This window comes from Agelaius phoeniceus, chromosome 10 (genome assembly GCF_051311805.1).
Source record: "Agelaius phoeniceus isolate bAgePho1 chromosome 10, bAgePho1.hap1, whole genome shotgun sequence".
In the NCBI taxonomy this organism is placed as follows: domain Eukaryota; kingdom Metazoa; phylum Chordata; class Aves; order Passeriformes; family Icteridae; genus Agelaius; species Agelaius phoeniceus.
This window is the reverse complement of record NC_135274.1, coordinates 11,996,170-12,127,844: the sequence shown is the minus strand read 5'-3', so window position 1 is coordinate 12,127,844 and position 131,675 is coordinate 11,996,170. Positions and strand designations below refer to the sequence as shown.

At 42.5% G+C, this 131,675-nt stretch overlaps 1 protein-coding gene across 1 annotated transcript; it reads left to right on the top strand.

The window, feature by feature from the left end:
* Positions 1–10,423: 10,423 nt before the first annotated feature.
* PID1 (phosphotyrosine interaction domain containing 1) lies at positions 10,424–95,454 on the top strand. Its single transcript, XM_054639305.2, has 3 exons — positions 10,424–10,522; positions 43,713–43,859; positions 93,484–95,454. Exons 1-3 carry the CDS (start codon positions 10,493–10,495, stop codon positions 93,958–93,960), a joined length of 654 nt encoding a protein of 217 aa, XP_054495280.1. The 5' UTR covers positions 10,424–10,492; the 3' UTR covers positions 93,961–95,454.
* Positions 95,455–131,675: the final 36,221 nt, after the last annotated feature.

The following is a 131,675-nucleotide window of genomic DNA, read 5'->3' as shown; positions in this document are numbered from 1 at the left end:
AGATGAGAGCAGCCAGAGAGTGGCATCTGAGCAATCAGATGCTGCTGCTACCTGAGAATGCTGGAGATTGCTGCCAAGACCGGCAGAGTGAGATGTGCTCAGCTCCTGCTCAGTCTGATGCGCTGGTCGCTGGAGAGGTGACCCTCAGAAATCATCTTTGCACTTCTTGACTCTCTGCTGTTTGCACTAGAGCTGATCCCTCTGGTGCAACTTCTGTGCTGCAGAATCCCCCTTGTAGGACCCAGCATATGAACCCTTTCTATCATTTCCCCCCCTCATGTTTTGGAATGGCTCCAAGTAGGTGAAGGTGATTCCTTCCAACAGGACGTGGGTCAACCAGTGAAAACAAACAAAACTTCAAAGCAGCTATGCCACATCCAGCTTCATCTGGGCTCAGCTGGCTTCTTTTCTTCTGCAGTGCAAAATGGATAACAAATATGACCTCTCTGGAAAAGTCAGATTTCTCTGTTATTATGAATTCCACTTTCAAATCCTCCTTTTAAGACGTTTATCATAAGATGATTATTGTAAATAAGCTTCCCCTTTAGCAAAGAGTAAATCATCAAATAGGCTTTGTTTGGTGAGATCTTTGGCAAAGGAATGTAAATAAATAAGCTAACTGAATAAACTTCTTTATCTGATGTGCTGAGCAGAAAAGGCAGCAAAGTTAATAATTTAGGAAAATAAGCTGGACTGCTGTGCTTTCTTCAATAATAGACCAGTGTAAGGAAAACAATCTGCTCTATCTCGCTGAGCCTGGACTTTTTGCTAGCATCCCACAGACCATGAGAGATCCTGTTTATCACTCTGGCAGCAGTGCTGTCTTGTCAAGGAGATGTCCTTCAGCATAAATTTTTGATTTGTTTCTTTTCCTGTGGACTGGTCTACTTCCTGTCAGAGGCAGCTCCTCACAACAGGACAGAGATCTCTTCTGAGGTCAGCTGTGGCTTCTCTTCCATCTCCTGGGAGTAGAACATACACGGACAACAGTCTGGATCTACAGGGTCTTACACTTTGGACTCCATTCATGTGTCCTTATGAGAAAGTTTGCATGTGACTCTGCATGGATCTCAGTCCAACACCACTCAAGGAAATGAGTGTGACTGTTCCAATTTTCACCATGGTATTTTATTGACTTATGGATTTGAAGTAATCTGACGTAAATCTGCCTGGAATCTGAGCCTATAAGCCAAATACAAGATGCACAAGGTAACAAAAATGCATGTAGCTTCTGTGGAAAAGCAAACAGCCTAATGCAATGGAGGTTATTTTGGCATGTAGGAGCTGCATTACCAATTAGTTTGTCAGCAGAGTATTTTGTTCTCGCCCCCATTTGTAATTGTTGGATATGTGATCACTGTGGGTGCAATTTGGCCTCCTAGAAGCTTATTTTCTATATGGTATTGGGACAGAGAGAGCGCAAACTCATGTTACAGTTATGGTTCTTTCTCAGTGAGAACAGAGGGATATTTGGATGGGTTACAGAGAGCGGAAAGCAGCATCAGCTTGCTGAAAAGGCTGTTTGTAGATCCCAGTGTATGGCCTTGATATTTATTCTACAGATCAGTCTGAGGTTGTTTGATTTGCTATGTTGCATCTGTCATGTGAATAAGGCAACCAGCCAGTTAACTTGTCATAATGCAGAATAATTTAATTCAAGGATTTTGTACCTAAAATGTGCTGTCCACAGTGTCTTATTTGTGGTCTGTACATGACACCAGTTCCTCCTATTAATTTAATTTGAACATTTATTTCAGTTGTTATGCCTTTGTATGGCATTTGCTAGAAAGGTCTGTCAAAACAAAGCTGACAGAATATCGTGTAACTAAGGACAGATCTGCTTTCCCATGTGCCTTTTATGCCATTTCACTTTCGTCTTGCCATGAATTTGGACTTGAGGTTGTACTACATATGAAAGATAATGACCAGTTATTTTTATCTCCAGTACTCATCACATTGCTCCCCTCTTTCCTGGTGCCCTGTCTTGCCTGTGTGCAATAGGGACAAAGACAGGAGGAGATTTTTAGAGGGCTGAATTAGGCGTGGAGTTTATCAGTTTTCCTCTGTCTTTTGTTCACTTCACTTCCATGGAGAGAATATTTTACAATTCCATGGAGATGCCTTAATCCTTGAAAGATTTGAAGGGTTATTTTTCTTTAATGCATGTGAGATTTAAAATGAGGTGATAAGCTAGCAGTATTGACAGACATGTCAGGTTTAAATCAAAATGTCTCACAGCTGTGATTTACTTAGTGATATATGTTGCTGAATTTTGGAAGATTTCATTTGGAATACACTATTCAATGGTTTAGATTATGGAACGGTAAATATGGTGATACTTTAATAACGTTTTGGAGTTTCATGCAATAAACTACAAAATTTCTGTAGAAACTGGTTAATGCTATCTAATTTACCCTCACCTTAGGGGACTGCCATCTGTAGAGAAAAACCAAAATTCACAACAAAACTATTACCCTACCCTGGCATTTGGCCTGGCAGTATCCATGTTTTTCCATTCATTTTTCAAGAAGCTCTGATTTTGCACGAGGAATAAAGCCATATTCTCTTTCCCCATAAGGCAGTACCTCTCAAAGAGGGCAGAAATTGTGGGCAGAGAATTATCAGACTTTAAATTAGCACTTAAATGTGGTCTTCATTCAAAACCAACTCAGCCTTGAGTTTTCTGAGAATTCATTGTCTCTCTCTTTTTTGTTTATGTCTCTGACTTAGATCTCTCTCCTTCAAACTCTAGTGTCAAGGGTGATTTATGAGTGCAATTTTCTGTGTAATATTATGTAGCAATAGTTGGCAAATCCCTTCCCTCAGCAAGGGGATGTATTCTTCTTTGTCAGACACCAAAGAGACACACAACCCTTGAATCTCTTAAAAAAGATAATTCTTTTTGAAAGGAAAAATGCAAATCCCATCTCATAATAACTCATAATTACTTATAGATATGTTATATGTAAAAAAAATGCTCTGACCACATGGAATTGGCATTTTCATGTGATGGATCCACTGGGAGTCCCTCTGACTGTCTTGGGTCCAGCTCTGTAACCAATCTCTTGCTCTTTGCTTGGAACAAGCTCTGCATGGTGCTGAGCAAAGCCTGGGAGACCAGCTGCATTGCTGTGCTGGGCACTGTTTGTGATGAAATTTAAGCATAAGATTGATGAAGGACTTTGGAGGTTTGTTAACTTTCTGTTATGCATTTTGTCTATTCTAGGGTTGAAGTATTTTTGCATTTATAGAGCTCTTTGAGTTGCAAGACTTAATAAAATCTTATGTGAAATGTTGATGGTATCAGCCTTATACTCTCGTGAGGCGTCTACATTCACTGGTTCTCAAAAACTTAGAAAGGACTCAAGTCCACTAAATTATTGTACATAAGAGGGTGATTCTTGTGCTTTTCTGGATGATTTATAAATCTCTATTTACAATCTTTACGTGTATTTGCCAGAAAATCAGTTCACATCCACGCAGCAGCACATGTTGAAATTCTTCCTGGTAATGAGTGCAGTGCCCAGGTTAGGGACAAAGAGGGCAGCCCTTTCCAGCTTACCTGTCTGCCTTTCCTTACTTGGGACTGGGGTGAATTGAAGTATAGTTTCACCCTCGAACTCTGCTCTGTTTCCTGTCTCACCCATTTTACAGTCTGTGATCACTGCAGAACAGGGGATACATGCCCCTTGTCCTACAGTGGTCTGGGTTTTCTGCCCCTTTCTGTGCTTGGCCATACTCAGCCATTAGGGTGTTACTGGTACCAATTGTTGGCTGTGGGGGACAGTGAGTGCACTAAACAAATGACACCAGGGCTGTTGCACACTCTGCCATGAACAGCTCAGCTGTGTAATTTGAAAATTACCTGGGTTTAGCTCTTAAACAATGCTTGTGGGCACAGTAATTTCCAGGGAATTTGGATTGTTGCAGCAGGGCTCTACGTTGCCATGCTCAAGGCGGGGAAGGAGAAACATCTCCTGGATTGCCACACAGCTGACCAGTCTCCCTAAGCCTATGAATAACTGCTGGGGATGTGTCACTGAAATAGGAAGTGTGGCTTCTGGTAACTTCCTATTTTAATGGATAAAATTGGGTACTGGGATGGTGAAATCTAGATGACAGATTGCCAAATCTTCTTGCTATAATGATGCTCTGCAAACAAAAGTTGCGATTTGAGACTGTCAAAAGTCTCTTTCCTTGTTAAGTTTTCTTATTCTGAGGGAATATCCAGTGCATGTAAAATTGCCCACAGTATTATTTATCATTTATCATTCTTCATGCATTTTTATAATTTCATTCTCTTCAGTCACAAAACCAGCTTATCTATATAGACATGATTCTTGTCTCTCTTATGTTGTTAAAAATTAGAAGTAATTTGAATTTAATTCACTGAATCACATCTGTGCAACTCAGAAAAGTGTCATGATTAGGAGTTATGCAGATACCATGGATTTAACCCACTGTAAAATTGGTGTAAGGGTCATCAGGATCTCTGTACAGATTTGTGGAGGTACATATTTCTTTTTGTCACAGATAAATAAGTAGTAAATAATCATTATGGGTAATTAAAAAATAAAGACAATACAGTCAAAGGTGCACAAGGTGGACGGGGGTCTTAACAGGTCTTGTTTCAAGTTTTTCTGGACTAAGAGAGAACAAATGTGAAAGCATCTGGCATGTGTCAACCCAAAGATTTTCTGGCGTTCATTTTCTGCTGCTTACAAGATTAATTGGTGCATTAAGAGCTGGACTTGAGCTTCTTTAGATTGTTCATGCAAGATTTGCTGTTGGAGGCTGCCTGGGAAATATCAGTGTTCCTGCAAGGAGGTGTCTGGCCAGCAGCTGTGCCAGCGGTGACGCGGTTGAGAGCGTTCCCTGGGGAGGTGACGACTGATCCTCCTGTCCCGTGTTCCCGTCCTCTCCTCTGCCCTGCGTGCCATCACTGCCCCCACACCCTGGGTGGGGTTCTGCAGGAAGCAGGAAATTCTCGGGACTTTCCCCTTGTGCACCCTTGCTGCCTCTCTGCTCGGAGTGCCCCTTCCTCTCTGGGACGCTGCCCTTGGCCCGGCCTGCTGCCCTCAGCGGGCCCCACAGCCGGACTGGGCACGGCCGGGGCTTCTCCCCGTGCGCGCCCCCTCTCCCATGCCCGCTCCCGGATGGCTGCAGTGCCCTCAGCCGGGGGGCAGCCGATCACATCCGCCTCTCCGCTCTCTGCACACGCTTTTCTCGCCGCCTGTGCGGCCCAGATTCCATGGCCTGAATTCCCCCAGGCCGGCTGGCGCTGCCCGCTGGCGCGGGGCCGCCAGGCACGGAGCCCAGAGGCCGCGGCCCCGCAGCGCGGCCGCTGCCAGCGCCCACAGACTCGGCCTTTCGTCCCCGGGGCTGGCCAGGGAAAAACAGCCTCGGTGCTGCTGGCCCGAGGGACTTGGCATCCCCAAAAGATCAACTCTGTGTTTGCTGCGAGGCTGACAACCCTGCTTCCCTCGCTCACCCCGGCTCCTCAGGGGACAGCGGAGGGGCTGCCTGGCAGAGGCAGAATAAAATTTGCTCCCCCTTTCAGTATGGCGTATTTTGTCCTTCACAGAAGTGTTGTGCCCCTTTAAATGTATGCAAGACCTTTGCAGCAACCTTCCTTCTGCACTCACTCATTGACCTGCCATGGCTTTGGTGCTTTATTTTCTCTGCTGCTGTGAGCAGGACCAGTACAGTGCCAACATGAAGGAAAAGTAAGATCAAATGTCTCTCTGCCTTTTTAAAAATAAGACCTCTAGAGGTGATAAGAAAAAGGGGATATCACATAAACATGGCCAAATACATCACTACCTATGCATTTCATGCTTTTATTTAGTCCATCCATCTCCAAAACTGAACTTTTGGAAGAGGAAGGGAAGTAGCTGTCCTGGTACTTGGGGAAGGTGGTGGGGTGGTTAAAGCTGAAGGGGGAATCAGAAACACTGCAGCACACAGGTAATTAAAGACACCTGGTTGCTATGGGAACGCCAGCAAGAGCTTCCCCAGCAAATTGGAAATCAGGACCTCATTTTCCCTGGGAAGCACATGGGGATGGGTGGGAGAATATGGTAGGTATATCCACACCTGAATTATCTCCCTTGACTGGGATACTTACTGCTGCCTCAATTTCACAAATCATTAACACCACACTGCTTCAGGTTATAGTGTCTCCTGATGCCATTTAAAAATACCTGTAAAGGGGATATGAAGCAGATGCATTGGGAGCAGAAGTGCCCTCTGCTGAACCACCTTTGGTGGAGCTGCACTCCCACATCTGCATAATCATCTCTATGCACCTATACAATCAAAATGAAAATGATTACTAAATAACATTAGGGATTATACAGTAAGCAGGGATGTAAATAAATTTCCCTTTCAAAATACCAAAACACAATACTGAAAGGAAATCAAGGGCCTTTGAAGATAATGTGGTCTGTACTTTGCCAGTATTTTAATGAAACATTCTTACTGTGAGTTGCTGCTAGTTTAACAGTGACCATGCCTGAGGAGATCCCTGGCAAGGAATCAGAACCAGACCTTTAGATGCTGCTGCTCCCAGCAGAGGGTGTATCTGTCACCACATGTACATTGAGGTTGTTTCTCAATAGCCTCTGAACTCTGCAAATGATTGAGACCCCTCAAACCCCAGGTTTCTGCTGTCAGTGTTTGTTTGCAAACTGCCAGTGCTCTGATGCTGCCCCTGGCTGCCCTTGCCTGCATCCCATGGCTGGCTGTGGTGCTGGAGCCCCAGCCTGACTGTGTCCTCCCCAGGTAATGCCTCACTGCAGCTCCCCCAGGCCCAGACTCCAAAGTGTGCACCCTGCCATGGGAACTGGAAATCTCCAGCTTGGGTGTTCCCTTTGCCATATTTATATGACATAAAGTTGAAGCTATGCCATCCTATCCAGCTTTGTCATCTACATGAGATGAAGTTCTACATAAAAATAAATTTATTGTTACCTTGAATGTCGAAATGTAATAGTTGTCAGAAAAACCAGTTTGAATTACTTGGATAGTGTATTTTGGGTTGCTTAGGCACTAAAAATTTTTTCAGAGAAATATTGGAAAGCTCAGCTGAGGTGTCTGGTGCCATCTATGCAGGGCAGCCACGTTTGCTTCAGGTGATTTGACAAAGTGTTTAAGAGTAACAAGTATATTTAGATTTTGGAAGTATGCTATTAATTACAGCACTTTACAGAACATTAAATTTGCTAATTAGGCAAACTTACTCTACAAAAGCAAATACAAGGTAAAATGAATTAATAATAAAAAAAGGGATGTGTTTAATGAGTTCTGTATGCTTTGTAAACTTGCATAATCAAAAAGAGGATCTTGGAAACAGGACTTGCGAAGTCTGCAAAATATTTGGGGAAGCAACATTTAAATAACTGAATGACTCTTCTAGTTGTGTTTCAGTGAGAAATAAGTGCTCCTAAAGTTAAATTGAGCTTTTGAAGTCAAATAATTCAATGGGATCAGCAATTGGATGAGTTTAGTTAATTAAAAAGGCAATGCTATAGTTAAAACAAAAAAAATTTATTTTTCTTTTCAAATGCAGAGGAGCTATGTTGCTATAAAAACCTTAAATAAAATAATCCTTATTAGTGGATGAGATGGTGCAAAAGGAAGACAAACCCAATAACTAGAAGCCATTAAAAGACAAAAAATATCCTGGAGTCACAGGAAATGCTTCAGATTTACTATCTGAATAAAAGTGAAATTGGTCCTAATGCATCCAATACTCCCTTTTGAAATGCAAGATCTCCCCTGGCTCCAGTATTTCTGTCCTGTGAGCACTGAAAGGAAGGAGAGTGAGAGAAGTGGGACCAACCTGTCTAATGTATTGCAGTCTTTGAAAAGAATTGTCTTAACTCATTCTGAGAAGAGAAACTCCACAATTTGGCACAGTAAAAGGAAAATTAATAGAAAATGTCCCTGTATCTTCTTACAGGCACATTCTGGAACACCGTACATCCTGGAAATAGGAATTCACACTATTTATTTAAGTCAAAGATCTCTGACTGGCTTGGAGCAGGACCTTACCTAATGCAGAACAGCTTAAATACCAAATAAAGAATGATGCTTGGATTAAAATATTAGAAAGTCTAGGTAGAAATGACCTAATCTTAGCAAGATTGTGACATGAACTCACCCAGGTTTAATGAGTCATTGCCTGAGCTGGGCCCTGGCTGGTGCCTGACCACCCCAGCAGCACCTGGTCCAGCTGAAAACCAAGTTTCCTGCAGAGGTGTCATGGGGCATGACCAAAAAGGCAAACCAGCTGAATTTCCTGAGACAGCCCATGGTGCAGAGCACACCTGGAGACTAAACCAACATGAGCAGAAGGGCTCAGCAGCTCTCTCGTCCCCATAGTGCCACTTTGCTGTCTTGGTGAAGCTTGTGGAGGATGCTGGTGGGGCTCAGGGGTTCACTGATTGCTTTCTAATCAACAGTTGGATTTGAAAAATTTGCAGCTGAGCTTCTCCCCATGTGAGCATATTCCTGCCTTCTCATACAACTAAAGCCTGAAGCTTACAGCGTTCATTTTCTCTTGTTTTCGTATCCTTTTTTGAAATTAAGTAATTCATTTGTTCTCGTAACGTGCCATCCATTTCGTAGCAAATGCAAATTTCCCTCCCCAATTGTTTTAGTTTGTATAAAAGTCATGTAAACCAAGAGAGAAGCAGCCTCCAGCCCCAGGGTTGGTTTCCTGCTAATTTCAGATCCTGAACTTCCTTTGTGTGCCCTGCTGCTGACAGCCTGGGTTGTGCCAGCTCCTAGCTGGTTCAGGAAATGGTGGTGGGTGGATTTATCCATATGGCAAGGGTCGATGAAACTGCTCCAGAGCTCACTTGAGGAAGAGCGAGGCTTTTAGAAAAGGCTGGACTGTAGGCACTCGTGCAGGGTGTAGGCACCAGTTGAAGCAAACAATGGTGTGACAGGGACGTGGTGTTTCGAAAGAGTTCTAGTGGGCATCTCAGCCAGAGGCTGGTGCAGAATTAATGCTTCCCTTCCTGGAGGGGAAGGAAGGGGATGATGCATCAGTAAATGGAGCTGCAACACTTGAATTGCTTTAATCAGGCCATCACTGCCCAGGGATGAACTGGTGGAATCTTTCCAGAAACAATCTAAAAGTTCATGTAAAGTTCATGTTCATTGAGTCTTACTCTGATCACATCCAGCCTCGCCCAGATCCTGCAAGGTGTTGGTCCTTGAGATGGATCCTGTGGCAGAGCTGCCCTGCCAAAGGTCATGGTTTGTCCACAGGTGAGCCTGATGCCTGTTGTTTTGAGAAAATTCCCTTCAGTATTGCTTTTCCTTGCTATTCATAACACTGATACAGAAAGGATACCCTGTGTCCCCGGGGTCACACACCCACATTGTGTTGGAGCCTGGCTTGCAGCCTGTGAGATGTGGTGGTCAATGCTCAGGACAAGTATGACATGGGCTCCTCTGGGTTTTTAACAAATCCTCCTGCATCCAAGCATGAGGCATTACCCAGGCAGCCTCAGGTGAGCAGGGAGGGCCAGGGGCAACTTTTGTGTCTGGAGAAAAATGTTCCTTGGTGCAGCTTTGGAACCTGCAGAGACTTTGCTTTTCTCTGGCATTTCTGGCCTCCTCGGGGAAGAGCAGTGCCTGCAGACCTCTAGAGAGTGTGTGTCTGTCCTTGTGGGTGCTGAGGCACAGCTGGGATGCCCAACACCATGAAACAGCTGAATGTGGCCTTGATGCTGGTTTGGTGCTGGCTCCTCGGGGACCACCCCGGCACTGACCGGGCAGGGGGGATCCTGCCCCCAGTTGGCGGCTCCCTGTGACGCCGCACTGCCAGCAGCTGCGGCCTTACAGAGCCCTTACACGTCCTACGTGCTTGGCAGCAGCTTGAGCCACCTGCAGAACCGGAGGAAAAAGTTTCAGCTGTGGTGAGGCAGTGTCCCATGGGGAAGGCTCCTCTGAGGGGGCGCACCCTCCCAGGCAGCGCACGGCGAACGCCACGGGGAGACCGGCACCGCTGCCCGAGAGGCCGTGAGGGGCCGGGACACGCCGGGCTGTGGCAGCAGCTGGGGCGAGGCGCTGTCCCGGTCACCACAGGCATCCAGGTGGGATGTTTGCCGTGCCCGGAGATGCCGTGTCCGGGGGATACCGTGCCCAGGGAATGGATGCCGTGCCCGGGTGGTGCCGTACCCAGGTAGGACGGATGCCGTGCCCAGGTGGGATGGATGCCATACCCAGGGAATGAATGCCGTGCCCAGGTGGGATGGATGCCGTGCCCGAGGGATGGCTGCCGTGCCCAGGTAGGCTAGATGCCATGCCCGGGGGGTGGTTGCCGAGCCCGGGGGTGCCGTGCCCGAGGGCCGGCGCTGCCGGGCGGGTCCGCGCGTGGCCCCCACGCGTGGGCGGGACGGGGCGGGGCGGGGCGGGGCGCGCGCCCGCAGAGAGCCGCGCGCGGCCCCGCTCGGCAGCGCCTCCCGGCCGCGGCACCATGTGGCAGCCGGCCACGGAGCGGCTGCAGGTAGGGGGGCCGGCCGGGCTCCGAGCCTCGGGGGGCGGCGGGGCCGCGCGGCTCCGGGGTGGCGGCGGGACCGGCGGAGCATCACCCCCGTACCGGGAGTTCGCGGCAACTTCTCCCCCCGCCGGCGCGGAGGGCGGGTGTGCGGGGACACGGGACACGCACGCACACGCAGTGCGGGGCCGCTGCCCCGGCGGCATCCCGGGTGTCGCTGCTCGGCGGCTCCGGCGCTCCCGGCGGAGTTCGGTGCCGACCGCGGGCGGCGGCGGGGGACGCGGCGCTCGGGGGCTTCTCCGGCGCCGCCTCGGGTGAGGGGCACCCCCGGGCCGGCCCCGCCTGACCCGCGGCAGCGGGAGGGTCCCTCGGAGCGGCGCGGGGGATGCGGAGCCCCGTGGGAGTCCTTTGGCACCCCCACGAGCAGAGGTCGGGATGTGTCAGGGTCGCCGGGGTACCCCCTTGACGCACCCTCCGGCGGCGGTCGGGTGTGCGGTGCCGGCTCTGCCGTTGTTCGTGTGGCTTGTATGCGTGTTGCATAGTCCGGGGAAAAGCGAGACAGGCAGAGAGTGAGATGAAATAAAACTCACTTTGTAGTTCCACTGCGTCAGTTTCATGTAGTTTTCCAGGGCAAGTGTCGAGTGAGAGAGAATTGGATATCTCGGATAAGAATCAATGGGCACAGCAGATGACAAGAAAAGGTTATTACTACTTTTGCAATTCAAAATGAGAATTTACTTTGAGATCATCAAGCAGAAAATTCAGCAGTTTGATTTGAGTTGGTAGTAGAGCCAAGCTGAGAGATCCGTGAGCTTTAATCTTCACCAGCCAGTAATGGGAATAATTCCCCGTCTGAAAAAGCTGTACTTTTCTCTACAACGAAAAGCTTGATTTTTAGTGGATAGAAATGGGGTACCACTTACATAGTTGATGACTTCCAGGGTAAAACTATGTGTGCATATTATTAGTTATTTCTTTTCCTGTGTTAGTCAGAAACCTCTGAGCTAGACACAAGTGGCAGGATGCCCTGAGTGAAGGAATTAATGGTCTTGGGTTCTGTGGAGGGAGGGGTGTTCCCTGGGGAGATGCTGATGCAGGGGGCAGACCTCAGGTGAGGCTCCACCCGGTGGCTGGTGACAAAGGAGAAGGTGAGGGAAGAGAAGGAGAAAAGGAAAGCCTAGGTTAGTAGCGTTGTGCTGGTCTGGATTGTACAGAATGGCTTTGTGTCCCCTTGTGGAACTGTTAAAATAACAAGGTGCTATTATGACAAATATCTGATACTGCCTACAAGAGCATGCGAGGCTAAAGAAAACCAAATGTTTGTGTTTTGCAAAATAAGCTTGTAACCTTGTTTAGCCTTGTTTAGCTGTATCCTGTGCACTGTTAGGGGTCTGGCCTTAGGGAGCGGCTCTGTGCTCTGGGGAACCAGGGCTGTAAGGAGGGGAAGTGATTGATCACTGGGCTTCTCACTTACCTGTTGCAGCAGAACCCAAGCCTGTAGCAAGGGGAGCCTGTGCTCCTCCCTGCTCTTGAAAGGGAGCCACAAGCACTGAAGTTCTCAGCTGTGGCCACTAACTTTGTGCAAATCTACTTTGGTTGCCTCTGGCTGGAGTCTCCAGGCATCCTGAGTTGATCAAAATGCTGAGTGCCTGGAAATGCACTTTTTGCCAACAGGAGTTTCTGGGGAAGTACGTGAATAACTGTAGATGCTCTAAAAAATAAAGAAATCAGGGGGACTCAAAATTGCAGAATTAAAGGATGCTTTGGATTTGTGCCAGCTTCTGAAATGGGGAGAAAGCCTTGGAAAAGTCATAGGAGGCCCATAATAATTCTGTGTTCACACAAGGGGCTAAATAACAATGTAGCGATTTGTGGACAAAATGAAAGCAGTGAGGGGAAGGATGCTGGTGTAACTAGGATGAGATCCTGAACTGAAAGCTTAATCCTAATCCATATATATATGAGCTAGAGTTACATGGACAATAAACTATCTAATAACCCCAACCCCTCTGATTTTTTTTTTTCCTCCAGAAAACCCTTGAAGCCTGGTTCTTTCGAGTAGTTTGATCTCCCCTTGACATGTTGTGAATCATCAGCCTGGCCAGAACTGCTGGCAGCGCTGCCTGGCCCCCCGAGGAGAGCTTGTACACACTATAAATGCATCTTTTCCCCTTTCTTCCTCCCGCTCAACATCTTAATTTAGTTTCAGGTGTCCCATGTTGCTCTCTTTGTCCCAGGCTCCCTCCCTCCCAGCACGTAACTGCTGTGAAACAAATGTTGGTGCTGTGGGGGTGTTGAAGGGGGGCCCTCTGCTTGTCCTTGGCATCACTAACTCTCTCTGGCTGACAAGCAAGTGTTGTGAGGCTCTGGGTGTGGGATTTTGGTTGTAGCAGGGTGGTTTGTGGTCACTGGGTAGAGTAGATGACGTCTTATGGTCTCTGTTAATGTATTCTAGGATTACAGTTATGGCAAGTCACTACTGCAGGATATTTAGGAGATGTATAATGGCAGATACAGCCCTGTCTTTTACATCAGGGTGATGTATGGGTGCAGGAAGTGTGGAGCTGGCCCAGCTTTCTTGATGTTCTAATGTGTGCATGGTATGTGACTTAGTTTTGACACAGATGTATCTTGTGTCAATACCCAGCTGTGGGGAAGTGCAGGTCTGTTGTTAGTCCGTGGTGTAGCTCTGTACTAAGTAAAACGGCAAAGAAAATATTTTCATCTCTCAGAATATTTCTTTTGGCCTGGTTCAGTAAGGGAAAGTATGAACTGCCTTTGGAAGTGGATGCCTGTTGGTATGGGTCAGTCCTGCCCTCAGAGCTAAGGCAAGCTGTGTGTGTTTAACTGAAATGGCAGTGGCCATCGCAGTGTGAAGGCTCCTGTCATGTTCTGACCAACTGTGCCATGGTCCTCAATTGCTCTTGGGCCTCCTTTCCCAGTCCCCCTCAAAGGATGACAAGACTGCATATTCCTGGTCTGCCGCCGTTCATGCAAAATCTCCTGTTCCAAATGTGCTCAGTCCTGTCAAGTTTCATAGTTTGTGCTGAAGTTTTTGGCATTGACTGGATGGTACAATTCCAGTAGTGAGGTCAGCAGCAAAGCTCACGTATATGCAATAGGAATGAAGTGTCATCAGCAGCTGGGTTACAGAACACAGTGAGCTGGGGCATGAGCTGGACTTGTCCCCACTGCTGTTGTGGCCATTTGCTGCTGAAAGCTTCATCTGCTGCTGAAATGTGCGCCCCTTCCCAGAGCCTTGGTTTCTGGCTTTGCTGGAATAAGCTTGTTTTTTAATTTGGGTTTGTTTTTTGTTTTATTTTGTTTTTGTCAGCCTGTCTCTATTTCCCTCTGATGGAAGCTTTTCCTGTTATGCTGCCGTTTAATGAAGAAGCCTCTCTGTTTCTGGAAGATATGTAGAATTGAATTAAATTGATTAGAAGAATAACCTAGAAAATGTAGATATTGAGGTTTCTTCTTGAAAATATAATACAGCAAAGCCTGCTTTTGCTTTTTCTTTCTGTTCACTTTTTATGATTCTTTCACCTATAGCAACATTGAAGTTTCGTCTGTTTTCTCCAAAGTTAGTGGGACAGGCAGTTACATGTGAAATCATTCATCTGGGATGTTGCAGGACTATACCACAGGGATCAGCGAGTCTCTGATGTGGTAAGAAGATGATGATTTTTCAGGTAATACAGGATTAGCATTATTCACATTTAAGAGAGATGATCTGGGACTGTATCTGTTTGTGAGACTTTTTTGCTTCTAATTTCTGTGGTGGCATTCCTGGCTTGTGTTTGGCAAAGTGCAGGTGAGCATATGGAACATGTGTGTACCTCCCAGTCTTCTCTGGAGCAGCAGCCAAGGTTGCTTGAGGTATTTAGAGGTCATTCCCTCTGCTGGGAATGCAGAGACTCCAGTCTGGAGCTCACTGTACCTGCCTGATCTGATTGCCTTGCTGTGTTTGCTGCAGACCTTATCAATGGTTATAAGCAGTGGGCACTGATTTGTGGCTTGATGTTTGTGGCATTGGCACTTGTTGAAATGATGCCAAAAATATTGTGAAATCTTTCTTTAAAACTATTTCCAAATGTACCTCTGTGCCTGGTTCAGCAGCCCTTGGCAGCACAGCTGGGGTTTTGGAGCTGATGGTCTCAGTGATGCTCCCGCGAGGACTCTGAAATGGTGTTTGAAAACAAGCAAGGTGTTCTCACAGCCTGAGAGGTGGCTGCTATTTGCTTTGTAACCTAATTTTTCCTGGAAGCTTGATGCCAGACATTGTTTCTAGATAATAAATCCCAGTGGGTGCATAGTTTCCAAGGCTGTGCTGTTTATAAGCCCTGCTTACAAGTTTCCCTGCTTCTCTTGACACGTGTGGGTAACAGGGATCACCATGTTCAAACAGCTTTTCCCCCAGAGCAGCAGTGCTGGTGCTGCCCAGCCTTGGGCTGTGTTGCTGGATGTCCCTGAACTGAGCCAGGCTCATGAGCCATCTTTTTGGGGAAGATGTCACTCTGTTTCTGTGGGTGATACAGGCGGTGGGCTCAGATGAGTGAGGAGGGGAAGAGGGGGACAGACAGGGGTGCTGTGTCATGGAGCTTTGGGCTGGACACTGCTTGGCTTCATACAGGCATGCAGATGGCCAAGTGTTCACAGTAGGACTTCAGTGATTGTCTGCTCGTCTGGAAGTTCAGTATTCTGATTGAAACCCACAGTTTGGGGCCATTTTTTGGCAAGGATTTAATAATGGATGGCTATAGTGTATTGTTAGAATTTATTTCTTTCATAAAGTTCCACATCTCTCCTAATGTGCTGTGCAATGCTGCGCAGGAGAGCTGTGGGTGGGCAAGATGAGATGAAGTGGGTGATGAAGGGCAGGGAGTTTCAAGTCCTTTACTGGGGCAAGTTGGATTTCCTTAACCCCAGGGCTTAATTCTGCCATCATATAACTTGTGCAGGTCCTCTGAAATCCATGAGAAATAAGATTGTGTAAGGTTACTTTACCACAGTCTTTGAGTGGCTGCTGTAGTGTGCTTCCACGTTGTTACAGTACAGCAGTAAAACAACAGTGTAGCTGTTAATGGAAGTGAAAAAAGTGAAAGCAGCAGCATTGGGGTGCTGCTGCTCACCTTCAGGCTGGGCTGTAAGCACTGTTATCCAAGGCCTCATAAACATATTGCTTTTTTTACAGGAATTTGTTAATATACTTGTAGCCTTGCACCTTCAATCTACTTTTAAATTTTGTGATAGTAGACTGTTGCTAATTTCATGTATATTACATGCATCCACTACCACTACTATACACATCAATTGCCTTTCATGTATCAGGAGCATTGAAAAGATTTTTCACTAAAGAGAAGTGAGCTCTGGGTAGACTTACACATGTGTGATGGTTTCTAGGTGATCACAGCGATCACAGCCCTGTGGTTTGGTGACATGTTTGCATGTGTTCAGCTGTAATGTGTTTTTAGGTGCTATTGGTGCTTTCAAAATGAATCTTCTAATCATTTTCAGTGTTCACATGCATATGTGTGTTAAAAATAACAGCATAAAGCCAGTTAAAACAATAGTTTTCCAATTTTTAAAGCATATGGAAAGCCTTTCTAAGCCAAACACGAGCTAGTTGTAAGCACACAAACAGCTGTCTAGGCAGAAACTCCTGCAAGACATATATAGCAGGACTGATACTACTACTGAACTCTAGTTTCATTAAATATTATGTCAGAAGGAAAAAATGGTAAGTATTTGAAATTTAAGCATGAGTCATGTGGCTGCAAACGTCTGAAGTCTTACAGCCCGGTGTTTTGGCACTGAATGGCTTCAGGATATCTTTCAAGGCATCAGAGTTTTGCACTCGTTTGCTGCTATGACTTTACAGCAGTCAGGAATCTTTAAAACAAAACTCTGTGATTCCAGGAGGCTCATCTGGCACCACTTAGCTCAGGCAGTTCCTTTCTTTCTACATTATTTATTCTTTGTAGAAAATGAATGTCTCTGGAAAAATGTTAATTTTGGGAAGCATTCTATGACCAAAAGAAAATCAAAATCAGTGAGAGCCTTGTGGAAAGCCCCCTGGGAAATGATCTTCAGGGTTCATTTATAGTTTAATACTAGTTTCTGTTTATGAAAGTGCCAGCCTGTTTGATGACCAAGACAAAAAAATTAAGCAGTGATTTCCTTGAAGAAAGGCAAGCTAAAGCATTCAGTCTAGTTCAGAATTTTAAGTGCCTGTTTCAGATTTTGTGTGTCCCTGATGTCATCCAGCAGGACAGGGCAGTCAGCAGTGGTGTCCCAGACATTTCCTTCCAGGCATGGCTGTGTTTTCTGCAGACATGCCTTGGGTTGGTGCTGAGGTGTTGGGCCAGGTGTCCTCACCCTTACAGCACTACTGTGTTTTTGATGTGGCTTTGTGCAGGCAAGAGGAGAGTCTGATTACCCAGAGACAGGTAAGTGTGTAGCTGAAAAGGCCCTTTAAGCAATGTTTAGTACTTACAATATTTTTTTTCCTGTAGTGCTTTCATGTCTAGGAATTGAACTTATTTGCATTTCATATAATAGCTGGAAGAGTTACAGGTGACAGTGTTAAGTCTTCTGAGATGTTTCTGAATAAGTGCATCAGAACTCTTTGACCAAAGATGTTAAATGTGGGTGATTGTACAAGTGTCCTGAGAAGACCTAATATAATATTTCATTATTTGTTTTTCCTGCTGACACCCTGAAAATATGGAGTGGCAAATATAAATCTTTGCACAGAATCTGAAGGAAAAAAAAGTTGTGTATTGCCAGTATTTAATATTCTTTTAATGATGTTGCTTCTACAAAATTACACAAAGCCTCAGAATGACTAAGTTGGTCTCGTAGCACTGATGCCTTGGCAGTTGGTGACGACTTCAGGAGTGTTGGTCTTTGAAAAACCTCCATAAGTGTTTTTATTGGGACCATTTAAATAAATGTCCCTTTCACAGATTAAAAATGGCTGGTTTTGCTTCCAGGCAACATGGGCAGGAGCGTTTCTAACCTGGGTTGCTGCTGGTGAGTTTTACTGGCGGAGCTGCGCTGTGAGCACAGTGCTGCTGGGTTTGGGGCAGCACCAGGGCTGTCAGAGTCCTTGCACCATCACCCTTTGTGATTTGCGCCTTGGGCCTGTGTTAAGCCAGACAATTTTCAAATGTCTCCTCACATGAAAACACTTTCTCCAGATATATTTGATGGGAGCTGCCAAGAACACTGAGAGCAGATAGAAATGTAATTAAGTGTCCTGAAGCTCAGATTTGTGGCCACCTCTTTCTTCCCATGCCAAGCTCCCTCTGGTTTGAGAGATGGTTGTTCCATACATCTCACATGAAGCTTGCAGGATGACCCCAGAGTAAGTTTAAAAGTCTTCAGCTGGCTGTATTCAGCTTTGTTCAAGGCCAGGCTTTTCCAGGGAGTGTTTTACCTGGTGGACTGTGCTCTTGTGAAATCTTACCCACTCACTGAGTGTCTGGAGAGGAGAGCTGATGTTCTGTCTGGTCCCACTGGTGAGGTAACTGCTTTGAAGCTCTTGCAGTGGGAGGTGATCCAAACTTCACTGGGGTCAGTACCAACCTTGAGCCTCAAGAGCAGGGCAGAAAACCCGTCCATTGGACTGTTCCATGAGATCCAGAGGGTTTGTATAGTCTCATTTAAAATGAAAAATTCTCTCTGCTATGGAGCTTCCTGAGTAATTCTGTTGGCTGGAAGGCAGGATAAGAGGAGTTTGGGGTCTGTGAGGGGCCAAGACATTGTGATGGTGGCAACATCAAATACATCATCTGAACCTGCAAATTTCTATCTCTCCTTTCCCTCCCTGAGTCTGGGTGTTGAGGGACAGGTGGGAGGCTTGGATGCAACATTCCTTCTCTGAATGGCTACAGGGAGAGGCTCTCCAGAGTGAGTCTCAGCTGCTCTGTGGCTTTCCTCAAAAGCTGGGGACCAGCTCTCCTGCTGTCAGGATTAATCTGTGCTTTCTGAACTGGTCATGATGACACTGACCAGAAAATGGTAGTTTCTTGGGGAGAGAAATCACCCTTCCCTCATTCCCTGTCATTCTGCTTAAGAAAAACAGGCAAAGAAAATTTCTGCTATTATTTATCAAAACTGTCCCATCCAAATTAGTATGATAAACTTGGTTTCTAGTGTTGTGTTAAGGAATTTTGTCCTTGGTGTTCTAGTATTCCCTTCTGCTGGGGAGAGGAGCACTGGGAATTGTGTTATGGTGTGCTGGTTATTCTGGCTTTGGCTCTAACTGGAGAGTGAAAAGGCAAGCAGCAAAATTGTTAGAAAAAAAATACATCAGACTTTGAAAACAGTGTTTTAATCCCTTTTCCTCTCATTTGAGGCTATTTATCTAACCAAACCTTTTGCAAATTTTAGCTTTTCCATGTGGTATTTATTATATTTTTTCTGGTTTTTGACCAGAAAAGTACCTTTTGGAACTTAAGCAAACACCAGTTGGCAGCTCCCTGAGCTGCCTGGTTGTCAGGGGATAGTGTGGACCTCTGTCCCAGCTCGCTGCACAGTGTGTCAGCAGAAGACAGCAGTGAATTTTTTTGATCTTTCAAAAACTTGTCAGCTTAAGCATTTTTCTTTTTTCCCTAGTCCATAGGAATTTTCTGTGCCTGACTATAAATTTGAATCAGAAAATGTAGAAGCTTGAATCCTGTCCCAGTGCTTTTAAGAAGGAGCCCATACAGCGCAGATCTGTACAGGCTTCAGTTTTCACAGCTGTGCTCTGTTGTTTGGATTAGAATTAGGAGGAAGGATATTTTGAAAATTTTATGTTGGCCTCTTGATAGTGTGGCTGAAAGGCCCTATTGAGCTTGGTACTGTGTGTTTAGAAAATCCTGATAGTAAAGACAGCTTTGGTGCCTCCTGCTAGAACAGAGTGCTGGAGGGATGTGCAGTGCTGCTGAGGAGTGCTGGGTGCTTGCCTTTTCTCTAGGTAACAAAGAAAAAACCCATCACTGATTTCTGAGACACCCAAAGCCCGAGATCCTCCAGCCAAGGACAAGGCATAGGCACTGGCCAGGCCTTGAGCTGGGTTCAGGTTCACCCTTACTGAGCTGGGCTGCCCTGGAACTGTGGGTTTGTGGCCCTTGCTCTGCTCAGGCTGTGCTATGCTGCCATCAGCAGTGCTCCTGTTGGGATAATGAGGGAGGTGGAACCCTCTCTGTGTCATTCTTGTTGATGGAGCATCAGTGCTGAAGGCTGCAGAAGGGATGTTACTTTCTGGGATTGAACAGTTCACTTTGATAAACGAGTGTTAAATCACTCAGATTTAGGCATGCAGCCTCATCTCGGTGCATAGGGATAGGCCTTTGAATCCATTAACTTTTATCTTGCCATTTCAGATGGCAATGTAACTTTTCTGTGGTTCATAAGGAATGTTAGGAAGCATTTGTTTGTGACTGACTTGTTTTGATCCGGTGTTTAGAGGCTCTTTTTTCATTAAAGAGCCTGAAGCTTGGTGCTGGGACATGTAACATTTTCAAAGGGCAATGTTTCAGTCTTGTACCTCTAAAATACAGAGTTGCTATGGAAGGAGGAGTTGAACAATTTGAAAGGTTGCAGGAGCACAGGTAGGATCTGCTGTTGCCTTTTTCCCACAGGTGGGTGTTGCAATACTCAGTTTTTTTTTTCTTGTAGCTGTTGAGGTCATGTGTGACTCCTTGTACCTGCCCTTCACAGTCCTGCAGCTTCTGGCTTGGGAACAGGACGCAGAGTTCCCAGGGCTTAACCCCCTCTGAAGTCTTGGGATTTTGTTTTCCTCAATGTCCATCATGCACAGAGCTCAGATCATTTCCTTGGGGGTGTCCAGTTGGAAGTGGGGCGACCTGGTGTGAGAAATAGCCCTGTCAGAAATATCAGTCTTGCTGCAGGGTCTGCCAAGGCACAGGGCAGCCTGTCTGGGCATTATGGCCAGCCTGAAAGCCATCTCTAAATGAATGAGATGACTGCCTTTTGTAATCAAGGGTAGTGAAAAGCCCTGGCACTTCAAGATAGTGAAAAATACTCACTTATTCTAGTGATAAATTCTAGTTAGTGCTTATAATTCCTTTCCTGAAGCCATTCTCCCCCATCCTGCTCACATTTAAAATGCTGACAAGTTTCAGGCTGCAGAAGTGGTGGAGCTCATCTCCCCTAAGGAAAAGTCACATTTGAAGAGATGCTGAGCTGTAAGTGTGAGCTGAAATGAGTCATGGACAGATCTGCAACTGGAAGGAGACAATCAGAGCTGCAGCTTAGGGTTTTCACCCCTGTGACTGGAAAAGCTTGAGAGGTTTTCTGAGCCTGGGACTGTGCTCCAGCAGGGCAGAGCAGGGTCCAGCTGTGTGGGGCAGTGACGTCTCTATAGATTAAGATATCTACGTATGTTTGTCAGAAAGACAGAATCTGAGGAGGCTTTGGATGTAGTTGAGTGCTGTACATTGATGTAGAACTTCTGAGTGTGGGAGGAGCAAGTCACTAGCTGGGGACTTTAGAGGTCCATGAGCAGCCTGGCATGGCCCAGGAGCCACATCTGCAGAAATCTTGCACTGAAATAGCTCACTTCTAGTTAGTTTAAATTACTTTCAGAGTGTATTTGTACTGCTTTTTTTTTAAGCTGAGTTTTTATTTCTCTGTATCAGAAGTTATTCATGCTGCTTACATGATATTTGAAAAATAGCCAGCTGCAGTGTGTGGCACTGACCAGGGAAGTGCCCATACCTTGTTTAAGTTTTCTGCACTGGTTCTGAAAGTTACAGCCTGACCTTTCATTCCTCTGTTATGGTCTGAGGGTGTTCTTACATGGATGTGGAGCTTCCCAAGATAAACAGAGTGAATGTGGTTTGGCATTTAAATCACTGATGTCGTATCAAGCTAGAGAGTTTCAGAAGCCATTAATGTCTACAAGAGATGTTATTTTGTTCACTTGGGGATAAACTTTGCCCCTACCTATATGTGGGTTTTGGTTTTGGTCCAAATTCAGATTATGAGAGTGTTGGCATAAATCTAAGTGCCAATACTAATGCCAATGGAGTTACACCATGTTTCTTTTACTATGACTGAGAAGAAACTTCACGTGTTTTTTAAAAGTCCAAATGTTACTTGATTTTTTTTTTTTTAAGAGTAGCTTTATGAGACAAGACTTAATGTCTAAGAGAGCTGAATTAAATGTTTCTGTACTCTCTTTTTGGAAAGTGTGTGCTGTTGAGGTCATCCTGGAGCAGGCCCTGATGCTGTTTGGATAAGGGGCTGCTCAGTATCTGCCAGAGGAGCGTCTGTCACGCAGTGAGCACGCCGCCCGCTCACTTGGGGCTGGGGAAAACTGCTTTACAGAGCACCTAGGGAAGTGTTAATAACCCTCACAGTCACCCAGTTGCTCCCCTCTAGGGGGGGAAAGGGACAGTGTCACAGAAGGGTGGGAGCAGGGCCATGGCAGCTGCCTGGCAGTGGGCTCAGAGCATCACCAGCCCTGGTGCTCCACGGTGGCTGCAGCTGCTGCCTGGCACAGCCAGGAGCCTGACACACCTCCAGAGCCTCAGGAAATATTTTCTGTTTCCAGCCAAAACCTGTATTGCTTATTTGTGGATCCAGTTTGTTTCTGAGATCTTTTCTTCTGTTCACATTTTCTTGTGAAATTGTCATGTATTTGTTTCTTAAAGGGTGAAAAATGCTCACTTTGCTTTTTTCTTTCCTATGTTTCTCAGGAACAAACAAATGTTTCTTATCCAGCAGCCATCAGTACAAAACTGAAGTTAAAGAGCAGTCTGCCTCATCCTGGGAAAAGAAAGCATTGTCTCCAACATGTTCTTATTCTCAAATCCATACATGTGCAGTCATATTCTTCCTCATTCCCCAAAAATCTGTCAGTTTTTAAATTTTTTTCTTGATTTTTAAACACTTTTCTGGGAGGTTTTTAAATTTGCCCTCCACTGAGCTCTATAACTTGGTTTGCTTTAAAATGAGCTTACACTGCTGTGCCAGCACCATATGTGACTTTCCATGCTGGTTGTAAAGTAATGTAAGTTTGAGGAGTTCTAGATAACAATGTTAGTCACTGCTAACAATTGCAGCTGTGCTGCAGAGCCCTCAGTCCAGAGTGGTGTTGGCTGTGCAACACAGTTTCCAGAAAAGTTACTCTTTGTAGTATCCCAGTTAGTAGGTCTCATAGGCAGCAATAGTTTTATTTAAGGTAGAATTTTATTAAGCCCTTGAGTTGGAACTCTGTGGCTAAAGGAGCAGGTAAAGGCTTCCTTTGCAATGCCAGTGGGATGGACTGGCCAGGGAGGGAACAGAGCTGTTGGGAGCTTTCCAGGAGAATTGGGGACTATTTTATAACAGGAACAAACTGACACAGCACAGTTTGTCCATCTATTGGAGGTGGGGAGGAATGGCTTTCAAGCATATCATCACCTCCTAAATGTAATCAGTTTTACCACTGGGAAGAAGATGGTTTCAGTGCTGGCAGTGCCAAGGTGACTGGGTTCTGTGTGCTGTATGGTGACATTGCCCTGGTGAGCAGAGCTGCCTACACCAGAGTAACTCCCTTTATTTTGCCTGGGTAATTTACAATACTTGGCATTGTTGTTGCACTCTTTGGCCCTTCTAATTCTTCCTGAGTATGGGTATGAACTGGGAACAGAGATGGTAAAGTCCAGATCTCCAGTAGAACAGGAAGCTGAGCTGGCAGTGCTCACCATTGTACAGAACTATGCTGTAATCTTGTCCTCTTTAAGTTCTCATGTGTGCAGAAGTTTGTACAGGTCCAGCCTTGGAAAAAGGCTTTGGAAAAAAGAGTCTGGAGGCAGGTGCCTGCCTGACAGTGCCATGACACTCAGAGCCTGCCTTGAGAGATCTGAGCAGGAGCTGAGGGCTCCATTGTGAGAGTTTGTGCCATAAACACTGTGTGGTGACTTGTTGCTGTGGCTGCTTGAAGCCTTACTGCACACTGCCTAAAGATCCTGGGTTTGCTTTAGGAAACACTTACTGCTGGTCTGCTTTGTACACCTGGAGGTCAAAAGGGAGTGTGGTTTTTCTAGCTAATCATCATCTCTTGCCAGCTAATTGTAAGTAAAATAAAAAGGGAAAGCATGGAGTCTGGCCAGTGCTTAGTAACGTCTGAACCAGCAAGTCTAATGTGGTGTTGCTTTTCTGACTTGATTTTATTGAACTTCTGTGGGAGTTTGAAGTTTTACCCTGAGAAGCTTATCTTCACTTTCACTGTGTAGTTGTTGTTCTTTAGGGTTTCTTTTGATTTTTTTTTTGTTTGTTATTTTTTTTCCTGAAAAGTAGTGGGTCACTATAAAGAATTACTTGGAAACATGGGTGTGAGATGGCTAAAACGAATAATGGTTGTTGCTACCAGCACTTATATTATAGATACTCCATGGAAGTTAACAGTAAAGGGTCTAATGGGTAGGATGCTCACTTACAGGGGTCATAGTTACAGAGATCTGGAATATATATCTCCACAGTGGCTGTGTTTGCTACTGGAGGGATGTGTCCTCATTTGGACCTGATCCAGGATCCACAGGCACTTGGCTGTTGGGGAGGCTGCCCACTCCTGCTGTGTGAGTGAGCAGTTTCTTGATTTTCTCCCTTGACTTTGCCCTCCTCTCCTAGAGCAGCCAGGCCTTGGATGCTGTGTGTCCATTTGCTGAGATGCTGTATGGACAAAGGCTGGGTCTTTGCCTGAGGAGCTGAAGAGTACAAGGAGAAGAGCAAAATTATTTCAGTTTCCAACATATATGATTCAATTTACATCTTCTTAACCCTGTATTAATGCCTAACAGCATGTGGTGACTAGTATAAATATTTATTCTTGGTATGTAGCTAGCAGATATGTGGTAGGATTAATGCTAAATTGTTAGTGTCCAGTTTAAGTAAAATCAGTTTGTCAGACTGCTTCCTTTTGTGTTTTGTTGTTTTGGATTGGTTTTTTTTTTTTTAATTGGCAAGAGAATCCACAAACAGGGTTCAGATGGCCAGAGCCTCTAGAATCTCATTATCTTAATTGAAAACTGTCACCCTTTGACATTCATAAATGATTTAGCTAGTACATCATTTAGTCACTGCGGAGAAATGGAATTGAATGTTATAACCATCCTTCACTTCTAGATGCTAATGATAAACTGCAGCCCACAGCTCTGAAGAATTAATAGCTCTTGGTTTAGAACAATATTTTTGTATAGTGGAACATCTCAATTCCATTATATTTGGTAACATTTCATTCTGAAATACCTTCACTTAGAAAAAAACTGGAAGGTGCTCAAAGAACATCCTCTAATGTTGCTCTCCAGCTTTTTACACCCTGCAGATGTGTTGCCGGTGATCTGCATCTTCTTTACAAAACAATCAGACTGTTTTGTTTATGTTGACCTTTCCTCTCTCACCATAGGAAATAAGTTGTTTAGACAATGTGTGGGGATTAGCTGTGTAATGAACTACCACAGTAAACAAGTAATTATTTCTCATCAAAACATATACTGTGCTCTGTGCCTGGGTTTTATGGTGTCTTCTGGAAAAGAAAATATTTTTCTGTCTTAAAAGCATTTCCTACCCAGTGACTAGTTTGAAAGAAACAGCTTGAAAATGTTTCCTGGCTGGAGGAAAGGATCAGTACATGCAGTTTGCCATTGTGGTTAACATCACTGTGTGTTTTTCTAGCACTTCTTTTCCTCAGTTTTATGTACCTACTGTTAATAAATATAGGTACAGAAATTACAGTCTGTCTGAGCAAACTGACTTGATCTTTTCATTTGCTGACGCTGATGCTGGGGTTTGGCAAAGGATAATCTGAGGATTCAGGCTTGGCTTTGCTCCTGTTTGAAATCACTGTTAAAATATTGAAAATTTTACTGCTGGATCAGGAGCCAGGGGGTCATGCCTCTTTTTTTCCCCTTTTCTTTTCCAAGAACTAGATCAGTGGGCAAAACACAGCCCTAGTTTATTGAGGGAGACAAGTGGTTGGTCAGTGTGCCTGTTGGAGCTCTGTGAGTGGGGTGTGCTTTGTGCAATTGCAAGCTGGAGTTCAGCATGAGATGTTTCGGAGCACAGCCAGTGACAGATGGGTTCTGATGACCAGCTTTTGCCTTTAGAAACAAAAGTGTAGTGTTTATTTCAGCTTCTAAACCAGGTTAGTGAAGAGGTGTTAGCAGTACCAGGTGCTGTACAGCTGTTTGTTTGCAGAGCTTTGTTTTTTATGCTGGTTACTGGTCAGCAAAGGAAAGGTGGGGTTGGAGATACTGATATTTCCAGAATATGGACAATCAAGGCTGGCAAACACTTATGTCCTCAGGATTTCTGCTCAGCCTCCCTGTTAATTCAGGTTTTTCTGCTGTTGGCTGCTGGCTTTGCCTGTTGCAGTTCTCCACGGGCCAGCACTGGGGCTTTGAACGCTCTGCAGGTGGCATTTCACTGGCACCACTCCCTCTTAGCAAGCTGCCCTGCAAACTCTCTGATCTACCTGTAACTCAGGAGGATGAAATCATTTCAGGTCATGAGTATCTTCTGAGTTTTACAGTACTCCTTAGTTGTTTCCAGTCCTGCTGTTTCCCAGCACTGCTCAGCAAGGTTGTGTGGTGTGTGTTTCCTAAGCAGGGGCTTCCTGGGCTGCTCTGCAGCATGGTGGTTTCCTTGGGTGACTTGACACTGAGGTTTCAGTGTCATTTGGCTGTTGTATCATACTGCAAATGAGTGATTAACTTGTCTGGTTTCCTTGCTGATTCCCAGCAGAGCTGTTTGCCTTCTTTCAAATCATGTATCACTTTAGTCTGACCTCCTCCATAGTCTGGCATTTCTGTAGTGCCTCATTTACTATAGATGGGTGATTACATGTGATTTTCTGTCTTAAATTGTTGCTTTTTTAACAGTTAGGTTTTATCTGTTACTGTTCCAGACAACATCTAAAATTGTGATTGAGGTGCTCAGAAAACTTGGAGGCAAATGAGAAGATTCCTAAATTTATTCATCCCTTGAACTTCTTCAGCTGTGATGGTTTCCACACTAACAGATATGTTACAACTTTAGGTGATCAGGGGTGAAAGCAAGAACTTTAGGGTTGGTGAGCTCTGTTTTGATACCAAAAGCCAGATTAGACAACCCCAGTGTTTTTTCAGTAGCTGTGTTCTCTGGCAAAAATAAATCTGAAATGTTTTCAAAGGCTGGATACAGAGTGAGACCCATAAATAGATCCTGTAAACCTGCTCTCCTGAACTGCAGAACAATCCTCAGTAGTTGCACCTAAAAACAGTCAGCCCTTCATGCTGCATATACTCACACATGAGTGTACTGCCATGAAATTATCACAGAACTGGAACTAAAGCAAGCTGAAATGGAAAAGCCATGCCAATGGAAATAATAAAAAGAGGAGTCATGCCCCTAAAAATGCTGCAATGTAATTGCTATGAAAATCTGCACGTATTTACAATGACAAAGGTCTCATTTCTGCAACACTTTGCCATATGCGTATTTTTATGCACTCTGAGCAGCCCCTGGCGCCCACAGGCCTGTGCACTGTGAGTAAGGGACTGAGGCCTTGCTGAGTGCTCAGTGTTTCAATGCACGTGGATCTTTTCTGGAGTTGAAAACATCTTTTATTCCCCGGGCTGAGCTGGCACTGGCACAGGAGGCAGTCTGCTTTATGTTTATCAGGCCAGGGAGAAGCCCACTTCTTGTGAGCGTACATCTCATCTGCCCAGAACACCAATGGTAACTTCACTATCTTCCACCCTCTTTTTTTTTTTTTTTAATTACTTAAATGTGGCCATTCAGGGAAGCATTTAATTCTTTAAATGTGGTGAGGAAGGTATTAATGAATTGAGGGTAGAGGGTTTAACCTTGTGGCATCCAAAGCTTTGCTGACGGTTGGCCAGTGCTGATGGCTGCGTGCTGTGTGATTTGTTCTGGGAGGTGCTGCAGGAGTGGCACCACACGGTGCCAAGGGAGGCCTTGTGTGGACCAGCTCTGAGCAGGGAATCCCACCTTGCCATGCTCTCCATGCCCCTCAGCACAGTGAGATGCCACCAGTGTGATAGAGCCATTTTGGGGTACCTGCTGAAGATTCACTTGTGGACTTTTTTTGGGAAATACTGCCCTGTGCTGTCATCCATGTGGAGTATATTCAGAGAGAACAAGAAGCCTGGTCCTGATGCATTCATGAAACTATTCCATTCATGTTAATTAGTCTAATTTAAGTTGTGGTGGAGGTATGTAAAAATGGCCTTGGTCATTTTGGGCTTGGCTGAAACCCTCTGATCCAAGGCTATAAATATACTCCTGGCAGTGAGGTATAAAAAAAAGCTGAAAGGCTTTTGAAGGGTCTTCTCAGATGATTCTTGTGCCCATGTGTGGAGTAATAGCGATGTATGAAAGGTTTCTTGAGTAGCTGAGGAAAATATAAAAGCCTCAAATGGTGTGTTTTACCTTCAGAGTTTCTTAGTTACTAGAGTTCTAGGAAGAAAATTTCTTGCATGCATTTTGGCAGCCCTTTTCACTAACTGAATACCAGGTTTATTGCAGTATGAACTTGACAATTAGTTTGTAGTCTGTGTATAGGCATTTCATCCTGGTGGTTTTCTTGCAGAGAATAATTTGCCTTTTATTTGTTGAGAATGGTTTTTTTAGTGAAAACAGAACTCCCATTCATGATGGGCACAGCAAATGTAGTAAAACACTATCATAGCTGGGATTTGTTATACACTATGGATTTATGTCAAGAATGTTAATGATTTGTTTATGAATAAGTGAGCCTGTAGTATTGTGAAACATTATCTGGCAGGGCTGCTGAATGGACATTTTGAGAGCAGAGGATTCTTCCACTGAATAAACTGTAGATATTTGTGTGTCTCAAACTACTCATAAGTAAACTTATGTATTTTAAGCAGAAGTGTTTATTTAATGCATTATTATCAATGGTGCTCATCTGACAGATATGTATGGGCCACTTGATAATAAGCAAAGAGGTGGTTAAGTACTTTTAAGAGCAGTTAATCTTCTTTTAGTGGGCTTTAGTTTAAAAATCAGGTTTTCTTGCAGAAAGCAACACAACTCCTTAAGCAGAGCACTGTGATGTTTGCAGAGTCAGAGTGGATCAGCAAGGTACTTTGATTTTGCAGTGTCTCACTTGAGTGTAGCACCTAGTTCAAGAGAGCCACTTGAATTTACTGATAAAGTCACCACTTGGTTTCCAGTATGTTGTACAGTCCCAAATACACACCTTCCTGACAGAGGCTTGGGATGGGTTTACTGCTTTCTTCTAATGCCCATTTTCTTGGAAGAATACCTTCTGATGGGCAGGGGAGGTGGTTCATTACCATCTTACATGAGTCCAAAGATCAATAATTATCTCCTGGGTGTTGGTAGTACTTGAGAGAATAGAACCACAGTCCCTCAAAATAATAATTTGGGGGCTAAATTGAACCTCATCCCAGGTAATGGTTCCTTTGCCTGTTACAATTTGCAAAGTGAAGGTGTTGGATCTTGTCACTGATATGACAAATCTATTGACCAACAACTCACATCCAACAGGACAAAGTGAGAACTCTGTCACTGTTTTGGACTCCTTAGTCAACCTAATGTGGGACTTTCCATGCTAAAGTTAAAAAAATGATCGCAATATTTATCTTCTCTCCAACTATCCTTCCTCTAAAGAGTTTTATAGCTGGTTATATGGGTTGTCACTCAAGTGAGATTCATGCATTTTTAAATGTTGCTAAGCCTCTTGAAAAAGATGATGCTGTAGCAGGAAGCTTTGCTGTGTGACTTCATGCAACATGGGCAGCTGAGCCCAAAGCAGAGGGACTTCAGAGCAGGATTCAGAAAGTGTCAGAGGCACTGGTGTTGTGCATCCAGGCTGCCATGTGCAGGGTGACTTAATTCTGCCTGATAAATTATGACATTTCTTGAAATAGTGCCCTGTACTTTTTAATGAGCTGGGCTATCAGCTCTGCATCAGTGGATAGTTAAAATGAAGCAAGAATTGCTTTAACATTAAAACTCTGCCTGGAGGACTTCTCTGAGAAATTGCTTATGATTATTAAGTGAATATAATACAGTAAGACAGCCTTCCTTCTTTGCTGTTCTTTTTTCATACCAGATACAGTTTTGGAAGTTGAAAAATGTACAGATGGAAAATAATGTTTAAATGGGAATAGCTTTGAAAGCTGTGCAGTGCTCTCTCCCTTTGAATGGGAATAGGGAAAAGAGGTAGGTCACAATATATTCAGATGAAACTTTTATAGATGAATTGGATTTCCTCTAAATATGGTTTGATCATGTGCCAAACAGAAAAGAGGCTGAAGCCAGAGCACTTCATGTGCCGAACTGGAGGAGAATGTCTTCCAAACCAAATGGGCTGGGCCAAAATGAACCTTGCATTTCTGATTCCTTCTGCTGTGCATGCACACTTAGAGATAAAGAAATGGAAAGGTAGCCCTCCTCTGTGGGAATTGATGAGGAAGCAGCTGTGGGGGTCGGTCAGGCTGGCTGCAACCTAACCTGCTACAGGGCAGCAACAGCCCAGGGTGTTTTATGCAGCCTGAGGCAGGTCAGAGGCCTTGCCATAGGTAGCTCTGCCAAGTTATCACTGAGATTTACCCCTGTCCTGCCTGCCTTATTTCTTCAATGGTGAGCATCTTGCTGCCTCTGTTTTCAGAATTACTTTCTGTTTCTTCCCCAGAATCATCTCTGAGATGATGTTTCAGCAAATAAATAGTCCCCCAACTCCAACCCAGCAGCACACATTCAGGGATGAAGGCAAAGAGGGAAACTTGGTGGAAGCTGATGAACTGATTTGTTCTCTACATAGACACTTGTGCCCTTTTTCCACTCAGATACCACACCATTAAACACTATTAAATATTGGCAGCTTCACAGTAAACTGCATTTGTGATTTCTCTACTGTGTAAGCAGAAAAGGCAGTCCCAAATCTCCTTCAGGAATGGCTTTACTCTGCCAGGTTGGGAACATCAGTGAAGCCACCAGAGTCTTTTAATTTCTGACTATAGTGGTGATAAAACATGAAAGTGGAAGTGCTCATGTTGTTGAGCATGAGTTGGAACTAATCAACTTCCTACAGATGCTACAGGGAAAATAGATCATAACACATAGCCCTGTTTCATGTGCTGGTTGAAGCTGTTCCTCTTTTAATCTTTATAGAAGGGAAGGAGCACCTTGTATAATATCATGGTTTTCAAAGGATTTCTAACATGTATTTAAAACAAGTTATTTTTTTAAAAAAATCTGTGTTTTAGCAGATGCCCTTGTCATACATTTTTTCATTGTGTGTCAGTCAAAACCCACGGTCACCCTGTGTGGATAACTACGGCATACACTCCCCTGGCTTGAACAGCAGACAGTGGTGTTAGTTTGGGTTCCTGTTTCTGCAGGGGGTCACTGTGGCTTCAGCCTCTGATTTTTCTCTGCTGTGCTGTGGATGACACTGAGATGCACATGACAGCCAGTGAGTGCTTCAGGACAGGGAAACAGCAATACTTGGAACCCTTGAATCGTGGTGGTTGCTGGATTGTACCCAGGAGGGAACTGGCTTTGTTGAATGATCAAAGGTCCCCCTCGCTCATCAGCTGCTGGGAATGGAGCAGCCAGATGTTTATGTAGCCGATTGTCTTGTAAAACTGTAGAATTGGCTTGTGCAAATAGCTGTGCATGCAAAACTCGACTGATGTTATTTCAGAGACTTTTCTAATGTCATCTGAAAATCTGTTCCAGTCAGACAACCTGTGATCCAAAATTGAAAAAAATCAAACAAGGATACCTTCTGTTCCTCAAGCCATCTGACACTAAAAATAGTGTAGTTGGATTAAAGGTTGGTCTGTAGGAGGGGAACTAGTGGTGATTAATTGATGTGGAGTTAAAGTCCCCTCTGAAAAATCTGCGACTTCAGTTAACAACTTGCCCAAGACTTTCCACTTTTGAGGTTATCTGTTTCAAGCTTTGCTTCTGGACTGAAATGACATACTTTCTTTAAAAATGAAAATATTTTACTTGTGGTGGTCTCCCAAGTAACTCACCAACAGTGCAAACATTTTTACAGACTTTCCTCTAAATAATGGTAATACTTGGAAGGCAGGAAAACAGCCATCTGTCATCGAGCTCAGAATTACCCCTCAGCAAGAGGAATGTTCATTTTGAGTGTTCAGCTCTGACTACCTTTTGACTTCCCAAGTGGAGACCTAGAGGCAAAGCCTTATTTTGTGCCCACGTGGAATGTTTTGTGCTGAATGTTCCTGGTAAGGGCGTAGGCAGAGCAGCTTTGCAGTGGGCAGTGTTTGGGATCTCAGCAGCTGTAATGAAGCTCTGGGGGAAGTGTGTGGTGGCGAGGCACAAGTCCTGTGGAGCTGTCACGTTGTGCCCTGGCTGCTGGGTGGCTCAGCTGATAAATGCTCACCACAGTGGTTCCCTTCTGAGGATGGTGTTCCATCAGACTGGTTGGTCTTGATCGTCCCAGCAATGGACTGGTATTCACTTTAATTGCTTTCTAAGTGATCCTTGCTTTCCAAACATAAGAAACTGCATTAAACGCTTGGAGCTAGAGAGTTACTTTTAGGAAAAGTATTTGTGGAAGGAGACTTCAGAAATGCCCTTGAAAAGTCTTCTGTGAGTTTTTCACTGCAAAATTGGGGCTGACCAATAGAGAAATGTCACTGGAGATTCATATTGAATCCCTGTGTATATTCATCCATCTGCCTTGTATTTACAGTTTACCTTTAAATGGTTATTTTTTTCCTTTTCTTTTCGCAAAATTACTGTCCTTGACATCACTGAGTATGGCTTGGAGATCTTTCAAAGAACTGTATGGCCATTCTATATGCAAATACCTTAGATAAGCAGGGGTGAGAAGCCATCAGCTGGGCTGCAGCATGAAGAATTTAATGAAAAAAATGAATTATGAGATTGATGACCCTTGTGCCTAGTGGTCAGAATGCAAGTAACAAGAGCTGCAAATCTGGGCAGAAAGACATGCTATAAAAAGCATTATCTCAAGATTATGCTATAGAGGACACATTTTTGCATGATAATCTGCTGGATTTATTTTGGCACTTATTTATTTGTGGTGGTGGTGGTTATGAAAGTGGAATTTTTAGCAGTCTCAGTATAATTATAGAGGTCTGAATTTGTAAAGCTGCTCAAACATTTTGCATCAGAGTTGAGTATTTTCTTTCAGCCAAATATATGCCTTTTCTTTATTAAAAGAAATATATATATCTTGATACTTTTTTCCTCAGAGGAATGACTAATAGGTATTCACAGGATTCAATACTTTAATATTTTATCAGAGGCCCCTAAATTCTTTTATTCCCTTCTCTTTCAGGGTAAATAATTTAGATTTCAGCTGCATCAAATTTGATAAAAGCCACCCTGTTAACATCTGCAGAGCTACAGCTCTGTGCTCTTTGAGGGTTGCTGGAATAATTGCATCAACTAATGCTTCAAAGTTAAATTGAATGGGGCAGAGGAGGAAGACAGTTGGGAAATGCTGGGCAGGCACTTAATTTATTTTAATTTTGTTGGTTCTTTCACATCTGTTTAACTAGCTGCCTGACACAGGCAGACAGGGATCTGTAGTGGGTATTCAGAATATTTCCATCTTGTACTATAGGAATATATTTTAGAACTTTATCTAGAGAAGCTCAGGGCTGTAACATCACGGGTCCCTTTCCTTGGAACTTGATGTTCTTTATTACTTCATTTGTTCTAAGCTTAAAATATGTTAAAACACTGCTTGCAATAATTGACAGGGTTTGCATGAACAAACACTTGATAATAATAACTCCTCTCCTCCCCCCCAAACAACCCTCTCATCTACATTCCTGTTTCTTTTGCAGCTTCATTTCTCAAAGTTGAGCCGAAACTTGAAAACACAGTTTTTTTTTCTATGCAGAACTATTTAGGTTGTAAAGTGGCTGAGTGGTGGTGAGCAATGAGTGGAGGGGGGGAAGAAAGTTGAGACTGTACTGAGAGTAAGGATGTTCCTCTTTGTTGCTGAGTGGAATTCTTTATTCTGTAGGTATTTTGTATGTAGAAACTTGTAAGTCATTGCCGTGTTGAACAAAGTTTGGAGCAGACTGGACAAAAGTGAGAGTATAATTACTGGAGACAGAGGAAGTAGCTTTCACAATATAAAGAGGTTGAATGATGATCCTTGTACATGCCTGAAGTCTTCCAATTCTGGTCTTACTGGAAGGGAACACTTGGATAGTTTCAAACTTTTCTGTTTCTTTTAGTTAAACAATTCATGATTTCCATCATTCAGCACACTTAATTTCAATGTTGAAGTGTAAGACCAAGACAGTAACTTCTCTAAGGAGTGGTAGTAATTCTTCATGTAGGTGCAGGTAGGAGCACACGTAAAGCAGCAGTGAAGATGAGGGTAGTTCTGTTCCTGTTGAACTTCAGATTGTTTTGCCAGAGATTTCTGTGGAAGCAGGGTTGTTTTTTTCATGGCATATGAGATTCCTAAGGGCTGGGATTTGGTTATGAATGAGCACGTGTTTCCAGAATGGAATTACTTGGAATGAGTTTGTTTAATGGATTGTGGGTTCCTCCAGAGTGACGCTGCAGCGCCTGTGTGAGGAGTTAGCTCTTTTTAATTGGTCCCATATGTACTGGCAGATAGTATATTAACATGCCTGGAGGGGATAAGGGCATCTGGTTGAATCTCATGGTGCATATTTTATTTCTTTTCTGGAGGGATTTGCTTTTTTTTCCGTGGTTCTTTTCCCCCCTCTTTGTTCTTAGAACTGTAGATATGTATATATATGTATAACCACTAGCATTTTGAAACTTAATACTCAGCTGAGGGATTAGTTAAGCTTCTGCAAAATTATCTGAACTTTGCTGACAAGTAAAGAGGAAGAAACTGAGGTTTTATTGAGAAGCTGGAGTGTCTGAGTATCTCTGAGTTTGAATGACTAAATTGCAAGAAGTCAGAAGCTTAATCTCCATCTTGTCAAGTGCTAATGAATTGTTCTTTGAAAACCAGAGAAATGGAAGCATCAGAAAAGATTAATTACTTTTGGAAAAACCTTGAAAACACGATGCAGATTTAACCTTTATATCTGGAGGATGTGGGTATTGGAAGGCTGTCCTACCCATGGGCCCTGTTGGCCTTAACAAAGGGGAGCACCAGCCTCAGCCCTTTTACTTGACTCTTTCTGAAGTGTACAAAGCAGAGTAATTTTGCATCTGGCTGTTTTGGCTCAATTTAACAAGGAAGGTAGTTGCAGGAGAAACAGGAATGTAAATGAGTTGGTCTGATTTTTCTTTTGTAAAGGTTTCTTGGTGCAAATCCTGTCAATTATCCAACTCTAAAGTTTTGCTGAATTAATGAGACACTTTGTTGAAAGGTATTTTTGATCACTTTCTGTAGAATCCCTTAATTCTGATGTAGGCTCTCTACTGTACTACTTTTATTCATGGCTTAAAGAAGTGGAAAGACCTACTGTGTGAAGTTGCCCTGGGGTAGTGGTTATGCATCTGCACTGCAGTGGGAGCTAATTTTTGTCTATATTCTGCATTGTCTACTCAAAGGTTTGTATAGCTATAATCCTGGCAGAGTTCTCCCATGATGAATAATTTGCTGTTGGAGGTGGGAAAGGAGTAGTGTTGCAGGAAATGAAATGCCTGAGTGTAGTCAGGGCTGGGAAGGTTCCTTCAGATGGGACAGTTGTGCTGGCCATACACAGCTCCCTGGGGATGCTCTGGGGCAGGCACTGATGGTGCTCATGGGCATGTGTGGCAGGAAAAAGGCTAAAGCCACCAGGTTTCTTCTTCATCCCTTGCAAGGGCTCAGGAGGTACACCCTGGGGAAGACTTCCCAAAAAGGCTGACTTGCTAAAGATGCAGGTCCATTCCCTTGGAAGTGGCTTGTGTCCATGGGAAATAGGAGGAGCCCTTCTCAGAGACCCTCAGGAGTGCCAGGTTTAAATCTTGGGGGTGGTTCTGACCTGGAAAAGGCACTGCTGTACCTTAGCATCAAAGGACTCAGTGATAAAATAGCTTTAGAGGAAGAAGTGGATTCTCCTTATTTTGTAGCTGTAAATACAATAATTAATTAGACCAGAAATTAATTTGATTTACATTTAGCAATATGTAACCCTTTTTGTCAAGAATTTGTACACTTTGTTTCTCCACTGTATTAAACAGTGTTACTTGTAGCAAATAATCAGAGCAGATTCCTTGTTTGTAGCACGTGCCTTTGTCACCCAGTCCCTATCCCTGTCTCAGAAAATAAGTTAGCAAGACAAGAGAGGTGTCACTGAACTACATAACTGCTTAGCAAGTTAGTGCTTTATTGCAAAAAATGAAGGAGAAGAGTGGCAGAGTGAAACACTGGTTTTGAAAGGGCTGCATTGCAGAATGCAGTGGCTGTCTGGCAGGTATTGTCTGAGATGGGCTTGTTGTGCCAGGCACAGAGTGAGGATAAAAAACTTTTTAAAGCATCCTCTGACACAGACATTATTGGAAAGCCTCCAAGGGCAAATTGAAAAAGCAACAGCTGCCTTTATGCTGCAGGATTCCATTGTTTTAATATTGGGCCAACTATACCAAATAATACACGTACTGGAAACTCATGTTGGGAGAAAAATATGTTGGAAAGCAGCTTAGGGGTCAGCTCAAAATCAAAGTGAATGAACTTGACATATCTATGCTGCTACATGTTCTATTTTGTTCTTTCTTTTCCTGTCAGCTCCTATTTCTTAATTTATTTCTACTTTTTCTTTTTCTTTTATTTTCTTTTTTTTTAAACCATTTGCCTTGTCTTGGACTTGTATTTTGACTGGCATTTGTCCTGAAAATTGCTGGAGCTGCTAAATTCTTCTGCTTCCACTGAGAAATTCTGGTATCTTTGAAACTGTAATCTAGTTTAAAATTCCAGAACTAGTTCAGTTGTGACAAAGTTATTAGATTTTGAGAGTTAACAGTAATTTCTGGGGCTGAAATTTTGGTAGTAGTTATTTATGAGAGCAGCTCTGTTGATATATTGGTCAAGCTTTTTTTACGCTTTATTTCTATTGATGCTAAAAAAATGTTCTGTTATAAAATATATATGCCATGAACACCAGGCACTGGAAGCTACAGCTTATTTTAAAATATATTTTACAGTCATCAGTAGGTAAAAGACTGTAAAAGCCCAAATCCAAACAGGTATATTTAGATGCTTGTGTTCTATCCAACATGCCTAATTTCCACTGAAATATTAACCTGGGAATTTAAGCAGTATAACATAGAGACTGATGAAAGAACATTTTACTGTGGTACTGTGACTTTTTTTCCCTCCTCCACTCATGTCTTAGGGATGTCTTATTTTATTTTCATGATTTTGTGTGTCCTGAAATATTGACTCCTTCCTTCCTACTCTGATGTGGATCTCTGTGGTGAGGCTTCATGTTCTGAGCAATTGTGACTGAACTGGGAACTTGGTCTCTGAATATCTTGTATGCTTAGATTTGTTTAGGTTGGGCTTTAGTTTGACTGATGATAGAGAGATGTTAGAGGATCAGTCATGAAATTCTCATCTGGCTCTGAAGTTCCCTGCAGTTTGGAGGGTGTTTGTATCTGGGACTGTTTTGTTTGGGCAGCAATCCTGCTGATTGGAATCACATAAGCTTGGCAACAGAATGGGGGCATTCAGCCAGAGCAAACTTGAAGTACACAGGGTCTGAGAACAAAACGTTTCACATGAATTAAATTGTGAGGAAACAGAAATTCTTTAAACTTGTAAGAAAACAAGGCAATGTGAGCACCATCACACAGGCAGCTGTGTGATCACAGCTATTGATAGGGAGTGTTCTAGTGGTTCTAGTTATGAAATCTTGATAATTTTGTGTTTTTAAGAGACGTGTCTTGCCACCACAGGAAAAAGAATATTCCCAAGAAGTTGGTGTCAGAGTGAGATGGAATAATTCTCAGTACTTGCATGCAAAGATCCAGTAGCATCTTCACTGGAAAGCTTTTTGACACTCAGCTGATTTAGGTTTCCTTTGTACTTTGTCATGCTTTTCTGCCTGCAGTCTTGTGTCCCTTTCCTTTCATTATCTGTTGTTTCTGTGTAGTACAGGTTTTTCCATCAGAGCTTTATCCTTGACTCCCTTATGACCCTTAGTAATGGCAGGTGAAGTCCAGGAGGGGCCCTGCCTGGCAGCTTTGCTTGTAGTGCTGCCTCTCCTGGTGCTTTCCTTTCCTGAGTCTCATGCCCTGCTTGCTTTGATGCCATCTTCCTCTTGCTCTCCTGTCATAAGGATTAGAGCTTATCCTGTCAAATGCAGATTACTCCTTCCTGTGCCCAAGCTCCCTCTGCCACCCCATCTCTCTCCTGTGCTGTCTGCTGGGGAGGGTGGAAGGAGCATGGGGTCATGAGAGGGGAAGTGGTGGCAGGCACTGGTTGAGTCTCTTATGTGCAACCATGCATGGTCGCTGGACGTGTGGAGAGGGGGAAAAAGTTTGCTTGGCTGTTTTTTTGTTTTTGTTTTGTGGAACATTTCCCAGATACTTTGTCCCAAGATTCTTGGGGGTGCCCTGCCCTCAGCCCACTTAAGTCATGCCAAGTTGTGCCATGGGCCTGTCCAAGCTCCTCTACTTACAAATTGTATCACAGGGTGCCTGCAGGCAAGCCTGTCTTACCGTTTCCACATGTTGCCACTTCTTTGTGATTGAAAGGTGAAAATTCAGACATAATGATATGATTTTTCACATAAATAACATCTGTTACCTGAAAGAGATTGAATGGATTTGTTTTGATAGGCTGGAAAACTATAGGTCTTGAGATGCTAGATGAGATAAGTTTTAATAACAAGATTTCTGGATTGGTTTCAAGGAGGTTTCTTGGGATGGACACCTTGAGTATAGTTGTAACATGGTCTTGGGTTTGGGCATGCCAGTTTTGTGTTACAGACCAGGCTGCTGATGGGATGATTTCTGACTTTATCATGAAAAATTGCTTCCATCCCTTCTGTAGTGGGTTTTATTGCAATGTTCAGTACAATGTTTATATGAACTGAGACTAAAGGATAAATAAATAAAGCATAATATAGTTTAATATGGGGGAGGGAAAGCGTTTATATTGTATTAGCAGTATTTGTTTAACAAGAAATGGATCAGAGATGACATTTATCTGTACTGGACAGATTGGCTTTATTCAAAACAAAGCCTTGAAATGGATCAGTTTTCATATAGATCAGAATTCTTCTTTCCTTGCTGAAAAGCTGGAGGCTTAGGGTTGGGTGGCCCTCAGCTCACAGCTGTACTTGTGTAACTCATGGGGTAACCCTAGTGCTAAAGGTCTGTTGTATTGTCATTTCCTCTTGTACCTACAGACCGGACATACTGGTAGTCAAATTTCACTGGGAACAGGCAAAAAGGAACCTTTGTACTTTCTAAAATTCTCTTGCAGTTCAATTCACTTAGTTGTGTCTTTCCTAGGCTGCTTTTTCTTTGCTGTAGGATGCTGTTGAAAAGTTCTGGGTTCATTCAAGACTAAATGGGTTTCAGAAGTAGAAAGGTACTTCTGCTGAACTAGTAAATTATAGATATTATTTTTAAATTTCCCTTCATGTTTTGCTGATGCACTAACATGGATTTCATCTGGGAATTCCTTTGTAGGTGCTGTAGAAGGATGAATTACCCAGAGGACTGCTTCTTGTTCTGGCAGATCCTTCTTTCAGTCTGAACTTTTAGAATTACTTTTTCATAAGTTAACATCCTATCATTTTTGGGTTTGGGTTCCGTGTGCATCTTTGGCAAAATTGGCCAAGTACAGGTCATCTGGAAATGTGATGCCAGTTTAGGCAGTCATATGTTGATTGTAATGCTGATGCTGAGACTGGGGATGAGGGTTAAGGTGCTGAAGACTTTTCTTTCAATCCCCATGTTGCAATGAAGTCAACCTGTAAAATGCATTTATTTATTTTGCTTAACTCCTGTTGCTGGATTACAGATTACAGTGAGTTACAGTTCCCTCTTTCTTGACATTTATTTTTATATTCCTATCCAATATATAACCCTTTCTTAGATTTTTGAGTTTGGGCCTTTATTTCCATCAGGAAAATTAAAAGATCCACTAGGCTTGGCTGCTGAATACTCAATGTTGTGAACAGCAGTGACTGTTTTGTCAAGACCTGAAGATGAAGAGTATTATTATTACAAATTTCAGTGCATAATTTTCTCCTCCAAGTCATGTTTCCTTGCATGGAATCATAGTTATTTTCTCCAAGATAGTTGGCCTGAGTTCTGGTAGTGACTGTATTTTTGCTGACAAACTAAACTAAACCCCAAATGCTGTTAATTTTTAGTTTTATCTACAACAGAAATTGTGCCTGAACTAAATATGCAGCACGTAAAATTTGCAAGTTGAATGTTCTGAGCTAGTTATTCTAGAGCTAATGTGTGACTGTTAAGCTGATAGCAGAATATATGTTAAACAACATAGAAGTTCTTGATTCTTATGTTCAGTTAACTGGTAGCTAAGTGTGTTAGTGATGGCAGGGTTTTCATTGAAATAGGGAGCTCTTTGAGGGTCACCAAGGAGGCAAGAGGCAGTACCTCTGTAGTAAGTCTTAGCCAGATATGGGTTTGGGCTGCCAGTTATGCACCATTTGGTTTTCTTCTGCAGGGGGAAAGGATGCCATTAAGATGGATAAACTAAGCACAATAAACTGATGGAACTTGAATCCTTGAACAAGGAAAACTATGGTTTTGAATTAAGATAATTTTCCAGTGTTATTGTCAGCATTACTTAAATTTTGCTCTGAATGATGTTATGTTCAGCAACTAGTAAAATACAATGCTAATTATAGGACTAATGCTTTCTTTGGCATTTAAGGTATTTTCATTTGTTATGTTACTCCTTGTATTTCTTTCAAATATAAAGTCTTATCAGTAGCACAATCTAAATGGATACAGAATGAGCCATGTGTAGTTTTGAGCTGTTGGTACAATCATGCCAGCTAAGAATGTCCTCTAATGATGAATTTCAGTATAAGAGCCACCAAATGAACCTAGTGGTTCTGGCATATGAAACATGAATGGTAAAATGTTCCCTGAAACTTTATTCACTGGATTGCCAAAGCCATGCTTTTCAAGAACTTAGTGAACTTAAAGCACTTTAAAGAAATATTTAGAGTTCACAGCAGTGGAGAGTGAATGCCTTTTCTCAAAAAATACCTTGGCTACTGTTATAGATCAGCTTTTGCCAACAGTTTCTGCAGGAGATGCCAGTTTGGAGTGGAAACCCAAGAAATGGGTTCAGTAAAGCACTTTATCCTGTTCTTGGCTTAAAGCACATGAATAATCCCATTGACTACCCACGTGTGCTTTACTGTGACTGCTCACACAGTGGAAGTCAGGCACGTGTTTAAATAACCTGTTTATCTGGAGGTTCCCTGCATGATGTCTGCTGGCAGAGATTTGATTTTCTCATGGCAGCCATCACATGACCTGTGCAGAAGCACAGCGTGGTCTGCGTTAGCCCTGTGGGCCAAAGCAAAGGCTATTTCTGCATCCACCCCCAGTCCTTTCTGCACTTCTCTGGCAGCTGATCAGCTCTTTGCTGCCAATTGTGCTCTCGTGTTTTTGGCACCCAACTGCTCCAACTTGCTGCTCATGCAAGTTTTGAATTGCCTTTGTAAGGCACAGAGTAGGCTTTTCCTTGTTTAAGATTGTATATATGGTTGTTACGACATGAAAAAAAAAGATCATTGCTGTAGTTTTCTTCATTTTGGTCAAATTGTGCCCTTTCTGTCAGTAGCCCCATTGAAGTTTATAGAGATGTCAGCAGAGCAGAACAACTATTTTGCAGGTCCAAGCTCACTGCTCAGGAGGGCTAAATGGAGTTTTTTACATCTGTTGTCTAATGGAAGCACCGTTCTTTACTGGAGAAGCACTGTAAACTGATCATTTTTGGAAATAGAGCTCTTTCAGCACTCAAGGGAGGGAAAAGTTAAATGCTAGGACAGGTTCTTAACCTGATTGTTTCACAGCCATTATCTCTGTTGATCCAGAATTCTCTCACTTGGAAAATAGTATGACTTAACCTTAATAGTACATTTTTCCATCTCTGCCTACCTGTCCCATTCCCCTGCATGCACAAGACATCAGCAGAAAGCCCTGGAGGCAGCATTTCCCCAGGCTTGAAAAGGGATCCTTTGCAGGGGAAATCCCTGTGACCTGTGCATGGCTGGGCCTGAGCTCCAGCACCCTTTGCCTTCTGCATTTTTTCTCTTCCAGAAATACAACCTCAGCAGCTGGTTAGCAGACCTAGAGCCTATAGGTAGAAGCAAGTCAAGCTGTAGGAGACAGCAGTGAGTCAGTGGGACCAGCCCAGCTGGTAACCAATGATGCTCCTTCAAACACAGCATCTCAGACCTTCCACTTGCTTTGTGCTGTCAATTGCAACCTAAAGGTAAAATGAAGTAGGTTTTCTCAGTCAGTTTAGTAATCCTAGCTGTCAAAGAGGTGTGTTATCTTCAGAAACATGTCAGAGAATATTCTTTAATGTATAATCATCTTAAATGGAGTACTTTTATGCTGCAGCCATGTTTGGGGGAGTGAACAGGGTAACGTGTAATATGAAGAGATGAGCAGATAAAAAATGGTGTGAGTGCTTCACTGGGATGAAAACTTGAATGCTTGCAAAAACAGCACAGAGGCCCTAAAGGATTGCTGTTAACAAGGTCTAACTTCATGTGTGAAATAGGTAAAAAAGTACTATTTTCACAGACTCTTAGTGTATATGCCTTGAACATATTTCTAAGAGTGTTTGAAGTGCTGTACTTCCAGTAGCATAACAATTATTAGACCTAAACACTGACAAACTAAGTACTGAACTGTTACAAAAGTGTATCAACAGGTTTTCAGTTGGCACATGATAAAGTATTTATGATCTGGTAGCAAGTTTATTTTCAAAGGAAATTCATATCCACAAAAATCCACAGAAAACCAGCATAGTATCTAAATAGTTGATTCATCCCCTGTGTATAAATAAAATGTTGAATAGGCACTCTCTTCATCTAAAGTACAGGACTGAACAACAAGGACCTGTGTTGATTTCTAGCTCTGATAGAGATTTCTTGCATGGTTCTGGGAAATAACTTAGCATCTCTTTTTCTGCAAGTCAGACTCTGTAATGCTTGTCTGCCATGCAAAGGTAAAATGGAGGCTGAGAAAAGGGGTGTCTGCAAAGCAAGTTAAGAATCTCCTATCAAAAGTCAGTGCAAATAGTTTAGTTTTGATGAAGGTAATCTGGAAACCATTGCACATATGTCTAATAACTGCTGCTTGATAAGGGTCAGCTTCTGAAGTTTTGATAAAGTCATATTTCACTGGACAGTGCTGTGGCATATTACTATCTTGATTTGGTTCATATCTGCATTTTTTCTCCCTTAGATAAGTAGTAGCATGTGAAAGTGTTCAGTTTTTCAAATAGAGGTCCATTCAAAGAAACATCGAAATGTAAAAAAATTTCTCTTGACTTTCCTGATTCCACAAAATTACTTTGGAAGTCTTTTGAGGATTGACTTTACTCACTCTAAGCAATTGCTGAGAAACTTTTAATTTGGTGATTTTACTGTCGACTTGGATAGTTCTTCACCTAAGCCTGGGGAGTCTGTTTAAGAAAGTGACAAGTTTTGAGTGACATCTATTCATCGGTACCAAGAGTGACATTTACATTGGAAGCTACAGGAACTATTGCTTGCAAAGGAAGAGAATATAAAATTCACATGAAAAAGGCAAACCGATGAGGGATTCAGCTCAGTGGGAATGGTAACATCTACAAAGGTCAATGGGATGAGATTTAAGTACAGAGGAAGGAGAACAAGTTCTTTTAATGGTCTTTGATCCCCTGTTCTTCCTCCCTGTGGACATTAGGAGAGGAACTGGGTCCATAACCAGCTTTATTATATACTTGCAATTGATCAGAAGTTGAATTTAGACCCTTTGTGGAGCATATGTGAATTGTAATGAATTCTTTCACTTTGTGTGTGTATGTCTTTTTTAATTAAAAATAGCCTTCATATTGCTGATTGTAATGAATGCTCTTAAGTCATAGAACTTGTTAACTCTCCCCAGGAAAGCTTGTAGGCATTGAACAGCAAGTGAAACATGCAGACACATCCAATTTTAACTCTCATTTTTCTGCACTAGAACTGGAGGTAATTTCTTTTCTTTTTCTGTTTAGCACTTTCAGACCATGTTAAAGACTAAGTTGAATGTCCTAACTCTTCGTAAAGAGCCTCTCCCGACAGTGATCTTCCATGAACCAGAGGCCATTGAGCTGTGCACCACAACTCCCCTCATGAAGACCCGGACTCACACTGGATGCAAGGTACTCAGAAGTATAAACTGAGGGGTCACACCACTGTGGAGGTGTCCCATGTGATTGTGAGAACTCTAAAGAGCCCAAAGTAACCAACAGCATTCTGGAAATTCCATTAACTGCTACTCTTACTATAAAGTTTCTGAATCAAAAAAAGTCATTGAGCATTTCTGACCAGAAATTTTGGGTTTCAGGAGGAAAAGATTTGGGTTACAAGTCATGATGCAAATTATGGAGGATTTCTAATAGGCTGTGATCAACTGCTGGTTGTAAACACTGACACTATTTCTCTAAGGGCTAGTGGGGTTTTTTCTTTTCTTAGTTGGTTTGGGAAAAAAAATGAAAAAATGGGCCAAGAGACTTACTTCTTGATTTGGTTAAGCAACAAGATCAATCTGCCCCATTACATCAAAGCAGAACTTCTGCAAAGGCTGTTCCTCTTTTATAAAGTTTGATGGCTTAAGAGCCTCATGTTCTTCTGTGGTAAGAAACCATATAAAAATAGGAAACAAATCTGCTCTGTTTGCATCTTTTCTTGGAGTAATTTTCCTTGATCACAGAGCTCGCCTGGCCTTGCAGGGCCATGGGCAGCCTTGCAGACTGAGCTGGGTACCAGTCTGGCCTGTGCTGCCAGCTGGGGCTTGGCAACTGATTCCCTTCACCCAGTCTGGCTGCCAGTTGTAGGGAATGTCCACCTGCCCTCGAGGGTCTTGGTGAAAAAGGAGAGAACTGGGCTTCAGGCTCCCCTGCTCTGTAAAGTGTTAACTCCAGGAGAGCTGTTGCTGGATGCTGTGTGTGCTGGAAAAGATCCAAAGTGCAATTCAATGTTCCCTGCCACAGTGTGTACACAAACATGTGCACACACACACTCTTCCTTGCAGGAGGATCAGATGTGAGTGAAGTGGGGTTGGAAGAAATTGCTTTCCCCTGCTTCTCTTGGCATTCTGTACTTGGGCACCCCCAGGCCTGGCACTTGCTCAGCAAAGTTTCTTCTTGGGAAGTGTCACTTCCGAAGTGTTTGATTCTCCCTGTCACAATAGCCAGGAACAAGACTCTGCTGCTGAGTGTTGAAGCAGAGCTGCCCTGTGCTGATGCAGAGGAATGCAGGAGAAGAAGCCCTAATATGCTTTGTATGGTAGCTCACAGCATCTGCTCTTCCCATGGTGGTGCTTTTGTCCTTTATGTTGACATCTTATGAATTTTTATAGAATATTAGTATGATCAAAATGGTTCACAAAGTATCTGGCTTTCACCCCCAGTGAGAGAGGTCAGGCATAATAATGCTTTCTGAAATCAGTTTATCTTTGTGAATGTGTATAGAATTTAAATGAAGCTTTTTATTCAACTTGCAGTCCTTCAATTGGAAAAGAATTGCTAAGAGATGTTGAACCCTTCCGTGAAGAGAATCTCACTCTATATTTAGATCTCTTATTTTTCCTGCAGTATAGCATAGTAGTGCTGACTAGGGAACATCTACCACAACACTCCTGTTTTCCTTCTTGCATTGTTTCTCCTTCTCCCCTTCCCCTATGGCTAGTTTGCCTCCTGTCAGTGCTGGAGTTTCATGATGATGGTCTTGGTGTAGTGGCCAAGCTGTCTTCAGGTGATTCAGCTGTTGTGATTTTCAGTACCTGCCATGTGTATGTTCTTCCTGTGGCTGAGAAATCCTCTCCTGTTAATAACTGAAAGGCTTCAATTTTACCCAGTCTCTGTCGTCACAACCTCTTTATTTTCCCCCTCTTGTTTCCTGACTAAATGTGTTCTTCAGCTGTTAATAGGTAATTAACTTCCCTGTCCTCTTTCCCCTCCAATTATTAGTTTTTTTCTGACTGATACAACAGTAGCATTGCCATTAAAGAGCTAGAATTTTATAATTTGATTCTTTGCTCTGGCTGGTCTGAGCAATTCCTGTTATTCTGGGTGTAAGGCAAGAGATGCTGTGGTGTTGCTGGTACCACCAGGCTTGTCTGGTTCTGAGACTTGGGCTTTTCAGGCAAGAGCACAGCATCCAGTTTCTACTTGCTTTCATGAGTCACACTTTTTTGATCCTTAATCATTTTATTCCTCTTGACTGAAATCCCTCCAATTTTTCTATGTAATCCCATTAATGAGATAGCATCATTTGTCTGACAGAGGCTCCAGACATCTAATTGTATTGCACAGTTTTAACATAAGCCTCAGCGGGCACCATCTTGTTATGGGAACTTGACACATGCAATTGCTTTGCTGTTTAGAGGTCTGGGCATTGGTTTTCTGATGTGATTGCTCTTTTACTTGTCCTCTCATCACAAGGCAGGCTTTTCTTTTTGCTTTCATTTGCAGTTAGCTGCTGAATCTTGAAGAAAAAACCTTTTTTTTTGCTGAGATGTAATCTCATTTACTAATTCAGTGGGGTGGTTTGAAGAATAGCAGGGAAATGTCTAGTTTGAAGTAATCTAGGGGAACCCCCATCAAAGCTGGAAAGTTAGAGTTGAACAAATTCAGAGAGCTTTTCTTTCTTGTCTGGTTCCACACCTGATGCAGCTTTGTCACCATTGTAGTTTCTGAACTATATTTTTTTTTACTTATGACAGAAGGCTTAAGATTCATTCCTTCTGTAACTGCATGTCTACACCTGCCTGCTTGGGTCTGATATGCTTGTTGTCCTTCCCACCCTTCTAGACTCATGGACGTGGTTTCCCCAAGCAGGGGAAATGGATAGTGTTAGCACTGATTTGCAGCACAGAGCTTTAGGTGCACACATTTGGGAGTTTGTGGTGCTGGTTGCTCAGTCAGGTGGGTTGACTGGAGGCTGTAGCTCCCAAAGGGCACCTTCTTTCCCTCCTTTGCCCACCAGCTCTGTTTGCAAGTGGGGAGTGACAGCCCTGGGATCAGTGGTGCAGCCCCATGCAGCAGACAGCTTAAACCAGAGCAGGATTTCTGGGTACAATAAAGGACTCAGCCTGTGCTTTCTCCTGGGGATCATTTGCTTTATTTGAACTGCAGTGTACAGTCACTGCAGGCAGGTCTCTGGCCTTAGGAGCTGCAGCTTCTCGTCCTCCTTCAGCTGAGGATGCCAGGGCAGTGCACTGGGATGCAGTGTCCAGAGAGCTGCCCTTTCTCTGGGACACACAGCTGGGGACCTGTGTGCACCCTGCCTCTTCCCTGCAATGGGAGGGGCATTTATGAATGCTGGATCACCAAGGGCTAAGGTCAGCAGCTGCTCCAAAGAATGAGAACACCTAACTGGCTTATTGTGTACCTGGAAATGGCAAGTCTCAGCTTAAGGTAAACCACCCTTTCCTGAAGAATGCAAAAAAGAGTGAGAATAAATCTTTTGTTGGTAACTGGACCACGCTTTCAGTCCCAGGTTCTGATTTTATTTTATTTTAGTAGATCATGTTTTCCATTCAGGTATGAGTATGATTTAGATGTGTGTATAGAAAAAAGCATAGATTCTTCTTCAGATCCTAAGGATTTCAATTAGGCTGTGGCAGTCCCGCCTGTAGGTATTTCCTGTCAAATGGGCACTCCTGTGTTTCAGCTGGAAACCTGCTTGTTGCTTATCCCAGCACTAAGTACCACCAGATAGAAATGCAAAATCTGGAGTATCTCCAGAAAATAAGTTATTCTCTACTCAGAAATGCCTGCTTTCTCCATGCCTTTTAAATGATTTTGTTCAAGGTCTGCATGGTTTGTTCTTCCTTAATGTCCTAATCGGCTTATATTGATTCTAATATTTCTTGATTTCTGTCCCTTTGAGCCATGGTGGTGGCACGAAGGGAGCTGCCTAAATGACTTTCTCTCTCTTGCTGTAGCTTTTCCAGGCACTGGTGCAGTAATGCAAAAGGACAGAGGTTAAAAATGCTGTCTGCAGTTTTTAAAGTGGTGTAGTAGGTTTCATTTTTTTTCCCTTTTTATTGAAAGACTCTTCAAAGGGAAGTCAGTGCTGAATAATCATCACTGGGACAGGCAATCTTATTCCTCCAGTTCCCACCAGCGGACAAGCTTTTCTCAGCAGCCTCAGAGGCTGAGAAGAGCATAAACAGTGCAAATAGTTGTATTTTCAAGAGTATGCTTTAATGAAATAGGATAATATATTTTAGTGATATCGTACTTACAGGAATGATACTTGTTACTTGCCTGTCTTATTGGATTGATTTTGTGAGCTTATTAATTCAGGCTTTGTGGAAGGTATGATGTGGAGACCTCTGTGATGGTGTATCTTAAGATGGATGGAGTCTTGTTTAACAATTTGTATAAATGGCATTTGTGAGGTAATAGTGTTTTAAAAACAAGTCTTGCATTTACTGATAGAGATTTAAAAGTAGACAAGAAGTAAGATAAATTAATAGAGTTTGGTTTCTCAGAATAGCTTAATAGCTTCACTCCCAAAGCAAAAAGGAAGTGTTTCTTGTACTGAGCTGGCTGCAGGCTGGTGATGACAGTGGGGCCAGGGCCCAGCTGGCACCAGTGTAGTGTCAGCAGTTAGACACCAAGCTTGACTGGTGGAACTCTGATGCTGTTACATGTTTGTTAGCCTATGAACTGGGTTTGGGGTGTTTTCTGGGACAGCTGGGCAGTGCCTGAGATGCCCTGACCTGTTCCTGCCCTCCAGTAGCAGCTCTGGCCCCTTCAGCAAAACCACAGCTTGTTGCCCTTGTTCCTGCTTTTCTCCTGGCTTTTCTGGCTACTGCCAACAATTTTTGTTTTCCCTTTGTCTCTCTGTCTTTCTCCCATTTTTCTTCTTTTTCTCTCAAAACTAGCTTTAACCATTAGAGACAATTCCATCACCTGTAGCCCTACACATGAAATTGTCTCATGTGCTTTGAGCAGCAGGATGTACAGCAGAGACTGGAAGTTTGGCCTGCAAGGGCTAAACAGATGAATGGGGACACAATTCAGCATCATAAAGTCACCCTAGGACATAGGGGAAAGCTCATAATAATCTCATAGGATGAATAGAGAGTAAGATTGAGCGTGATTTAATTGTGATCTTTAGAATTACAATGTTTCTCATTGGGATACATATTAAAAAACCCCTGAAACATTGTCTTAAAATTGCCCTCCTTGGTCTGATTCTAATTCCTTGCGTAAGGCAGTCATTTAGGAATAATGTCTTCTCAGATATTACTGCCTATTTTTGGTTTTCTGCCTTGTTAATTTTGATTGCAAAGGCCTTGCAGCAGGACTGTCTCTTACCACACACTTGCAAAATACTCCATTTCTACTCTACCCTATGTGCCTCTGTAGCAAATTTAGTACTGTTGTGTTGTTGCTTTTATTGGTCTTCGCATTTTTAAAACTTTAAAATGTTGTTACTTTTTCCCCTGTAGACCAGACTTTCCCAAGCTGTTTTCTCCAGCATTTCTGGCCTATGCAAGCTCTTCCACTGGTGTCCCATCCTAATCAGCTCAGCCTGTGGTGGCCAAATCTGTTACCACTTGAGCATTCAGGGGTACAGCATCTGCTGGGCCTGGAGCCCCTTCAGCATCCAGAAAATGTTTAAATTGATGAGCCATCCTCCCAGTTTCAAACAGCCTATGGTGGTGGCAATTTCAGCCTCATTCCTGTTCCCCTTCATTGGTCCCCAATGCCTGAGTTTTAGCTCTGGGTCACTGGAGCATGGGCAAATGGCTTCCCTCTGCTGCCCTGTAATTGTGTTACTGTTATGGGCTGGTTTTGTGTCTTCATCCTGAATCAGACAAAACGCAGCAAGAACACTGTCCCTCATGTCAGCACCCAGAGACCAAGGTGCCCTTTACTGCTTTTATGTCCTGTTGACTCAAATTGGCTGAAAATGCATCCATAGTTTCTCTGGGATGGTAAAATCCAGATGACATAAATGGGTAGTTAAAAATCTTGTGTTTTACTTAAATTTCCACAAATAATTTAAAAAGCCTACTCCTCTTGAATGTTTATTGCTCTTTTGGCTACTGAAACCATAATGAATTGGAAGCTGCACATATTCTTAAAACCACCTCACTTTATTCTTATAAAACTTAATGAAAGTGTTCTCTTTGCATCTGTAGAATGGTCAAGGATGATTGTTTTGAGTGCAGCTGTAAATATAAGTCCCACTAGCTGCCTGGTCTTCATTACCAATTTGTAGGCATGTAATATTAAGATGACCATTAACTTTATTAAAGAAACAAATTAAGCAAGTGAGAAAAGCTAATTGTACCATCACTCCCTAGCCTGCTGTTTTCCTTCATCTTTCATCTGAGTCAGAAGCACAGAGGGTTTTTTTCTTCTTGCTTTAATAAAGGCCTTCTACTGTTATCCTTAAGCATTACTTCTTTTGCATTGTGAACTGAGAGATTGTTTTTCTGCTTCTTTCTCCCCTCATAAAATGAACCAAAAGGACACACCAAAAGTGACTTCTTGCATAGGGCAAAACTTAGTAGCTTCACTGTATTTAGATATAGATATAGTGCTTGTTGGTGAGAGATTCAGAGTCTGTGATGATGTGTTTTCCAAAGGTGAAGTGCATCAAATAAACTAATAACCCAACAAGTATGTTATATAAAGATGAAGTATATATATATATATATTTTGTTTAGTGTTATAGAAATAAGAGGAAAAAAAGAGAAAAATATGAATCCTGAAGTTGTGGAAGAGTAAACTGCTTGCAGAAACCTTGAAACATGACTTTATTGGCTGAATCTTGTTCTAACATTGAAAATGGAGAGTTGCATGTGCTCATTTCTGTTTTAAAACATGCCTCTATGGCAAGGTCCTGCCTTGTACCTTGAAACTGCTGAGTTTTGCTGTGGGCTCTGCGGTGAGCAAGGTGGGATGAGCTGTGCAGGGTGGCAGCAGCCCTCAGGCAGCACTCACTGCAGGGTGTTTGACACTGGCTGCTCTCAGCTTAGGAAAGAGTCTCTCTTGCATATGATTTTTTTAATTACATGCATGGAAAACCCATTTGTGTCTGTGAGAATTTATACTTTAAATGAGTGCAGAAGATCTAATAGAAACATGAAGGGTAGATGCAAGTGCAGGAGGTTGTTAAAGCATTGTAATGCTTCATTTCCTGATGTCCAGGAGTCTTAGTTGGAGAATATAAATTGGGTAAAGCAATTGAATTAATCTTTAAGTGAGCCTGCTTTAAATAGTATCTTCTGCAGTGTTCAGTTTTGCTGTGTTGGATGTATTTTGGCATAACTTTATTTGCTTACTGCTAAAGTGGCATTGTAAGAATAATGTATACTGAGAGTGGTGGAAGTTATGTCTTATGTCCTGTCAGATATGTTGGTGGTATTTGTTTTTTTCTTAGCATTTGCACTGGTGACATTTTTCAAGGCATGGTTCAAGTAAAGGGCATCTTGTTATTGAGGAAGTTCTTACATCCCATCTAAAAATGGTCATATATTGCAGTCAGCTTCATGTTTCTGCTTTAACTACCTTCATAGCAAAAAGTATGTGTCTGTTTTCTGCATATAGTGGAGCAACCCTGCTCTGAATATATGTATATTAATTAAGGAAATCAGTTTTGCCTATTTCTGTTTCCTTTTGGATTTTCCCTGAGAAAGTGTGTCTCAAATAATTTTAAAGAGGTCCATGAAAAGAATAAGACCATCACCTTGAGGAGAGCACTGGTGACAGGGAGAGCACTGGTGACAGGGAGAATTTCTGGGAGCTGCCCTGCATGCTTGTGGCCAGCAAAGGGCTGGAAATACCCTGATTGCACGGCCTTCCTCCTGTGGTTCCCCTTGGGTTTGCTTCCAGAGGGAGGGAGCTCAAGGCTGGATGTTGTCAGGAAGATCAGGCGTGAGTTGAGTTTCATAGAGATGTGTGAAAATCTGCTGAAAATAGCTGTGTGTGCACACTCCCAGGAGAACTGGGGTCCCTACTTGTTGGGCTTCATGGGAAGGTTTCCAATTGCTGTGGACCCTGCAGACACACCTGGGAAGAGAGGTCCCCCTGCCCCAGTGCAGCCAATTTGTGTTGAGGAGATCTCCTCAGTTCCTCAGAGCACGGCTCAGGGTCCCAGAGCTGTTCCCAGCACTGCTTTATCTTGCATCAGTAAGTAAGAGCAGAAAGGTTGCACTGGGTAAGCCAGACTTCGATCAGATATATACGTGTCTGAGCCCATTTTCTTTGGCAGTAGACTGTAGAAAATAACCCCTAAACAATAAAATCCCCCTGAAAATGCAAGGGTATACAAAGTCACAGCATCCATTGGCATCTTGTGCTTTGCTCCTCCCCTTGGTGCATGTATTTCATCATTTGCACAACGATTGTGTACATTGCATTTCTTCTTACTGCTGTAGTTCTGCCCTTGTAGTGGATGCATTGGGTCTCAGTGAAGAAAGTGGGTGACAATGCATGATATGGAGCCTGGGAAACTGTTTTTAAGTTAAACAGAAATCCCTTTGGTTGGAATCTAGCACTTCCTCTGGCTTCAGAGCTTTGACATTATTAGTTGCCTTTGATTCAACAAAAGCTTGAATGGGAAGTCATTGGCCCTTGATTTTGTTAGCAAATGGTATTTATCAGCAGAGGTCATCTAAATGAAGCCTTTTAGTGTAAAACAAATATAAACAGTTTATATTTCATTCAGTTATGGAAGAGAGAGTGATTGGCATGCAAAGAGCGCTGTGTAAAATGCCAACATACGGGAATTAAAATTGCTCTCTGTGACTTGGTTAAGAACAAGCCCTGTCTGTTCCTGAGTTCCCACTCTTGCTTGTAAAAGCAAAGGGAAGCTTGGGAGGTACTGAGGAGGCCAGACACTGTGTGCAGGTGAATGCCCAGTCACTCTTCACTGAGGGTGATTTGTACATCTGTAGTATTTCTGAACCAGAAAGATCCCCCAGCCCCTTCTAACACAGCTTTGTTGTCCCCTGCTGTTTGGCTGCTGTTCTCTGCCAGCAGCCCTGCTTGCAGAGGTCAGATCAGCTCACCAGAGCTCGGGGGAAAGCTGTGTGGGCACACTGTACTGTGGACAAAATACACAAGGGGAAAACTGAAAAACATGATGAGAATTAAAATGCATACTTCTATTAAGTAGTAATGCATTGAATGAAGGTACTAAAAAGCAATAAATACTAATGGAATTCTTTTGATGCACAAAGCTCCACAGAATACTTCTGTATCTTGAAACACAAATGTGAGTTGTTTTGTCAGTTATAGAAATACCACTTTTCAGGGTACTTGGAGCTGTTGTTTAATTATACCTGTCTTCTAAGTAGATGACGTACCAAAATAGTTTTCTATGAAAGAATATTTAAATTTCAAAACCAATTTAATCTCTCTACAGCAGGAAATATTTAAGTTTTGAAATTCTAAACTTACAGAATACCTCAGGAGATAATCTTCAATTATACATATATACAACGTCATACAGCTTATGCCAGTAATTTCCAGTTTTTGCAATCTGGCACAAAGCCAGGACACCAGTGTGAAGCACAGTGGCAGTTGCAAGGTCCTAGATAGCTACAGATGTGTCAGGGTATTTATTTTTTATGCTGCAGAAAATATTGTGCTCATTGCAATTGTTCAGGCAAAGCCTTCTGGTCATAGGAGCTAATTGCTTCCATAATAATTAAAGTTCAAGTATCTAAGACCTAATAGCTTTAGACATATAAAAATTAAAATGAGATTGAAATTTATTATGTTGGCTAGGCTGAGCAGATGCTGCAGTCACTGTCAATTGTTTTGTTCTAGCGTGTCCTTGAGAAATGTTTCCATCTTTGTGTGGCTGTTGCAAGGTAAGGATGGAGCTGTGGTTGTGTTGCTGGAGAACACAGGAAGCTGCTGCTTTTCCATGGCCCTCGGGGCATTAGGGACCCTGCTGTGAGCTGGCTCTCAGGAGAAGGAGGAGGAGGCACCCTTCCTTCATAGCACATGAAGTTCTTCTTCAACAGAATCAAAAAAACTTCTGGTTCTTCGGCTGTTGCTCCCTGGTATTGTTGCAATGGGCCCCTCCCCACTCACCAGCATGAAATGTGCTGGGAGAGGTGTTGGCAGATCTTTTCAGATGTGCTTTTTCACAACAAAGGCATGTGTGCTTATTCTGTGAAGGTATTCTGTGTGGCTCTTCCCCTGAAGCCATGGATATTGTTTCTTTGATTTCCATTAGAATACTGCAAAATTTGCATTTGGCACTGGGTACCCACTGCTCAGGCTAGTTTGAGCCAACACGAGCCTTCTTGGGAATTTGTAATCTCTGGTTACAGCTGTACTATGCCCAAGCTCAGCAGTACTTATTTTGGGGCCAGTCCCGAGTGCTGAAAGCTTCCCACTGGAGCAAACGACCCTGGCAAGCAAGCAGCTGAAATTGGATTGCAGATCCATTCTCCTGCAGATGAGGTACCAGTGGCTGTGTCTGTAGTGCATGGGCTGCTGGAAAGCAGATTAATGTTGCAATTCAAAATGCTTTATGTCATAAGAGAAAGGAGGGTCCTTTGTGCCACCTCTGTTTCTGGTAGTTCCAGAAGTAATCCTGTTCTCCTTGTACTATTGCAATATATTCTGCAATGCAGTGTGATGTACAAATAAGTTAGCTCAGAAGAGAAAGAAATTTTTCCATTCCAGAATTTGCATGTCAGTTTCTGAGACTAATAACTTCTTTTATTTATTTCATTGAAATATTATTTTCTTTGCATAGTTAATTAAAAGTTCATAACAATAACCATCACAATCTTCTGGGCAAGTTGAAGGCCTGATGCATGCTCTCTATTGCTGATCAATTACCTTTATTGTAAGCTGTTGTGAATATTTGACTTGAGGCTGGTGGTAAGCTTTCTTCCCTGGGATTCTAAGTTGTATAGGCATAACAGGTGCAACAGAATTTTGGTGGTTTTTTTCTTTTTTCTCTAAGAAAGGATACAGATCAAGTTTAAAATTTACAGTCTAGTTTGGAAAATGAGTAAGTACTTCTAAGTTAAGAACTTCCCTTGTATTGCTAACCCAGGAATCTCTGATATTCACCTATAGTCCTTTCACAGCAAGATCCTATTAAATGATACGTATTGCCACAGAAGCAAAATACTGAATTTCACAGCAATGTAAATTTAGAATTAAGTTTATCGTGTTTTATCAGTGAATGAAAAATGTTGGATTGGTAGTACCCTGTTAACTTTGATGAAACAGAATACCCACTGAGGTTGTGGTCCATCCCTTTTGGAAGCTGATGTTTTTTTGCCTGGTAGATATTAGGGTTGCTTTCTGAGTGCTAGAGCATAGCACACTGAGGAAAAAGAGTTACTGAATTAATCATCTAGGGCATGATGATATTTTGATTAAAGTGCTCTCTAGGTTTAAATGGCATGGCAGTGACCTGCACTTTATAATCCCAAACTTCAGTTGTAGATAACCTTATATTTAATAGATGTCCATACACAAACATTTGAAGTAGAAGGAAGCTAACTTAAATGAGCAAATTTTGGAAGACTAACAAGTTGAAGGAGTCTTTATAAGTGTATTTTCTAAAGTTCACTGAAGATTCATTGAACTGTTTGCTGAGAAAGATTTGTCAATGAGTAGTTATTTGATGGAATTTTTTTCATCCTTGGGGACTTGTTTTATTTCAGTGTTTGTTGTGGATACCCCCATCCCCCAATTTATTTTTCAAAAGGGTGGAAAGCACCTTCAAGTCAGAAAGAGATTTAAATTAATATCTCCAAGATTAGAGAAAGATCTTTCTAAAGACTGGTACAGTTGAGTAGTAAGCTGGGAGAGATGATGAGGAAAATAGAAAACAAAATAAAATAATATATGTGTGTTATGATTATTTTGAGACTATCATTGAAGTGGATTCTGAGTGTTCTCTGGAACAGGATGAACAGAAAACCAAACTAGTTTTAGTTCTTTATGAAAGCTGCTTTTTTGACTGAATTATCTGTAGGCAGAGAGTAATTCCCCTGTGCTGATGTCTGACTCATTCTTACAAATAGTACAATAATACACTTCAGCTTTGTCAGCTGTTTGTAACCACAGTGGCCAGAATCCCCATAGGAATTATCATTAATGGGATGCAGTTTTTGGGTTGGCTTTGCTATGGTATAAATTGGCATACTTCCTTTGACTGAAGTGCCATGCTAAGTTATAGCATTGAAGAATCTGGTGTTCTAGTTTGACATGTGGCTTGGAGTTCCTATTGATTGAAAGCAGTCTGTTAATAAAATCAAAGTAATTGAATACAGCCTATGGGAACCAGTGCTGTTTGTCATTTGTTATTAGGCATAAATGTTAAAAATATTAAGTAATTCTTGAAATGATTTTTATGAAGCAGTGTAATAGTAATTTAAAGAAAGGTGTGTTTTCACCCCAGAGCTTTGCCTTGAGTTACATTTGCAGGCCTTCATACAAGGCCAAATAAATTATGTCACTCTGCATTCCCAAATGGGAGAATTATATACATCTAAGAAATATATTGTATATGTAATTTAAGTTTGGAACTGTTTATAGGACTTCCTTATAGTGAGGATAAACTGAATGACTTTAATTACCAGTGACTTACTGATGGGCTGCTGTAAGGTTTTTGTTCTGCATGACTTTCCTTATCTGTATATAGGGTTTTATGCACTGTTATCAGTTTTATGCAGACAGCATGTGTCTTCAGGTCCCCAAAGCAAGGGACTGGCTTGGCTGTTGCTGTGGCAGTGCCCTGAAGAGGTTTCACAGGGATGCTGGCTGGAGCAGGAGGCACATCTCTGGAGGCAGCCCCATGCTGTGGTGCCTGTGCATGTCTGTGCATCCCAGCCCTGCCACCAGTGCTCTGCAGGGCCCTGAATGGCACCCCAGCAGGCACTCAGCATTATTTGGCAGGGTGGTGCCTCTCATGGAGCTTCATGGAATGGCTGCAGCCCCCAGGACCTCGCTGGCCTGCCCAGCCCTGACTCCCCAGGCACAGCTGCTGCTGCCTTTTGCTGCTGTGGTGCTCCACTGGGTGCTCCTGGGCATGTTTATCTGAGGTGCAAATGTGGCATTTTAAAAAATTGTTTTGTTTGTGGGCCACTAAATAAAAGGAAGACACATGGTGGGTTTTCTGTGTCCTGGTCCTGCTCAGCAGCTGCAGTTGTGTCAACTTTTCAGGTTCTGTGTGTGGTACTGCCATAAGCAAGTGAGCCTGGGTTAAATAGGTAAATAAATGAATAAATAAATTGGAATTGATCAGGCCACAGATTTGGGATATTGTGTACCTCCCTGGGATGCTGACTGCACCTGTTGGTCACAGGGCTGCTCCAGGCCCAGCATGGCTGTCACCTCCCAGAGCCATTCCCTGGGCTCAGGTTCAGGGCTGTAGTGAGGGTATCTGCTGTTCCTTGGTGGTTGCTGGCCATTTTCAGCAGAGTAGGAATGGTTTTTGTGTCCTCTACCTTCAGGTGACTCCATCCTTTAGGGCCAGGTGGCCCCTGCTGCTGTCTGGGTACAGAGGAGAGTGAGGACATGTCAGGTTTTGTCCTGGCCTTTCCTGGCCACTGCTCTCTGACTCAGGGCTCTGACCCTGGCCCTGGCAGTGCCCCCAGCCAGGGGCCAGGGCCATTATAGGATGAGTCCCAAGGTTCCAGTGTGTGCTCCCAGGTGTCTCACCTCCCTGGAATGGGCAACCCACCTGTGCCTGCAGGCTATGGGGTGAACACTTGCAGATTTTTTGAGTCCTTGTCATGTTGGTAACCTAAGCCAACAGGAATAAGCCTTTCCTACATCCAAAGACAAACAGAAGAAAGCAAAAACTCTCTGGTGTGGCTTTGGGTGGAGGGTTGGCCATCCCAGCCATCCCATTCCTTAGACCCCCCCTTCCTGTCCTTTTTAAGGACACTTGCATTTCACAATAGGCTTGAAATCAGACACCCATGGCTTGTGGCCCTTTGAAATATTCTCAACAAGAATTTATGCAGTGGGAATTAAATTCCTGTTGTTTTGGACAAAAGGGTTGCAATTTGAGTCCTTCACTGTGGCACTAGGGGACTCTCAGGGAGTCTAGTGTGCAACCAGAGATGCTCAGGTGATTTATCCCCTGGACTTGGTAGCGTGAGTCTTGTGAACTATCACAAGGCACTCTTGCTGTCTCTTTGGATTTGTTACTGTGCCCTCATTTTGCAGTGAGTCCTCATGTGCTGCTTGTGGCTCAGCTGCCTGATGGGGCATGGTGAAGAGCAGGGAGGGAGGAGCAGGCTTGGGATGGTCAAGAGCCCTGCTTGATGATTGCACTGCCAGGCAAGTGGCCAAACGAGGGGCATCTTTCAATTAAATATGATATTATTGCAAAATATTTAATGGGATTATTTTTGTTCAGGTAGCTCTTCAGTAAGGTAGTGAATTTATTTTTAAGTGAGACAGAGACAATGATTACAGAGATCTTTGCATAATTTTCCCCCCTCTTTGAATTAGATTGCATATTTGTTCTCTGCTGGCCATTACTTTCATGTCAGTATAAGTACAAGAGGTTACAGAAGTTCATGATGTTTCTCACATTGTAGCAGCTTTCTGCATACCAACCCCTTTGCCCTTTTGATTACATGAAAAACTATAAATGTGTCAAGCAGGAAGATTTAAATAAGTGCTGTTAAGGTCCCAGACACTCATTGCAGAGCTTCAATTTCTTAAGGGCTGTCTGAGCTTTGCTTTACGTGCAGCCACGCGGTCATGCCGACTAAAATCCTGCTAATTATTTTGGAGACATTTTTGTATGATGTGTCTTGAGAAAAGAGTCTGAGCATCTGTGAAACAGATGAAGTGAAAATTCCTCTGGCGTCTATCAGCAAACATAAGCAGGTGGAGCATTTCCAAGTTTCTGCAGCTGAGGGAGGGGCTCCAGAAAAACGGTTGTTTGCAGCACAGAGGGGAAATGAAATTAAAAATAATTACTTATGTATCTTCATTTGTCAGAAAAGGCCAGTTCAGGAACAGCGGCTTTCTGCTTCATTTCAGGGGCCATTGTAAATTGACTGTCAGGTTTTTCTAGGAAATGAACAGGGCACTGCAGACTCTAAGATGCAAATTGCTGAATCTACAATTGAGCACTGCAAATAGGGCTCATTTCTCAGTTTGAAAGGTGTTAAAGTGTTTACACTTATTGCCTGTGCAAGGTTAATCAAGGTAATTTTTGAAATACATTGCTGTATCAATCTCCTAATGGAGAATTCCTGAAAATCAAATGGTTTGTATGTTTTAAGGCAAACCCCAGGAATTTAGAAATAAAAAAAATATGCCTCTGGTGCCCACTAAAGGAAATGTGTGTGGTAAGAAGCTGTTTTTGCTGCCCAGGATGAGAGGCCAGCTGGCATCAATTAGCACTTTATGCACATGCACTTTTATAGAAATAATTTTTACTGAGCAGATTTCAAAGCCTTTCAGTGCCACTTAGTTAATCCTCCTAACAATCCTGGCCAGAGCTGCCCCATTATACTCATGGGCAGACTGGAAATTGGGGAGGTTTAAGTGACTAATCTGTAGCTGCAGAGTGAATCAGTTCTGTCCCATCTTATCTGTCTTTGCAAAGCAGCACTACCTTTTCTCAGAAAGGAAACAAAAAAACAACATAAAAGGTACAGCAATGGTTATGTGGTGTGTTTTAGAATATCCTAAGGCACTGCCTTTAAACAGTGTATAGGATAGAAATACAATTTGTTTTTTACATGAAGGACAACTACAAAGGATTAAGTCATTTGTACAATAATTGACTTCTCTCCTTCAAGTTCGTTGTTTATTGTTTATGTTTTTGTAAAACTGCATAGACAAAGAATGACATTTCCCAGTACATGAGAGAAAGCCATGCTGTTTTTTCAAGAAAGAGAGCCTAGTTTTTTTAAAAATAAATGCTTTCTTCTTCTAAGAGCATGACTGTGCAAAAATGCAGGCGTGCTGAATTTGACCAAGGGTGTGAAATGAGCAAATGTCCTTCACAACTTTCTCTGAACCTTGCATCCACTTAAAACAAGCTGCTGCCTGTTTTCCACTGTAGTCTTTAAAGGCCAAGAAAGTGCAATTAAAACATGCAAATATGTGGTTAACCCAATAGTTCTTGGTGGCATGATTGGAGCCTTGGATGAGAGCTTGGTACCTTTCTTTATTATTACTGTGTGTGGGTTGTTGGTCCCTGTCACATGCTGGGGGAGGGCAGGAAGCGTGAGACTCCAGGCTGTAGTTGAGAGGAAGGTGTCACAAGTGTCATCCCTAAAGCACTGGGTCTTTTTCTATGAGTTTGCAGGGTGATGAGGAGTTTAATTTATTTTTTTTTTACCCTACCACACGAAGGTTGTTAAAAAGGAAGCAGGGAATAAATAGAAAAAAAGCTGCCTGGTTCCCTAGTATCTCATGCTGCTGTGGAAATCAGACAGTAAATAGACAAATTATCCTGTAGTCATGCCTGACTGTAGCCTGAAGATATGAAGTGTTTCTTTATTTCCAGCTGACAGAAGGTATAAATGAGGATCATCACTGTGAATGAGCCAGAGATGCCCTGTGGTTTAGCCCTGCATTTGGTTAAGCTGGTGTGTTGGTTCACATCTCAGGGCTATCTTTTCAATTAATTCTTCCAGAGCTGATGAGCTGAATAACGTGAAATGTATTAGGGGGCATGTGCCAGGTAATGGTGAAAGTGCTGCCTGATTATACAGATATTAAAAGATATTTTTAATAGAGTGCTGTATATTCATAAGCAAATTCCCTATTCATTTTAGAGCAGTATAACTGCACAGCAACTGCACTGAACATGCAGGGTTGCTCTGCCATCCCCCCACTGCAATATAAAGCACAGTTGTAAGTTCCTCCAAGATGAGAGGAGTGTTGAGTATAAAGCCAACTACATTTTGTGTAATATAGGAAACATATTGTTCATATTCTACCAAGTGAAATCTGTTTTGGATTTCTTTTGCTGAGGGTCCAGATCATATAAATGATTGTGGTCTTTGCTGTATAGCAAAAAGCAAGCCATGGTCTTTTCATGTCTGGAACAGTTTGACATAATCAAAATGTATATAAGATATTTAAGATGCTTGTTCAGCATATAAAAAAGCTATGGCTCAGGCTGCTATTCCCAGCTGTAAAATTCAGAGATCTTGGTAGAAAATGAAACCTCCCAAACCAGCATGCATTCCTCACAGTTAATATATATTAACTTTATCCAGTGTTTCATTCTCTCCCTTCTAAACATAAAATAAAGGTAAGATAGCATTGGCCACTGTTGTTCTGATCTCATAAAGTGTGAATAATGCCTATATCCTTGACTTTCCCCTGGGTCTGGTTACCTTGCACACCTATCAGTAATTTGGGGAGGAGATGGGTGTGAGGGTGGTTGAAGGTTTCAGTGTTAAAAGTGTGTCTCTACAAATCTTCTGTGCCACCAATGTTTAGATTTCAGATTTTAGATTGAGGACACAGACCCTGGCCATCTCTGAATCATTTTGTAGCACTGTACAGAAAAACTAGGAGAGTGATTGTTCATGGGTCTACTGGACAGATAGCAGAACATGCTGGTATTGATACCATGAGTAAATCCTCATGGTTTCCCTGTGGTGAGAAATGAAGTTATTCATTTTACCAAGGTTTTGGTGAACTGGAATGGATTTACCTGGTAACATGTAGGGGTGACAAAAGTGGACACTGTCCATCCCTCTCAGCCCTTTTTAATTTTTTTGGTAAGACAGACAACATTATATTTACCCTTGCCTACATTTAAGCACAAAGTTTAATCAGGTTTCATGCTTTTTTCTGAGGGTCAGATATAAACATGAAAGGTTGTATGCACACAAGAACAAGTCCAATTTACTAGGTGATATTTTTAGCGTCCTTCAAGACAAATAAAATGGGATCCTGTCTCAAAGCAAATCAAGAGTGTTTTTGCAGGGATGTGAGCATGGAATGCAAGTAGCATTGGCTGGAAATGTTACTTGCAAGTTCTTTAACAAATTCTTTAAAAGATTGGCTCAAACAAACAATTTTCCAAATTATTTTGTTTTAAAAAAACCGAAATAAATTCCAAACCTTAAAAGGATTTTTTTTAAAGCCCACAGAATTAATATTATCTTGGGGCCCTTTTGTTACTCTTTTCAGAATACCATGAAGAAAATCCGTTCCTGCCTTTATTTCACTGTCAGTTACTCTACATTGAGCTGAGATTGATTGCTCCTCTGTGATATTCTGCACTACCAGCAGTGGAGAGTATGAAGCAATCAGTTTACTCCTGATCTTGGTTGTCAATGAATGCAGATTAAATTTAGTAAATTTATTTATATTTTTTCCTGTTCATACAGTCAGTTCCCCTGCTCTCTCGTTGTCTGAAGGCTGCTTTTTTATCCATAGTTTTAGATATGATTTTTAGTCCAGTTTAAAGTTCATGACAATTCCTTTGAATTTGGTAGTAGTTGGATTTGGTTGAAGGGTACTATTGCATATTATGACTCTTGTTTAATTTTTTCCTTTTTTATCCTTTAAATAGCATACCTTTGACAAGCAGATTGCTGACCTTGGCATTTTTTTAATACTAAAAGAAAAAAATATAAATAGTGCAATAAAGCTGTTAAAAGAAGAAGCTGCAAAGCAGAGAAAGGGAGTTTAAAAATTCACTATGATTGGATACTTCTTGTGATACTTGTTTATTTTTTGATATTTGAGTGTGCAGAGAGGCTCAACAGGCGCAGTAGTGGTTGTTTACTGGTGGAAATACTCACTTGCAATCACACTTGGGATAACTGCATATACAGGCAGAGCAAATTGATGTTTGTGTATTGCTTATCCTGAGTAGGCTGTGCAACAGAAGTTATAAAATGACATTTAGGTGTTCCTTTCCAATGGATCTTCTCAATCAAAGCAAATGTTTTTGTTCTTTTGTTGTATATTTTTATACTTATTTGCTTCTTGGCACTCAGTTCCCTATAAAATCAACAACTATGTTTAAAAATATTTTTCTTGAGAGGTTGTCATAAAATGCATATGGTTGTGATGGTATTAATTTAAAATTATATGTTCCAAAAGATCCCACAGAGGTGAACTCGTTTGAGAAATAATCTATCTCCATACAATGGAACATATGTTTACTTCAAGAATCTTGCTAACTCTGGGGATATTACCAATGATAGAGGCAGCAAAAGTGAATCATGCACATGTCTGGAGGAGTGCTTTGGGTTTCGTGTAAGCCTGTGGTATGTGTTTGAGGTACATGGAGAAGTACAAGCATTTTGGCTAGTCCAGGCTTGCCTCCCCAGTACTTGTGTGTGCTGAGGTATTTGTCTCATCTGCACTTTGCTTACATGGGGTAAAACAGATGGACCTTGATCATCATCTTGTTCTCTGTTTGACCTCCAGCAGCAGATGCCTTGAAGAAGGAGAAACTGAAAAGTAGATAAAAAGACATTTGCACCTGGCTGATTGCTCGGTGTCTAGGGGTGTGGGATAAATCCTGATCTCAGCTGGTGATCATCTTATGAATCCTCTTATCCTTCAAGCATGAGATTTGATTACCTCAGGTCTTTCTGTTCATGCTCACATAGCTGTAAATATAACACCTGCTGTGTTACCTAACTTTGTAAAATTACCCATTTTATAACCCTTTGACCAAGGAAGTACACTTGGTTAAAACAGAGAGCCTCTTTGTCTCAGCCCATAACGTCAGGCCAGACAAAGTAAAAGTGATTTTTCCTGCTGTGACCTCTGCAAAAGCTCAGAGACTACATCTGCTATGCATTCTTCCTGAGGCAGAGGTGTTCTGCTCTGCCTGTGCTGTTCCCAGCATAGTATATGATGCATACATGGCAATAAAAATATATTCAAAGTTAAACAGACCAAAATGACTGCAACTTCTGGTGATCTTGTAAATTGTTCAGTTGTGCAGTCTGGAGGGTGAGTCTGAATAAGAGATGCACTCAAATCAGCACTGAGATATTTGAAATACCTCTGAATCCTCTGTGATTAGCAGAACATGTAGAAGGATACTCTTGACCATAGGAAATAACTCCTTGTTCTTATTGAGGGCTTAGATTATGGATTACAAAATAAACTTTAAATCCTGTGCATTTAAAACCTGATTCTCTGTGTCTCTCCTTGAATGTAATACCTACAGAAAGTGTCATGTGAAATGCAAGGGCAATTACAAAGTCATGCTTGCAGAAGGGAATATTGTAAATTATTGATAAATGACCGTAGGCATATAGGCTATAGACACACCAATCCTTACTGCCAGTTCTGAAATACAGCAGCACAGTTCAATTGTATTGTGCAGTAAATTTATGCAAATTAATTGTCTTTCATACTGATGAAAGCTGTTTTCACTCTGGGCAGGATGACATGACTCTGACGTCTCATCCTGTTTTTTCCTCCCCTTTTCCCTCCACCCTGATCTCTGGGCGCACACTCTCATTGTTTTTTTCCTTTTTCCCCTCCAGTCCCTCTCTGTATTCCAGACAAGGAACCTGTTTTTAATTTTCATGTGTCATGTCTGTCTCATAAAACACACACACTGGATCATATGACTGTTGTGCAATATTTGAGAGCTGTGGAAATGAATATCACATAGAAGGCCTTGTAAAGTCATCTTGAAATAAACTGTACCAAGTTTCAATTTTGAAAGGGGCAATAATTCCATGCAGATGAGAGAAGTAAAGATACACTGACCACTAATAACAAGTACATTTAAAAACAGTCCTTGTAGCTTTTACCCCAGTCCCTGTCTCATGGGCAGGTGTGTTAGGGGGTGCTGTCTCAGCCCCATGATGGGAACATGGTGGGCTGGTTCTGCTCTGCCATGGGCTGTATTCAGCATCGTGGTGGCTCCTGTGCTGTGCATGGTAGACACTGGCCAACCCAGCACTGACCCAAAGTGTCATCTCTGGATTGCAGGCAGGGTCCAATTATGAAACAGCTACAAAAAGTTGGGTTGTTCTGCCCTGTCTTAAGGCTCGGTATGACTAATGATTTAATCAGATTTTATTTTGTACATGCACATGCAGGCATAGCTTTTTTGTCTGGTGTATGAGTTCAGTAATGCAGTTTCAGGAGGTCTGTGGGAATCAGGCAAGGGAAGATGATCCTTGGTGGATGTTGGCTGTAGACTTCAGTGTGTGAGGCTTGTGAATGAGGGACACCACTGTGTAATTTATTCACTTTTGCAGTCAGTGCATTTGAGTGGGTTGCAGAAGGAATAAGCACAGGAGCTTTAAATAAGCAGTCCAGATGAGAGCATGTTTTTGCTCCTGGTCCCTCGTACAGTAATACACTTCTGACATGAGACCCCAGAGGTCCATCTTACAGGTACACATCTCTGCTAAGTGGAAAACTGTGGAGATTTTAATGATGGGTGTTGCTGCTAAGTTGCCAGGCTGATCTGGAAAGAACTTTTTTTCCTAGGAGTCCTACAACATCAGCTCCATAGCACCTATTGCAGCAGGACCCAAACTGTTTTCAGGTTCTTTTCTCTGCAAAGGGTGAATTGGAGCCAAACCCAGACCCTTCTTCTTCTCTCTCTTCCCTGCCCCTTAACTGAAGGAGCACAGGAAGGAATCAAGCTGATGATGAAGGGTGAAAGAACAACAGAAGCTGTAAAACATGTAGGATTTATAGAAGCAAAACCCAATCTTTTCTACTTAAGTGTGAACCTGTTGCGCAAGGGCTTTAGATACAATGCAGAACAGGAGTGTAGCTATTGAGTGCCCACATGGAGGGAAAGGGCTCTGCAGCTACGTGACGACTGACAGGACATTGTCATTTTGAGATGACTGTTTACTTCAGGATAATTTCATATTCCTGTCTTACAGAATATAAATAGTGGAGGAAGGAGTTCACAGAGAAGTCTGTTAACCTGGAGCACATATACACAGTCTCTTCTTGTTACTGCTATTATTGCACACATCTGTCTCATTTGAGAAAATGTCCTTTGCTTTTCTCTTGTGCTTTGTTTCTTGATTTGCTGTCATCTGGGTGCATTGAATTATAGATGGCTTTCGTGAATGGAATAACAAGGGATGGACAGCAACGGCACCCATGCTGTCACATTGCTTCATTTTCTTTCCTGAGTTGGCTTTCATAGTATTGAGTTGGGTAAGGCCTGGGTGGCTGGAGGTGAGCAGAATATGCCCTTTACATCTGACATGCCTCCTGAGTTTTGCTTGACTCCTGTATTATAACAAACTCTTGCTTGATTAAAATGGCTGCTCGGTCATTCCTTCCACCTCTCCTTTGAAGATTGTCTATTTTACTTTCAGATTGAGAGCAGAGGTATGAAAAGTGCCCTTTACTGCTTCTGGACATGGATACCAGAAGCAGGAGGAACATCATGACCTTCCAAATTTGTTTTAAAGGTTTCTCATTTGGTGCAGAATTGCAGCCCTGTGGTACCAGGGGTGAGAGCATCTTGCAGTGACACAGCTTGGAGATCTGGGGCTGCCTGCCCAGTGCATAGCTGAGGGCGGCTGTTGGTGTGGGCTTCACAGAGAACTTTATGGTATTTCTTCCTGGCTTGCACCAGCCAGGAGGGCTGAGCTGTTTGTCTCCATGCCTGTCCCTGCTGAATACTGCATTTGCCAAGGTTGGCACCCAAACAGACTGTGGGGGCAGAAGCAGGAGGTTTTTAAGATCATGTCTCATGGTCCTGAAAGCTTCTTTTAAAAACACTAAATTTTTGGTAGTTCTTGCTGGGCAGCCTTTTAGGGGAGAGAAGTGCTCAGTGAAAAGTACTGTCTGGGCAGGAAATGCTGATTAAAATACAGCTTGCTTTATGGAGCTACCTTAGTAAGGAGGAGGGAGTCTTAGTGTCGCTCAGTGGAAGCAATTGTTTGTCAAGAATAAGAGGTTTTGCTTCTCAACATGCAGCTTTTTTTTATTTTTATTTTAAAGTAAGACTTGTGTACTGTGCTCTGGAAAACCAAAAGAAGGGTCATGACTGTCTTCTCCCTCCTCTCCAGGTTCAGGGGAGGAAGAGGGAATGCAGCACACAGGTTTCCACCCGATCAGAGTATGGTATGGCAGCTGCGAACACTTCGCTGCCGGGTGGAGAGGTAATTTCAGCACTTCTGTGTGCTGATGTTTTGCAAACTGCCTTTGTTTCAGAGGCACTTTTTCCACATGTGCATACTTGGAAAAAGCAAAATATTTTTACTTAGGATTCTTGGACTCCCCTTTGAACCTCTCTTGTTGTACTGACATTCTTGGACTTCTTCAGGTTTTTGTAGAGTTTCTTTGCACTGACTCAGAGGAAGATTTTATATATGTGGTAGCAAATTATAGTCTGACAGGATGGTAGAAACCTGGAGTTGTTCCAGCACAGTAACTGAATCAAAATCTGAAATGGAATTACACTGCTATTTCTAGATTCTTTTCATGATTCTGTTCTAATTTGCTTTATCTTCACTGTGTTATGTTTTAATAATGCCCATTATAAAACAGATTTGTTTTTATTGTGAATATTTTAAGAAAAAAATATTACTTTGACTAACTATTTTTGCATCTGGGTCTGTGTTACATATGTAGTACTTTCTCCATGCTACACCTGTATATAGCCAAGGACAGGAGTATGGACATGGCACTGTGCCCATGGTGAGAGCTGCCCACAGACAGAGCATCTCTGCCTATTCTTGGGCATTTTGTTCCATTTTCTTTTGCTCTGGATTTTTGATTTGCAGGATAAGTGGCCATCATATACCCAGAAGAGGTAGTGTTGGCAGGCTTTGTGAATCTGAGGTGATGCAAACCTGCAGAATACCTTTTTTTAGAGTACCTTGTACTGTTTCTGTTTCAACATGTTCTGGCTGCTGCAAGATGCAGGTTACAGTTCTCTATGTTCTTTGGCATTCAGTTTTGGATCATGGTAACTAACCAATTGCAACCACCTTTAGATCTGTCCTTTTTGCATTTTTTTCCCCCTTTTCTTTCCTTTGTTCTTGTTTTATTTCCCCAAGCTGTGGTTTAAGCATTGCCATGGATTGCAATGGTGTAATTGCTTCATGCGAAATCACTGGGATGATGCCATTAGGTTATCCAACAGAACAAACTCTGGTTGGCTTGGCTGTAATTTTGCCTTATTTAAGGAGCAGATCCTAAACAAAATACTGAGAGTAACTAGTATCTAATTTTAACATTCTCTTAGTCTCAGAAAGTATTAAAACCCCTCCACAGCTCTAAAACTACTGTAACTAGAATGGCAGAATTTCTTCGCTCAGTGCAGGCTGAGATGAGCCCTAATTCCTGGGGTCTCTGCAGTGCTGGGGAAGGCAGGTGAGCCCCTCCTTTGGGTCACTCTTTTTCTAAGGTGACAAGTAACTGTGCTCAGCCCACTGGCTGCTGCTGCCAGCACTGCTGGAGGGGGGCACTGTCTGAGGAGGTGTCCTGCAGTAAACAGTAGGGCTGTGGTAAATTATATGGCAACCTATATTTCTATGGTTGTATTTCAAGATGAAGAGGAATATGGTTTCTAATATCAGGATAGGCGTTGTCTCATATGCCACAGATGGTTTACTGGCTCACTGGCTTAGAAAGAAGGTAGGCTATCTTTCTTTCAAAGGATTTAGAAAAAAGAAAAGTAGGAGTATTTAAGAAATGAGCTGAATTCTGGAAGAAGTCTTTAAGTAATTAAAAAATAGATTTACTTATTTTGTATTTCTAGAAAATTACTTTTTCTTTTGATAGCAATTCAGGGAACCCTTTCCAATTCTCATGATTGAGAAAATTTGTGATAATGCCCGATTTTTAAGATTTTTTGAAAAGTTGTGCATTTGTGTATATGTCTGTATATAATATAAACATTTAAAACCTGTTTCAATGGCATGAAATAATCTGTTGGTTAGTGATTCTTCCATACAAAAGTCTCCTGCTGAAGACAATAGAAATTCTGTGCACAGACCCACTGGGGGCCTGGGCTGCAGTGGCCTCAAGGAAAAATCCTAAATTCTTTCAAGATTACGTGTTTTGACTATAATGTTTCAGTGTTGTCTTTGTAATTTAGCCATTCTTACAGTAAGTTAACAATGGGTTTTCTGCTTGGATCTCTATAATGATTTCTGCAAAGCTCAGTGAATTTGCTTTCCTATGTGGTTGTGTCCCTTGTGCGGTTTTTAATTTTGCCCCAAGCTCAGCCTAAATGACTTAATTTAAATTCATTTCACATAAAAGTCATAGCAAACACAAATGTTTTCCTTGGTTTTTAATGACATTACAAAACTGGCAAAACGTTATTTAACCCTGGACCAAGGTTCCCCCACCTAAGAAGAGTTGCTATCAGTTACCTGGATTTGCAGAACCTGGTGGATAAAATAATATTGTTTATGGAGATGAAAATGAGAAAAGATGGAGATTTGAGAGAAGAAATTCATCTGGGGAAAGCTTTAAGGCCTTCTTGAGGCACCTCCTGGTTTTCTAATCCCTTCTACTGACAGAGGTCCTTTTGATGCACAGTAAATGATGCTTATCAATTGAAATGGAAATCCATTATTTACCTTAGGGGCTGGCAGTTATCAAATAGGCATCCATGATGAAAGACCTGCACTTCAAGGAGCTCATCTGCAGCAGCTTAGCTTGGAAGCATTGATGGTTTTGTCCCTGGAGCTAGAGAGGACCACGGGTGTTGCTGAGGGCACCCTGTGTGTGCTGTATTAACTGCAGTCTGAAGTGTCCCTGAATTCCCACCTCTGCCAGCGTGGAATCAATTGCTCTTTCTGTCAGTTCGGATCCAGTGCTCTTTGAAGGGCCCTTGGAAGATTTGTGAGGCATTCTGATAATGGCAAGGATAAATTGCTTTCCTGCTTAGCTGAGGAATCCTTTAATTATGCTGTTGGAGGCTTTGCATGGGTAGAGCTTCAGCTGTCTGCTCAGGACAGACAGCCTCAGCTGGTGCCTGGGAGGAGGGAGCGATGCTCTTTCTTCTCTGTCCATATCTAGGCAGGCACTGCTCTGGACAGGGAGTCACAGCAGGCGGTGGGGAAGTAGGTACTACAATCAAACCAGGCAGGATTTTAAAATGTGGGGTAGTAGACTGTAGGAAAACCCTTGGTCCTGGCAGGTTTCTGTGCTGCCTTCTGTACTGCATAGGGAGCAGGTTGTGAATGGAGCATCAGCAATGCAGATCATGTGGTCTGTGGTCCTTGCATGCTGACTCTTCCCAGGAAGAAGAGGGGGGAAGCCTGGGGCTCACCTCTGCAATGCATTTCCTGTGGCAGCTCCTCGAGCCTCAGTATGAGCTACTGCAGCCACAGCCCGTGGCAGAATGTATTCCTATTTCCCTGCAATTCTTTCTAAAGGCATTATCTACTGAGCACAGTTAGTTTCTCTCAGTAGGAGCCAGAGGTTTCTGTGCATGACTTCTGCAGTCTCCTGAGGATAGAAAGCATGGAAAATATTTTCTACTTTCTGCAGAGTTTCTTTCATTGTGCAGTTGCTTTCCAGTTTTCCTGCAGGTTGCTATCTGGGCAATCCCCTTCTGCCCTGGCACAGGGTTAGAGGATTGAGGCTGTGTCCCCTGTGACCCACCAGTGAGTGCCTTACAGCCAGACTCGTGGCTGTGCAGCCAGTGCAGGTGGATGCTGTGCTGCTGCAGGGCTTGTGTGGGAGGACAGCGGGGCTGGGGGCATGAGGGGAGGATGTCACCTGGTCATAGCAGTGTTTGTGGCTGGTGTCAAAAGCTGTGCAGAGCTGGTGCAGGCTCATTTGAAAAAGAGTTTCTATTTTTGCTTAACTTCAGTGTATGTTTTACTAAGTCATAGCAATGTTACGGTCTAAATTAAGTCATCTGCCCACTTGGAAAACACTCTAGTATTGGTTTTACAATATCCTCAGTTTCCTTAGCTATGATTCTCCAGGTAAATCCCTGAGGAATCTCTGCAAGCCTAGTTGTGAAATCACGTGGGGTTTATTGATTTTCACAGTATAGATCTCTGATTTCCCATTATGTGCAGTATAAAACATCTTCACTTACCTGTGCTGTCAGGGATGTTGGCCAGCAATGAGATAATACACACTTGTGGAAACAGATTTATTACTTAAAATTTTGAGAGCAGGAGGTGACTATATTGCTATGATAGAAACCATATCAAAATGTTTAGGACTGCTGTGCATTCTTTAGGGAATGTATAGAAGTGAAGATCTGGGTTAGTGACTTTGTTCAGTAATTGCAGTATGGTTCATATTTAGCCAAGGTGAATCAAATCACCTGTAATGATGAAATGGGGACAGCACCATTTGTGACAGTTACAGCTTTAGTTTAGTTAGCAGGTTATTGTGCATGAAATTAGTTAGTAACTAATGGGTCTGTATGCAATGATATGCTAAGATAACATCTGGTTTATGTTTTTCAGCTTAGTATTCCTGGCTGTATTGTGAAAGAATATGCACCTTCTCTATGACAATCAGTTGGATTTTCCAGCTGCCAAGTCACAGAGCAAACTCATTTCAGACCTTATATTTCTGGCTGTGAATCAAAAGTAACTCAGCTGATTTCAAAGAAGCTATTTCATATATGTCTGCATATATATCTGATGGAAAGATTCATCCTATCATCCCATGTAAAGAGATCTGTCCATCTCCCCATATATTGTACCATATGAACTAATCTTGGCAATGGAAGCTTTATCTGTTTCAATGCAGACTTAGGAAATGATGACTCCCATGATTTTTTTGCAGTTATCTTTCTCTCTGACTTTCCCTCAGGCATTCAAGTATTATCTTTCTAGAGGAGACTTCAGCAGCAGACATTAGGAATGAGGAAAGAGTTGCATGATATGAGTCATTAAATAGCAATAAAGAAAAAAGTGATAAACTAGAGCTGTCTCAGAATAGGAACCACCTATTGTGAATTTTCAGGATTTTTGTTTGCTTATGTTAAATGTTGGCCTCTGTATCTAAATGAAAGGCTGAAAAATGGGCTGCTGAATAGACATAGCACAGTTTTGCAATTAGTAAAAGCTTTGGTCATGTCACAGAAGTGACTCAAATGTCCCTATCTTATTCCTTCCACATTTTCATTCCATTTGTCTTGGGTTTCTTGCTTACCAAGATACGAATTGTATTTTGGAGGGGTGTAAGGGCTGTATTAGCAGCTTCTTTTGACTACCATTTTTAGCTCCCAAGGAAAAAAAAAAGAACACAAAACCCCGCTTAAGGTCTGTCTGTTGCAGTGAATGATTTCTGCTGCTTCCAGAAGGCTGTGGTGTGGAGGGCAGAGCTGCATCCTCTGGGGGTTCTAATCAGAGACATTTGAGAGGATGACTGAGCTGTGTCCTGGAAGGGAAGAATATAGGTGGCTTATTTGCAGATGAACTTGAGGGGCAGATTAGGCAGCAGTTTGACTGTGGCATCCTGTTTTTCCAAGCTGAGCTTCTGCTGCTGTGGTAAAGGAGCTGTGGGCATGCAGCATGCATGTGGCAGCTCAGAGAGCAGTGAACAGTCCTTACTGTACATCAGCGCTCAGAATGTAAATATTTAAGGGGTTCTGTTGGGGAGTAAAGCACTTTCAAGAGCCTTCTGTTTATAATCATTCACAAAAGTCAGTGTTTCCTATTATACAGAGAGTGTGGGGTAGGTTCCTGTGCTTAAGCACTTAACTGAAGTTGTATGAAAAGTGTAAGGAGCTGGTGAGCTCAGCTTGGTGCTCCTCACTGGGCACTTGACCAGTTTGGCTCAGCTTTTTGTTCCCATGGCAGGGAGCTCTGTGGGATCATCCCAGCCCACCACTGGCCTCTTCCAGCTTGGAAACGCTGGATGTCAGCCACCCTGAAATGTGGTTGTGACATGTATCTCAGGTGTGTAATTCATATCTCAGGTGTGTAGCTCACCTGCTCTCAGCAAATCATATCACTTTTTCTCATTTTCAAGTGCTGAATAACACAGAATGCATCTGCCTGCAGTTGTTCAGTGGTTGGACCACATTTTTAATTAGAACACAGGGATTTAAAGGTACTTGGAATATACTGGTTTTGATAACTTTGAGGTCAAAACCAGGTGATGGCTTTGTAGTTGATTTGATGGAAAATTTTGGCATCCTTTAGGGCCCTGCTAGCACCTCCTCTGTGTAAGGATGATGTGGTTTCAGCACATTGTCACTGTTTGTTTGTCACCTTCTGGTTTAAGAAAATGATGCTACAAAGAACCTTCTGCATGCCAGAGCTGCTTCTCATGGCACCTCTTGCGATGAAATCATAGGGAACAGTGAGCTCACAGATTTTGTACAAAAATCATGTAGGGTTTTTCTTTTTTTTTTGTGATGACTTCACATTGTTCCTTTTCCTTTTTCCTCTTTTGAAAGAATGATGGTTTTGGTACCACAATACAGGCACAGTTGTGGTGACCTTACTTTGTATGAATATTTCCAGCATCCCAGGCTCTGCTGAAGTGAGCAATACAAACACACCTTCCAGCAGCCCCTGAGCCTCTGAGGTTTGCCCAAATGGGTACAAGTCTCCCATGCAGCAACTTTTGGCTTTACAGGCAGTTTCTTGTTCCCATAGACTGATGCCCATGTATGAGTCATGTCCCAGCAGGAGCCTTGCCCAGTGGTGTGGATTGATGCAGGATGAGTTAATGTCTTGTTGAATTAAGAATACATTGTCTTTTCTGCCTCGTGTTATATTTGACAGTTGTTTCCGGTCTGATATCAAGTTATAACCAGATAGTATTTTTCCTCTCTTTAAACCATTGTGGATGGGTTATTGAAGAACACTGAATATTAATTTGACCTAATTGGAATTTATTCAGATAGCAATATAAAAATGCTTAAAGTTCTTAAATGCAGTTTGAGCCATTTACTCTTGAGAGAAAACAAGAGGCAAAAAAAAAAAAAAGAAAAAAGTTCTGGAAGCTGGCTAGCAATTTGGAAAGCTTACAGTAAAGGTATTAATAATAAAGGATGATTGATATTTTTGATATAATGACATCTCATTTCTATAGTTACAGTTCTACATGCAAGATAATTACTCCTGCTCTCCAGTCCTATATACTGTACTATCCAACTGGAAAAGCAACAGTGCAACTAACTTGATTGTGAGGAACTTTTTAAATTTAGGAGTGAATTTTGTCTTCTTCTCTGAATGATGAAAGATATTAGTCATGCATAAACTAATTTTCTCCATCTTTTCTTAACCACCTGCTGCCTGAGTGGTGTTTATGCTGTTGCTGGCTGCTGTTGCAGTTGTAATAAAAACAAGTAGGAACACAAAAATCCCTGTTGCATTTCAGTATCTGGGAGGCAGTTGAGTAAGAGGAAGTGGAAATTTTCTGATGGTACAGGAAGTGCTTTGCCCTTGAAACTGGCCAGGTCAGAGTGATGCAAATTTAGCAATATCCTGGAGTTATGAGATATTGTGAATAAATAAATAGTAATTTATTCTCCTGTGATGGTAGTGTACAAGTGGTGCAGATGCTCCCATCTTTATAAAGTTCTGTCTGCCTGCCCCACCCTAGTTTCTGATTCCTTCTTAATTTAGAATAGGCACATTTGTTTATGTAGAGAAAGTTGATTATTTAGATTTAAACTTAAATAAGTTTCACAGTGTGAAGGGTTCAAAGTTATGCACTGGTAAGGATGGGCTGCAGGTCCCTCTCTGTGTGTTGTGCACAGGGGACATATTTGTTGCAGCTGGATTTTTTCTGAAGTGAGAGGTGAGATTCAGCTTGTTGAGTTGGAGGCTCTCTGCCTCACTGAGGATGTGTTGACTGTCACCAGGGTTTCATGACCCCAGTTTATATGAGGAATAAAAATGTTCCTCATTGTGTAAAGGCAGAATGTTTCCAAATCCCGTATATCCCAAACTTAGACTCTACCACATGACTTGACTGGTGTTAGGGAGGTGTCTGCTAACAGAAGAGTGTTTGTATTTGGCCACCGAGTGGCACTCCAGACCCAGCAATCTAAGAGGGGAAGGGTTTATTTCTGCCATCAGGGTTCAGGGCTCTAAAATACAATTATTGCAAGCATGTAGACACCATTGAATCAAATTGGACTGCTGAAGGTTAAATTACTATCTTCAGAAATGTTGTTATAATATCTATCTTGACATTTCATTATCCCAGTACAATATAAATATCAAATTTGATTAGCTGTCAAGCAGCAAGAAAAATAAACCAAAATATTGCCATCATTTTTACTCCAGAAAAATAGTAGGGGATATCATTATAAATAGTGGGTTGCCAAAGGCAGATCAAATTTTACAAACATCAATTGAAAGTGGTATTTGGCTGGGTAGCTAGAATATTTTTGCCCCCAGAAGGTGCCATTACGAAGAGTGTTGGTGTTGAAGGCAGATGTTCAAGCTGCTGCATCCATTGCTGGATATAACCTAGTTTGGTTTGGGCAGTGGTAGCTTTTTCATCCAGCTTTAGTGATGCTTCCAAGATTCATTTCAAGACTGAGACTTTCACTGTGTTTACAGGACCAAAAGCTCCCAGTAGTTTGACTAAGATTCATTTTTTAATTATGCAGTATTCAAATAAAACATCATGTTGACCTTCTTGGCAAAACCATTTATGGACAACTGGCTGTACCCATATTTCTAAATTAAGATACTATAGGTCAAGCAAACCTTTGGTATGAATCAAATTTGAGTCACCCTAAATTTGAATATGGTGCTTTGTACTGGAATTTAAGCAATGCAATATTTAAAACATTATTCAGTGTCATAACAAGTCATCCATCATACTCTGTGACTCTAGAACTGTTTATAACAATTTTTATTACTGTGAACAGTTTCTAGTTCATGCTATAATTACTATTCAAACTACGTGACATCAACCTAATTCTCTCTTGTGAGATTAATGGGTAATTCCAGCCTACTGTTTTGCATATGTGACTGTGAAGGCAGCTGTTGGAACTTTAGCAATATTTCTGAATAAATGCTCTTGATAGAGTTCTCGTTCCTAGTGAAGATAAGACATCTCTGCAGCTAAGAAAGAATTACGATTCCCTGTGGAGCTGTGTGTGTCACAGAGCATTGTTAAGTTTAATGACTGTGTTTGAAAATTAGGAAAAGTTGGTCCCATGCACTGCTGGTTGTTTCCTTATTTCACATGGTGTCTAGTAGTGATCACACAGCCCCAGGAAGGACAAATGACTGTGGCTTCAGTCACATTGTGTGGCTACAGATTGGCGTTGGGTACAGACATCATCCAGCTTTTTCAAAACAATCTTTTAAATGTCCCCTTCCTGTGATGGGAGGCCACATCAGACCAGGACTGAAATTTCAGCTTCAGCTTTCTTACTTTTTTGGCGTTGTTTTTTTTATTTTTGCCTACAAATGTCAGTTCTAGTTTCTGTTGATTTGATATTTTCAGGAATCTTTGATTCTTTTTAAGTTATGTTAAGTGCACTGGTGATGGTAGGCACTTTCTCTGACTTCTTGGGATTCCAGATATTGTTGTTTGCTGTATTAGTATACAATGTCTTTTTCCCTTTTTTTGCCTCCTCTGTCATCTTAGAGTGATCTCATGCCTTGCACAATAACTTCTCTGAACTCAATTCACTAATCTAGCTTGCCCAATCAAGTGTGTCATGTCTTTGTGACCATGAGATTTCCTTTCCAAGAGGCTTGATCATACTTTATGAGCCAGCAGAATGAATTTTTATTCTGTTCAGTTTTGGTGCAATTACACCTATTACAATAGTGCCTGAGCCACATTAGGGACAAGCAGAGTATTTATCTTGGCTACTGGCTCTTACTCACACTGTGGCAGTACAACTTTGCTTTCGTCTCTTTAGGGAGATGCTGTAGTAGTACCCCCACATTTTCCCATGTGACCTCAATATATACTGTGCTCTGCATAAACCTGGTGTATCAGTGTCTAGTTCTATGTGCTAAACACAGATTTCCTTGATGAAAACACAGTTTATAAAGCCTTTTTTAGGTTTTTGTCAGGAATCTGTGAGCTTTCTAGATTTCCATTTCAGTCAGAGACATTTGATGTGTGACCATGGACTGTGCTGCTGAAGACAGAGGTGAGGGAGTAAACATCTGAAAGGCTTCATCATTTAAAACCAATGCTTTTGGGTTTAAATGGGATTGCTTCAAACGACAGGCATCAGTGCCCAGGAGACTGTGCTGGCCACTATATTCCTGCTTCCTGTGCTCTGTGCCAGAGGTTAAAATCGTGTTTGTTTCTTCCACATCACAAATGCTGGTGACCAAGTGCAGAGTGGGTCAAACTTGAAACAACCTTCCTCTTAGGCAGTGGCTAGGAATAACCTGGGGTAGGATGAAATTCCTCAGATACACCTCCATATAATTATTTGGTATTTGAGTCATGAACCAGAGCCAGGTTTTTGCAGTTGCTTCAAGTCATTTTATCAGCTGGCTTATCTTGGTATGATAGATCTGACAAGACCATATGACAGGACTCAGTTTTTGGAAAGGTATTACTACTGCTTTTGCTGAGAAGATATTTTGTTTCCCTCTTTCATTTGCTAGCAGGAATGTGTGTTTTACCTCATGAGAGTTACCAGGGCCAGCCCCCAGCTCTGGCCTTGGTTTTCTTCTGGCCAGCTTTTATGCTGTCTCTTGTTCAAGGGTGTCAGAATTCTGTTCTCTTTTTAAGATGTTGCTGTTTTGCATGAAGTCACTCAGAGGGGGCAGGGAAGACCAGTGCTGTGCTCTGCTGCCAGAGCATCCAGTAAATTCAAATGGGCTGACAGGGAGCACTGGGAACCCCAAGGTCAGTTCTGCTCTGTGATCTTGCTAGATTCCTGTTCTCTACTGCTTTGCTGTTAAAGAGTTAACACCAGTCTATCTTTTTTTAGTTAAAAAAACCCCACCACAAACCCCACCATTTTCTTAATAACTTCAAGCTGATCATCTGTTGTGATGAGCTATAGCTCCTTTCAACTGGGAATTCACTGTGATTTCAGAATATGACGTGTTGGGTGATTTGGCAGTGCTGTGCACGTCATGATATCCTTCAGGAGTGATTAGGGTTTTGTTCATCTGAGAATCATCTGCTGAGAAGTGCACATGTAAGTGGAAGAAACTGTGATTCCAAGAGTATGCATTCCTTATCAGGTTAGGTAGTGAAAAAGGAGAATGACTGTACATGTACCTAAGTGAAGGTGTTTGAGTGTTATGAAAGCTGCTCCATGTGTCTTTAGCCATTTACATGGAAGAATTTGTGTTAGTCTTTTGTTGATTCTTTCAGAATTTTTCCAGCCTTTAGATGATTGTGCCATTGGCAAAGTCCGGAGCTCTATCTCCTTTTCTACGCTTGCTGAACACTCTTGGATAAAAATTTCTCTTCTGTTATTTTACAGTGTGTACTTACTTAATTTTCCTTTCAGAAAAGAAGTAGGTGCCTGAAGGTGGCAGCTTAGTTGCTGGAATTGGAGAAAAATGCAAGCAAGATGAAGCCTGCTCTTGCCATTGCATCCTTGATTTAATTAGATTTTAGTTATACCTGACATAGAGTTGTGTAAGAGTTTTAAGCATTAGCTGGAAAGTGTGAAGGACATTATGTCTCCTTTGCCTAAAGCATAAAAGGAAAAAAAGATTTTCATTTTAACAAGAAACTCCAGAGCCGTTTGGACTCAACATCAAAGAGCAATATTTGGTTTCATGATGTCTTCCAGACAGTTCTTAATGCAAGTCCAAACCCAATCTATAAGTAGTAGCCAAAGTGATTTTTGCCTTCTCTAAAGTTCTCTCTAGCTAAACCTAGCTGTGCTGGTTATGTGTTTTTCCAAAGGGCAGCAGCCTGATATAATGGAGAGTAGATTTTGCTTTGGCCTGTGGTACCGTGCCGTCATCATTTTGGACCCCCTCCAAGAGAGCACAGGTGGCAGTTCTGCTGGGATCTCACAGCTTCTCTGTTTTTATTAGCCTTTCTGGCTGGTATCCTCTACTGTATGACCCACCCTTGAGATGCACTTTTTGGATCACTCCATGGAATTTCTTCTCTTCACCTTCTAAAATTTCATCCCAGTATCTTAAATTAAAAATGTCTGGGTAAACCTTACAGTGTTCGTTCTAGTCATTGGTTCCTGATCGCATGGGCTACATTTGACTGATGTAAGGAGCACAGGAGTATCTTTATGGATTATCCAGGGACACCCATGCACTTCCCTGTGACAGGTGTGCTCTGGTTTGCAATCCGCCCTCGAAACAGCTGCATATCTCCCAAGAGCTTTCTCCAGGTCATCTTGTGGTTCCTTTATCTGTTGCACACATTTCCAGTCTTCCCTTGATGAAGTTGTAGTTCTAAAGGTTCCACACTCTGCCTGGGCTGTGTCCCAGGCAGGTGCTGCTCACAGCTCCTTCCATCAGCCTCCAGTGCAGGCAGTGCTGGGGGCGTGAGAGGGTGCACTTGTCCATTGCCAGGATTGCACTTTGCTGGGAGCAAAGGCTGGAAGTAGAGCAAATGGCAGGCAGGAAGGAAAGCAGATGCAAGAAGGTAGTGGAGTTATCTTGCTTCATATGTGCCTGTCCTCTGTATTTGTTTATTCTTGACTGTTTATGTAGCCAGAACCTGCTCTGCCAAGAGTCTGGGTGTGGAGGTGGTGCAAGGCCACTGCTCCCCCTGTCCCCTGCCGTGTTGGGAGACACCTCTCTAATGACACTGTGCTGTGCATGAGGCAGTGTCCCAAGTACAGCAATCATTGGAAAGCTGTGTCTCTTTTTGCAGGAATAGCACTCTGAGTGTGGCTGCTGGAGCCCAATTTCTGTTCTGTTAATTGCACCGCTCCCTCATAAATTGCCCTTGCAGTTTCCCTCAGTGATGCCATTCATCACCTCTTTTAAACTCTGAATTTGGCATATACAGGGCCATGTAGGCAGCTGCTGGTTATATTTTAATGATACAGCTTGCTAAATGCTTCTTTAAGAAGAAAAGTGTTATAAATAATTCAGTAGAGTTATTTTGCAGTACATATATATGTCTGTCATAGCCTGTTAGAATGGCAGAGTGTCACTTTAAGGATGCAGAGAGGAAGCTGTCTGTTTGCAGTGCTGAACAATTTGAGGCCATAGGAACCAAGGCTGTGACAGGCATTACGATATGATGCATTAATGCCATTTCTGGGTGTTACGAGTTCATCCCCAGAGGGGCTGTGCTGCAGTTGCATGATCTTGCTGCCATGGGAGGGGCTGCCTTGTTTTTGCTGTAGTCGATTTTAATGTGGAGATTTTTATAATTCTCTGGTGCTTTTGTGAGAAAGGGAGAGGCTGTTGTTTTATAACTACTTTAAAAAATTAAATATCTGACCTTGCTAACGACAAAACATGAAGAAAAATTACATCTATATTGTCTGCCACAGTAATTGGTTTTTCAGGAGGGGACTAACCTTTATTTCAGCTTTTTCTCCTTGAAAAACAAAAGGTAAACAAGATCCTACAAAGAAACATCATGTGCTGTCTGCTCTTGCCTGGAGTAAGAAACAGTGCAGGGTTTTTTTTGTTGTTGTTGTTGTGGGTTTTGTCCCCCCCCCCATGAATTTGTTGTAGATGCAGTATGCTTTCTTGTAAATAAGATTTCTTCCCAGGAATAGCTAGGTTGGTCTCTTCAGATTTGATTTTTGCATACACGGCTTGAACTTTAATGCTGTTTGTGGATTTGCACTGTAATTAAAGGATCTTCTGCTTGGTTTTGGCCCAACAAGAGATACCAATTTGTTTTGATGAGGAGGCAGCAGAGGAAAAGAGTGGAAGGCTAGAGGCAGATAATAGGAAACAAATAATATAGTCTGTGCTTGTACTGTAAATATCTGTATTTTCACATAAAGTAAATTCTTTCTTACCCAAAATGCTGTTTGCTTTCTATTGTGCTGTCATATTTAAGCTCATGCATAAATAACCTAAAATATATGGCATTTTCTATTTAAAACCATTTAACCAGAATAATAACAGCTTTGGTGGGAAATGAGTTTTAGGAGAGGCTTAGTAGAGGCTCTAATCCTTGTGTAAAAGTACAACCACAGCCATGTCTCAGTGTCTCCTACCAGTGCTGGATCAGGCTCCCTGGGAACAGGAACACTTTGCTTCTTTGGGCTACATGGGGAAAGCTACAGAACTTTACAGGATGAGTGATTCTTTATTTGTTAATGCACACACTAATTTCTCTTGTCAAATTTCTGCCTGCATTTTTAGATACTGGGAGAATGGTCAGCTTTTCTTAAAATGCTTGACACATGTTGCTGTCCATGCTCTTTTGAAAATCTCTCTGTCAATATGTCAAAGCAAAGGGGGAGAGCATTCCAAACCCATGGGCTTTCTTGAAATGCCTGGAAGTATTTGGTTCCTTGTCTCTGGGGAAGAGAAACCTTCCAAGCAGTTATTCCTGTCTTGGCCACTGCTTTGTCAGTCAGACATTACTTCTTTATTCTTCTTCTTTATTCTTCCTTTCTGTCTGATCCTGAAAGTGCTGGAGAAAATATTATGCACTAGTTGTACTCTTTGTTTGATATGATCAAGGACTATTAAGCTCTTAAAAGGTTTGCTTATTCTATTAAATAATTTTAAAAACTATATTGAAAATTGTAACTCTAGGATGATGATAAACGTGATTGATAAATTCTGCTTGTTACAGAGCTGTGAAACGCCTCGTTAATGGAAAATGTTGAATAATTGCTTATATAGAAAAAAATCACAAGAGTTCTGAGATTTTTACCATCTATATATTGGAGTCATAGCCATATGTTGATTTTTAGGTGGTGAGACCTCCTTGAGCTTATTTTGCTACACAATGGCCTGTGCTTCAAATGATGCATTTTGCTTCAAGAGAATGTTATAGGCACCCTGTAATGTTAAATTCTTTAGGAAGTTGCATTCTGTTATCATGCTGAAGAGCCATTTCAGAGTCAGTGTTGCTTTACCCAGGGCTGGCCCTCTGTCCCTGGTTAGGCCAAGCAGCAGCTGGGTAAAGGTGTCTGAGTGTCAGTGGCAAAGTCCCTCGTGGGCTCTCCGCTCCCTAAGGCTTGGTCATGGCTCAGTGACTGCCAGACTGAAAACTGGAAGAAAATAGAATTACGATGTTTTTAGCTGCTGGTATTCATTACTGCATGAAGATGGTAACTGTGAAAAAACAGTGAAGGATTTCTTTATTTTCATAAGTATATTTTTGCCATAGAGCTCTAAAATTTGCACCAGATTGTCCTTTATCAAACAGATCAACAGCAGGGCTACTCACTATAGATTTTGTCTTTGCAAAGTCAGCTTCAGGGCCAGTGGAATCTATGAAAATGAATTTCCTGCCCTTTGTAAAAGCCATGACCTCTGCAATATAGAGAAATGAACTGTGGATATGAAGGGAGCTTCTAGGAGCTTGCTGTACAACTGGTGTGAATAGTGATCAGTCTGACCTGCAACCATCTGAATGCTACTGGGGCAAGCTGCTGTAATAGATGACATAAATTGCAGCAGTGATAAGCAGAACTGTCCCCAGAGAGGAGGACCTTTGGCCCCTTCTTTCCTCCAGACAGTCCTTCACTTTGGAGTGCTGCTTTCAAGGCTCTCCCATCCTAGGTTCAGTGTTTCCTTTCATCTTGGCTGAAATTAGCACTATAGAAATGTCCATGTCTCAGTTTTGCTGCAGGTGGTTAAGGACTGCATTTCTGGCTGCTTTGCAGGCTTGTCACCTTAGAGGTGAAATACAGCCAAGAGAATGGGTTGGAGGCAACGTACCCTTTCTGGGAGAGGTGCTTGGGTGGTACTGTGGTTAAATTAATCAGAAAAGGAAGGAGGCTTCCTCTGTGACACTGTGAAAAGCCTCCTGATGCAGAGAGAAATTTGCAGGAGATGAGCATCTCTGGAGCCCAGAGAGCCTGATGAATACCCAATTCACTCACAGGACCTAAGGATCATTTTCAGGTCCTTCTGTGCTGGTTGGAAAAACGTTATCTAAATGCAAAGTGACTGCACTGAAGACACAGGCAAGCACTTAATCCATTGTGAAAACAGGACCTTGGAGGCACTGTGAACCATGGCTTTGGAAATGAATTAAAAACTGTATGGCACTATTGTCTTCCATCATTATGGTCTTTGGGACATATTTATTCCTTTAAAGTCTTCTGTTTAGTCTGCTAACATACTGTTGCATTGTTGAGTGGGAAATTTCTGGTTTAATTGTAATATAGTGTCATAAACCTTAGAGGCAGTGAGGTTGTATTCTTTCTTGTTTGTGTAGAGCCTGTATTGCTGTGGCCTGGATCCAGAATTTGATAACACAAACAAGTGATAAATCAGGCATATTTATCTAAGGACTCATTTGGCAATAAAAAGAGTTGTTTAACTATATTTTCTTCTTCATAATGTGTTTAGTGCTTTTTATTAAGTTGAAGTATGCAAGGTCTGGTTTTCATTGCTGCAGTGTAAGTGCTCCATCCCAGTGTAGGCACTGTATTTCTTCTTCTCCAGCCTTCAAATAAGACTTTTCCTGGAGATGCTAAAATTTTTGAGAGTGGGAAGAATCTCAGAGTTTTGTTAAGTCATGGAACTCATTTCCCATAATGATTCATGAAGGAGATGCAAAAGTAATGACAGAGTATTTTAATTGGAGACTTTGCGGGATGTGGGTACAATTACATTTATATGGGGTTGATATTTCTGTGTTCCCTGTACTCCTCAGGGAATGTTTTTCATTTGCAGTGTGTGAATGATAGGAGAAGGACCAAATACTGCTATTTCTGGGAGTCTCTGTGGTTTGTTTTGTAATTTTTTCTCTTTTTTTGAATGGTACTGGTCTTATAGCACTTGGGGGAGGAAGAACTGAAATAATTTTATGAAAATTACTTCTGTTTTTCCTGCAATGTAGAACTGACACTTCCTTTGATATACAATCCAAATTTGTAGTCATCTTTGGTGATTCCTGAAGTTGGCTCCCTTCCCTTTTGTTCTTAATTACAGGTGTTGTCAAGTTGTGCCAGGAATCAAGTGCAGTTGAGATTTTTGGTCTCCAGAACTGAATTTCTTAGTAACAGAGGTTTTGTTCAATTTTATTACTTGGCATCCTCTTTTGAAGGCAAGAACTAAAGGAGAAACACAACGATCTCCTGGGGAATGCACAAAGAAGGGAACCTTGAGGACAGATCTCTTACCTACAAAAGATAGTGAAAAACATGAATTCTGTGTGGCTTTCTGGGAGTGCTTCAGTGCCCAAAAGTCTTGGAGAGTGTGTAAAATATACATGCCTCAATGGAAAAGGTGGCTGAAGTAGTAACTGTTCTTGTACTCCCTCTTTGTGTGCTCCATGAGGTACAAAAGTTTTTGTAGGACTGGCGCCAAAGTGAATTTTCTGTGGGTTGGAAAGGAAGGGGAACAAAGTAAAAGCGAACAGTCTGCTCCTCTCTGTGTCCATGGGCTCCTTCCCTCTATATGAGACAACAGCTGTGAGGAGCCCAGGACTAAAAAGCTTTCTGGAACATGATGAGGTGCTTAATCAGATTTCCATGTTCGGTTTCAACCTCATGTGAATAAAGACCGTGTAGTGAAAGAGGTTTGTGTGTACTTTGAACATAAACATCAAGGTAGGTGTCTATTTGCAGGGCAATTGTGGTCATGCAAATTTATGCCACATTCTCCTGGCAGAAGGAGGTGAGAAGGTTTTGAGGTAGCAGAGGAAAGGTTTTGGAAGGACTTTGTGTGAAGGAACTTAAGAAATTGCAATAATGGCACCTTCCTGGCTGCCTCCACCTCTCTCCTTGCCTGTGAAGACTCCTGAAGGACAATGGGAAATGAACTGGCTTATTCAAATATTAATTTCAACCCAGCAGTAACTGAGTAGAAAGAGAGGGAGTTACATGAGGCAATGAAAGGAGACAAAGGAGGAAAGTGATCTAAATAGCAACATAAAGAAAATATTTGGGAATAAAAGTAATCATTGACTTGTACAATAGGGTGTCCAGCAGCCCTGCTGAGGTTATGTGTGATGGATGTATTTGTTCATTCAGTTATGTCTTGAACAACAACATTTTTAAATTGCTGCTAGAATGAAATTGATTTCTTGAGTTTTAAATAGTGCAGTGTAAATCTTCCACTCACACCAGGACCAAAGAGTCTCTGACTGCAAGCTCACTGCAGTTTGCCAGTTCCACTTGATTTCATTTCAGATTCATCCCTGCAAGCCAAACCACAAAAAGAGCTTCCTGTCCAGTGGAGAATGAAATGCAAGAGGCGATCCTTTTGTTGCTAATGGGAGGCTGCAGGGAGCAAAGCTGGCTCTTGCTGAGGTTGTATTTGGGCTTGGTTAACTATTTTGCTGGTGAGGCAGAGACTCCTGGTCACTGGGTATAAGTTAGATGCTCTTAGATCTAACTGAAGGCAGTATTCTAATACCTGGGGTAGTTTATAAAAAGACTTGCTGAGCAGCAGCCTGATGTAATGAAAGGTGAAAAGCTTGGATGGTTGTGCTTCTCAGGATTCTATTCCAGGAGAGTTTGGCTCTCTGCTTTATTTACCCCACACTGGCTGTTTGGCCTGTGGACTCAGTGGGCTTTTTCTTGTTGGCTTTTTTTCCTCTCAGAGCTTATAAATTAAGCCATCAAGGGTAAATTTTTTTCTCTTCCAGTACATTTATTTATTTAATAAATCTTAAAATTGCCAAATGCTGATGTGTTTTCCCATGTCCTCCTAGAGCAGTGTGGGGTAGTGTTGCTGATGGGGCTGACCATATAGGGTAAGGAGGGTTCCCTCCTGTGGGCATTCTATATTTTGTCTTCTGTTCCTCTCCTCAACTGCCATCAGTGGGAGGCCTGGCAGAGCTCTCCTCTGGGAAGATGAGAGGTTTATTTAGCTATGAAGAGGGGCTCTGAGATGTCTGTGTGCTTTTGGTGTCTTACTCAGAGTTGGGACATTATCTCAGATGTGCCCTGCACTTTGATGCCAGTCATCTGCAGCTCCTGGAGCGTTTGTCCTGCATAGTGCTTGAGAAATGAGTAGCTCTTCTTGGGTGAGCTCTGCCCTCAGAGAAGCCCCATTCCCGAGATGCTGCCCTGGCCTGGACGTTGGGACACCCACTCTGGATCTCAGTAACTCAGCTGTTCTGCCTGCTGCCATGTTAAAGGGCTTTCCTAGGCAACTTCAGAAGCAGCAGCACTGAAATTGGTATTATATTTTTCTTTCTACTGGGGAAGAGCATTTTTCAAGAAAAGGTATTTTCACAGTGCCCCAGCTCTCCCTTCTCCTGTGCTTGCTGCAGCTTCTGAGAAGCATGGGAGCTGTAAAACCTGAAAGAACAATGATGGACTAAAAATGAAAGCTCTTCTGTCCTTCAAAGGCATTTAGTTGGGGAACTATATCCAAAGTGACTATTCTGTGCTGTCCCTTACTTGTGTGGTGACCCCTTCCTGGGGGGCATCTAAGGCAGGATCTGCTGCACGGTCACAGCTGAGAAACACATGGGAAAATAAAAGCACCTGCAAAGGGCTGCTGTGAGCGTGGCTGTGGGGACAGATGGCAACTGGAGCAGCTGCTGCCCAGCAGTTGTTTTTCCTTAGGAGTTCTGAAGATGTAAAGAGCCAAATGCATTTCTTGCTGGGCTTGTTTATTATTTTTGTTTTCAAGGGGGAATTGTAGCATGACTGTAAGACTTGAGTTCAGCCTTGGTCCCACAAAAAGGACTCAGATGCTGTTGACTTAACTGCTGAAGAGGGGCTGATGCTTCCAGCTTTTTCTGGAGCTATCCTTTGATTCCTTGGAATAAATCAGACATTAACCACTGATGTATTTTTTTTCCTCTCCTAATCCAGTGGGCAGCCCTAAGAGTTGATGGTTATTTTCCACTAAATAGTTGCCTAGCTCTGTCTGTTCTCCCTCTGAATTTTGTCTCAAAAATAAAACAGTTCTTCACATATTTCTGTAAGTGACATTATTGCATTTACTGTGTATTTCTTTGTGCTGAGGAGCCCTGCCATTACCACAAAGACCCTTGTGTTCGTGCTGCAAGGCTTTGGCTGGACACAGGCAGTGTGGGTGAGGAAGCAGTGACAGGCAGAGGGAAACTGTGCAGCCTTTTGACTTGACTGAGTTATTTTTTAGGTCTTAAGCAAACGTTGCTTGAATGCAGTTCGTGGTATTTGCTCAGTGATCCAGTGGAATGTCTGGGATATTTTTGTTTTTCCTTCAGAGCCAAAAAGCAGCTTTTGGCTCTAAATCCCAAGCTGCCAGCCTGAGGCTGAGTCACTGTGCTTTAGGCTGAGGAGAGCTGAGCTGGTGTGGTGAGACAGGCACCCTGTCCAGCACAGAGCACTCCTGCTGTGTCTGGAGCTGGATGTGTTAATTAAAGATGTTGAAAATGACTCTACAGCTAAATCTGCTTTTATTGACATGAAAGCTGTGCCAGGACTTACCAAGCTGTTGGACAGCATGCTGCAGGCCTGTCCCACTTGTATCCCAGCTCCACTGAGGATAAAAGAAAAGCTAGTTTCAGCCATCAAATCTGTGACTCTTTGGTGAGCCCTGATTCTCCCCAGCCACTCAGCTTGGAGGTGCTGCTGGGGGCTTTGGGCACACTGTCATTGCAGTGAAGTTGAGCACAACTGAGGTAGCAACTTCTTGCAGAGGTTTCCAGATCTTGTAATGATGTGGAGATGAAGCTTGCTGTGTCCTGGCTGTGACCATATGTGCCTGAACTTTCTCATCCTGCATCTGCTTTTGCGCTGCAAACCCAGGGAGCATCTCCATCTATGTGTTCTTGCAGCAATTTTCAACAAGACATGCATACATCCTTCTAAACCAGCTTTTGGCTGCTGTTCTTCCAATCTCCTCTGCATTCTTCTTTAAAACTTCTGCAGGTTTACCTGATCTTTGGGCTGGTGTTTCGTGGCTTGGCTGGGATGAACTGACAAGCTTCAGCCATTGGAACAGGTTTCAAGGGAGAAGGTGGAGTTGCCATCCCTGGAGGTGTTTAAGGTGTGTCTGGATCTGGTGCTGGGTGATGTGGTTCAGTGGTGTAGGGGTTGCACTGGTGGTGCTGAGTGGATTGTCAGACTGTGTGATCTTAAAGGTCTCTCCCAACCCTGATGTCTCCATGATTCTGTGATGGTTTGCTTGCTGACTGGAGGGTCTGTACCTGTGCATCTTAACACAGACCCGTACAGTCACTTTCTTCATTGCCACGTATCCTGAAGGTGCCACAGGAGCAGTTCTGTTTTCAGGAAGAAAATGTCTCATTACCTCTGCTTGCCTCGCATTTAAGTGAGGCAAACTGTCTTGATCAAACATAATCAGTAGCAACTAGACCAAATTTGAGGCTAAAGGAATATTTATTTTAAAACACTGATAAACAAAAGAGACAGTCACCTACTACTAAGATTGCACAAGAGTCAAGATCCTCTAGTGACTGCAAATATGCAGAGTAAATAAATACCTGCTAGCTGAAGGTCAGTGCTCAATTTTTTTTTTTCTTTTCATTTTCTGTGTTGATTTTGCTGACAAAGACCCTCCTTATCTAGTATGGAAGAAATATTAAATAAATAAACAAGGAGTTAATTTTACATATAGTCTTTTGATCATGGTCTTGAATAGTGAGAGAGCCGAGAACCCTGTGTGGTATGTGTCCCTGTGCCAAGCTCCTGTGCCAAGAGAGCATTTGTCCTCCTGTAATGCAGTAATTATGGGTCTTTAGAGCTTGGATCTGATTTCTTGGAGCACTGATGTCTATGGGCTGAGAATAGGGAACAGAAGGAGAAAAAGTCAAATGACTGCCTAACTTCAGGTGTCCAAGTGAGGCTTGTGAGGTAGGGGCAGTATGGATATATGATCCACTGGGGAGTCACATCTGAGGTCAGAGCAACACATGCAGGAGCTGAGCTGCTCTTTATCTGCAATGAATTGCAAGTGAAAAATGTGAGATCAATGATGAAAGAGTATGAAAAGGGTATGAAAAGAAAAAAACCCTTATTAATTCTGACAAATCATAGTGTGCTAGAATTTTAAATGTCCATGGCAGCTGCTCTACTGGTCTTTTCAAAGTTGGTAAGCTCTTAAACATAGTTATTAAAAGATATTTTCACCATGTTATTGGATTGAAGGGGCTGAAAACAACAATGTCAAAATACTCAGATATTTCTGTCTTTCCAGGAGAGTGCATGAAAAATGACATCAATTATTCTTCATGTCCTTTGACATGAGACATCTCTATGTGTCACATGGGTGTGTAGCTGCATTACAAAAGGGCAAAGGCACAGCATTTTTCAGTTGAGGACAGTTTTTCCAGATACTGACACTGGTGTTGGCAAATCTCTAGGGTGAAATAAGGATCTCTTCAGAACATTTTGGCTTTTACAAAATGTTTGGATGCTTGCAAGCATAGAGGTGTTGAAGCCTCAAGACTATTTTATGTCATGCTTGGTGACAGTGGCTTGCCAGAGGATGAAATTTGCCATAGTATGGCTGGAAAGGATGTGGATAATTTTTAACATGCACAAGAAGTTTTTGTGAGATGTATGTATCTTCCAGAAATTTGTGGAACAGATGGAACACACAAAGGACTAAAAGGGCCATAAAGAAATATTCTCTTATCCCTGGTAGAAGATATGATAGGATATGCCTTCACTGCTTAAGGTTAACACAGTTGCATTGAACTGAATTTGCATTCCTTTTCTCCCTTAAAATAGTATCCAAAACAAGTAAAAGCTGAAACAGCTTGATCATAATTTACTTGTTGCAACCAACCTGTAGCTACTCTGCCTTGCACCGAGGCTAGAATCACAGAATCATGAGAATCATTAAGATTGGAAAAGACTTCCAATATCATCAGATCCAACTTTGACCAAACACCACCTTGTCAACTAAAAACCATGGCATTTTGTGCCACGAGCAGTTGTTTCTTGAACACTTCCAGGGATGGTGACTCCGCCATTTCCCCAGGCAGCTCGTTCCAGCGCTTAACAACCCTAGAGGGGAGGGAATAAAGGTCCTGGCCTCACTGTGTATAGGATGACACTTGCTATAGGATATGCCACACTTGCACAAATAAGTAATTTTCTGGACTGATGTTTGCTGCCAAGTGAGTTGCAGAGTTTCAGAGGAAGAAAAAGCATTATTCAGTCCTGGTGAAATTTTGCTGGTGGTCAGAGCTGTATTATCACAGATGTGGCTTTCAGCCTGCACTGTGGCCTTGCCTGTCTTTGTCAATGATCACTCTCTGGTCAGTAAAGCTGTGGAGTTGATGCTGTTCAGGCACTTCAGTGTGTTTCTGTATGTGCAATGATAACTGTAACAACATCACTACTGCTGCTACTACTAATGTCTTTCTGTGCCCTTCGCATCTCATTCTTACGATTCTTAAAGATGAAATTCAGGGGTTTTTTGGGGTCTTTTTTTATAATACCTGCTGGCTTCACACTGATGAGATATCAATGATTTTAATGGGAAACACCACCAGCGGGAATTTTTGCCTCAAAATAGCTTTCTTTCCAACTGATAATGAAAGGAATTATCTGGTCTTTGACCTTTGGTTGGCAGACTTGGAAATTGAAAAGGAAGATGGTTGTACTGTACTAGCTTCACTGTAATGGTGTGGTCAGAGGTTTCTGAGCATTTAAAGCAAGGTGGATATGCTGTGAGATGTGTCAAGGCAGGAGCCAAAATGCAGGGAGCACTGCTTGTGGAATAACCTTGTAACTCTGAGCTCAGGGAGAAGTACCTTTCTGTGGGTCAAAGAGTGGAGGTGTCTCCCCAGCCCCTGTATCCCTGTTCTGTTTTAGCAGAGGGCCATGCTGTGATGAAATGTTAGACATCTGTCTTCACCAAGAGCTTCAGTGATGCTACTCTTGTCAAATGCTTGTATCTCAACTAGGAAAAAAAAAGGATAATTCATTTTAAAAACCAAAAAGTAACAGCACTAGTAGGTGTAGATGTTTCTATATAAGACACAACACAGGAGAAGCTTTAAAGTTGAGGTTTTGTTTATTCTTTCCTGTGAGCTCCTTATTGTAATGTCTAAGCACCTTATAAATATTTATGGATGTGTCCTCAAAGGAAAAGGAGATTTATATAATGGTTCAAAGTGATGTTAAAAGAAGCAACTTACCAAAGGTTCCTACACAGTTATACCATGACAGAACTGGGACAGTAAATCAGACCAGTACATCCCATTTTGGTAAACAAGCCAGAATTCCATCCTTACTATTAGTTACTTTTGCATTGGCTGCTTACAGAGTAATTCACTGCTTTTTTTTTTTTTTCTCAAAATACAACTGCTTTATTTTAGGGAAGTCCATTATTTTTTGCAGCTCCACTCTTAAGCAGGCCACACACACTGATTGATGGCCAACAGGAGGTTGCAGTTAGCTGCTGCAGAGGAACAGAGGAGAACATTAAATTCAATTTATGCTGCTGTGTGACAACTTGCTCTGATTTTGCTCCTTGGCTGCTGAAGGAGTTTGAGCATCACCTGGGAGTCGTCCATGCTCAGAAGCTGATGCTGTGTGTTGGGGTGAATTTGCAGCACAGAGCCCAGCAACACTGACTGCCTTGGATGGAGTTGCCTTTGCTTTCCTCCCCTCTGCTCATCCTCGTGCTGCTGCTCAGGGCAGCTCACAAGCTGGGAACAGCTTCCTCTTCAGGACAAGCCAGCAGTGAAACAATTCCCTGCATCCCCTCTTGTGCACTCCTGAGAGGTGCTGATTTCTGTGGTCTCCAGGTGACACTGGGCTTCTCCAAACAGCAGCTGGGGGGATAAAATGTTGCCGTGGTGGCAGCTCTCCCCTGCAGCCAGGGATTCAAAGCTGTATTTGGGCAGTGACAAAGTGCACGAGCAAGAGGCTATTTCACTGTTCCTCGGGGTTTAAAGGCTTTGTGCAAATCTCTTTGTAGTTAGTGAAGGACTTCTGACGCTGAAATGGGCTTTGAATTTGACTCCAAGTGTCAGGTTACAGTGTTTGTCTTTTGTTAGCTGGCTTGTGAGTATGAAGCAGTGCTGAGCAAACCTTTGGAAAATATATTGAATGTGCAAATTTGCACAATGATCTTGCTCCATTCAAAGCAATCTGACTTTGGATATATGTTGAAATACCCCCCAGTATGCTGTAGACACATTCCTCTTTGGTCCTGGATGTGCTGTTTGTATGTGTTTAGTTGGCACTGTGAACTGAGGTTTTCTTTTAAGTTTTTCTACAGTACTTTAGGGAACTCAACTCTCATCACTAATAAAATAAAATAAGGCAAAACACTGGTAGGTCTTGCCTTGTTAACTGTTCTAGCTGTTGTGTTTCCCACTGTTCCAAAAAAAATACAAAGCTTTATAAGATTCAACGTATTCCCAGTGCAAATCATGAATATTTATAGGCAAAGAATAAGACTTCCCATCTTGAAATGTCAGTGCTAGGAAATTGCTTTTTTGGCAAGCATGATTAAGCCACACAGACTTCCAATAAAGTTTTGTAAGCTTTTTCCTTAATTATGGCTTAATTTAGGCCTCTGAGTTTAACAAAACGTGTGAAACTTGCAGCAAAATATTTTTCTTGTGGAAAACTGTTTGCATGGATTACAAATCCCGTATTTCTTGTGGGTATGATTTTTTAATGTGCTTAAATGTGGACATTCCTTGTGTTTTCTATACATTTCTTAGCACATTTACAGCATAAAAATAACCTATACTGTGTGTTTAATGCAGAATTTTGAAGAAATTAGTTTGAAAAGTGCATGTGATTATTTTTTCCTCCAAATGCCTTGAGTAAAATGTAGAGGTTCTAAGACATCAAGCAAGGGGTAAAAGATTCTATCTCAAGCAGTTACTGCTGCAAGAGATAAATGAGGAACAATTTTGCTTTCACATAGTTGTTCTTAAATGCACCATCCTGACAACAGCAATAAATAGAATAATCTGCATAATTGCATTTATGTGGCATTGACCTGTCTTTCCTAGAGAAAATCCCTTTTCCCAGATAAAATAATCTCCCATTCAGCTGTAAGTGGAAGGAAGCCTCATTAGTAGCTGCACAGATTTAGGGGAATGTTTCTGCACAGGCTTAATACAGAATTTTGATGTGGACCTCCTAGTGAATTTGATATTTGGTGAACAAATTTCTGTAAAGGCCCTAAAACCACCTTGCTTTCCTGTGCTGATTGCCTAACAGGGTATTTACTCAAAAGGACTAGACAGGAAAGCAGAGAGATGATGTGATTAAACTTAGGTAGATTTATTACTAGATTTTTTAACAGCATATTTTCTTAAATTGATGTAATAAATATCTCAGCCCTGCTCAAAGATAAAGTTTTGAATGGCTTTGAGCTGTTCCTGGCTTAATACTTAAGTAGAAGTAGCCGAAGTGGTGGAAAAACAAGATCATTTTGGAAAGAAACATTCAGTTTAAAATCCTCTACTGTGATCATGCTTTGCTGACCCCCTGCAACCTTGCATTATCAAACTGAGATTGTCTCCCTCTCCCTAATACTAATGCTTGAAATATGATACAGATAAATCATCTGAATAATAAAGTATGAAGAAATAAAAGACGTGGTTTGCATCACAGCTACCTGGGACCTGCTCCAGTGGCACTTGCACTTGCTAAAATGAGCTTAGGGGTAGTCATGGGCTCTAAAGCTGAGCTTTCTAGGGGAGATGAAGAAAGTGGAATGCCTTGAAACTCAGACACTTGGGCATTTTTAATCTCTGGGTTGGAATGGTGAAGTCAGCATTTGCAAAAGCAAATATTTGGAAAGCAGTTTGAAAACTGTTTTGCTGAAAATGATGCTGAAATCAGGGAGCTTGTGAGGGCAGGTGTGTACTTTTATTTCCCCAATGAAACTCCCCCGGATGGCAGAAAGTACCACCAGAGTCTGCTCTCTGTGTTTTCACCTATCTTTGTTCTTCTTTGCAGGTTACATATTTGGGTAAGGTTTCCACAACAGGGATGCAATTTTTGTCAGGCTGCACAGAAAAACCAGTTATTGAATTGTGGAAGAAGCACACGCTCACCAGGGAGGATGTTTACCCAGCTAATGCCCTTCTGGAAATTCGCCCTTTCCAAGTCTGGCTGCATCATCTGGACCTCAAAGGTGAGGCGACAGTGCACATGGATACCTTTCAGGTAGCACGTATAGCCTACTGCACTGCTGACCACAACGTCAGCCCAAACATCTTCGCTTGGGTCTATCGGGAGATCAACGATGACCTGTCCTACCAGATGGACTGCCACGCTGTGGAGTGTGAGAGCAAGCTGGAGGCCAAGAAGCTGGCCCATGCCATGATGGAGGCCTTTAAGAAGACTTTTCACAGCATGAAAAGCGACGGCCGGATCCACAGGAACAGCTCATCGGAGGAAGTGTCTCATGAATTTGAATCTGACGATGGCTGACTGAGGTCATTCACAGTTCAGCAAAGGCAGAAATGGCTTAGGGAATGAGAGCTGATAGATGAATAAGCAACAATTGAAACTGGGTAATGAAAGGACTGCCAAACACTTGTCTTACCAGCTTTTTAAATCAGAAGAGCAATTTGGTACCTACAGATATGCGTCATTAAAGTAATTACGTTGCATTGAAATCTGCTGCTGTTGTAAAAGTGAGAAGAAGATCTCCCTCCCCCACCTCTGTCACCCTCCCATCACTGTCCCTTTCTTGTCTCTGTAGTTCAGGTGCATACCATGAAGTGCAGTCATTCCTGTTTGTTTTACAAGACTGGTCGGGCAATTTTATTAGTTGCTTCTCTGGCATTCCTAGCTGCAGGCTGATGCTGATGCACAAGAGCAAGTAGGCCTGGAAAGCCCTAATGGTTCCCGAAGAATCTTTCCCTATGATACACCACACAGATCCTTTGACCATATGTAGGCTAAGACAGCCATACACAGCCTTTTAGACTAATGGCCTGGCATTCTGCAGTTTATTCACATTTCACAGATAAAAAATGAAAGATGCTTGTATGTACACATTATATCATATGCTATCCTTTATTTTATTCATTGTACCTATTTTCTTAATGTACTGGCTGCCACGTCTTTCACCCAACACCAGTAGTTGCAGTTTCAGACTATTCACTGCAGGATACCAAAAAGGGGTGGGCAGAAATACTCCCTGGTGGCTGGGGGTTCAGCAAGTCAGCCCTGCTGTCTGTGCATTATCCTACCCTGATGTGCTCCGCAGGAGGGGGCCCGCTGGGAAGAGTTGAGGGACGCTTGGGTGTGTCAGTGTTAGAACTGTGACTTCTCATCAACCTCAGGTGTGACGAGATCCGAGCACGGTGGGCACCGCTCTGTGTCCCCCTTTCCGCATTGCTGGTCGAGCAACCCTGGTGGGATGGAGCTGGCAGTGTCTCACCACACAGGGCTGCCTCACTGTAAAGATCTAAGGAAATGGTCCCTTAGGAGTCAGGTTTGAACATCTGTTCTGGTTGAGGACCTCATGTTAAGATTCCCGTATCTTTCCTTGTTCACAGATACACAGTCATGCCTTTCTTAAATGCAGATGTTTAATAAAACTCAAATAAAGGAAAAACTTGTTTCACTTGATATTTTTTAAGGCTGAGAGCAGATCAATAGTTTGCAAGTAATGCTGCTCCTTTGTACAATTTCGTTTGTAATTATGGTAATGTTAGGGGCACTAGGGCACCTTACAGAAGCCTTAAAAGAAAGCTAATCCAAGCAGATAGCTCTGTGTCTGTGTTTTGTGTCTCTGTGTTTGTATGTGAGAGTGTATGTGTGAGTCCAGTGGTAAAGCATGTAGATTGAGCATGGAGATGTATTGAGGAGGGCCCACACCTCTTGAAAATATGCTTGTTGCTTTACAATGTATGTAAACTGTTCTTCAGCATAAATGCATTCATACTTTAATAAAAAAAAAAGTTTTGAGTTAAACCTTGTTAGTTTTAAGCTGTCTTTCCAATATGAACTCTGTGGTATATAAACTCTGTGGTTTTGTGTGTGTGGGTTCTGTGTTTATTTCATTTAGTGGAATGGAAATGTTAATTTATTTCCATTTAATTATTGCATCAGTCTTCATGAGAATTGCTGTTAACATTTTAATATTATTTTCTTTTCAATATTTAGCTTAATTATTTCTGTGAGGTTTTGTTTTGGTTATGAGGGGGTTTTGTATTTTGGTTGTTTGTTTGTTGGGTTTTTTGTGGTTTTTGTTGGTTGGTTGGCTGGTTTTGTTGGTTATTTTGGATTTTTTGGGGTTTTTTGTTTGGTCAGTTGGGGTTGGTTTTGTTTTTTTTTTTACTTTGTGGAGTGGGGACATGATTTATAACTTTTGCTTAGCAGGAGGTGGCAGAGATACCCCCACTCCCAACTTGACCAGTTGAAATGGGCTCTGCTGAGTGGGAGCAGTATTGCCTTCCTTACAGAAATAACAGCATGGTTCAAATAGGGCATTTGATGGCAGGATGGGGAATATACCACAATGCTGGCAGCTTCTAATTTTTCTCTGAATTTTTGGATGACTCAGTGTTTCCAAATACAGATCTAAAAAATGATTTCTCCTTTTCTTCCCACAATGTGTACTGGGAAGTGGGGAGTCATGTATGGACTAAATGCTGGTCAAAAAAAAAAAAAAAATCTGGGTCCTGCTGTGTATATAGTTGCTTTTTTGATCAAAGGCAGAATTAGCCAAATTTCCTTCAACTTTTAACAAATTATTTTCTTTTGCTCAGAGCTGTATTTATATGTTAGTTTCCTGACTTGTTTGGATGCTCTGCCACCAAAGCTGCTATGAATGGGTGTGTGGAATCCCTCATTCCGTCCTCTCACCCAGATGTCCCTGCTGACAGCAGAGGGATTCGTGTGTGAGCCCCAGGTCTTGGCCAAGGGCTGTTGGAGTGTGGAAGGGGCAGGAGATTCCCAGCCCACCTCACACAGGAGCTGAGGTGTCTCCTGCCAGCCGTACGGAGAACCGCAGTGGGTGCTTTGAGTTTGGGATTTCCATTTCTGGAGTAAATAATTAGGAGAGTGGTATGTCTTCCTGTCATGGGGTGGGTGTGATCTTTCAGGCTGACACAGTCTGCCCTTTTCACCCTCCAGTCCAGGCCAGAGTGCAACTACACAGAAATGTGGTCAGCAGTGTTGTGGCAGCAGCACCAGGGCAGCAACTGTCCCCCAGTGCTGGGCCCTGGTGAGGCGGCACCTTGAGAGTGTTTTGTCCAATTTTGGGTCCCTCACTATATGACATTGAGGCTGTGGATTAGCTGAGAATTTTGCATGAAAAAATAAAATATAAAGGAGAAAATTCTAGTCTTTTTATTAGAAAATCAGACCCTTTGAAACATGAACCAGCTATTTTCTAATAGTTCAAACATGCAAGAGAATATTAGAGAATGTGAACTGCAGTTTGTCTTTGAAAACATGAGATTTGAAAAATAATCAGTATCATGAGTTTGGATCCTTAGATAATTTGGAATTCAGGCCAAATCCCTCTGCATTATCAATTCCAAATGTGTGATGCCATTTGCAAGAAGGAGAAATGCTTTCAATTGTGAATTGCTAGCATAGCAGTTATCACTGATTATCAGTTGCCAGTAGATACTGGAATGAAATATCAAGTTAAACTTTTACTTCAATTAATCTGCTGGAAAAGAAAAATCACAAAGTTTCCATCAAGAGTAATTTCCAGTTGGCTTAAGTTGTTCCTGTTCAACTACAAAGAGTCCAGTTTTGGATCTCACTGCATCCCGCTGTGGGTTGATGAGTTCCTTCAGTGTCAGCCAGGAAAACATGCGAAGGATTTATTTCCCTCTTGTGCTTCTAGGGGAGAGTGGAAAGGGTCCGAGTGTCTGTGCGTTATTAGGAGTGTGGAAAAAGCATTTAGGTCGTTACGCCTCAATGCCACTACGTAACATCACCACAGTTATGCCAAGGTGATTTTCACCATTTTTCTAACTACCTTAAGAAAGAGAAACTGTAACTCTGTATAGAGTGAATTTGTTCAGTTTTCAAGCTCTGAAGTCTAAATGTCTTCTGTTCCCACCAAGTCTTCTGTGGAGCTGTGAGTGAATGGTGGTTGTGCCAAGGGGAGAGCAACACTCTGCACTAGTGAGCATACATTGCATGAGAATTGCTTAGATGTGCATGGGGTTTCTAGCCCAGGGGGATGGAGAAAGGCAGGGAGCAATTTCTTTCATGTTTAAACTCAAAGGCTCGGAAGAACAGCTGAATGTTTTGTTTTGTTAAAAAAAAAAAAAAAGAAATAACCAAAAACACAACAAAAAACCTCCACAAAACAAAACCCTCTGCAGCTGGTTCCACTCCTTAGCTTTTCTGTAGGGAATGACTTCAGTTTTACATGAAAAAGCAGTTGGATTTTGCCAATGACTTTCATTTAGTTTTCCTAAAACTTACAGATAAATGGTATGTGATTGAGAAGCCTTTGATACAGTGGCAACCCCTTATCAATCTCTTAGAAAACTTTAAATGTGTTATTCAAGGAAGTTTTGAGACTTCTGTATCAGTGAATTGACAGAATTTTATTTTAATTGTAGGGTTCTCTGTGTGTCTCTATACACATGTATGGATATATCTGTTCATACATATCCATACACACCTTGAAACATGATCCTTGTTAAATATTCTGTGTATGATGGACATATGTAACAGCAGGTGGATGTGTGAAGGCAGTCTTGCATGTTAGTCTCAAGATGAATGTTTTACTTATTAAAAGGTTTTCCCTTTTACAGTAGGAAGCAAATTAAATTGTCTACCTACATGCAAAATTTGATGTTCCATATAGATTATTTACCACTTACCACCAGAGCTATCCCACTCCATGCCCAATTAGCTGCTCTAAGAATGATACGTGGTTAGGCTCATTTTTCCCTGTGGCAGTGAGTTAATAATTTGTACATAATTTGAAGTGATAACTTAAATGTATGATTGTTGTCCTGTAGACCGGAGTTTACAGTAAAAGAATATATCCTTTAGCGAAAATAGAAACACTCATTATACCATTATACCTTTCTTCTAATGTAATTTTAAACAGATACAGGGTGTTTTTTAAAGTTCCTTTTTTGTTGAACTCCATTAAAATGCTTCCTCTCTCTCAATGTGCCATTGATCATGGTTGGCTGGGGAAAGGCCAGGTTGTCAGGGGGTTGTCAGACACTGGTACTGTGCCCCTACTGTGCCCCTGTGCTGCAGTGCAGAGTGTCTGCTTTGATTTCCTTGAAGTTTGGGAAGACCTCTCTTGTGTGGCTGCAGTTCATTGTAAGTGCTGTGAGAATTTCTGCCGTTAGGATTGTAATTAATTTTGATCAGGGCTGTTAAAGCAGATACAATGATTTACTGAAAATAATTGTATGTTACCATGTGTATTGTGATGCCTTCTCTGAAAAAGGGTTATGAGATGTATTGGAAGCACAGGTGGGATGCTGCACATGCTGACTGTGCTGCAAATGGGATGAACTGGCAATGGGCTGGTAATCCTGAGGGAGAGGGTGGGAGGGCACAGAAAGGTCCCAGCTCTGATGGCAAAGGAGTGACTCTTAATTGCTGTACCTGTCACATGATGCAGAATCACCCTTCCCTAGAACCTCCCTTCCTCAGGGGGCAGTTACTGTGCAGACTGGAGCATCTCTCTCCTTCCCAACTTCCACCATTGGAGTGGGAAGATAGCACTAACTGGTAACTTTTACCTGTTAGGCTTTGATTTGCATTGTGCTTTACATACTCTGTTATTTTCCTGCAAATCTTGCTCTACAGAAAGAGAGGAGACATTATAATCCCATGAATAATGCATCATGTGGCTGGTATGTTTTCCTGCGGGCAGTATAGATTTTCTGAGAATGATGGACAGGAGTAGATTTCATTCTTAGTGAATTGTAATTTTATACAGTTTATAATAGGTCATGTGAATGTGAAAAAGTGTGTTATTCCTATTTCAAATTTGTTATTTCAATTTAGTTACCTCTCATTTAGAGAGTAGAAATAGTTTTAGACATAATTACTGAGGATATAATTAATCAAGGTTTTCTTGCACAGTTGGGTTAAATTGTTGTGGTTGAGTGCTCAGTACCATGCCAGCGCTCCCTGGCTCAGTCTCATCTTTAATGGATTCCAGATCTCATGGTTTCAAGTAACAACAGCTTTTCCAGATCCCAAGACGATAATGAAATACACAGAGGAACTTCAAAGGAAACTCTTCTAGAAAGGAAAAATGAGGTTAAATGATGATAGTCAACTGCAAGATATTTTTGTGTCCATAAAATATGTCAGACCTCTTCCAATGCAGGAACAGGTGAAATCTGAAACTGCGGTTGACTAATAGACCATGCTTCATATCTGCCCGGGCTCTCCTAAATGGGCTGGGACCTGATTTTCTCTGGGGTTTCCAGGTAAGTTCCTTTATATCTTTTCAAGTCAGCTCTGGCCACACAGAATAGCAGCACTTGTGCCTCCCTTCCCTTTTTCTAACAGTCCTTGCTGTTGGGTAGCAGAGGAATGACCTGGGATGAGCTGGAGGCAGGTCTGTGTGCGAGGAGCTGCGGGATCCCTGTACCCACTGCTCTGCCCCAGCCTGGCTGTCCTGCTCTGCCTGTCCCTGGTGTCCCTGTGGGGAGGTGGCTGTCACTTCCAATGAGCCCTGCTCTGCTCCCTGGGCCATTGCAGTGTCTTCTGCAGGTAGCGTGCTCTGATTAAATTTGTGTGGCCTGTCAGAAAAATACATTGTTCCTTACCAGTGCTGTGGAAGTGTGTGGATGGTAATGCACTGGGCTGTGCTGAGCAGAGAGGGAAAGGCTCCTTCCTGCAGTCTGCAGAAGTTTAGCTGCCAGGAATTGCCCAGTGTTTGATAATTGGCTCATTATAGGGCTCTGCTGGGCTGCTTCCACCTCTTTCCTGTCTCAGGTCATTCATGCCTTGGTGTCAGGGTGATGATCCCAGTGGGCTGACATGTGTCTGGGGCACCAGCCAGGAGCAGGAGCGGGCACGCAGGAACATCGTGGGGCCAGGACAGCCCTGTCACACCTGGTTGTTTGGTGCCCCCACAGGCCAGCCGTGTCACCCCTGGCTGTGGGCCGCTCCCACAGGCCAGCCCTGTCACCCCCTGGCTGTGGGGTGCTCCCATAGGACAGCCTTGTCAGGCTGTGGGCCGCTCCCACAGGCCAGCCGTGTCATCCCCTGGCTGTGGGGTGCTCCCACAGGCCAGCCCTGTCACTGCTAGCTGTGGGGAGCCCCCTCAGGCCAGCCCTGTCAGGCTGTGGGCCGCTCCCACAGGCCAGCTCTATCACCCCCTGGCTGTGGGGTGCTCCCACAGGCCAGCCCTGTCACCCCTGGCTGTGGGGAGCCCCCTCAGGCCAGCCCTGTCACTCCTGGCTGTGGGGTGCTCCCACAGGCCAGCCCTGTCACCCCTGGCTGTGGGGTGCTCCCACAGGCCAGCCCTGTCACCCCTGGGAGCCCCCTCAGGATGGCCCTGTCACTCCTGGCTGTGGGGTGCTCCCCAGGACAGCCCTGTCACCCCTGGCTGTGGGGTGCTCCCCAGGACAGCCCTGTCACCCCTGGCTGTGGGGTGCTCCCCAGGACAGCCCTGTCACTGCTGACTGTGGGGTGCCCCACAGCCCAATCCTGTCAGCCCTGGCTCTGGGGTGTCCCCACAGCCCAGCCAGGCCGTAGGCTGGGGTGCCTGGCAGGCCATGGCACTGCAGCTGCTTGCAGGGGGAGGTGATGCTGGGCTGTCCTGAACACAGTTTTTTGCAGCAGATCTCAGCATTCCCTGTGCCTTACTTACAGGAATCTAATTTATGCTGTTATAAAGGTTAAGAAGAGAGCATTTCAGCATGGTTCACATTCTGCTTGCACGCTGCAGTGGGTCTCAGCTAATTCAGCAGCAGTGGTTTGTTCTGCTTGAAATCCTGGAGAATGGCTCCTCTCCTGAGGTATTTCTTCCAACTTAATTGCCAAGTTATAGTGAAATATGAGGTTCGTTGTTGTCTGCTGGAGCACTGGGGATTCTGTTTTGTTGGCACATTTTTCATGACCTTGTGTCAGCAGCATAACTAGGCTATGAGATAATTTGTATGCTTTAGATGAGCAGCTGTGTACATCTTAGCCAGAGAGAGAAGCAAGTGTGATCAGTTCAGTGGAGTTAATCAGGTAAAACAGAGAATTAACTCTGTTCTTGCAGATTAAGTCATGTCAAGATGCATGTAAATTTCATACATGTGGAAATCAAAATTATCTGAAGTACTATACACCCAGATTTAATAGAAAGGAGAAAAACAATAGCTGCAAACATGGAAAAAATTCTCCAATTACTTAACAGCTAAAGAGAAAGAAGTGTTGTACCCTTATTTCCCTGTGATGCTCTGGTTCAGCAATGGCTTTCCACTAATTTCCAAAGAAAACAGTTTTGAGGTTGTAAAGAAGGAGGATTGCTCTGCTCATCCCTGTGCTGTTGCAGATGCCCCACAGTTAACACACGGTTTTGGAAGCGATTGAATTTACTGACATTTTGTTGGCAACAGGGCTGAGGGTTTATTAGTATAGGAAAACCAGAAGGAGCAGACTTGCAATGGTGTCTGGTAATCCTTAAACTGCATTTCCTGTGGAAAGTGTGTGAGTAGCTTCAGGAAACAGTGGAGGAGAGATTCTGCCCTAGCCTTTGCCTTGCAGAAACTGCCCTACATGGGAGATAACTGATGCTTTGACATGAGATCTGGAGATGTCATCCTGAGGAGACAGTGATTTGGAATTAGCTCTGATAATCACATTATTTTTCTTACTTATTTCTGATAAAAATAAATGATTGAGTTTTCAGTATGTAATATTTGGGTGGGGAAGTGTGGTCTTCTCTCTTTTTTGGAAAACTGGGAAATACCTTGAGAAAAAGATATAGGGCTGTTTAGCATTTGAAATTAGGAAAAGCAGCAAAAGCATGCTATTAAACCTGCATTTATTGAGTTTTAATGAGTCACATGTCATCCTGAGCATCCTTGGCAGCTCACATGGTTTGGGTGCTTCTGTGGAGGAGTATGGAAAATACAAGGGGAAAAAAAAAGCCCCTGTAGTTTCTTATAACAATGCAATTATTGTAATTTAGAGTGTCTAAGTGACAATGAGATGTCACTCCCCCTCTTTCTGTCTCATGCTCCCAGAGGGGAGAAACATTGTGAGGATTGGCCAGCTCCCATCCACCTGCCAGGGATGGTATGATCAGAGGTGTCTCCACTGCCCAAACTAAGCCATGGCACAAATCTTTGTCAGCATCAACTCAAAAATTACTTGGTTGGAGAGACCTTAAATATCATTTAGTTCCAACTTCCTGCCATGGACAGGGACACTTTCCACTAGACCAGGTTGCTCAGGGCCCCATCCAACCTGGCCCTGGACACTTCCAGGGATGGGGCATTCACAGCTTCTCCAAGGAGACTGCCAGTGCTCACCACCCTCCCAGAGAAGAATTTCTTCTGAATATCAAATCTAAATCTCTCCTCTTTTAGTTAAAAAGCATTCCCAGCACTCTCTGCCTGTGTAAAAAGTTTCTCTATGTTTTTTTATAAGCTCCCTTCAAGTACTGGAAGACTGAAGTGAGGTCTCCCAGGAGCACTCTCCAGGCTCTTCTCCTTAAGGAAAAGGAGGGTGGTCATTGCACCAGCATGTTGTACTTGGAAATTTACATGGGATTGTCACATCATGAACATTTTTAAACCAAGTAGGGATTGCAAGGTTTTTTCCAACACAGTAATAGATGAACATTTATTAATGTTCCAGTGAGCAGTAGCAGAAGGCATGTCTCAGGAGAAAACCAGCAGGAGTTAAAGGCTCCATCCATCAAAAATCTCATTATCCTGTTCTCGTTTGTTGGTACCTGTTTCTAAATCCAAGGAGTCCCACAGTAAAGTGTTGGGATAAGAAATCTCATGATGCAAGCAAAAGGGAAGGAGCTTAATGACTGCTGCATGTTCTTCATCTCATAATTTTATCACTAAGCTCTCAGACTTCTAGAAATTGCTCTGAAATTGGCAGCCCAAACTTAATATCTTCTTCCATTTTGCCATCACATGCAATTTTAGTTCTCAAGTGACTCCAATTTTAAACTCCCAGTGATTTAAACAGCTGCATTGTGCAAAGGCTGGAGTGAGGACATGCTTTTGTAATCAGGCAGCCCGACTCTAAATTTTATGGTGTGATGGTTACTGTGCCCCATTCAAACTATGCCCCATTACACAGAAGTGCATTCCTTTGATTTTACCAAAGAGACCATAAATATGACAAAAAGCATAGCTGGAAAACATGATTTCATGCCTGGATTTTTCAGCTACTGCAAGGAATAAATGAAGTGGTCTCTGAAAGGGGCATATCTTTGCAATGAGTTATGTTTGTATTGTTTGTATGGCTAGCAGAGCTCATCTCTGAGCTTACCAGAAAATATATGCCTGCTACAACATTTAGAGTAACAGGCAACTCTGATTTCAAATCAAAATAATAAGAATGTAACTTCTTATTTTGATGGTTTAGTACTGTAGAGACTCAAGGTATGGGGGAAGGAAGTTATTATGCTGCATATAAGAACGTAAAACATGTTCTACGAGTGCATAAATGAAATTAATTGTCGGCAGTCATATACTTGGCAAACTATAAGGCTTATTTGCCTTAAAATTTCTTATTGTATCCTTTCCCTTTCCCCCCAAGGTGATGTAATGTTTCATCTATGAAAACCTGGTTTTGAGAAAGATTTGGCTTCAAAATGGAAATCTGCTTTTGATTCAACATTATGACCTAGCGGACAGTCCCATTTGTTCGATCACTGCTATCTTTCTTCCAAAAAAATCCCAGGGTGTGTTGCCAGCCATGATTGACAGTACAGAGCCTGTGTGGTTGCTGTCAGTAATACTAAATCTTAACCAGATTCTATTATTGGTTCACTACCAGCTTGAAATACCTGAATAAATGCAATCCAAATTTCAAAAAACAATTGAATCACTATACTGTCTGGCATTACTGAAGCAAAGAATAAAACAGCATGCACAGGTACAATAATTGAGAATTTAATTTGGGTAATTAGGTTTAATATATAATAAAATTTTATAGTAAACACTTAAAATGCTTCTAAAAATATGGAGGCTTATTTTTATAGAAAGGTAGTTATTGCAAACATTTCTATTGGGTAATTTTGAGCTGTAAGTTTTTATGTAAAGTATTAACTTACATGAAAGTCCAAGTGCAAGTCCATGGGCAAGTGATTTCAGCTGGTGTTGGACTAAATCCTGTAGACAAAGGGCAGACTTCATGCCAGCTTTAAAAATAAAGTTGCTCACTTGCAAACCTCAAATCAAATATTTTTCCTTGCCAACACTGGTTTTTAAAATATTTTCTTTTAAGGTCCAAAAATAGATGTTTCTTTCCCTTTCCCCTCTCCTCTTTGCACCTTCATCTTACTTGGTGCTTCCCTGAGTGGTGAACCTGGTGGCCAGGCACGTTCCAACAGTATTTGCAACAGCCAAAGGCAAAACAGTGCTGAGCTGGCTCCTGTCTTTCCTGCCTTTGCATGGGCTGGTGGCCACACAAGTGTCAAAGGATACTTGCAAAGGAGGTCAAGAGAAAAGTTTAATTTGGTTAGCCCCACCTCTGATTTTCAGTGCTCAGGTTGATAGCCTGTGGGCCCCACTGAAAGCCTGTGAAAAAACAGGGCTTCAAGGCACTGGATTTTGGATGTTTCCAGACATAAGGTAATAGCAATAGTGCTGGGCTCAAGATTAATGCCATTTGAAATGCTGAGATAGTGATAGCAATTTCCTAAACGGTTCCTGTGTTCACACAGCTTCAAGGCTCGGTGTGCTGAGCTTCACCGACAGCTCACTCCAGTGACTCAGGAATGCTGATCTGGAAGCCCCTCAGAGGTGCCAGGCAAGGCAGAATAATGCCAGGAGAAAACCCAAGGCAGTTCTACATTTATAAGGGTATGCAGCTAAAAATTCTTGTGTGCACTTCAAGGATAGCAAGTACTATTTTTTCTCAGCTGTAAATGTAGTGTGTAAGAGGACACAGTAAAATATACTATGAGGCTCTTCAGGAACTGGGAATTACCATAGCAGGCAGAGCAGTGCTCCATTCTGTGCATTGTTGTGTCTTTGGAAGTGGCTTTTGCTCCAAGGAAATCTGAGCGTTTACGTCTTTTTAAACCTATCTAATTCATTAGAGCCATCTGATATTCTCATTTTTCCTCTGCCCAATTTGTATGTGAACCCTATCAAACAATTGAATGCAAAGATAACGTGGCAAAGCTAATAGGTTATGCACATGCTGTGCAACTTTTTTTTAAAATCAGTAGTAAATCTTTAAAGCTGTTTAAAATCTGTTTACTCCCCCATGCAAAATTCTTTAGTCTAGTACAGTGATAATGGATAAAATCACCCTGTTCTTTCCTGTTTTGGCAGTATTATACAGCTGAATATGTATACTTGTGCTTGTGTCTGCCCCAAATGGAAAACTTAGCATATCATAGCTGATTTTTGCTTCCTTCCTGTAGGTCTCCAAGCACTGCTCTGTACTGTCTGTAATAGGGGCCAACCACTTAATCCGTGTTGAAATAAAACTCTCAGTATTTCCCACAGAATGGTATTTGAGTTATGGGCAGATCTTCTGCCTTGCTACTGACAAGGATTCTATAGACTTGCACCAGTACAAACACCAAAATTCATCCAGAGCATTTGAACCTCTGGTTGTCAGCAGTTTCTTATGCTCAAGGAGCATCTGTAGAAGAATCACAGCCTCAAGCAGCTGGAAACTGGTGACATCGTGTTTGGGGGCAGGATTGGTTCCTGAGGCTGGCTGAGAAAAGATTTCTCATGCCACTACCTCCTGTCATCTCCTAAGGGCAAGAAACAATCCTACTCACCTTCTGTGAGACATTTCCACAACAAGTATTGGTTTTAGGCCCTCTACTTCCTTCTGAGCAGTGTATCAGCAACCCAAGACTGCAAGAGAACAGGAAGGTGTGACAGAGCTTTGGTGTACAAGGATCATTGTTTTGAGAGGTATCTATACAAGTCCATCAGCTCTCACAGGCTTAATGTTTTTTTTTTAATAAAGCCTAAGGAACAGTAGAGCAGTGAAGCCAAGTCTGCAGACCTCACCCTGTGCTGTTGTTTCAGGCCTGACATCTGCACTGTGACCACTGGTCTCAGCCTCCTCTCTGAAGGGTGCTTCCCCCAGCACAGAGCGACCCCTGGTTTTCCATCCATTTCTCAGACAAGAAAAACAATTAAAAATCAGCTTGTGAACTGAGGAGGGATGGTGAAGGTTGGGACTGTCCATACAGCCTGGAACTGGGGCTGAAGGAGAGAGTCAAGAGAAGAGGAACCTTTTCTGTCAAGGTGGGCACAACCTTTCCTAGCACTTTATCTACACCTCATAACATGAAATGCAAATGTCAGTAATGGTCTAAATGCATCCATGTAGCACACACCACAAAAACATGCCAGGGCTCCTCCACCAGAAAGAATTCCTGCATTTGAACTGTGTGAAGCTTCCCTGGGGATGTCATGTAATGGTGACAAGAAATCTGTGGTTCCTGCACACTGTTCAGGGGGATGCTGCATGTAATGCTGTTCTTATGAATGTTTAAAAAATCCCAAAAACTTCAAAAGAGTCTCGCAAACAGTTTGCAAGCCTCTGACTTTAGCAGAACACAAGAATCAATCCAAAAACAAAACAGTAACACCAAAGGCTGCTTGACACAAGATTGTTGTTTTTAGAGGGAAATGAAAGCAGTCTTATTTTTAGAACAGTAAAGAATATGGGGGGAAAAATTAGGGACACTGAAAGCTGTGGGAGATCAGGACTTCTGAGAAGCAGCTGGTTTATTACAGTTAGGGTTATTACATTAATATTCAGCCCTAAGGCCTACATTTTGTTAGCCTGGAAATAAATCATGTCTGTTGAAAATGCTTTCCCCCAGTGGTGATGTTCTGCATCAGGAGGGTGTCTGTGGGATGTGCCCAGCACAGCCACGGAGGGGCAATGGCCTTGTGCTCAGACCAGAAGCTCACCACGAGGTTTCCAAATAGCTTTTCACCACAGACATAAATGAAATCCAGTGCTGCATTAGCTGCCATGACTGTCATGCAGGGAGAAGTTTGCAGTGCCAGCAAGAGAGGCATAGGCAGGTGTGGGGGCTGCCAGAGCTCTGTGCCCCAGCTCAGGCAGTGGCTGTGGCCTTGCTGGCACCACAGCTCCCTGTGCCTATGCTTCCAAAAGGGTGATCAACAACCTGATCACACACTAGCAGCCAAATCTCACCACTCAGGGAAGTGGCAGGCAGGAGCAGAATGGCAAAATGCTGCCTGGCATTAGAATAAATTAATATTATGTCACTCCTGCTTTTCTAGAAGTTTAAATGTTTAATAGCATTCTGCTCTTGCTTCCTCCACTTGCTTTATGTTTCACTGTGTAACAGTTGTAAACTGTAAAATTGCCTTACAAGATGTTCATTACTATATGATAAAATATTCATCAAAGGAGAGCAGTAAAACAGCAGATCTTCAGAAATACATGCCTTGAAAAGATTTGGAAACAAAGAAAGGCAAAGCAGAATTATTAATTAACAATAACAGAATTCTTGAGATAATAGAAACCAGGCTTCATTCTGAAATCCTATTTGTTCCGTGGCCCATATCTCAGATTTTAAAAGGAATGTTTTCACCGCAAACTTAGAGTGTTTTACATTTATGAGGCATAAAAATTAACAGACTTTTTAATGAGCACCTTTGCATGCTCAGATGCCAGAATTTTTGTATCATCTTATTTTGAAATGGAAACAATTAAGTGATGGTTGTGGTGCTACAACAGTACACTTGCTGTGTCTCACTGAGGACAGAGCTGTAGCAGGGAACTCCCCATGGCTCTGACTTGGATCCCTATGATCAGCACTTGGAGCCAGGCAAATATTGCACTGAAGGTGAAGGTGGCTTTCACCAGAGATAAAGGTGGCTTTAGCTGCCCATGGAGCAGCTCCATAGCTGGTGCAAGGCACTGGCCAAGGAACCACCTCCATTTTCCAAGGGTAGGATCTGGCACTACAGTATTAATGGTGATGTTAAGGAAGTGCAAAGAAAGGACAGGAAAAAGTAAATTACCAGAATTTGCTGCTCCTTTGGGATGAAAGGTAACAATAAATAGTGAAGGATGCAACCTCTAATTGCATAAACCCTAAGGATTGATTCTTTATATCCCCATGGGGCTGTAAGCTATTCCTATTACTAATATCATGGCCAAGTGACAAAGAATAAAATTATAGAGGTTAAGCAACTCACTCATATCAGGAAGAGAAGTCAAGAGATGTACATTTTAAATGGCCTGAGGAACTTGTCACACACAGTGCTGAGCACCTGCAGTCTTCAACAAAAGTCCTGAACATCAATCCTGTTTCTTGTAATTCTTTCCTACAGCAGCACCATTCCTATAGCAGGGGACCAATGTTGGTTTACTTGGTTTAGATTTGGGGTTTTTAGGGTTATTTTGTAAGTCTGTCATATACTGTATAAAGGTATAGCAAATCTTACTGTATTGCTGTTTAGAAGCAGCCCAAAATCATCAGCTACAAATACCAACCATGTGGCTTCATTATTAACTTGAATAAGACCACTCTTATTTTTAAGAGTTGTAAGCTAGTTCTTGTGGGCCTTGATGAACTCTGTTTACTGAAGCTGAAATCTAAACTACTTTTTTTCAGAACAACATATTGCAATTTCATTGCAATAGGTGTTGCTTTCTGTTGTTCGGGTTGATTTGGTTTTGCTTTTTTTATTGGACATTTATGAAATAACAGTGTCTTTTGATTATCTAACACTCCAGAATGAAAAATATTATCATTTTGAGCTATGATGGACAAAGAGAAACAGGGAAAGTAGAAAGCCAAAGGAAAGACCTTCACTCAAACTATTGTGCAATTTAGTGAGTCCTAATGAAAATCTAATCAATGGCAGCTTGTTAGAGATGAAGTAAAATCAGTGTGCACATGTATAAAACAAAGCCATCAGCCACTGTAATGGTAAGAGTCCACAATTTTTCCTGACACCACTTACATTAATGACATTTATAAACTGGTCCCATTGTGTCTCTGTAGGAAGTGGGGCGGGCAGGTGTGCTCTGATGTGTCTGTTATCTCTGCTGGTTTGGAAACAGAGGATTAGTGGAGGAATAACAGGGCAATGGACACTGCAGTATTTTTTTTTCCCCTTTTCAACACAAAATAGCCATTTTTAGCATTTCACCTGTGCTTTTCTGAGGAATTGTTTTAAAGCTCATTTTTTCTACTAATTTTGATTCATTGCCAGTGCTTCACAGAAACAGTGGTAATGCTTCAATCATCAGTCTCTATTCAAAGAAGAACCCCTGGACTCTTTGAATGTGTTTGTTTTCTTCCCAAGTAGGATATAATTTTGTTTTCATCATTAATTATCCAGCCTGGGTTTTGTTTTCCTCTTTCTGGCCTGCATCAAGTGTCTTCAATTTTCCATAATTTGCTGTCTTCCTAGTAGTCTTTCTAATAATCTCAGGAGAGATCCTTTATTAATTGTTCTCAGTATATGGACTTCAATGCCCTTCTGCAAACTCATTTTAAATAAGCTTTGTCCTGCATCCTCTTGTTAAGGAAAAGAAATCAAATACATGTGAATTATCCCAAGTATAATTTGCCCAGTTTTACATCTGGTTATGGACATAAGCCATCTGAATTCCTTTTGACACTAACCCAGATGCAACCACAGCAAGGAGAGCTTTTAACCATGGGTGGAATGAAAGACACACAGGATCAGCATTTTTTCAAGATTTGGTCCCTTGGACAAAAAAAACCCCAAAAAAACCCAACCAAAAACAACCAAAAAAAGGCCACAAAACCCAAACCCCAACAGAACCAAAATCATAAAACCCCAAATAAAGCCAAGTCCAGACAAGGAACCCTGTGAAGGTTGACCAATGCCATAAAGCAGAAGTTCAGATGTCCGGTGTTGGAGCTTCCCCTCCAACATATAAAGGTGAGGAGCAGTGCCTCACCTTTGCAGCTGCCCTGCTCCCACAGGCTGCCACAGTGAGGGATAATTCAGGAAACCCCCAGCACATATTTCAGTTGCCAAGGGTTAGAAGGGGCCACTTCATGATCTGCTTCCAGTGGCTGAGAAGCCCTGGGGAGCCAGCCAATGATCCTGACTCTGGCCCTACATGGCCCAGCCCTGGCCACCCACCCACTAATTGAGGGCTGGAGGGAGGCACATGGCACTCTGTGACACAGCAGTGTCATATCCTTTTGTTGCTCTTCAGCCACCCTGCTGGGGCAGGGAGAGAAGGGAGGAAAGAAGGACTCAGCTTCTGGTTTTGTCAGCTAATGCTAGTCAGTAGACCAGATTTTTTTGCATTTACTCTGCTCTGTAAAAATCTGCTTGCACCTGGACCCTGCTGTTCCAGCAGAGCTTTTTTATAATCAGCTGTTCAGAGCAATCCAGCTGATTTCTGTGCTGTTCCTGGGCTGAGGGACACTGAGGGACACTGCTGGTGGCCTGCTGACTCTACCTGGGCTGGGGAGTGAGTAGGGAGACTCTGAGCACCAGGGGAGGTGATGTGGTGCTACCAAAGGGGACAGAACAGCCCAACCCTGGATGATTCTCCTGCCCCATCACAGAGGACAGTTCCTTGCTTTGGGATCTGTGACTTGGCAAGGCAATGAACCCCATGGGAAAAATTATTTCTGACAGAATTATTCCTCACTGGCAACAACTTTATGTGCCCTGCAGCCATGGGCAAGTGTGTCTGTGTGGAGCTGGGCTGGGCAGGCAAGGAAGGACCCCTGGAGGGGTTCAGCCCTTCCCCCAGCCATGGCTTGACACCCACCCCAGGGAGGGTGGACAACCACTGCCACAGCCAGGGACAGGTCCTCCAACTGCTCTGCAGCTCTTCCAGACACTCCTGGCTGGGGCAGGCTGAGAGAGTACGTGTCCAGCCACTGATGGTATCTATTCCAGGACTGCAAAAGGTACAAATTTGCTTCAGTAAAAGTGATCTTGGCAGACAACAGAGGCAGCTCCAGCACTCTTTTTCATACATACATATTTTGGACTCCCAGCGAGAGTTATTAGTTATTAAAAAGCAATCAGATGAGCGTGGCTTTGGAGTACATTTGTTAGCCATATGATATCAATTAAGCCCCAGTCTCCTGACTGCAAGGAATTGCTGTTACCTCATACAAAAGCAGGATTAAATTCCTTCTTTCCCTCTCCCCCTCTGTGAAGCTGGTAATGTCAAATATCTCCCACATTCCTGGGGAAAATGTTGCAGCTATCCTGAGTATATGGATGCTTTCAATTTATAATTAATAGATTATAAATGGCAAATGCTTATGCTGGGGGAGCAGCAGCAATGAAAGGGTCACTGGGCTAAGGATCCTGGTGGTCAGTGCCCTGTCCAGCTGAGCAGCTGCCCACCAAGCCCAGGTGGCCCATCTGGGATGTCATTGCTCTCTGTTAACTCACAGAGAAAGGGAGGGCTTTCTTCACTCACAGATGGGGGCCTGTCCCTGACAGCAAACCTGCTCTTTCTCAATGCTTTGCACAACCCAGGACAGAGCTAAGAAAGGAGTGGAAAGTTTCCACTCTCTCACACCGGAGTTCACATTCCAAATGCCCCATTTGACATTGACTGGAAACCCTAACAGAAGGTTAAGGCCTGTATTAGCACTATTGCTAATCTTTTGTCAGGTTTTCAAATCTTCCAAATAATTCTCATTTGGATTTCACTGCAAATGTATTTGTTTGCTTGGCAGGTATGACATGACAATGCTTCTGTGATACTGAGAATCCAGATCTTTCTCTCTGGTACCCCTGTGCTTGTCAAACTCTCCTGCACACACCAGCGACCCAACCTGCCAAAGTGACACAAGACCCTGCGAAGAGTGTTTTGGACACAAAGAAATTGCTTAAGTGAATTCCATATTTCTTTTCCAAGGCAATTTTATCTCTTCATGGCTTGTTTGTATCAAGCTTGTCCATTTTAATGCAAATGCTGCAATTTAGGATTAAAAAAGGGAGAATACTTATGTCAGCCAAGTTGACAGAGGTTTATGCAAATTACATATTCTGTCAGAGTGCAAAGTCACAAACAATTGCCAAACCAATTAACTTAACATATTTCAGAAAAATAGCTCTTCCCAATTAGTGAAATAATACCCATTTTCAATTGAATGGAAGAAATTTTTTTTTTCATAGGTATGTTAAACATACAGATAGTTTTATAAGTGAGAAAACTACCGTATAAAAAACCTGCTATAAACATTACAGTTCAAAATGTGGAATTGGTTATGAACGGTGGTTTTAAGAGCAGACCTGCTAGAAGCAGCAAATCACTGTGTAACATTTTGTAATTTTGTAAATGTGTACTCTACACATAAACCTATGTGCCTGGCATACCGTCTAATGAGATTTTATATAAATGTATATTTTACATGTATTTTTATATGCACTATGCATACCTATTTCATATAATTAATACTTGCTGGAAATTAGTTTCTTTGCATTTCAGTGACAGCATCTTCATTGCTTTGTCCTGTTTCTATGACTTGAAAGAATTTATTGCCAAATAGTTCACTACAAAATTTTGGACAGATTTACTGCGCCATAGACAAGATTCATCAGTAAATCATATATTTATTATTTCCATCATATATTCATTATTTCCATCAGTTAGGACCAGGGCTCAAGTATTGCCTTTGGGATGAGTTTCTCAGGTGTACCCAGGTTTGTTCGTGGTAAATGGAGGTTTTTCCACAGTCCTAAAGAAAATACCTATTTGCAAATCCTAACTTCCTGAGGTCTGTGGGTGGAGGGGTTTTCATTTCCTCTTCAGGTCCAGTTCAGGGACTGAGGTAATACTGATGGCTTTGATGAGGTCCCACACAGCTGGGTGGAAGCCAAAGATGAGACATTTCTGTCTGAAAGGATCCAGCTGGTGAAGAAAACACCAAGACTAGAAAAACCATGGGTACAGCTGCTCTTATATTTTCCTGGAAGGACTTTTGCTTTAAAAAGTCATTTCCATCATAACCTGACATGATGGAAAGGCGATAATGCTCACCTGCACCCTCTCCATGACATATTCTAGGGAGCTGGTCACACCATCCTCAGAGCTGGGTGCAGCCAAAGGCTCCATGAGCTCAGCTGTACTTGCCAGTGTGCCAAAAGCTGCCACTACAGAGGACTCCACATAGAGGATAAAAGGCTCCCCATTCCCACTGTCATAGGGATTTTAATGAGGTGTTTTCTCTTGAAGTACTGAGGTGATGTTCAAACACTTTTGGTGCTAATATCACCAAACACGTCTGTAACCAATGTCTTCCATTCAGTGGTATAAGTGGTCCAAATAGCCTTAGGTTTGACATTCTTGAACTTTGGACTGCTTGATTTTCTAAAGGTAATGTAAAAAAACCTGAAGGACTACAATGTTTGTCACCAAGGGGAGGTTTGTAGGAAGAATTCCCAGCATCTATGTTTTTGAATGGCTATTTTCCTGTCCATTTCTACAACTTAAAGTAGGAGGAGCTGCAACAAACTTTTCATGGGAGCAAATCCTATTCCAGATCACTAAACCAACTTCCAAAAGCTTTAGCTCAAGTTTATGTACTTTGGAGTTGAATTTTAAAGAAATAAAAATGCCAGAGCCAATATACAGCTCAGAGCAGATAGAGGGTCTATCATATTCTTATTTTATGATTCTGTTGCCAGAGGGAACCTTTTATCATAACTGTGCTGTCATTGTTGCATTCATTAAAGAAGAAAAAAGGAGGGAAATTATATTGCTCAGGCAGTGCTTCATTTCTGATGATGGATCCCACACACCCTGGGAGCTCAGAGTCAGGCAGGGACATGAAAACCCCAGAGCTGCCCATGGCACTGGGTGGCCTCAGCAGCACAAAGGTGATACTCCCCATTTAACTGCTGCATGTGTTGGAATGGCAAAGCTGGGTGCTCCCTGACAGGATTTTAGACTGCAAATAGGCAGCAGCAGGAGTGGAGCTCCACTCACTGCCCAGAGCCCCAACTTGTGCCCAGGGTATGGCTGTGGATGCTGAGGAGTGTGTCAGTGTGAGCCTGGGGGGATGGTGAGACAGAAAATACAATGTCTTTTCCTCAGAATAAAAACCCTTTTTCTCCCTTAGATGGACAGGGTGAAGAGAGGAGTTCCTCACCTGCGCAACAAATTGCTCAGTGGTTGTTTTTGTCCCAGTGAAAGAGCCAAAATTTAGGGTTGTTTAAGCTGTCTTCTCACCTCTGTCTGCTGTTGCCTGCTTTGGGCATCACTGCTGGGCCAGCAGGAGCTGCAGCACACCTTTCAGCTGGATCACGTTGGTGTTTACAGGAATGAAGGGGGATTTAAGGTAAAATCACAGCATGAGTGAAGCATCCTGGCTATGGGTAAGTCCCCATCAGATGGCATGTGGTTTCCAAAGGAATGCAGGATAGATCCTTGCACCTTCCAGGACAGTGACTGAGAGCAGACTGGGAGTGCGCTCCTCCTTCAGAGCTCTGGCACCCACAGGGGCCGGAGGGCTCAGGAAGCCTGGGAGCACATGGGGATGGCAGGTCACTCTGCAGCCATGTGACAGGCACAACAGCACTTGAGCATTAGGACATTCTTCAGGAGGGGAAGCTTTATAGTGAGAGGAAAGATAATTGTGGTTTTTTTAAAATTGGAAAGATGACTGAAGAATTTTAGAAATGTTTCATCCAAATGTTGAGCTCTCAAGAAGCTGCAGCCAGCCTCCTGCCCACTCTGTGTGTGCACTTACACTCTACAGTCATCACACAGCTGGGAAGAAATGTGGGTGGAAAGAATCTTGTGGAGTATATTGGCTTATAATAAAACAAAGTCTTTCTGGGGTAATCTCAAATAATTTCTGTGTCCTTAGGAAGATCAGGAACCAGCTTTTTATGCATTGCTAAATATTTGAAGCACAGTATTACTACTTCCTGCAGCTGAGGCCAAAGTTTAAAAAATGCTTAGATACCTCATTCTCCCTAAAACCAGTATTTGCTAATTAGCAGTTTTTATCTTCACACACATATACATAATTTGCCTATTTCTGATGCACAAGCGTACACCAAACATACACGGTCTCCAGACATTGTTTAGAAATTAGAGGAGTTGAGGAGGTACCTGCCTGCAGATCAATTAGCATCCCAAATTAGTGCTCTTGGATACCAGTTGGTCTAGGTCCAGATGTAGCTGGGATTTTCCTTGTGGAAGTTTCACCCTGCAGTAAGGTGAGTAGGTGACCTGTCTCTGCCCTTACTCTGTTCAAATTTAACCTTTGGAAGGTTGAAGACATTTATGGGATTGGGGAAATTGAGAGTGTTTTTTTTCACTGGAAATTGTGGTGATTAAGGGGAAAAGGCATCAGAATTAGGGTGAAACTAATGCAAACAGCATCCTCAAAAATGTGTATTTTCATGTTGAACAGAGACTAAGAAGAAAGATCTGAGCTTCTGCCCTTTTTTTTCTTCATTGCACATTTCAGATCAAATCCAGCACTGGTCTTATCTTTGGAAGTTCCTAGATCTATTAAATCTGAGATTTCAACGTAATTCCACCAAGGTAAGCTTCTTTTCATGTGCTAGGAAAGGGGATGGATGATGAAAATAGTCAGATTTTCTCCTTCAGGGTGATGTAGATAAAGTGTGATTCCTCTGAAGCTGGGGAGCAGGACCAGCACCAGAGGATATGGGTAGATGCAAGATAGGGCTAATTCTCCTCCCGTGGTTTATATCTGAGCCACCCCTTTGGACTCACAGGGAAGAACTGAGGAGTGTGGGGTTTTGGAAAGAGGAACAAAGGAGATAATTCTGTCTCAGCTGTTAGGGAGTGGCAGGATGCTCAGAAGCTGCTTGCTGGGCACTTTGGCTGAGCCACTGAGGTTTTGTGTGTTGCTCGTGTGCACAGCTCAGGAGGCCGTGTTTGCCAGCTGACCCACAGAGGGTGGGCATTGCCTGTGGCTGCTGTGAGCTCTTGTGGTTGCTTGCCAAGGCAGAGCCTTTTTCTGTTTCTTGTCAGCAAACCCTGGCACTGCTGATGGGTGGCCTGGCCCAAAAGCACAGCCAGGACCATGTTGGATTGTCTGTGTGATCTAGAGCTGCTGCACAGGGATGGAGTGACTGTTCACTCTGATTTCTTTCCTGCTGACATTGTTCTGTGCAAATTATGAGATGTAAAGAAAAAAAATGCTGGGAAGTTTTAGGGTCAGGTAAAGGACTCTGTTAAATCCATACACTCATTTCCCAGAAACAGTAGCAATGCAGGATAGCAGGGCTGGGTTCTTGAATGTGTGTATCTGCATATTTCCATCAAAGGCAGTCATTTGTCATTTTAAGCTTGAGCAGGTTTTTGCCCTAAAAATCCTGTAAAATGTCTCTTTTTAGAGTGATTTTTTTTTTTTTTAATGTTGAAAGTTGGACTGCTCCTGAAGATGGTTATGCTTGTGGCAGCTGGAAAGAATTTGGGGTAATTGCCTACCTCACTGATTTTATGGAGCATAAAACAGAGCAGTGATGTGGGGCACAGCTTGGGTCTCTGTTTCAGAAAGGCCGTGTTTTCTGTTGGGGTACAGCCCTGAAGGAAATGCACATGTACACAGAAATACATGAAATGCCACCAAAACTGTCCCCTCAGCAACCTCCCTGAGCACAGTCCTGCAAGGAGCTAGTGAAGCACCCTGAGAGCTCACCATGCTTCAGGCTCGTGCTAAAATGCAACTGGTGTTGTCCTAAAGCCAACCCAATAAACAAAGGCTTTCTCAATAATATTTCAACAGGCTGGCATTGCCTGTGGCCATGCCAGGCTGTAGCCAGGGCTGGTGTGTGTTTCATGGCTCTGACTGAGTGTCCAGAGATGACTGCCATCACTTTCATGACTGGCACCCAGAGATGCTGTCACAGTCAGGTCTTGCATCTTTATGAAGTATTAAATAGCCATCCTACATCTCACTGGGGAAGACCAAGAGAATGTTGGGTCTTCTAATCCAGATAGTACTAAACCCAGGTTTTTACAAGGATGCTGGATAATCTTCTTGTACAGAGACCCCTTTCATCTTTATTTTTAGAGCAGGAGATGGCCAGTGACAGGAGAGACCATACTGTGCCCTTAAAAAAAAAAAGGCAAATGATAGGTCTGTGATTTTAGTCCTCTGAATATCACTTATTGCCAAGGTGGGAGTTTGGAGTCAGAGACCAGTGCAGGCAGCAATGTGCCAGTCAGCCTGCTTGAACTTCAGTCCCTCTGAGCCAAGAAATAGTCTAATTATTTTATGCAACATGTGGCCCTTTGATTCTGGCAAGCAGAAGCAGAGAGAAAGTTGCTATGCAACCAGGGAAGCAGCTGCTGAGCCAAGGAGCCCAAGAACTGGGAACTTTTACAAACATGAATTGTCTTGAAAAACACAAATGGACAGAATTTTATAGTTGCTTCCAATTTTTGCATTTGTCATCATCTTCCTTCTGAATTTATTTAGTCATTGCTGGGGAAGGGTCATAGAAATGTTGCCTCAGGTGCAGGCTGGCAGCCTGTTTTGGGAGCTGTAAAACTATGGGAATTTGGCTTTGGTGACACTGACATTCTGTCCATGCAGCTGACAAGGGACTTTAATTGTTTTAGTCTAGGCTTGCACTGAGCCCAGGGCCCTCCCCCTGTGACTGCAGTGCTGGCTGGGCACGGTGTCTCTGGCAGCGGTGCCGGGTCACCGCGAGGTTGTGCCCAAGGCCACGGCTGGCAGGGATGGGCTGAGCAGAGGGACATCCCACACTGCCTTTGTTCCTAAACCAAAATGATCTCCAGGGTCCCTGCAGAGACCATCACCCTGGGGTGAACGTTTCTTCAGATGAATGGCTGAATTTTGCTTGTGTTTTCTGCGAAAATAAATGTGGCTGTCTTCTCAAAGACTGGGCAACCAGCAAACTGGTGCTACTGCTCTGCTCAGATGTAGTTCTAGTGCTAGCAGGGAGGCCTGTCTGGCATTAGCTTTTTATTACATAAATAACTGAATAAAAGGTAGTGAAGAACAAGTTCCATTTTCTTCCCTCAAATATGCACAATGAACTAGCAAAGGTCACTGACAGTCTTTTTAATGGAGTTACAACTGAATTACAACTGGACACAAAACACAAGCTCTGACTACCACTTGGGGTATTTACCTACTTAATAAATTCTAGGAGAAGTGTGCATTCAGGGATGTAAACAAGTCCTTTATAACCATCCCTTCCCATACAGGCTGTAAACTGTGTTTAGACACTGTGACTTGGAAATAATATATTGGAATAATCACTGCTCCCCCTGCACCACAACCTAATTCATTGCATGGCAGTGACGGGGGCATAAGGCAAAGTCCCTGCAGAGGAAGATCGATGGTTAAAGAACTGCCAAGTAGGGCCACAAATCCTTCATCAAATTACAGCCAGGGTGTTCATGCTGCTTCCTCTGGCTCTTATTGATAAAATCCAGACAGCAAATTATCATATCAAAGTATAAATTCAAAGCAGCAGAGAGATAATCATCTCCAATTCCTGGTGGATAAGCAACTAATGAGAGATTTGATGAACTACAAATGCAGGAGATAACAAAATAATTACAAAATGGCAAACTTTTGTCTGCCAAACAAAGTTGGAGACTTTAGGGAAGAAGGATAAGGAGAAATTTTTTAAGAGGTGCTTTTTATAAGGAAAACATGTATCAACAGTCCATCTTTGACCAGATACATTAGGGAAATTATACCAAAGCATCTTGGAAGTGTTCAAGGCTAGGTTGGAGGGAGCTCTGAGCAATCTGGTCTAGTGAAATGTGTCCTTGCCCATGGCAGGGGGGTTAAGAACTAGATGATTTTTAAGGTGCTTTCCAACCCAAAAAATTTTATGATTCTGTGTCCACTTGGTGCTTTTCCTAGTTCTGCATGTTTCTTTAATTTTATTCCAGCAGGAGATCATTGTGATTTTAATAGTAAAGCTCATTTTCTTGTTGCAGTAATTAAGAGTCGAATTTGTTGATGGTTTTGGATGCTCGGAGTAAACATAGGGAATGGATATTGGTGCAGGCACCTGGGAAGCCTTTCAGTCCAAAAGGCTCTTAAAGTTATCTGTTATAAGATGTTAAATCAACAAAGGAGGTGAAGGGGAAAAATTACAGAGGTTTCTGTCTGTGAAGCTGCAAAATATCTGCCTGGAGCTGGGAATCAGTGAGTGATGAGGTAGGGTTTGGGTTTGCTGGTGGCAGGGACCTGCCATGCAGAGATCCACTGAAGGGTCTCTGAAAGGGGATGAGCTACAAGGTTGAGTTTTTGAGGTAAGACTTTATCAGATGGGAGATGTGGTGCTAGTGAAAATTTTTAATGGCTCAATATATAAGAAAATTGCATCTTACAGATATCATGCAGATAGAATCTGCAAAATGCAGCCATGCCCTGATGCTGGAGAAGGGAGATGGAGACTGTGCTCAGGTCCTGGCTCTGTCTGCCTGAGGGGACCATGCTGGTTGCAATGGAGGCTGCAGCAGCTAAGGGAGGTTTGGAAAGGGGCTGGAAGGAGGTCTAGGGCTCTGCAAGGCAGGACTTTGTCTGTAGTGAGGAGAAGGTACCAGGAACTGCCCCAGTGGCTGAGAGTTGAATTTGGGAAAAATCACAACAGCTGGGGAACAACAGAAAGGCAGGAGGGAGCTGAGTTGTGCTCTAGGAATGAATCTGTCACGTTTGCGCTGCAGAGTGAGGAGGTGAGGAGTCCCCCATTCACTCTGTGACCTTATACTGGGTGACAGCTTGGGACAGCAAACCACTCCCTGGGGAGGAGAAAGTGCAGTTCCATGAGCATGTGAAGCCAGCACTTGTCTCCTGATGGGTGCAGCTTTGGTGGCTGATCTCTGGAGACTCCAGCCTTTTCCCAAACACTGCAAATTGTTGGAAATCCTTATTCCAAAGAGCTTGCAGTCAGAATCAAAAGAAGACAGAGGCAGTTCAAAAGAAACAAGGACAAGATAAATTTAAGCATATGTGATATTCAAGATGTCATTAGTTGTAAATTATTTGCCTGACCTTGGCACTGCTCCTAGGAAGTCACACCAGGCTCAAGAATGCAACACGATGACGCACAACTTGAAAATCCTGTGTCAAACTCCACCTGGTTCCTGTTAGCTGAAGGTCTTGCTGACACTGCTCATTTGTTCTTCACTCGACTGAAGACTCATAAACTCATTGAAGAATGCAGCTTGATGGAACTGCTTGGCAAACCCTGATAGTTTTAAAAGGTTTAATAAATTACTAATTAAAGGAGGAGAAAAAATTCAGCTCAGAAATGTCTGCAACCATGCGCATTATTTTTTTTCAACATTTTGTAAATTAAGTAATTTAAATTGATTGATGAAAACTGTTTCCTTTTCTTTTTCTTTTTTTTTTCCAATGTGGGATGTTTGTGGAAACTACTTTGATTTGGGCATGCCCAAATACTGACAATGCTCCTTGTCTGTTCCTCAAGGACCTCGTCATAGCTTGTGCAGATAGGATTTCTCTAACCTCTAAGTGAATCACACCAACCTGTTTTTGAACCAGAGCTTCACAGGGGTGCCCTCAAAAAGCCCAGCTAACAGCAGATACAGTGTTCATGAAGTACTGAATATCCATAATGGTTTTTTTGATGAATATGGTTTGAATATATTTTCATACCTCTTACACAAATATAGAAAAGTATTTTAATTGCTGTCATCCCTCTTAGCCTCCTGCAGACCATCTGACCCATCAGCTTCGTTTGCTATTGCTGAAAAACTGGGATTGAACTTCATGAATGAACTTTGAGGTGAGCTGAGGGAAGATACCCAAGTGGAAGACATCACCTCACAGATTCATGTGCTGTTTTGCTCCCGTTAAAAAATGGTACCATTTTCTTAAATAATAGTGGGCTGATGTTTGCTCTTATTTCCTTTCCCTGTGGGGCGACATTTTGGACTCCTATAACATTTTGTGTGTTGGGGGGCAAGTCATGCACATGTGGATATTTGTGCTTACATATCTGCCTTTTATCACAGTTTACTAAGGTTGCTAAATACTCCTGATGGAGAAAGCAGGGCTAAAATGCTGTTTGAAGGGATACAGGAAGCTGGAGGGCCTGGTGGTAATAATTACCATCTCTTGAGGAGTGACTCCATGTTCCTGAGCTGACCACAAGTAAGGTAAATAGAGCACTTTGCTAGAAATCCTCTGAGTCAAGCTTCTCTGCTTTGGTTGTGCAAACGAACTTTGATAATGAAAGAGTTGTGGTTTTCAAGTTTGATGCATCTAATGAACCTCTGCTCCTTCAAATTTGTACTGAACATCTTCGTGTAACCAGTGAGTAAGAGGAACAGAGTTCAAGTCTCTTCCCTCATCCTATTTCCTGATAAGATACATAAACATCGCCAAGTTACTTTTTCAAGAGAAAACACAATCTTCTGGCTTTCAATGAGCAATTGTGAAATAAACTGTTTCCTCTGTTCTTTAAAAATACCAGTTTTAGCTAATCAAGTAAGAAGTAGGAGGAGGACCACATACTTCCTTCTGAGGCCTAAAGAGATTGTGTTGTGGCTCAAAAACTCGGTAAAATCAAACCCAAAACAATCATAAATGATGACAGCTGAATGGAATGGCAAGAATTGTTCTGAAAGTCTGAAGTTCTTTAGGAATTGATGTTTCTTAGTCATCCAAGATTCCCCAGTGGTAAGCAAAATTACAAAATGGAGAAAATGCCTAGAGTACCATCCATTAGAAAACAAACAAATCATAGAGAACTTTGCCAAGATATAACTCAGGCAATTAAACAGGGAAAGCATTCCTGCCTTAATCTTACTGTGTTTGTTGGTCTTATACTAGGATTAGAACTTGTAGATTTATGACCTGTATATAAAATAAATAAAAAATCCCTCCTAGAAGAGGGATTCTTTTTGCATAAAAAGTGATGTTTGGCAGAGATGATTGTGCACTAGAAGATTTGACTTTCAAATATTCTCACAAATCAAAGCAATTTCTTGATGAGCCAGTTTTACTATTCTAAATCCCAAAGCAAAGCATCCCCAGGTGATACAAACTGAAGCCCTGACCTGAGCAGCTGCAGCTGAAGCCCTGTTTCAGTTGATAATTGGAATTCATTAAGCCAGGCCAAGAAAGGCAATAGGAGCATAGTAAAAGAATAAATATCTAAATACTTTAAAACCAAGCCAACCCTTCCCTCCTCTTGCCCTTAGTTCCCGGACCCTCTAAATTAGCATTCCTCCTTTAGGCTCAAAACTCTTAAATACCTGTAGAATATCCCCTGAACCACTCCTATGTTTTAAAATGCTTTGTAAACTTTATTCACCTTCTGCTACTGAAACTCTGCCTGTTTTTCAGGGTGAGAGTGACAAAGATTGGGTTGGAAAGAATTTCTTCAATTTGTAAAATTTACTGACTTGGCACCCAGGGGAGGGTATCTCAATCTGCTGGATGAGTCAAAACCTGTCCATAAAAGAAAGGGTTGGGTGACAAAGAAGAAGAGTGTTGCTGGTGCCTCTGTGCAGCTCTCTTGGCTTCAGCACTGGGAAATTTCCCTGGAACTGGTTTCTGTACCAAGGGAGCCATGGGCAGTAACTATCTGCCATCAAGAGAGGGAATCAGAAAAGTTGGATACTGCCCCAGTGCCTCTGATGCCTCTGCTCCTCCTAAACCATGGGGACTGTCAGGGCTTAGCAGAGACATGGGCTGAAGGAAATCTGAGCTGGTGAATGACCATCAACATCCAAACTTCTGCAACTTCATGTGAAAGTACCAAAAACCAGTGTGGATATGGGGTCACACAAAAGCTCTGTTTCTAAAGGCACTTTTCAGAAGAACCTCATTTTAAGGCAACACTAGCCCTGCAAATAACTTATTACACTTATTTATAAGATGCTCATGAATAATTTATACTACATTAACTTGTAAATGTGATAGCTTTTGAAATCATTAGGCTCTAGTAGCTTGCTTTGTAAGTCCATGGGCTGGATCTCATTATTAAAAGCTAATTAGCTCATTCAGCTGGAACACATTCTGTCAAATAGCTATGCCAGCACTCTTCTTTTTATTACAACAGATTATATTAATTCTAAAAATATTCCAGAAATGGCACAATGGAAATATATAATAATAAAGATACAACATTTTATATGAGAAGATAATTTCACTATAACTTTGAAAAGTTTTCCAAGACTCAGTAAATGAAGTTTCAAGATTATAATTATTTTGATAAATATATGGTATTAGAAATCTCTGATATATATATATATATATATAATTTATTTAAATATTAAAGTGATAGCTAATACATGGGAGGGATGCTTTCAAAGTGTTCATTTGGATGTGTGAGAAGCTTGGATCTTTGTTTAAAAAGTTATGTTGCTAAAGTTAGATTTCTAAGCCACGTCTGGCACTAGAAAGGACTCCGATCACAAGTTAAGTGTGAGCAACACACCCCCAACAGCAGGGTCAGGGGGTGGGGCAATGCCTGAGGCTGCTGTTGTCCCACTCACAGGGAAATACTTGGGCACCAGTCAGTTGTAAAGTCTATTTTTTTCCATGAAAAGTATTATTTATTTGCTGTTGAATTTTAAATATGGAGAAAATACTGCGCTTTCCTTCTCCACGGTTCTTCCTATGGGTGTCATTCCAGCCACTGTGAAAAGAAATTCGAGGAGAGGAAAGAATAGGCACTGAGTGAGCATTTCCCACCTCTGGCACTGGACCAGGAGTCACAGCCAGCACAGCTCCTCAAGTGCCAAACCCAGGTGTCAGAAACAGCCCCAGAACCACCTGGGCAGTACCATGGGGAAGATTATCTGCACAAATTATTTGTTCCCCAGTCCTCCCATCCCACCCTCCCTGTGAAAATAATCACAGTGTACCCATCCAGCACAATATCAGAGAAGATGTTCTGTAGAATGTATCTTTTTTTGAGCATAAAGCAAAATGTCATTTAGGTCCATTTCTGCTAAAACCCTTTGGGAGAAGAACCTCTGCAGGAAAAACAATTGCCACTGGGTATAAAAAAAATCCAGCTGGTTTGATAGTAATTATCTGTTGTTGGATTTATAAAGTATTTGCTGTATAAATTATCCAAACATTCCTTTTCTTTCCCCAGTATTTTGGGTTTATATTTGTCTTTCCTTCAAATTTAAACATTTTTAAGCTTCAGTACTTTTAAATCCCTATTACCAGTTTTTAAGGGGATTAGGATAAATGGCTTTTATTGTGCAGTCACAATACTATTGCTTTCAAATACATCTTCTTGGATTTCCTGTTCAGAAGAAAAAAAAAAAAGAGGAATTTAAATAATTCACAGCAAAGCTACAAAGTCTGCTTCTGCCCTGATGAATGTTTCCCTTTAGGAAAGGCAGTTCTCTTATTAATATAACATCTGGCTTTCATCTTGAATAAATACAACAACTCAAAAGCAGGAGAAAAAGAGTAGAAAAATATGAACTTTCTAGCATATCAAGTAGCCAAAAGGTCTAATTAACAGAATGAATACCTCACAAGCAATTCTGCTTGAGAAACTGCCATGAATGAATCTTTTGGGACAAGGTGTTTCAGAGGGTCCACTTGGTCACCTGGAGCGCTGAGGGGAGAGGGATGGCAAGAGGAGCAGCAAAGAGCTGGGATTTGTGGCTCTGCATGTCCCAGCAGTGCTGCTGGGGGGCCCTGCAGGAGCCTCCCCTGCAGGGAAACTGAGCCGTGCCACTGGCAGCTCTGGGCCACAGAGCTGCCCTTTGCCCTTGTCAGACAATGTGTCCCACTCCTGCAGGACCCATCTCCAGGGCCTCTTGCCTTCTAAAATGCAGTTTTGAGAACTAGAGCTGTGTTTAGAGAGAAAGTAAAGAGGTTATTTAATAATTTTAAACTTTTATCAATGAAATTTTAAAAAAACCCACAAAAACCCCAAACAAACGAAAAATAAAATCTAGAAACAAAAATCCTCCAGAAAACCAGTGAGGAGGGCAGGGATTTGATAGCTGTCCCGGAGTAATTTTGTTTCCCTGCTGCAGAGTGGGAGAGTGCACATATGCACGTGCTCCTGATGGAGGTATGGACCCAAATCAGGGGCTGCCATCAGCAGGGTCTCTCTGAATTGAACCTAGTTCAGGTTTCCTGCCTCTCTCCTTTGCTGTGGGGAGTGCATTGATCTGCCTTGTCCATCAGTGAGCAGACACCAGGCTGGCCAGAGCAGTGCAGTTGGGTTTTTGTGTGCTGGCAGTCCCCAGCTGTTGTCCCTGCTGGTGTGAGTGCTCTGGATGTGCCACAGCGGGGCAGGGACTGCAGCTCTGCTGGGATGGCAACTGCAGCGTGGGGTGACAGCACAGGGACCTCCTCAGCTGCTGGGAGGTTCCTGAGCAGAGTTTGTTGTAGCTTAGAAAATCATTGTGTTCTCTGCTGCTGCCGACTGGAAGCTGAGCCCAGCCTGACAGGAGTGGCTGGCAGGAGGGCAGTTGGATATAAATGCCTTTTTATTTCTGTTCCATTTGAGCTACTGTGTAGCACTTTGATCTGAAAGCTCTTGTAATTTAGAAGTTTTAAGTTTAATGTTATGACTTTGAGAGGCAGCTAATAGAATGTTTAACTTTCATGAGGACTTATCTATTGTTATTTTTTAAAATAAATTCTTTTGGCCTTGCACTGTAAGGGCTAAGTCCTGGGAAATGAACCCAAGAGCTGGATCTGTCTCAGGGTCTTGTATCTTCTCCCTTTATTAGGTCTGCTTCTGTCATCCTTAAAACTCTGTAGCTTCACAGCATGCCCCTATAAGGTAAAATTCAATTCCTCCTTTCTGTAGAAGGAAAAACTGATGCACAGAGCAGATAAATTACCTGCCCAAGGTCAGAGTGTGACTGAGGGAGCACTAGCACACTGATGAAACCATTTCTATCCCATTTTGATAAGCCTGAAAGTGGCTCTTGTTAGGAAGCACTGGAATGGAATATCTGTACCAATGGCAAAATATCTTTTTACCCCTTTTTCATGCATACTTTAGTTTTTTACATCAAACCTTTACATAAGCCTTGGTGATAAATTTTAGCTGCTAGTGGGTAAGCATGAATGAACAAAAGTAAATTTATAGGGAGCAGGCAAAAATAAATTTGCAAGAATGTACTGTATTCTATCCTGCAAGCCCACAGGGACCAAGCCTGCTCCAGCCTGCCATACAGAACTCCCACTCACACAGATTGGTGTCTTTCAGCAGTTTCTGAGGTGAGGGTCACCAGGAGGATACAGTCAAGTTTTCTTATGATGTCCTATTTCCATTAACTGAAAGCAAAGACCTCACATGTCAAGATCTTATGTTTCAAGAAGCTCTTAGTTGTTGACTTTTGTTTGACAGGTACAATATTGTTAATGAAAAGAGAGGACTCACTTTGTCACTATGGTGAAAACACAGAGAAAGATTTCTGTTGTGGGTTAGACTTGTTTCCTCCGGCAAAAAGCCAGTATCTTATCTCTTGTGACTCTTCCTAAACATGTAAACATCAGTTGCCCAGAAAAGTGACATCAAAATGAAAGGAGACATTTCACTCATCCTCGCCCACGTGTCAAGGCAGTGGAATTTTCACTTCATTCTTTTATCCCCTCAGCACCTGATTTCTTATGGTTTAACCTCTGGACCCTGAGAGCCTGACAAGTAACTCGCTCATCTGCATCTTCACTTTCCTTCCCTGTCAGCTCTCAAAGCAACTCAGTGGGCTGGTTCTTACACTTTAGTGCATTTTGCTGATAATTCTCATCTAATGATATGTCTTAGAGCACTAGATTGCTACAAAGAACTCTTGGTGAAATATTGTGTTTAGAACAGTGATTGTTTGAAAACTCTGTAGAGAAGGAAGTTGGCTTAACAGAGATTCATAACTCCTTTGAGAGCCTGTCCCAGCTCCCCCCAGCATCTGGGGGCCTGCTGTCACCAAGCCCAGACAGAACATGGTGAGGTGCTCAGTGTGCTGTGAATGCTGCTGGATCCTTAGGTGGGACCAAGAAAACACAGACACTCTCAGGAGTAATTGCAGCTCTGGAGGTCTTGTGCAATTAGGAGAAAAATGCATTCCTGGATACTGATACTGATTCTCTGAGGCTTACTTTTTCAGTTTGAAAGGCATAAAGACCACGCCAGTGGTTTGAGCTGGAAGACACACAAGTTGATTTTTTTGTGCTGTCCTTGGAGGTCTGCAGGAAATTACAGCCGGGAAAGAGCCAAGCTGTGATAACCCCATCACCACAAGGGTTTGTCTCTTGCTGCCTTCAGCCCTCCATTCTGATGTGTCTGTGTTAACCTGCTCTTCTCCTCCCAGTCACAGTGCTGGCCCTGGAGCTGGCAGCAGGAGCGCTGGCCCTGCAGCATTGGCTGCCCTGCGAGTGCCGCGGCAGCATCAGACAGCCCCGAGGGTGATGATGGGGAAAGCAGCAGCAGGGCATGGCAGGAATTTTTCCCAGTCACGGGACTTGCTCAGCAGCATGTGTTATTCAGTCTTTCCATTTGTAATCATCGCAGAGTGAGTCTTTCCTTACAAGAAAGAGAGGCACAGTCCTGCTGACATTGAACACTCTGGCAGAGGGCTGCAGACATCAGTGGGGAAAAGACCATATTTTAATGGGTTTTGTCTCTTAAGTAAAACCTCAAAATGAATTATTTTCTCCTTGCGTATAATCGTTTCAGTAATCTGAAAACATTTATTTCTGTCAGCAACAGAATAATTCTTCCCTTTGACAGAGAAATGAAGTTCATTGTCTGCAGAGGTACCATTCTTTTTGGGAAAAGGAGGTTTCAAAGGCACTTTTCTAAGTGATTACAGTAACTCCTGGGTAGCCCAACTGCACTCAGGTGTCACCTCACTCAGGGGCTGCCCCACTACTGTGGTCATTAAAAACCAGCTCAGCATTTACATGTGGCTGGGTTAAAATTCATCTTTGTGAAAGACTGCATTATTTAAAAAAACCCTCACAGACCAGCATCATTCTTGAAATCAGTTAGCTAATGGGCTTTTTGATTTTTAATTATTATTTTTGACTGTGTCATTTACTGTACATAAATAAGGAGAAGATCTCTTTTGCTAAGCTTCTTTGCTGCAGTAGTGGAAAGCAGCTTGTATAATAATTGCCTTTTGCTTGGCTACTTGCTCTGTTTTCACATAGAAAACTGTTATAAAAAACTTCTTTGAAAACCACATCACAATAGTTTTAATATTATTGCCAAATTAATTATGACACTCTTGGTAGTCTCTTGATCTTTGCAAAAACTTTCTCTTCAGCCTTCTGAGGAAGATAGAGAGCAGAGGATGGAGCAAATTCAAGAGCTGAACATTTTCAAATAAAGATCATCTGAAGATCCAAATCCTCATGGCAGAGAATGGCTGCAGCCATGAGCCATGGGACCACCACTGTCTCAGCTGTTTTCCCCATCTCTGGAGGCATCCTGTGCATAAATTCTCTTGCTTTTGTTTTGCTTATGGCTTGGGAAACCATCTCATCAGTATCACTGCTTGTACCTTCACTAGAACTCATTTTGTCTCAGGTATCTTTAAATGGGAGTGAAAATTATATCGGTGGAACCAATCAATGCAATGCAACAGTTTTAGTGAGCAGGCAGACACTGGACATTTAGTATTTTCCCAAATCTACTTAATAACAATCCCTTGTATAACATGGTCCATTCCTGCCATTTATTATAATGTGTGATTTGGGGGGAATTTTAAAAAAAGGCAATATGTTTGAGCCTCGACAGTTTCAGCAGGGTTCAGTTTGTTTAACTTGTCAAATGTTTATTAATTTCTTTCAGAAGAAAATCCTTATGCTTTGTTGCAGAAGGATATTTTATTAAGTTCAGACAAACTGAACTGGCTTTCAGCAAATAGCATTTGGCTCTTGAACCAGGAGGAAATAGCTTGGTATGGTGTCATCATATTACAAAAGTGATATGGTGGCTAGAGGTCAGAAATTCTGGTGTTTATTCATTTGTATTGAACATATTGAATTTGTGATGCATTATCTGAGTTCCTGTCAGTGCTTTTCTCAATCAGAATTTCACCCTAGTCCAGGAGGAAATGCAATCAATGTGTGGTCTGTGCTCGTACAAACAAAGGGCTTCTGAAAATGTTGATATCCCCATGGGTAGGTCCAGGACACTCGAGCTGCTGTGGGTGTGCTGAACATGTGGCCAGCTCCTGCCCGCTCTGGGACCCTGCTTTGAGTCTCATCAAGGCAGGCAGCTCCTGCTGGCCCCAAATGGGTGAGAGACATGAACAGTAGGGACTACAGATTGTTCATCACTTTGGGACAGTGTAGGCACTCAGTTTGTGGTGATTGGGAGTGGGGCTGCAGCCTCATCCCCAGTTGGTTTCAGCTGTGAGCAGCAGGTGAGCAGCACTGACAGCAATGAGCCATGGAGTGCCCAGGGGCACTGACCAACCACCAAAGGGAGCAGAGGGCACACAGGTGCAGTGCATCAACAGGAGGGGATAAAAGGCTGGGCTAAAGAACAAGAAGGGCAGTTGCTTGCAGCCTTCAGAAGTGATCTGATGTAACTGTGTATGGGCAGAAACCTGAAGCATTCTGAAATGGTAAGGTGTTACTGTGTATGGGTTGAAGCTTTCTGATGGTGACACTTTGTCTGTTGTGGCCATCTCAACTGTGGCATATGCTGTGACAGGACAGCCTCTTGCACAGTCAACCACAAAAGGCTCTTTCTCCCTATGTACAGAATTGGGCTATAAAACCCCCAGACCTCCTGCCAGCTACAATGTGCCAGTTAACTCTTCCTCATCTTGGGCTGCTGAATTTCTTGGTGCCTTCACTGCATATCCCACTGAGGCCATTTTGCTGCTGCTTACCTTAGACCCTGGGTAGCTGCATGTGCAGTGATCAGTGGCTTCTCTGCCAATTATTCCTTCCAGGCCAAGGGGAGCATAGCTTGCACTTGCTTCCTGTAAAATAATGTTGCTAGCTCATCCCAGGAAGTGTTCAAGGCCAGGCTGAATGGGGCTCTAAGCAACCTGGTCTAGTGGAAGGTGTCCCTGCCCATGGCAGGAGGGTTGAAACTGGATACTCTTTAAGGTCCTTTCCAATCCAGGCCATTCTGTGATTCTATGAAATTCAGATAAACTGCTCATCTTCATAAGCCACCCAAAATTTTATCTCCTCCCGTGGTGGAAAGGTCCCTGTGGATTTGTTGGCAGGGTGAGAACATCAGCTTCTGCTTTCTGTTCCTAAACACCAGTGTGTGATGAGGCAGACTCAGCCAGTGGTGTTTCCATACATTTATGATTATCCCTTTATTAATGATAGAAAAATCTCATGACCGGGGATGAAGTGAAGGGAGGGAGGAGATAACAGCATGATTTTGCTTGCTTATATTCTATTTTCTTGTATAAATATTAATTATTTCATCAAGAATTGCAACTGATTTATCCACAGTTCATTAGATCTAATATTTTTTTAAACTGACGGAATTTCTGTGAGAACTGACCAACAGAAAATTAATCAGGATTCTGAATCTCTACTGCTGGAATCATAGGGCTCTTTGCTTCTCTAGATTAAATTGCATTAAACTCTTTGTTGAAGAGAGCAGGGATCTTGGCACTGGAATCAAGCCCACATCTGCACCTGGGTTTTGCTATTAAAAGTGGATAGAGTGAAAAGAATGTTAAATCTTCTTATCCAAGATTCAAGACATGCTAGACAGGACATAGAAAAGATGTTTTCTTTGTTAGGGTTTATAATTTTGAGTGTTTACCTACCATGGATTTACAGTGGATTATTTTCCTGTTTGTTTTGGAGTGTTTTGTATGTTTTTTGATGCTTAGAACACATCCTTTATTACCAATTGCCTGTCTGAGATCCCAGGATGAATGTTTGTCTTATTTTTAATGAGGCTGAAGTTAACATGGGCAAGTTTGTTTAGCAACAACATACCCAACTCTTTGCATGTCAAGGTGCCTTTCTTTGTGTCCCACCATCATCAGCTCTTTCAGCAGGATCAGGGAATAAAGCTGGTAGTTAACTTCTGATGGAGATGGAAAATAAAGCATTGATCCTGAATCTCCTCTCAGTCATGTTGCCATAA

Coding starts and splice junctions, on each gene's coding strand:
- PID1 (XM_054639305.2), top strand. CDS start 10,493: ATGTGGCAGCCGGCCACGGAGCGGCTGCAG. Junction 10,523..43,712: donor CGGCCACGGAGCGGCTGCAG/GTAGGGGGGCCG, acceptor TTTTCTGTTTAG/CACTTTCAGACCATGTTAAA. Junction 43,860..93,483: donor GGACTCACACTGGATGCAAG/GTACTCAGAAGT, acceptor TCTTCTTTGCAG/GTTACATATTTGGGTAAGGT.